This window comes from Sceloporus undulatus, chromosome 4 (genome assembly GCF_019175285.1).
Source record: "Sceloporus undulatus isolate JIND9_A2432 ecotype Alabama chromosome 4, SceUnd_v1.1, whole genome shotgun sequence".
Classification (NCBI taxonomy): Eukaryota; Metazoa; Chordata; class Lepidosauria; order Squamata; family Phrynosomatidae; genus Sceloporus; species Sceloporus undulatus.
Genome location: NC_056525.1, coordinates 106,065,455 through 106,209,633, shown reverse-complemented (window position 1 = coordinate 106,209,633; position 144,179 = coordinate 106,065,455). Strand labels below are relative to the sequence as shown.

Below are 144,179 nucleotides of genomic sequence, written 5' to 3'. Positions count from 1 at the left end.
TTTCTTACCTTCCTCTCCCCATAGGTCAAGGCAAGGAATAGTAACAGACTAATGTACAACATACAACATCAGTTAAATACACACAACAACAACTTAAAAGAACAAATAAGACAAACATATATTAAAATGTTGTTGTGTGCCTTCAAGTGTTGTGTGCCTTCTAGTCATTCATGACTTATGGAGACTGTAAGGCAAACCTATCACAGGGTATTTTGGGCATGTTTCTTCAGAGGAGCTTTGCTATTGTCATCCTCTGAGGCTGAGAGACTATGACCTGCCCCAGGTCACCTGCTGGGTTTACATAGCTGAGCTGAGATTAGAATCCTGGTCTGCAGTGTCCTAGTCCAGTACTCAAACCACTACACGGCGTTGGCAGCCCACATATTAAAACAATCTATATATGTGAATTGTGAATGTTTAATTTTAAATTATAAATATATTATAATTTAAAATTCACAAGTCACACTATCTCAGCCTCAAAAGAAGGCAATGGCAAACCTCCTCTCAAACTTTGTCAAGAAAACCCTAGGATAGGGTTGTCATAGGTAAGAGTCAAGATACATATAACAAGCAAGTGGTTTGGTCTAGCTGGGAGTGGCACTTCTCATAGAATGATAGAGCTGGAAGAGACCACAAGAGGTCCGGTTTAGTAGGTTTGTTCCTCCTGTTATGCTTTCTGTCACCTAGTCTAGTTTGGATTGTAGAGATAAAGCCAACATGTGGATGATCCTGTTTTACAGTGTTTTCTTAGTCAACACACTTGACATGATTCCAGTACTAGAGATGCATCTAAACAAGACCTAGGCTGCCATTTTGTTTGTTAGTTCCAGTTAGAGCAGACTGCACTGGAGAATTAATTCAGTTTGACACCACTTTAACTGCCATGGCCCCATCCTATGAAATCCTGGGATGTGTAGCTTTGGGAGATATTTAGCCTTCTCTGTCAGAGAGCTCTGGGGCCACAACAAACTACAAATCCCAGGATTTCATAGGAATGGAATCCATGAAGAATCAGTGGCTAAGGAGGTCCAGCTGTAAATCAGTGTTTTTGCTTTTACTGTATTTGGTCATAGCCTACATTTTCCTTGAATGCCCTACATTTTGCAGTGCCTTGACCCTCCTTTGGGGTTGGGCAGGGTGACCACTGGTCCTCCATGTTTAGGACATGCCCTACAGTTCAACCTTCTATCCAGGAGGAATGTCAAAAAGAATTTATATTTCTAGGAGTGTTTTTATGTTTGGTTTTGGTCATTTACCTTATTTTTCTTGCAGTGTCCTCCATTTTGCAGCGCCTTATCCTCCTTTGAGGTTAGGCAGGTTGACCAGTAGTGCCCCTTTTCCAGGGCATGCCCTACATTTCAACCTTATCTGTATATTGTTGTGCCTTGTCCTCCTTTGTGGTTAGGACACCTGGTCACCCTGAGCAAGTCACACTCTCTCAGCCTCAGAAGTCCAAGGCAAACCTTCCTCAGAAGAAACCTGCCAAGGAAGAAAAGGGGATCAGTGTGGTGTAATGTTTTGAGCTTTGGACTAAACTCTGGAGGCCAGGGTTCAATTCCTACCATGTCCACATAAACCCACTGAGATAACTTGGTCAAGTCACACTCTCTCAGCCTCAGGGGACAGCCAGGGCAAACCTCCTCTGAAGAAACCTGCCAAGGAAGAAAAGAGGGCCAGTGTGGTGTAGTGTTTTGAGCTTTGGCCTAAACTCTGGAAGCCAGGGTCCGATTCCCAGCTTAGTCGAGTCACACTCTCTCAGCCTCTGGGGGCTGCAAGAGCAAACCTTCCTGTCTGAAGAAACCTGCCAAAAAGAAACAAACTCTGGAGACCAGGCTTCAGTTCCCTGCACAGCCATGTAATCCCACTGAGGTGTCTTTGTCCAAGTCACACTCTCTCAGCCTTAGGGGTGGGATGGCCAAGGCCAACCCCCCTCTGAAGAAGAAACCTGCAAAGAAAACCCCATGATAGGTTGGCCACAAGTCCTGTGTATTGAAACACACAACACAAGTCTGAAGAAAAGGCCTTGTTGAAGCAGGGGAGGAAATCACCACCACCACTAACAACAACTGCCATTCCTAGTTGGTTCCAAAAAGGCAGAGCTCCCTCCTCTTCCTTCTCTTCCCCCCCCCCCCCATCTTTTGAGAAGGAGGCTACAAGCTGGGCGCCATTTCACTGCCTCCACCACCCCTTTGGTGAAGGAGAGGAAGTGGGGAGGGAGGCTAGGCCCAGGAGGGGAAGGAGGAAAGCCCCTTCCTTGCTCTGCTCAGGCCTCCTCCTCCTCCTCCAAAGAGGGCTGGGGAGAGGCGGGCGCCATCCTGCCTCCTGGTGCCAAGGGAGGCGGAGCAGAGGAGGGAAGGAAGGAGGAGGCAGAGAGGGAGGCAAGGAGGGAGAGCCTCCAGAGCCAGGGCCAGCAGCCCCCCCTGAGCTGAGGGGGCAGCCAGGTGGCCCTTTCCCTCCCTGCCTCTCTCCTCCTCCTCCTCCTCTGCCCAGGGATGTGCCATTGCCACTGCCATGGCCAGGCGGCTTTTCGCAGCAGGAGGGGCCTGGCTCAGGAAGCCCTACTACTATGGCCAGGTACTATGGCTTTGGGGGTGGGCAGGGAGAGGCCAGGAATGGCCCTCCTCCTTCTCTCTACAGGCGTCCTCCATTCCCAGGACATCATCCTCATCATCCCTTTCAGCCTCCTTTGGCCAAGAGAGATTGCCAAAAATCTTCTACATTTGGAGGCATCTTTCTCGAGGAGTGGGTTTTGAGCAGTATTATTATTTGTTATCATTTATTGTTGTTGCTATTATTATTATTGTGGGGTTGTGTCCTACATTTTTTCCCATGCCACGTCCTCCATTTTTGAGCATGGCTAAGGAGGAGCATGGGTTTTAACATTTCTGTGACTGTCTTTTAGTAGCTTTTTGCTTGGCCATGCCCTCCATTTTTCTTGCAATGCCTTAAGGAGTCTGGCATTTCAGCATTTCTAACATTAAGGGTGCCTTTAGGTTTGGCTTGGCAGGGTCCTACATTCCCCCCATGCAAGGTCCTCCATTTTTATTGAATGCCTGAGAAGTCTGGATTTAAACATTTTTAATAAAGGTGTCTTTAGGTTTGGCTTGGCAGGGTCCTACATTTTTTCCCTTGCAATCTCTAAGGAGCCTGGGTTTGCATTTTTATATGAGGGTTTTTAGTTTTTGTTTGGCGGTGCCCTACATTTTTTCCATGCTACATTCTCCATTTTTGAGTATCTTCAAAGAGCATGGGTTTTAACATTTCTGTGGGTGTCTTTTATGTCCTCCATTTTTCTTGCAATCCCTAAGAAGTCTGGCTTTAAACATTTCTAATAAAGGTGTCTTTAGCTTTTGCTTGGCATTTTTCATGCAGCATCCTCCATTTGGGGGCATGGTTTACATTTCTATATGACTGTTTCTAGTTTTTGTCTGGCAGTGTCCTACATTTTTCCATGCCACGTTCTCCATTTTTGAGCATGCTTAAAGAGGATGGGTTTTAACATTTCTGTTTTGAGTGTTTTTTAGCTTTTGCTTGGCCATGTCCTCCATTTTTATTGAATGCCTAAGAAGTATGAAGTTAATATTTCTATAGGTGTCTTTAGTTTTTGCTTGGCGGGGTCCTACATTTTTTTCCATGCAACGTCCTCCATTTTGAGCATGGTCAAGGAGGATTTCTATGGGAGTGTTTTTAGCTTTTTGCTTGGCCCTGCCCTCCATTTTTCTTGAAGTATGGATTTAACATTTTTAACAGTATCTTTAGGTTTTGTTTGGCAGTGTCCTACATTTTTTCATGCAACCTCCTCCATTTGGGGCATGGATTTACATGTCTATATGAGTATTTTCAGCTTTTGTTTGGCCATGCCCTCCATTTTTCTTGCGGTTCTTAAGAAGCATGGATTTAACATTTCTAAATGAGTGTTTTTAGCTTTTGCTTGGCAGTGTCCTCCATTTTTTCATGCAATGTCTTCCATTTTGAACATGGTTAAGGAGCATGGATTTAACATTTCTTTATGAGTGTTTTTAGCTTTTGTTTGGCCATGTCCTCATTTTTCTTGCAATATCTAAGAAGCATAGATTTACCTTTCTCTGGGTGTTTTGAGCTTTTTGTTGGCAGTGTCCTACATTTTTTCCTCGCAGTGTCCTCCTTTTTAGCATGGCTAAGGAGCATGGATTTACATTTCTATATGAGTGTCTTCAGCTTTTGTTTATCCATGTCCTACATTTCTCTTGCAGTGCCCTCCATTTTAGCATGACTAAGAAGCATGGATTTAGCATTTCTGTATGAGTCTTTTTAGCCTTTTGCTTGGCTATGCCCTCCATTTTTCTTGAAGGTCCTCCATTTTGTGATGCCTTGTCCTCCTTTGAGTTTGCAACATCTAGTCATCCTGCTAAAAGAAAACCCCTGAAAGGGAGAGGAAGTGAGGTTGGCAAGAGCATGGCTTAGAAAGCAGCCTTCCCATGTTAAGAGAGGGTGCTTTTTAGTGGGGACATTATTGTGTGCCTCCTATATGGCTTGGGATGGAAATGTGAGAATAAGCTTCCTCCACTCTTTTCTTTTCTTTCTATTTGAGAGGTGGGGCTGAGGATACCAAAAAGACAAAGAATTGTGTCTTTGAATAGACTAGATCAAGCTTGAAATCTCCCTGGACACCAAGATGGCTAAACTGAGGCTGTCCAACTTTGGCCACATCATGAGAAGGCAGGACTCATTGAAACAAAACCAATAGTGCTAGGAAAGGTGGAGAGAAGCAGAAAGAGTGGAAGACTGCAGGCTTGATGGATATACTCTATTAAGGATGTCATGGGTATGAATTTACAGGACCTAAGCAGACTAGTGGGGGATAGGGGGTCTTAGAGGTGTCTCATCCACAAGGTAGCCATGAGTCAAGATCAACAACAACAACAAACTCTTTCCTTATTCTTTTTTCCTTCTCCCCCTTTTTGCCCATTCTGGCATGCTTTAATTGGACAGTCTCCCTCCTTAAAAGTATTTCTGCTCGACTTCTCCAGCATGCATTTGAGCATGTTTTGAGAATGAATCTCTACATCCGCCAGGGCTGAGCTGCTTGCCCCTCTGCGGTTCAGCAGATTGGAGATAAATTGTCCTGACAGGCTGGAGCCTTAGGTCAGTGGCAGGGGGAGTCTAAAGAGAGGGGTTAAAAAGCAGAACAGGTGTAAGGAAAGGGTTAAGCTTCCAGAGAAGTTGGTGCAAAAATATCAGATGCGCCAAATGCATTCTTGCTTCTCTGTACCTCTCTCTGTGTGTGTGATAGAGAGACAGAGAGAATAATTTTTCCGTGAAGGAATACCTATTGTATGTGTGTGTGTTCAGACTCTTTGTATCAGGTTGCCATTTCACACAGCACTTGCTCTGCTGAACTTCTCCACTATCACTCTACACCACCAGTGCTTCTTTCAGGAATTAGAGCAAGGGGCAAGCATGTGCCAACACTGTTTTAACACAATTCAGTGTTGGAAAGAAGAACTTCAGTGGTGATATATAAGTGTCTCCATGCTGACCTGTGAGTGGTTCTTTGGAGTAAAGGCAGGAATCATGCAGTCCTCCTCCAGATGTTACTGGGTTGCAGTTCTTAGCAGTATTCATTATTGGCTGTGCTGGCTAAAGATGGCAGGATCTGCAATCAAACAACAGGCACATAATTTCCACTTCTCCTTTAGAAACCATATCCCCAATGGCTTGTCTGGAGCTTTCTCAGAAACCGCCAAGAAAAGGAATTTCAGAGGTTGTGAAGTCGAAGGCTTTCATGGCCGGCATCCATAGTTTTTTGTGGGTTTTTTGGGCTATATGGCCATGTTCTAAAAGAGTTTATTCCTGACGTTTTGCCACGTTTGAACAGAACAATACACAGATTAACATGGAAATTCCTCCTTACCTAGGGTCGCACAGTGTGTGTGTGTGTGTGTGTGTGTGTATCCAGCTCTCTTCTATGCCAGCATTCTCTGAAGGTGCCAGCCATAGATGCTGGCGAAACATCAGGAATAAACTCTGCTAGAGCATGGCCACATAGCCCAAAACCCCCACAAAAAAACTATAATTCCACAGGTTGTTCCTGTAGCCAGAAACACTTTCCTGACTGCAACCCCTGCCTCAGACTAGAGTTCTTGTTGTCCAGTTATTGCTAACCTGTTCTTTTTAACTTCAAAATTTTCAAAATGCCTTCGGTGGTCATACTTTCCATGCAGCCTTAGTACTGTAGAGCTCTTTCACCAAGAAATGCAGTTGGTAAGTGCAGTAAGCAGAAGCAATGCTCTCTGTCCTCTTAAGTGTCTTTGTAACTTTGTGAATATTCCATTTTATTTATTCATAGTTTAACAGAGGTTGTGTACTTTTTTTCTACACATCAAGTTAGGTTGTATAGAGCAATGCTTCTTAACTGTACAGGATGGGGGACCAGAAATTTTTCCCCAATGTGCCAGTAACCTGTCCATTGGCTAAGATTGGCCTGTTACAGACAGGCCAAAATAAAGCTGCTTCGAGTCACTTTGGAGGTATGGTATTTCAATGATGCATAACTCCTACAAGTCCAAAAGCCACACTAAAGCTGCACTCCAGTCCTTAGGACCGGAGCATGGCTTTGGTGCGGCTTTTGGACTCTTAGAACGCATGCATCATTGAAATACCATACCTCCAAAGTGACTCGAAGCAGCTTTATTTTGGCCTGTCTGTAACAGGCCATTGTTTCTTTCCAGGAAACCTACCAAGGAGCAACAGCCAGTGGCTCAGGGACTGACACAGGTCCAAGGATCACTGATTTGAGTAGCACTGATATAGAGGGACTGTTGAGAAAGACCACAGCTGTCCCTCTGCTGCAAGGCCAGTGGTGTCACTAGGATTGTCACCCACACCATACAGAATCCTTAGTAATATTTTTTTGAACTAATGTTTTTCATAAATCATAATTCCCATATATCATTGAATGGAATGGGAATAGCTGTGGCATAAACAACTAGCAAAATTAAAATTATACCTTTAAATTACAATATATGCACAGCCTAAATGCATTTACATGTACATACTTTCATGTTGTTAAAGTGAAAATTTGATAAGATGTGATATTTTTAAAGAAAAAATTAAAATATGTTTTAAAAAATTAGATTTCAGAGTTTAAAATTTCCTTCATTTTTTTAAAAAAAAGAAAAATCTGAGCCCTCTGCTTTCTCCTCTCACTGAGCCTTGCCCCACTCACACCATTTCCAGCATTTTAAGGGGATGCCAGTGAATGCCATAACCAGTTTCTGCCAAAAGGCAGATGTTTGGGAAGCAGTAGTGTCACCCCTCCACATCCTCTGGTGCGCTTCGCATTCCCCACTCCCTCCCCAGTGATGCCCCTGAGGAAAACTATATCTGAGACAGTTTCAAGTTATATTTTATTACAATAGCAGTTAGAAGGCACTTTGCAGTGATCCCATCTTTCCTTGCTTAATGGATTTTCCAAGACAAGAAAAAAGACAGAAGAAGCAATGGAAAAAATGGGGGATGGGGGCTACAAGTGGAAGATGATTGGCTTTACCATTATATCTCAGCTGAGCTTGCCAAAAAGGGGAGGAAAGGTATAAAATATATACATATATGGTCCATTTTCTTGGAACTATTTGAGGTTAATCAAGATTGATTGGGCAGTCTAAATATTAGACAAGTGTCAACCTACCCTGCTCTTCCACTCCCCCATTTTAGTCTATTACATGCTTGTCTTGTCTGTGTGTGCATGTTAGTAAGTGTAGGTGAACCAGTAAATTGTAGCTATGAGTATGCATGGGTAGTTTTCAAAAAAGGTGGTGTAAGGCAATGAAGAAATGTTAAACTACTGGCTCTTAGCCTTCTTGGCTCACAGACCCCTTTGAGAATCTGGTGAAAGCTCTGGACCTTCTCCAGAAAAAAAGGCACTGAAATGCCATTTTTGAAGTAATAGTAAATGCCATTTTCAAAGTAATGGAAGGAAACAAATGGAGAAATCACTTTTTCTTGCACCTGGTTCATGGATGTAAATATTTTTTTTTAAATGTAATCGAGGCAGGGCAATAAAATCCACATCTGCAGCCAGCTTTGATCTGTTGTATATGATAGTGAACAGCTCTTGTACAAAAGTATGTAAAAAGCTTGTAAGTGCTATATCAAGTTGCAATGAGTCAGGATATAATGTAAAGGGAATGAAATTTATAAGGTATGTGCATTTGTAAGTGTGGTCACCTTTTAAAAAATTGAGATGAGATAATGTGTTCTACCAGAAAGGTCAAATGAATTAGGAGATGATTGTATTATTGCATGCTGTAGTTCTTGGGAGCAGGGAGGGAGGTTTATATCCAAATGATTTGTCTGTTGTCCCTGATTATTTTCTGGCAGTTCCTGGCACCAGCTCAATATTTTATTCCCACCCTCAAGTGAGTTTCTTTTTAATTCCTAGACATGTTGGAACAATAGGCTCCTCTTCCCTTTTCTTTTACATTTTTAAAGAGGGGTTTTTGGGTTTTTTTGGTATCAGTGAGGCACTTCTGCTTAATATAACCCAAAAAAGAAAACTTTTAAAAATTCATAGAGAAAAATTGCCTTCAAACCATAAAACTGCAAACAGCAAACTGTGGCTGAGTTCTAAGAAAAACTTTGGAAGAGCCCTATTGCAGATCCAAGAAATTTCTCCAAACAGCTTCTCAAAAGAATGTAATAAATAGACATGGAGGTGAAAACAACCAGCCAAATCTGGCTAAATTCACCTACCGTTCAATATTTTATAGATGAAAACTGGGGCACATGTGGTCAGGCAACATCAGTGTGTGGACAAGGCAGCAAAAGGTATTCATGAGGAAGAAGAGACAAGCTAGGGGAGGCTGCAGCAGTTTGCTTTTGGCTGAGTCTGCTGGAAAAGGCAAGATTCACACACTGCACAAATGTTATAAATGTTATAAACTCTCCTCATTGAGTTGGTACAGTGCAAACTAGTTTTGTGCTTTGAAGTCACTTTGAAGCAATCAAAGTAGACTGAGGACAAAGGGGGGAAATAGGGGGAGAGAGAAACAGAAACATTTTTAAAAGGCTGAGAAAATGGAACAACAGAGAATTAACCAGGATTATCCCTGTCAAATCAGGACAGTTGGAGAGTATGGTGCCTTGAAAGCTCATGATTCTTTAGACTGATCTGGAAGAGGGCAAAATCTACAGCACTGAAGAGGTGAAATCTGTATAGTCTTGCTTTCCCTTCACAAACATAGGATTATAGTAGCTATAATTAAGAAAAAGGTCTGGAAATGGCAGATTTTGAATTTGTCTCTTATTTTTGTAGGGTCAGGAGCCTGAATCCTGATTGTTCAACATGGGGAGACAACTAGAAATATGTGATTTGAAAGGTTCATGACATGGTGTACTCAGTGCAGGCTGTCTTGTCATTTAATGATTTTATGATTAAATGTTTTGCATTGAATTAAAAAGCATTAGTGCTTTGATTGTGTTTTACTGTATGGCAGGAGGATGGATTGGATAGCTCTTACAACTTCATGATTCTGTGATTCTATTTTAGATTCATAACATTTGTGCAGTGCTTTATGTCACACATCGGGTAAAAACTACATTTTCCCAGCAACAACATTTTGATGATTAAATTACAGGTAATCCTTCCTTTAGGAAACATATTTGGATTCCTTGCACTAATTGAGTAACAACTGTGTTATTCAAGCAAAGGCATTTGGATTCTTTGCAACTATTTAATGTCTGCAGAGTATTTGTAGGCATTGTACTAAAATAAGTGATCTGGAAGGGTCTTTGGCTCTAACTTAAAAAGATCTTGGATGATCACAAATTATAGTTTCTATTGTTCATACAATCATCATTTTAGTGTTTCAGTTAACAGTAAACTCATTGCTTTAAGATAGGTTTAAGATTTCTACAGATGTTGAAGTCTAATTGGCTCCATTGACTTGAAATTATTGAACCTTTCCCCAAGTGTGTGTATATATATTTTAAAATCACTTATCCTATCTAGATACCCATAGTAATTTGTGTCATTTGTGGTGGATGCATACCAATGTAATACAGTGTTGTGAAATATTCATCCCTTTCCCCATGCTTGACAAATATATTAACATAGAAAAAGCAAAGAAAGAACAACACAGCTAGCACCACCAGAATCTGGTATGCATCTGTTTGCAAATCACTACAGTTGGCCCTTCTTATACACGGATTCAAGCATACACGGTTTCAAAATGTTAAAAAAATATATAAATTTCAAACATCAAACCTTGATTTTCCATTTTTTATAAGGGACACCATTTTGCTTTGCCATTATATTTAATGGGACTTGAGCATATATGGATTTGGTATACATGGGGGATCTTGGAACCAAACCCCAGCGTATAACAAGAGTCCACTGTATTTGTCTAATGGTACTGAGGGGCAAAGAATGAGCAAGTAATCAGGAGGATGAGTGGGAAATTCTCCCTGTATTAGTTATTTTTTTTTAAATATATACCTTATCTTTTGATATACTTATATATTTTTATTACAAAACATCAAGGCAGCTTATGATGAAATCAAGTTAATTATAAAACCAATATCAATAATCACATCAACCAGGAGTAAAATTAATTCTGAGTAGGACGGGTTAAAAAGAGTTGTACATGCACTCTATTAAATGGGAGGATGTTGTTACATGCAAGGTCAAACTAATGTTGTTCTGCATATCAGGACAAGATGCTTCAATATTTTTTTAAGCCTGACCTAAAAATAAACAGCATTAATGGAAACAGATCTATAGACTGCTCTGGGGCAAGAACTCTATCTTGTTTCTGTATCAGATGCTTCTCACCCAATGTGAGTTCATGTACATTTGCATATGGTGTAGGCAGAAGGGAATGTAGATACTTAATCATAAAATGACGGAGCATATACATTTTGTTATCATCAGCACAGTATGATTAACAAATGTCATCTATGAAAAATGAATAAGGGTGGGTTTTTTTGTGAAACATGACACAGTAGCAAATTATAATCCTTTATGCCTTTGTCTTATATTGTTTTATCACGGCTTGCTTTTCTTTTCTAAGCATGCATTTTAAGCCTTTCTTCTCTATGGAAATCTCATGTAATTGAATATCTGCATTGTTTCCTCATCACCTAGCTTGGTCTGACATTTTTGTATCTTTGGAACCTTTGTTTCTCCTCCATGAATATTACAAAAAGCCCACTAATTCAATGGAGCATTACAGTAATCACACATTTTTCAGTTCAGATCTTGAATTTACATATGTTTCCATTTTTAAACACTTAAGAAAGATATTTTAGTTTTTTATCTGACAGTTGTATTTGGTGCGTATACTGGATAGCTATTTTCTCTACCACAGTAGACACATTTTCTGGGGTCTGTATTTTAAACCTACTAGTTAAAGTAAGTTTATAATTCAGATCATAGAACATTTGTCTGTTCTGTTCGAGAAAACAGCTATCCGATGTTGCACCAAATACAACTTACAGTTATAAAACTAAGAGCCTGCAGGGTGTAGTGGTTTGTTTGACTGCGACTCTGAAGACCAGGATTTGAATCCTTGCTCGGCCATGGAAACCCACAGGATAAAGTCACACTCTCTTAGCCCCAGAGGAAGGCAAACCTCAGAACAGATTTTGCCAAGAAAACCCCATGCTAGGTTCACCGTAGGGTTGCTGTAAGTCAGAACGGTCTTGAAAGCATACAATAAAAACCACACAACAGAAAGATGACAAAAAGTACTCTTTGTTGAGGTGAGCCACCCCCTCAAGAAAACAGTATAAATATGACAGATACTTTATACCTACTAATAAGAATCTTGTTTCCAAAAAAACAAGATGCTATAGCATAGATAACAACATAGATAGCAAGTTCACTAAATTTGCACCAAAAAGGTAAGCCATGCACATTAATGAGACTGGCATTTTCTATGCTCCTAGATTGATAACAAATTCTTTTTAGGAGAGCTGGTTCAGAAATAATATTGACCCTCTGTTAACCATGGTTAAAGATCCTGAGAGCCAGCAATGGAGATGGGCTGCTTCCTTCTTGGGAATTTCAGTTTCTCTACTCCTCCTTTCAGTTTCTCTACCCACTTTAACTGCTATGGCTGCCTCATGTGGCCTTCGGGGGTCTGTAATTTAGTAAGACCTAAGAGCTCTGTGGATGAGAATTCAAAATGCCTCTTACTAAACTACAAATCCCAGGATTCCACAGAGGCAGCTGTAGCAGTAAAAGTGTTATTACAGCTCTATAACAGTATACAGTGTTCCCTCCAGTCCAGATTCACTGGGGTTAGGGGTGAAGGACTCCTGTGAATGTGGGAAAACAGCGAATGAAAAAACACTATTCTTTTTTACCTGAGGGAACATTTCTCTAGGAATATCCAGGTCCTCCAGTGCAACTCTGTGGTCAACATCTGCTAGAGGCTGATCACAGAATCATGCTGGAGAACCTACAAATGCCCCAGAGAAGTGTTTTCTCTAGGAACTTCTAGGTTCTCCAGCACAACTCTGGTCAACTTCTCGCAGAATCGCACTGGAGCACCTAGAGATTCCTAGAGAGGACATATTAATTAAAACTGCAAGTAATCAAAGCTGCAGAAGTCAAAGCTGCAAATGTGGAGAGCCAATTGTAGTGAGATATTTTAGTGTTAAATTACCTTGGCACTGAGCTAAAGACTAATGCTACTTAAAGTTTCCATTTAATCAGAATTTTAAATCTCAAGCTGTTCTTTCTACGTTGCTTGTTGTTGTGTGCCTTGAGTCATTTCTGATTTATGACGATCTTAAGGTGAACCCGTGGGGTTTTCTTAACAGTTCCACAAATATTGCTTACCATATTAATTGCTGGAAATATTATTGAGCACATATTTGAGCGATTACTTACTCTCTCAATGCAGTAAATAAAATTACAGTGATTTTTTTAAAAATGTGCAAGCCACGTTTTACTTTAAAACATGCTATGCAGTTTGTTGCTTGCATGAGGAGGAACTATTCCCCTCACCCTAGCGGGCAACTGAATGGCAAATGCATAAGCAGGTCTCCACCTACCACCATCTGTTTCCTTTTACTACACCTGGCAACCGCCTAGGATTCTTGGGCATTTCTCTAGTTGACTGTCTTTTCTTTCAGAATAAATGCCAAGATGCCTTCTTTTGTTTCCCTGTTAGTTTAGAGGGAGTTGGGGGGGGGGGGCAGAATTTCTAAATAAACTTTTTGTGACACCTGGCAGCAGAACAAAGAGAATGCAACTGGGGAAATAGAAGGAGAATAATTTGGCCAACCCAAGCAAAGGGTTTTCAACAGTCCATGTATTAAATTACAAGACTCCTTTACCACTTCTTTGTAGTCAAAGAATATAAAAACACAGAAGCTCAAGCAACTGTGCAACAATTCACCTCATTCTCCGTCAGAGTCTAGTTCTAGTATCAATGTGCTCTGGATCCTGTCCAGATTTAACTTTGCCAGAAATGGTGCTGCTTCAGATGCGTCCTGCATGGTGAGTAACTAATTGGTATGCAGTTCACACCATTTAGCAGAATTGACTCTGTAAATGCCTTGTTGGGTGTTGTCATCTCCTTTTTCTGTTTGTGTTTTCTGGTTCACTTCCAATTAGTGAAGTGAGAAGGGGTTAAAGAAAAGCATATGTTGGCTCTAAAACAATCTTATTCTAATGTCACACACATCTCAGAACTATTTGTCCTTTTACAGTTGTTGCTGGGTCATATCTGTTTAAAGTTTTCTAGGGAGCTGATGCAGAGGTAGCATGTACATTGGTGTAAATTGCATCCTCTTAGTTAAAAGAGCAATTTTCTGTAATGTCTGCAGTTGAACTGAGTTTTAATACAGAATATTTAAACTACCATGTAAGTGTGGCACTGTTAAAGGTGAAGCCCCAAATGCGTTTAAGGACAGACTATAGGAAGTACTTTGGCCAGCTGTTTTCTGTGATACTTCCTGATTATTTATTATTTTGGAGTAAAAGTTCAGAGTCCAGAAGGCCATGGCCAGATGGTTGCCTTGGGAGCAGCAGTATTAGCAATATGCCACCTCTTTTGAAACAGCCACACTAGTTTCCAGTTTTCTTGGAAAAAACTGAAAGTGCTTTCTTTAAGACACTGTATGGTCTGAACTCTACTCAGCTGCAGGACTTTTGCCTTCCATATGTTCTTCCTACGCATGCTGAATTCTAGTGTCATTTGATTATTTGAAGAAATCTTGTGATAGACGTTTCTTTTGTTCTACAACCAGGGCCTCTTTCAGTATGTTTTACATGTGGAGTAAATGTGTACTTATGCTAAGAGTTGTCTTTGGTAGTTTTTTAGGCTGTATAATGTTGACAGTAAACATTATGTCATTCATCTGTACCTACAGACCTGGAATTTTTCAAGCAAAAGTATTGTTAATTCTTACATGCCATAGATAGCAGAACTTGTTGAGGAGGGAGAGAATATCATCTGGTCCTTCTTAGCTATTATAGGCCCGGTACAGACGGATGGCTCCGTGCCCACCCGTCTTTCTCACTTGTCAGTGCCGCAGCAGCTGCACCGCACCGCACCTACACACCGCCAAAAAGAAGCCACTCTAAGCAGCTTATTTTTTGTGGCACCGTAAAGGGAAAGGGCACCGCCATGACGCCACTTCCTGGAAGTGATGTCCGGAAGCTGTTGGATGCTGCGACGTCATCATGGCGGCCGCCGTATAGACAGGAAGCCGTCATGATGATGGAATCCGTACGGACTAGGGTTCCGGAGCATGCAGTTGGTGTGCGCTCCAGAAGCCTAGAATCGGCACAGGCATGCCGCTACCTGCCCATCTGTACTGGGCCATAGATTTGTTTAGGAGCTTTTCTGGGACTGGACCACTGTTTTTTAGCTACCTAATGAAAAGTCAGGGTTAAATATGTTCTCCAGTATGATATCTTTGTAGTTAAGACAGATACAAAGAGTATGTTTAGCTTCTTTTCAGTGGCTCTGGTGTCTGTTTTAATCTAACTTGTTTATGGATCAATCTCATCCCAACATACTACTCCCAAGAATGGATAACCAAATGTCTCAGAGATCATAATCAGGGCATGAAGGTCATCATCTTTCTCTGTCCCTAGAATGTGTAAAGGTATATTGCCTTTATTCTCCTTCAACTAATTGTCTTAGCCAATAGCCATGGTATGTGGCCTACCATAACCATATAAATGAAGGGCAAAATTCAATTCCAGTGCAAGTATGAGAAGAGCAACAGGAGCCAAAATTAGACTGGAGCTGCATCCACACTGCAGAATTAATGCAGTTTAACACTGCTTTAACTGCCATGGCTCAACATTATGAAATCATGGGACTGTAGTTTTGTGAGGTATTTAGCCTTCTCTGGGCACAGAAATAATGCAGGTTGATACCACTTTAAGAGATGTGGCTCCATCTTATAGAATCCAGGGATTTGTAGTTTTATAAGGTCTTTAGCCTTCTCTGCCAAAAAGTGCTAGTGCTTCACAAAAATACAAACCCCAGGGTTCTATAGGTTGGAGACATGACAGTTAAAGTGGTGTCAGACTGCATTAATTCTGCAGTGTGGCAGCAGCCTTCAGTGAAGGTGTGGGTAGTTCCAGTGGGACTGAGTGATCCTCTTCAAGTTGGCCAAGTGACTCAAGGCCACACTTGTATTTGTATCTGTTTATCTTTTAATTATCTCAAGTGAAAAGGGTAAATATTATTAAATTCATTGTAAAATCCCTTCTCTACTGACTTAATTAAGTGAACCATAAAATAAATTACTTTAAAAAAATTATTGGTTGTCTGTCTAGCACCAAGCTCCTTCCTCCAGCTCACTTGCCTTGTGGGTCAATGTAATTTTCCCATATCCCCTGGCATACCTTGACTTTCTGGGGAGAGATGACATTTGCTCATTAAGTTCTCTACCCTATATTGTTGATGGGACAAAAAAATACTCCAGTCTTGAAAAATTAGTACAAAATGTCCAATTCATTAGTAAGTTCAAAAAACAACAACCCACAATTCTTATATTTTTTAAAAAGTAGTAAACTCCATTAATTGTTGCATTAATTGATGCATCTCTAGAGAAATCCCAGGATTGACAGAAATGCATATGTTTGGCTGACATTATTGACTTCGAGTAGCGCGTTTTGTTGATGGCTCCTTTGACAGTATTATGAAGGCATAGGTCTGCTGTTTCTTTTCCAGCTTCCCCAATACTATAGCAATCTAGTTAGCAAGGACAGTTTATGAAAGAAAGGAAGGAAGGAAGGCTAGATGGCAATATACAGGCACATGATGTTGCTTTTTCTTTCCTTCTCTCCTCAACCCTTGTTTTTCCTGGGCCTCTCACATTTTGAGTTTCCATTTCTCCTTAATAATTTCTCCTCTTAATTTGACATTCTCCCTCTGCATTATTGTTTTAATCTCAGTTTAAGTGCTTAGCATTTTCTGACCTTACTTTCTCCATCTTCTCTCCTGTCATCTCCTTAAGTTCGCAGTTTGCATGATCCTCAGTCTCCTGCACTGGCCTCCCCCAGCAGAAATTCACAAACCAGCACATGAACCATGTGAAATTAGTTCCCCTTTTCCTTCCTTCTCCATTAAATTTCCCCTTTTCTTCCTCCTTCACTAACTCACTAATTTAGTGAGTAGGCATCATAATTTATGACTCACTAAATATTATACCTCTTTTTCCACTGTAATTTCACTCCTTAGATGATAGACTAACATTTTTGGGCAGCTGTTAGATGCAAAATAAACAAATTAACAAAACTGTGTTAAAATTAACATGTTATTGCCAAGCTATGAAAATTTTGTAGTAGGAATGCTGCCACAAGGTGATGAAATGTTGCTTTATTTGTACCTTATAAACCTTGTTCCCCATTAAATGGCTGTGTCATAAAACCATATATAACTTTGATTTGCATTTTATTTGTCTGGTTAACATATTTACATTTTGTGGTTATTAGAGTTCTTCCTAGGTCCCTGTCTTTCAGCTTCATCAAATATCTTTTAATAGTGAAACATATCTGAAAACCCATTCCTACACATTCAAGTCACAATTTTGCCATCTATGCCACCTTAGCTGGTGAGAGCCAGCATGGTGTAGTGGTATGAGTGCTGGACTATGACTCTGGAGACCAGCGTTCGAATCCCATCTCTACATAAATCCACTAGGTGACCTTGAGCAAGTCACACTCTCTCGGCCTCACAGGATGGCAATGGCAAACCACCTCTGATTAAACTTGCCAAGAAAACCCTGATAGGTTCACCTTAGGATTGTCATAAGTCAGAAAGGACTTGAAGGCACACAACAATAACAAACTACATTACTTAGGATTTCCATAAGTTGGAAGGGACTTGAAGGCACACAGTAATAACAAACTACCTTAATTAGAAGGTGGTTAAGGGATTGTCTACACCAGGGGAAAATCTGAACCCACCCCAAAGTCAGTGCAGATAGTCCTCATGATGTATGGCCACTTCTGGGAAGAAAACCATTTTTTTTTGCCCTTAACCCGACTTTGTTCTAAGGTCAGGAATCAGCTGAATGTTTCCAAGAAGCTCCAGAGTGACCTCAAGTTATTTTGGTGTGTGGACAACTGGATCAGGTCCAATTTGGCTCAATCTGTTGTTTACACGCTAGGAGTAGTGCAGGGAAAAGGGATGGTCTGTTTATGGAACCAACAGCACTGCTTCCGCATAGACAGGTGCTCCATGTAATGCCTGCCCCACGCACCACAACTTCTGCTGTGGTCAGAACAGGATGCGCATGGAACAACAAGGAGGAGGGAAGAATGTCCCCTTCTTTGTGGATCACATGGGAGGATATCCCGTTCTGACTTCAGCAGAAGTGACAGCCTGCTGGGCAGGCTGTCACAGGGAGCTGGTTGGTTGGCAAGGTTGGAGTGGCAGCGCTGAAGAGGATGGGCCAGCAGGGCCAATGCAGCATTGGCTCAGCTGGCCCATGTACACAATGACACATCACGCTGGTTTGGGCATGGTGCATGTATTTGCCATCGTCATCAGCCCAGGGTCAGTCTGGGGTATAATGCTCCAGACTGGCTCTGTATTAAGCGGTCAGTATAGAGGTGTCCTAAGATTCTCAGGATAACTGAAGAACATCAGAACTATGCACCTACAGCAACATCTTGAACCCACTCCGCAGTATGATTTGCAAGTATTCTCTTGAGGTTTTGAAAGCCTGGGCAATAAGAGGTGGTCAGATGTTGGCTTGATGAAAGATCCCTAAAGTCTGACAGGTGCTTGAGGAATTTGTGTTTTTGGCCAGACATGGCACTGGTTAACTTTTGCCAAACTCAACTGACTATTGTTATGGACACAATCCAGTTCTACTTGCTCCGTCAGTCAACATAAAAGTTTAACACTCTGAGTCTGTCTTCTGGCTCACAAAACCAGGAAAGAACTATCTAGCATTTTTTAAAAGAAATGTGTGGCAAAGCATGTTGTCTGCACTCCACTTGAGTCTTCTGGCTCACAAAACCAGGAAGGAAGTACAGTATTTGGCATTTCTTAAAGAAATGTGTTGTGTGGGAGGGTGTTGTCCCCATCCCGTTTGAGTCCTGTGGAATGGTTTCAGACAGGATCACAAAGTAGTCACTGTGTTAACTGGTCAAAGCAATAACGTTGCATCTTGTTGAGCTGTCCAAACTTTGTCCTAACTGCAGTGCTTTCGAAATGTATGCAAGGAACCAGCATTCTTTTTGTACACCAAAAGTGATCCCGGTCCAATGTGTTCAGTGTTGTTCCTGCACCAAACATTCAACACTTATAACTCTCATGCAAGCAGTTTAGAGGGAGTGGTAATGGAACAGGTGAGATCTTCTTCTGAAGTAAGGAAAGCACTGCTGCATTGGAGTTCTGTCATCCCAATGTAATGTGATGAATACTCTGTGAGACCCAGAGTTCCCAGGCAGCAAAACCACTGTTTTCTTTTTGGTAACTTCTGGTACCTTTTTTCTCTGTAATGAAAGCAGAGATGGGAACAATGTGACTTGTGAATAAATGTATTGTGCTTTGAGGCCCACAAGGGGTGGGTTTTCTTAGGAATCATTGCTCACTGTATGTATTCAAATTGTCTGTTCACCGAATGCTCTCCTGGAATTCCATTTATGGAACTGCTCTGTCTTGTAAGTTTATTTTCTTGTGCAAACTTTAAAAGCCAACTCATCCTATTCCTAGTATTAAAAAAAGTTGATTGTAAAAGACATATTAAGAATCTATGAACTGCTGTTAAGGTCTATTCTCTTCCATTTACTCCTTCCTAATTCTGCCTGCTAGTCTGCTAGGACTTTCATGCTACCATGTCTTATAATCAGACTAAAAAAGAAAATCCTGAGATCTGTGGTCAAATCTCTCATTTTATGATTCTGTAAAAAAAACAAACCACTGAAGGAACAGATCCAGACTGCATTAAGAATGAAGGTTTAGCCTCTCTTCCCCCTTGCGCTGTATTCCCAATGGAATTTGATCCACCCAACTACAAGTGGAACTGCTGTTTTTTCTTACTGGGAAAAACTTGTATTTAAGACCTAGCCCCACAGCACAATTGTTGCATTCTGAACCACAGCAGCACAAAAATGGCATTTTAAAAAGTAAAGGCAGCTAGTCTTATCATGACTCTGTATTACTTTTTCAAGTCTGACCTTCAGTTTCATTATGGAAAGTAAACCTTTGACCGCAAAAGAATGAAATAGTATAATGTCTTCTGAGTTGGAAGGATTTTTCCCCCCTGATGTCCTTCAAGCTTGTAAAATTTGGGAATTTCCAACTTAGATCCACCTAGATTTCAATTTTTGGCCTTTGAAAAATTTCTCCTTCCTTCACCAAAACCAGCCAACCACAGGGATGACTTTCAGTTGGTTTGCAAGCAGTCACAAAATTAGGAAGATTGCAGCAGCTTCTCTAAAGAGTAAATTAGAAAATCCCAATTGTATGTTTAAAATTGGCTATTGAGAAGGACATTGTCGTACGTACTCTAAGCTTTGTTTCTCATAAGAGTGTTTCCAGACAGACAGCTCCTAGTGGTATTAGTTAAAAGACGTTGGGCAACAATTCTGTCTTTCCATCGTTGATGCATGTTCTGCAGAAGTGAAACAACAACAGACAGAACAGCAGAAAATCAGGGGAGGGTTGTAAATGAAATGTATTGTCTAGATTCCTTAATATTGCTTGAATGAATCATGCAAGTTTCACAATAAAAGCCTCATTTGGGAGCACCACCTGTAGTTTATGTTTGGTTGCTGTGCTACAACAGATGCCATGGGAAATAAACAAGCAGGGGGAAACAGTAGTATCTATTCCCTTCTGTTTCCAGGAGTCCATCTACATAACATTTCCAACTGTCCCTCACCTACCTGCCAAACCATGGTGTCAGGGAGGAACCGTGGTTTGGCTAATAAGTTAGGGACATAGGGAGGAAGCAGGATAGGAAGTCTGGCACCTTTCTGAATAGGAGTGGGACAGCCAGGTGACTGTAATGGTGAGCTGTGAGAAGAAAGTGCCAACTGGGCTGTTGTGAGAGAACTAAACCTGTCCCACTTAAGCATAAACTCCTAACTTTCCTCTTGTTTCGCTGCTTCTAGCATGAGTAGCTAAAGGAGGCAGATATCACCCTAGCAGACTCCTTGTATGAGTGTGTAGTAGGGTGACATGTAGAGGTAAATGTCAATGTCACAGAGTGGCTCTGTGACATTGGCATAACTACACTGAATTGTTACAGATGGTGTCTCTGGATCACAAGTCAATGGGAAATGCCTAGCAGTACCTGTCCTACTGCCATCCCCACTTCAAAAGCACCAGAGCTACTGAGAGAGAAGCCCTGTCTACCCTGACTCTTGGCAAAATGTTAAAAATGGTATGTGGTGCCACTGGAAGACTGCTCTGTTCAAGTGAACATAACATCTCTCTTCCATCCTTCACCCTTATTGTATTGGCCATGTAGTTTTTATATCCTGGTGTTGGAATGGGTTGACTCGTAGTATGTTCTTGTTTTGCACCAGTGCAGGAGGAGATGTAGATGTCTGAAACTCTGTGAGCTTCCTCCTCTTTCTTCCTGAAATAAGGAAGGGAACCCAGGCCTCTTTGATATTGTGTACTTTGTTGGTAATATAGTAAAAGTGAGGATAAACAAGATGTCATAATATATGACTGAAACCACCCCTCTTGTCTGCCTCTACCTTAAGGTTCGCCTCTCTTATATGCGGATGAAGTATCTCTTCTTCTCTTGGCTAGGAGTATTCATTGGCAGCTGGATTATTTATGTTCAGTACTCCTCTTACACAGAACTTTGCAGAGGACAGGACTGCAAGAAAATAATAGTAAGTATAATGGGCTACGTTAAACTATATTTTGTTTGTATTCTTTGTATTCTGTCTTTAATATTTTTATAAATAAACCTGGTGGAGATGTTAACTGTAATGATGTGTAATGACTGTGAACCTACATTGTATTCATAACAATATAAATGTAATTTTGCATGACCTAAGGAATTGCCCCAACCTTAAACTTGAAGGAGCTGCTCCAAGTGATGGAGTTCTGAATTGTGGAGAAATGGGGCACTTCAGGATGATGCAGTTAGGCTCCTTTGACGCCCATGAAGTGGCCTCCCTTGAATTTAAGGTGCATTTTGGGGAGGGGGTATTTACAATTGTGACAATAGTGCAACCATTATGAATAGCAGATCTGAATGCAGAGCAATTACAGATCTATAATTCTAGATTAGAAATATGTAACTGCAAGGCAAGATACTGGCTAATGTTCCTAAATATCACTTTTGCAAATGATCTTTCAGACTAAGCCTCACTAAGTTCTATGCCACTTACTCCCAAATTAATATGTATATGACTGCAATCTTAATTATGGTATCCAGAATTCTTTCAAGTAAAGCTATCTCCCAAGGCTGAGGTCAATTTTATTCTATAGCAGTACTGTTAGACTTCTGTGCAGTGAATGATTGTGAAGTGCAGACTATGGCTATATCCTGCTGTAAGCTGCAACTAGAGTAACCCACTGAATCAGTGGGAATGTAGATCACATATAGTTTACAAGTTCGCATTTGTTTAAATTCCACTGACTTTATGAGTCTAGTCTATTTGGGACTAACAGTTGGATTTAGGTCCATATCCTCAGACATTGTGAATGGATATGCTCCTCCAAGCTTTGATTAGGGGCCTTTTTTCCCTTGTATTTTGCTTTTGCAGTTAAGTAGATATTGTATTTCAGAAATAGACTTCCTCATGAGCTACTTTGCAAAACAAGAAAAACACAGGAGAACAAAATAAAAAAAAATCTTGAGCAGTAATTAATTGTTCAAATTATTGCTAACTCTAGTTCATTGAACAAAAGGAAACAGTTTAGACTCTGATTGAAATTGGTGTGCAAGTACAGAATAAAGGAGGGTGAGCAAAGGAGAATATAGAGATAAATGGAATTAAGTTCCTGGAACTGTAAGACAAAATGAACCCTCAGAGAGAGCAACAGTGGGAGACTAGTGTGGGGAATTTCTTGAGGTGTTATAGTGTACTTGTTGGTGTGTGGTAAATAGAAATTCACTAATGGATATTGAGGGCAGTGAAATAATACTAAGTGCTGAGTGATAAGATCTGACTGAGGCCTTGTCTATATTGGCCAAATAAACCAGCCTCTTCCCTGTCCTCTCAGTGAAGAGACTAGATAACATATGGCCCAAACCCAGGTTCTGGTGTGAACAGACTAGACAATGTTAAACCTGTTCAGTACCTCAGTACCAGAACCCTCTTAACACACATTTTAAAAACATCCAGTTTGCTTTGGATCAGGCCTGCACAACATATGGCTTGGGGCCACATGTGGTCCACTAAAGGATTTTAGGTGGCCCACGAGGATGTGGTACAACTTCAAGGGTCCTCCACTGCCTGGCTGTTTCCCGAGGAAAAGAACAGGCAGAGGACTAGGAGGACAGGCAAATGCTTGCCCTGCAAGGTTCCATCACCACCTCAATTTCTTCTGAGAAGAAGGCTGGGTAGTGGAGGAGGAGGATGGGCGAACAAGGGTCCTCTGCTGCTTGGCTTTCTCCCAAGGAGAAAGACAGGTGGAAGAGGAGGATGGGCAAACACTCACCCTATGAGGCACCTCCTTCACCTGGTTTTCTCCTGAGAAGGCCAGGTGGTGGAGGAGGAAGAGGGGCGAACATTCACCCCTCAAGGCTCCTCCATTGCTTGGCCTTCTCCCAAGGAGAGGTCTGGGTAAAGGAGGTGGAGGACAGACAAGGCTCCTCCACTGCTTATCTCTCTCTTGAGGAAGGGCTGGGCAGAAAAGGAGGAGGATGGAATTAATTTTAATTAATATTATTAATAATTAATTAATATTTAATTAAAACCTATATGTGGCCCTAAGAAGTTTAGCCTATTTTAATTTTGGCCCCTATCTAGTGCCAAGTTGTGCAGGCCTGCTCTGGATCATTCCAGAAGACCCAGATCCCTCCATTCTGACAAAGGGAGATGGTTTGAAATCTGTACCACTGTGCTGCCTCATGCATCCACCAACACCATGGATCGCTTGCTCTGAGGTCAGAACAAAGTGATGTGCTGTGTGCAAAGTGATTGACAACATAGTGGAACACACATGCACACAACTACCTGGTGTTGGAATGGAGGGCCTGCTATAACAGGGAGGTTGGGCTGCCCCTGGAGTGTCTTCGTTAGTGCAGACAGGACCTGGGTTAGCAGGGTGGATATTGGGACTGAAGAGTAGTATCTATATGTCCCATAGAACCAAAGATTGTTCATTCAGATATTGATGCTGTCCAGATCAATACATGTAGGGTATATGTAGTCTAGTCATCTTAGCATAAGATCAGGATTTTCAGAACTTCATCTGCATATACGCTTAGGGCACCGATCAGTATGTGTCATGGAAAAAAGGGTGGATCTCAGGTGGTGATGTTCTCTTCTGTTCTTTCCCAGTGTGATAAGTATAAGACTGGAGTTATTGATGGATCCGCATGTAGCAGCCTGTGTACAAGACAAACACTGTATTTTGGAAAATGCTTGTCAACCAAACCCAATAATCAGGTATGACTCTATATTTTTGTCAGCTTTAGAAAACCATGAAACTATTTAAAAATTAACTTTAAAAATGTCTGTGTACATTTTTATTTCATAGGATTTCTAAATGAAAGAAAATCTTCACTAGTCTCTATATGTTAAACCGCCTCTTGATTTCTGAATTTTTGGAGACTGGCAATGTAATGCTGTCTTCGTTCAGTGGACCTCAAGTGGTCACTTGGTGTCTACCTAATAATAAGGTAGTGATTTCTGAAAATGAGGACTTCCTAATTCAACAGATATATATTAAGACGTAAATTAGCTTGCAAATTTCATGTTAGATGCTTTAAAAAGAACTGACTAGACTGTAGAAATAATGCAGTTTGACACCACTTTGAGTACTGCTCCATCCTATGGAATCCTGGGATGTATAGTTTCATGAGCCATTTAGCCTACTCTACAAAAGAGTGCTGGTGCCACAGAAAACTATAAATCCCATGATTCTGTAGGATGGACCCATGGCTGTTAAACTGGTGTCAAACTGCATTGTTTCTGCAGGCTCACCCAGCTGTTTAGTGACTTCCAGAACCAGTGGAGTGTTCAAGGTGTTATTTGGATTTGGAAGATAATACTGGGATTGGAATTGAACCATTTGAGCCCTTTATACCAGTGATACTCGCAGTGGAACTCAAAGTGGTACTCACAGTCCATGAGCCATGGGCTACATGACCACAGCAAATTTCCAGGAGAAAAACAAACAGGACACAAATATGGTACAGGTCAATTTGGGGGAAAGACTTGCTGATCCCTGACATCAAATGAATTATGAAGCAATGCTTTATACTATACTAGCAGAAGGAGTGACATCACTTGGGGAGGGGGGAGATCACACCAGGTGACACCTAGAAGAGGAATGATAACTGGTTGGATCCTCCTGGCTTGCCACAGTGACAGAGGCCTACTCATGAGGAGACCTCTACCGTGGCAGCAAAGGAAAGAGCTTTACCGCGGTGGTGGGGGCGGAGGAGAGAATGGGGGAGAGGGTGGTCTTTCCCCTTTAATCAGAAGCCCCTCTGCCATCCATGCCTCCTTGTCATATATACATAAAATGTTTGAGTTTGGGGATGACAGCCAGGCACAAACCTAGTCCCTTTTACACTTCAGTTTACATCAAACTTGTGAAATGTTTTAGAAAGGTGGGAAAAAGTAAAGATGTCTCTTTTTCCTTTCATCTCTCCTGAAATTCTTCTCTCCTTCCTCAGCCCAAATGAGCTGCAGACAGATGAAATGGTTTATTAAAATTAGCTGCAGTATCTTGTAGGGATTAGGTATTGGCAGTTTTTTTGTTGTAGGCAAGTTACCTTTTGCAAAATATATGAGTATGATTATACTTTCTAGTGTCACAGTGTTATTTTTGAAAAACACTAAGATCCTAATCTGGGTAGTTGTGGAAGGGAATGAGTTCCATTACTTAGTCACAGCTAACTTTTAAAGATGGATTAGGTCCTTAAGGTACAATAGTCTACTCAAAAATATATTTTAGACAGATAAGATTTCAGATAAAGATAAGACTTGACATTCAGATTTGCTTCTATTTCAAAAAGTGTTTAGCTTGATGTCTCTTGTAGTCATACTGAACTGATACAGAAAGATATTCAAAGACATAAATGTTTCAGTCTACAAAAAATCTTATAGCACCTCTGAGACTGAGCGAAAGAAGTTGGTAGCATAGCTTTCATACACTCAATCTGTTTCATCAGATACATCTCAACGATAAAGCAGATTGAGTTCAGAAAAGCTAATGCTACAAGCTTCTTTCTCGCAGAGACTTAACTGCATGGGCCCCATTTTCACATCAATCATGTCAAGGGAAAAAATAGAAACATACCATGTTGAGAGCCCCAGTATCACATATCTTTGGAATTGCACAAGTGAGGCCACTACTGCCATCTCACTGTCCTCATGAGTTGCCTTTAATTCTGCCTCATGCCTCATTTTGGTATTTATGATTATTATTTTATGTTAACTCATGCAATTCTGGAGCTCAGCAATAGTGGATGGTTAAAAAAAATTAAAGAAAAGAAATGGGGGGGGGGGGAGAGGAGGGATCCCTGACACTACATGACTGGCAATCTTTCAACTGCCCAGCATAGGCACTTGTTCTATTTGCAGTAGGTTTCCCTCATCAATGAAAAGGGATTCCCTAATCATGGTTGGGGGATGCAACAGCTATGGGTCAGAGGCGTCATCATACAATAAGTATCACCAAAGCCACTTTTTTCCAGATGTAATCGTGTGTAGTAATCTCCGTCCCAAATCCTTTCTTGTACTGATCCTAAAAGAGTATAGATAGGTTCAAGATTCTTCTGTAAACAGACACTGAAGGGATATATAATTTAAAGTCAGTGCTTATTTACAATAACATACACATCTTCAACTTTGCTTTGTTCTGAAAATCTTGGCTTTACTCTGTACAGAAAGTAACTCTGTGCAGAAATACCTCAAATATTGTCTGTATCACATCAGTTGATGTGACAAAAGTGGTGGGATGTTATTACTGTAGCAGGCCCAGTCTTAGCAGTGGCAGCCTATTTTACATATAAAAAGACTGAGGGAATACCCTTTATGAGATGGCCACCTATGCTTATTTTGTAAATACTTTTATTAATTTGTTGTTGTTGTTTTTTTAAAAAACTGCTGCCCATTTAATCAAACCACCTTCTTAATAAAAATCAGTTAAGCCAAAGATTTACTAAACGCCTAACTGAAATAGATTATTGGTGTCAAACAAGATTTTCTTCTATAGGCTGGAATCTTCTATCCCTATTAATAACTTTACATATACAGGGTAATTAAAAAAGAATGGTGCAAAAATTAAGCTGTTCTTACTTGGTTTTGTACCATTCCTTTTTAATCACCCTTTACTTAGCTAAATAAAAGAGGCATCTTCTAAAGATGCATAACTGGACACCAGCAAGAGTTCCAATAAACAACATGCCTAAGGCTTCCTTCTTCTCTATGTAGTAGTAGCTTAACAGCAGCCTCTTACTGGATCCGGATGTCAAAGAGCTGCTCAATTCTAAATCTTGCAGAGGCAAGTCTACTTGTGTTCCCAGGATTCTGGCCATAGTTTTCATATCTTTTATTTTCTACAGATGTATCTAGGAGCGTGGGGTAATCTACAAGGTGTTATAAAATGCCAGATGGAAGAAATTGCTCACATTGATCTTAGAACTGAACTAGAACCAAGGAAGGAAACTATTCTGTTTGATAAACCAACTAGAGGAACTACTGTTCAGAAATTCAAGGAGATGGTCTATGGCCTTTTTAAAGTGAGTATCTTCTTTCTCATCTTAGGTCTTCAGTGTTGCCTGGTTAACTCAAAGAACTGGCAATATCTATGAAGCTACAATATTTCCTGTAGGCATTGTTGCGCAGTACTGGACTTAGTAATTGTTTGCTTGCAGCAGCATCAGAGTTTTTTTTTAAATTAAAAATGCTGTGTAAAATAAGTTTTTACTGGGATGAAATCTTTTTTCCCCTGCCTTGGGCCTGACACCACCACTATCCCAAGAAACTGGACTATTTGCACTACAAGTAGCAACAGGGGAAAGTGCTCTCATTGCTACTTGCAGTGGGGAGTGTTTTTTGGTCAGGACTGCTGGGGTGAAGGAAAGTCTTAATGCCCCTCCTCTTCACACACGGTGGTCATGATTTACTGAAGGTAAAAAACAAACAAGCCAAAGATTCCATACTCTGGAATGTTTGAGGCTTAATGTTTCAAACACCATGGCTGAGATCATGCATCACAGGACATTCATCTATCATGTAGCCACATCTCCATAGTTGTGTTTCCTGCTGGTACTGTCCCAAAAAGTAATCTTATAGAACACCTAACATGAGGATTTCTGTGTTGGGTGTGTGTGTGTGTGGATGAGCAGGTACATGTTCAGCTATTTTCCATTAGCTAAACTCACTGCAACAGACATCTACAGAGACTACTGGAGGTCCTCTTAGTGTCCCTGCAGACGACATCCTTTCAACATGTCCAGCTACAGGAAAATTGTTGGTTATATCCCCACTCTCTGACCACATGGAAATATCCAAGGGGGCAATGTTTACCAGGTAGGTAGGTAGGTTTTAGGAGGAATTTCTAACAGAATTCCAACCTCCACAATAATAAAAAAAAAGGTGAATGGTGATGGCATAAGTCCAATTTACACCATTATAATACACAAATAAGATGCCAGCCCATTTCTTTTCATGCTATATGATCCCTTTATCCAGAGCCTGGAGAGTTTAAAATTTGTTTTGCATCAATAGTTGCTTAACTAGTGCTTTGAGTTAGAAAATATGTGTCAAGTACCTTTATATCTATCTCTCAAACTACAGGGGCATCATGATTTTGTTAAGTTCCTAAACTGTACTGATAATAGCTGTATAACTCAATTACAGATACAGTTGGACCACCATATCCATGGATTCAGCCATCCACAGTTTGCAAATATTCACAAACACACTCACATCCAAAAAAACAAACCTTGATTTTGCTGTTTTAAAGGACACCATTTTATTACTCCACTGTATGTAATGGGACTTGAACATCCATGGATTTTGATATCTGGTGTGTGTGTGCATGCGTGTGTTCTAGAACCAAGCCCCAGTGGATGCCAAGGACCCCTTTTAACAATTAATTCTCAGAATCCTACATGAACTGTTATGTTACATAACTGTACATATACCTATCTATGTACCAGGAGTGCTAAGAGACTCCTTTATTGAATTGTTAAGATGCTTAAAGGCACCAGCAAGAGTGCCCAATGTTCATTGGTGCCCAGTGTGCATTGGGACTGATGCACATCAGTCACATTGTGCACACTGGGCACTTTGTTAGCTCTTAATGTAAAAGCAGCCCTCTAGTGGATATCAATGTTATGCAACTGTACAGTTCTAATACTCAGATACGTAAATCCATTTATGAAGACATTCATCCTCAGCAAGATTCCCGCCAATATTTTAAAAGAACTTAATGTATATGATATTTGACTGTCTATTCTCACCTTCTTTATAGGAAAAACTAGGTGAGCAAGGAAATCTTCCCGAGCTGGTTAATCTCATCTTGTCCGTTGCTGATGGGAACAAAGATGGTCGAGTTTCTTTGCCAGAAGCGAAGTCAGCATGGGCACTTCTTCAGCTGAATGAATTTCTGCTTATGGTGATTCTCCAGGATAAAGAGCATACACCCAAACTGTTGGGATTTTGCGGGGATCTGTATGTGATGGAGAAAGTCGAATATACCTCTCTCTTTGGAATAAGCTTACCATGGGTCATAGAACTTTTTATTCCCTCTGGTTTCAGAAGAAGCGTAGATCAGTGGTTTACACCGTCATGGCCTAGGAAGGCAAAAATAGCCATAGGGCTTCTAGAATTTGTAGAAGACATTTTCCATGGACCATATGGGAATTTTCTTATGTGCGATACGAGTGCCAAAAACTTGGGTTACAATGATAAATATGACTTAAAAATGGTAGACATGAGAAAAATAGTGCCAGAAAATAATTTAAAAGACCTAATTAAAGATCGTCACTGTGAGTCTGATCTGGATTGTGTGTATGGATCGGACTGTAGAACTGTATGTGACCAAAGCAAAATGAAATGTACTACAGACATTATTCAGCCAAACTTAGCCAAGGTGTGCCAGTTGCTTAAAGACTACTTGCTTCGTGGGGCTCCTCTGGAAATACATGAAGAGTTAGAAAAGCAACTGTACTCATGCATTGCCTTGAAAGTTTCAGCAAACCAGATGGAAATGGAGCATTCCTTAATACTCAACAACCTGAAAACTCTACTGTGGAAGAAAATATCTCATACAAACGATTCTTAGTTTCTTTGTCTCCCAAAACGCCGTTGCTGCTGTTGGAGTTGACCACTTTGTGTGAAAAGTAGCTTCAAGATCTAAAATATTTTTATTTAGCCTCCATCTTTCGAACACTGCCATCAGTGATTTTTTTTTTCCAGTTGGAAAATGATGTTCTCTAAATATCTGCCTGGCAGAGACTACTGAAGTCTTATGGCTGTATAACACTCCCATTTGGGAAAGAGTATAGATTGTGTTCTCCTCTTGCCCTTACACAAGTTAGGATAGCTTGAGAAGGGCATTTAGTATCTGTGGGAACACAATAAATATGAACATAATTTTCTGAGCCAAACTTGCACGTTCACAGAAAGCACTTGGTACACTCCCAGGACATCAGTCCCATTTTGGAATGCAAGTGAGAGTTCGCGTTGGAGTACTTCATTATTTCAACAAAACTTTGCACATGGAAAACCTAGTATTTCAAATCAAGAGTTATAGGTTAGCCTTTTCCCTGTTGTGTTAGCAGGGTGTGCTTCAAAACAGGGTGTCCGCTTGAAGAGGAAGAGTACGAAAACATCCCACCTGCATTCAGAATTAATGGTTTGAAGAGGCCTAGTCTTTAAACACTGCTGTGCAAAGTTTCTCTTGTCTTCTTCCCCACACTTTCTTCTTTCTCTTGTCTCACCACTCCTCATCAAATAAGAAAATAAGATTGTGGTGTTTTAAAAAATTTATGTGAGGTTTGTTTTTTAAATTGAAAGGAATTTACAAAAAATAAAATTCTGAACACCCATCAGTACTAGAAACTAGCATGGTAAAATCCAAGCTACTGTTTGTAAATTAAATGAATATTTGGGGGGGGGGATTGTTTACTAACCCTAGCATGGCAAAATTTGCACATTTATTTTTAAGAAAGAAAATCAGTGTGACAATTCAGTATGTTTTAAACTGGAAGGTTTTGGAACTACAACTTTTTGTTACATTTTTACATTTGTATACACATTTACCTCATGCGTACACTGAATGTTACTTAGTTTGCTGAAAATTCCTAGTTCAAAGTAGATATTGTACCATGCTAGCAGTGAAGGAGTTCAGTGAAGCATGTTGCACTAACATACAGTAGTAGCAATATTTAAAGACACAGAAGTAAATGGAACAACTGCATTCATTTAGGTCTTAATATAAGCAAATTTAAAACCAAAAGGCGAAGAATTGGATGGGGTGCTTAAGCTGATGTTTGTACATGGGCTGAGATTCATTAACTTTGATGCAACTGTTAATCCAGTTGCAGTTGCTGCTTGACCACAAAATATTTAAAACCATAGAGCGCAATCTGGCCAAAGTTAAGTACACCCAGTAGCCCAGTTCTATGCATGTTTATTCTGTTGGACTATGACTCTGGAGACCAGGGTTCAAGTCCCAGCTCAGCCATGAAAACCCACTGGGTGACCTTGGGCAAGTCACATGCTCTCAGCCTCAAGGGAAAGCAGTTGCAAACTACCTCTGAACAAATCTTGTCAAGAAAACCACATGATAGGCTCACCATTACACTTAAACAACTTGAAGGCACACAAGAACAAATTTTCAGTATCTCCTAGGTTGGTGTAGAAATTCAGGCTCCATTTTGAATGAGGATTTAATTATTGACATTAAAGGGAAAATATGCGTAATATTAGCTGGAGCTTGTCCAGCTGTATCCATAAGCAATTAAGCCAGCACTGTTGTATCCAAGCCCATTCATTCAGGAGTCAAAGCAGCTCACTGTTCTGGCCTTCTAGATCATGTCAGTTGATCATGCATCAACTTGAAAAATTAGTTATTTTCAAAGCTTAGCAGTAACCTGTCATAGGAACAGTGTTGGCTGGCATCTTGTACTGCAGTTAGATTTGTAACCTAGTTACAGATCCATTACCTGCTCCACATACTACCTATTCATGATTGTGGAACTATTGCCACAATTGTAAATGCTTCCAAATCTCATTTTCAGCTCCATGGAGTCATGCTGAACAGAGGTCTGTTCTGTTCTGTTGATCAAGGTCAGCAGAATGACATTTCCAGCTTTTTCCCACCAGGACACATGGCTGTGACAATCAGCAGGACCTTGTTGCAATTCCACCTTGCACTGCATATCATTGCAGGAAGGGGGCTGCAGACACCTTGTGCCTTGATCACCAGACCAGATCGCCATCATTTGGAGCAGCTCTAGTAGATTGGGGGAATGGGGTCAGATGATGATAGTTCGTTCTGCATTCATGATGCAGAATATTTCCTATGTTACTTTTGGAGACAATTGCTATAGTGTGCGGCGGCCCTAAATTGAACCTACAACTTTTTTTCTTTTTTTGTGCAGAATTTGTTCAGAGGGGTTTTTGCCTTCATCTGAGGCTGAGAGTGTGTAACCTGCCCAAGGTCACCCAGAGGGTTATCATGGCCTTCCCGAGTCCAACATTCGAATCAGTCCACCATGCTGGCTTTCAAGAGACTAAAATGGTTCCTTTAAAATTAGCACTAGGTAGAGGTGTTACTTTTTTTGTGTGTAACACAGGCCCATTACTTGGTTTTTTGGGTGGGGAGTTGGGAGTTCTCCGAAGTTTAAGTCAGTTTTTTTAACCATTTAAATATGGATTTTTTTACAGCAGTGAAAATTTAACAAAAGAATTGAGTGATGTAATGCAGCGAGTTGATTCTTTTACAAAGTAGTCTACTTGTAGGACTATGTGGCAAGCTGGCTTTCAAAGCAAGATTTGCCTTACGCTAGCAAGGCCTCGCTTTGTTCACAGAGGAGGAAAGTGAAGCAAGACAGTGGTAAGGTATGTGTCTAAGAGCACTTTAAAGGACAAAAATCTGTGGTAATGTTCAGTATATATTTCCTGTATTTCCCAAGCATAGCAGTAGTCTCCAGTTCTGCAAACGGCAACTGATCACAAATGGGTTGTCTTTACTGCAAGTTCAATGCAGACCACTTTGTCTGCCCCAGTGAGCATTTGTCATTGCGTGGGAGTGCTTATGTGAAACATTGGTGCACATTATGAGTGACAGTAACTCACTTTCTCCATCCTTCACCTGTACTTCACAAGAAAAAAGATGAGGAATAAGTCTTTTCTGTTTGCCTTGATCTGGGTTTTTTAAAATCCTGCTTCTTTGTATAAAAAAGCCCTTTTTTCAGATACAGTGGGCCCTTGAACATGCACTTACAAAGCAAAATTACCTTTGTTCCCTGTACCATGTGTGAAGCATAAATAATTTGCTCTAGGGTTTTTGCGCATTTTTGCCTTGTGTAAATATTTTTACTAACAATATTCTTGCACAATGTCTGCTTTGTTTTTAAATTGACAGATGCTCTTTTATGAGACAGTATTTAATACTTTCAGTCACTAAACAGTCCTTGCTAGGCATACCTATGCCAGGTAAACCTGAATGTCAGCATCATTACGGTCATTGCTCCGTTGGGGGAATAATATTGAGCCAAATATTTCTAGATATTTGAAATAATTTTGGAATAACCTGTTCAGTGCAGTTTGTACTGTATTTTATTTTGATTGCTGTTACACCATCTTCAGGAGTTTTCATTTTGAATATGAATTGTTTACAATAAATTGGAACTATTTCCCCTTTCTGGTAATTGTGTTTGTTAGATGAAAACTGCCAGCACAGTAGCAAAAAAGAAAGCTCTCAATTCTCTTGTGAATGCAAACAAATTTGAACTGAATGCAAGCTTTTAGAAAGGACGATGAATAACTGGCTTTGATAAATATAAGCAGCACTCATTTGCTGCTGATACATATTTGCACCTGTTGGTCTTTCCAAATTCACTAAACATGGATAAGATACTGACATTTCCATACTCTTTCAACATGAATAAAACACAAGATCATGCTACCTGTTGCTTCACTGCCAAAATCTGATGCTAAGCAGAAGATGAAACAACTGTAATGGGATACCCAAGTGGGGTAAAATAGTTTGACACCTTTTACCTGCCATGGTTCAATGCTATGGAATTCTGGAATTGTATTTTGTTGTTGCACTAGAGCTCTCTTAACAGAGGCGGCTAAATGTCCCATAAAACTAGATTTCCTAGAATTTCACAGCATGGAGCCATAGCAGTTAGTGGTAACTTGGATCATTTTTGAAGTGCAGATACAGCCTTAAGAGTAGTAAGGAGCTAGAGGAAGTGTCAAATGCTAGCCAGCTCCAGAAACACTGGCTGAATGTTTTGAATTATGCTCAGCTATAGATCAACTATACTACTGTTCTGGCTGCCAAAAATGAGCATTAAGTATAACATTTCAGCCAAATGCACACCTATCTCCATTTTAGCTAAACATCACACTGCGTATAATTTTCTCCTTCTTTGCCAGGACAATGGAAAAAAATTAAACTTTTAAAAAATTATACAGGCTTGCAAAGCATCTTAGAACTGAATCACTCCATTCCTATTTTCCTTTTAAAAATAGGCTACAACCACTAAAACTGATACGTTAATCTGACACATTTGTATAAAGATTTAAGCTGTATGGCAAGGATAGGCAAACTGCTATATTAACACAATTTGGTCCCACCAGCCCCAGGCATCTACCAGACCAAACAGGATTTTTAAATGGCTGCCTAGCAGCACATTCTTCTGGTTTTGGTGCAAAACTTTCAAGATAGCTGGGGAAAAAGCCATGCCCTGTATCATAAACGTAAAACCTGCATTAGCTGGAATCTCACCATCTATGATAAGTTTGTGTAATTGTTGGGCTCCTTCATTGCATAGGACCTTAATTCCATTCTACACTCTAACAAGCAGATGTAATGTCCAAACAGTTCCATCATATACTCTGCTGGTAAGGCTGTAAGAACAAAAAATGGCCACAAATTTCCATAACTTAAAAGTGGATAACAAACACATGGACACATTTAAAGACTTTCTGCACCTTGGCTCAGTCATCAATAAGAGTACAGTATAAGTAAAGATTTTTTAAAAAGTCTTAAGACTTGAAAGGACAGCTATGAAGGATCTAGGTGAGATTATCAAGAATTAAGATATTAAATACCAAAATCAGAATAATCCTAATTGCAGTAGTTCTGATTTCTACTTGGTTGTGAAGCTGATGGGGGAAAAGTCAACTCATTTGAAATATGCTGGAGGAGAGTTCCACAGATATCCTGGAGTGCTGAACAGACAAATCAAGAGATAATCAAGGCTGAACTCTCATTAGAAACCAAGATGACTAAATTGACTACACTTTGGACATATGGGTGTTGTGGCTCAGGAGAAAAGACCACATTACAGATAGGTTTATGCAATTATGGAAGCCTCAGCTTGCAAGATCTGAGGGCTGGTGGCGAGCTGAACATTTTGAGGTCTCTTATTTACAGACTCACCATAAATTAAAGCCAATGACGGCTAGTAACAAAAAGGATACTGCATTAAGCTTATGTTTCCCCACACCAGTATGGTGCAGCATTTAAGATTAAGATACATGTTATGAAATGTTTACATATTTTCACCACATACCCCATTGGTAAAGATAATTGGACACTATATTTCTTGTTTCTTTATCTATTCCTACGTATTGAAGCATCGAACTTCATATAACTGGTTCCAATTATCAAAGTTTTTAAGCAGATTAGCCACCAGTTAAGGATGCTGCAGTAAGAGATTTAATGCATCAAGTAGGGTGCTAGACAAGGTGACCTTTCACAAGAGAGGGCCTTCTCAGTGGCTGCCCCTAGACTCTGGAACTCCCTGCCTCTTTGATGGCCTTCCATCAGCAGGTGAAGACCTACTTGTTCACACAGGCTTTTAAGGAAGAGGATAGGCTGGGATGTTGTACCATATATATGTGTGTGTATGTTTTATTCTTTTAATAACTATCTGTTTTAATATTGTAACAATTTAATTCCTTTTTAATGAACGTTTTTCTATGTTTCTAATTGTACTGTTTTTTAAAAATGTAAAGCTGTTCTCAGTCCCAGTTCTGGGAAAAGAGCGGGATACAAATATCATCAACAACATCTTTCAGGGCCGTTCAAACTCTTTCCACTTTTGCCCAATACAGTAATATATCAAAGCTTTTCACTATCAGAAAAACAGCTACCCTTTTTTACTACTTTATGCCACATAAGGAAGGATATCACTGAAAATTCCTTAGTAACAGTGCTCCATTAAAGTTCCACTGAGACTAGTCTTTTCTCCTTTCTGGCATTACATCCCCCTAAGTCATTACTGTAAGTGTACACTAAGGGTAAGAAAATCAGCACTCCATGTACTTACCAAAAGTAGCACTCCAGTGAGGGAGCGTAACTTTACACACAGCATGCTCCTATCTGGCAGAAGATGCCCACTTGTTTGTCAAATAGAGATCAAGGAATTCCTTGTGGTATCTCACAACCCCACATGACAATCTGTCCTGCCAATTCTGGCCTAGGGAATTACTTTTGTTTGCATGTACTATATCTCCCAATAGGCGGGAGCCCTTACACACAGAAGCTTTGTATAGCCTCTACCCAACTGACATATCTTTTCATACAGTTTTAGATGAATGTGAACAGGACAGTTGGTACTAGGAAACTAACTCCACCTTCACATCTATAATTTTTTATACAAGATAAAAAGGGGAGGGGAGAGCCCAGAGTTGTTCAATTATCCAGAGCAGCTATAATTCACTGTCAGTAAGTCAAGGCTTACAACATTGGTTCAATAAGTTTATTTTGTTGTCCAAAATCTTCATAGAAAATTATGGAAGGCATCTTAACTATCAGCCACACGTTCCTGGGCCCGAAGGAAGCTAGCCTTCTTTTGAGCCACACGATCTTTCTTCTGGGCAAGGGATAACTTCGGACGGTTCCACCTGCAAAAAAGAATGTGTGTTGTTCTCGTTAATGTACAGAGCCTCTGTGATTTATAGTCTTTATTCCCTTTCCATTAAAACCAATGCTCAAAACAGCCAATTAAAAAATCCCCATGAATAGGTATTTTAAAAATACCAATCTTGACACTAATCACATTAACATTTCAAATTGTTAGATAGCAAAGTGCTGTTCTTTAAGTTACCACTTTATCACTGTAGTGTATTCACTGCTTTATAAATCAAATTACAGTAGTCCCTTCCCTTATACGGAGGATCCGTTCCAGACACCACCACCCCCCACATAAGGGAATACCACGTAAGCTCAACCCCCATTAAAGCCAATGGGGTTTGCGCTTGTGGTGGCATGCATGTGCGCACCATTACTCTTTCTGGTGTGTGGCGCCATTTCTTCCAGTGCAACCATGTATAACGCGGGCGCACTGTACATATAAAATACTATTTCATCCCTTATGTGGCATCTTTCAGAGGGAGTCGCTCCTTGCCTATAAGTATTAATCATTCTGTATGCGTAGCTATATACTAAAATGTCAATACTAAATGCAGCATCAATATTCTTTCTGCTCCAAAGAAGCTAGGACTCACACTGCTTACAAACTACTATGTAACAACAGCAGAAGAGTTTCATGTCTCTTCTGCCCCAGGCCCCAATTCCTAGGGCAGAAGAGGGCAAGTTCAGCAGTTTTAGGCTTTTTCTTTTAGTTTTTTTTCCTGGTATCTGTCATAGGCTGCACAGAAAACCAGAAATAACAAGTAGTAACAGGGAAGTCTACTTTCAGTTCTGTATTTTATTTCTCAATAAAATAAGGCATATGTGGGGATAATGCCTTTAAAAAAAATGTTCCCTCCCACAAAAGGTGCCAGGAGCACAGGTTTCCTTTCTGCACTGAAATTTCAACACAGGGCCAGGGAGGGAGAGGGGCTGCAATCAACTCCCTATTCTAAGGTTATTGAAACAGGAGGGTAGATATGACCGCTGTATTTAAAATCTACACTTAATGTGGTAAAGAAAAGGAAATTATACATGGTTCCACAAAAACAGTAGCAACCTCCCCTTCCCCCAACCATCCCAAGTAACCCTCCAAGGTAAGATACCTCATCATTTTTAAATGTCAATAGTTAGGTTAACAAACTGAGGTCAAACTGGCCAGTATGTTCAGGAACTCTTTCATATTCCTTTTGTCAAATCCTGCATTCCTAACTACACAAGCAAATTGATCTCTGGTGCCTCCCAAATGTTCAAGATCAAGATGCAAGGTACTAATACATTCTGGAAGCAAAAACTGCTGAAGAACTGGCATTATACATATTTCTTCACTTCACAGTGTCAATAGAAGCCTCATGGCTAGTATTGACCTTTTCGGACACATGGGAAAAGAACAAGAGTTTCTAATTTGTATTCAGGCTGCCAGTATTGTCATTTGTTGGGTTCCTATTTTGCTTTTATCATTGAACTAGGACAGGAATCTTTAGCGCTTCAAGATGCACTTTTCAAAGGATTTAACTCCCATGAATAAGGCCAGCAATGAACCATCATGGTCAAGCAGCACAAGACTGGGCAAGTTTCTAACACAAGACAATTTTTTCTTTGTATCCCCCAATGCAGGTTATGTCATTTCCAATGTAAATGTATTCTAAGAAGCTATATTGGCTTTAAGGACACAGAAAGTTTGGACAAATTCTGCTTAAAGAATTTTAACCTGCCTTTCCAGGTACACAGACTTCACAAGATCACAAAAATGTACATATAACACAAATCAGCCAATAGTTTTAAGCACCGATTTCAGATTGGAATGTTTTGATTTTTAAAATAGCCAGCAAAGATGAGGCCATATATTTTTCTACATGGGGAAAGCATTCCAAAGGAATGAGAAAGCTTTATCTCTAGTACCCACCAGCTGAATGGCTCTTTCTGAAAAACTAGACAGTAAGACATCCAACGCCAATTTTAACGTTTATGAAGGCTCATGACAGATAACGATGTCTCAAATCATTTCAGCCCTTTTAAAGGATAAAACCAGTACCCTGAAACTCTGGGCCTAGGAACTAACAGACAGCTAAAGCACACAATACAGAATAGATGTAATGTGATACAAATTCCCACACAATCATTCTACCACTGCATTTTGTAACAACTGCAGTTTCTGAACCAGCTACAAAGACCCACTCAGAGTACTTTACAGAAATCTAACCTAGATGTAATTAAGATTATGGCCAGATCCTCTTTTTCTAAACAGTTGCAGCTGCCAAAACAGCTTAAGCCGGTAAAAAGCATTCCTGCCAGCCAACAGCATCTGTGCCTCCATGGATAACAATGAGTGCAGGAACACTTCTAGAGCCCCATACCTTCAGGGACAATCCAACTGACAGTAGGGTCTAAGTTTCCAATCTATTGAACAGATTTTCTATTCCATAGTACTTTTTATCCAGACTAAGAGACGAAACACACCACCCCTTTGCACCTGCCATCTGGGCTGCTTCAGAGCGCTGTGTTTTGATGTCGCACACTTTGAAGCTGCCCAGAAGCCGACTTCCAACTACCCAGCTGCCCACACATGCGTTTATGCTTCCAGAGCACCATAAAGCCGGCTTCCGTCCCCAGCTCTCTGCTGCTCCTTTTTCAGCTGGCAAAAAGGCGGCCTGGGGCTGCAGTGTGAGGTTGCTGCAGCCCCAATCTGTCTTTGGAAGAAGCGATCTGTTTCACCCCTAAGCTTCAATTCATTAGCCTTCAACCACTCCAATACTGTCCCCCAGGAAACTCTCCAGTATAGCACATGAATGAAAGCTTTCTCACCTCTTCTTTTTGACTTCCCTCTTCGGTTTCTTTTCATGGACTGGATTCTCACGTATTGAAGCATGGGCTTTTTTGTACACTTCTTCCATCTGAATTAAGAATATTTAAAATCAGTTTCATATTTAATACGTAATAAGTACATTTTTTGCCGGGGGGGGGGACCTCAAGATAGTCTGATAAATTCAGATAAAATGCCTCCTCATCAATACATGAGCTCTGCTCTTAAACTGCACAAAAATATAGTCCAAACCAATTCAATACAATTTAACAAGCAAAATGAACTTCTAGACTTTTAAAACAAATTTAAAGGCCTCTAGGCAGAGGAACTTAAAGCAAATTCACACTTTATGCAACTTTTTAAATAGGATACTGAAATCATCCTCTGAAGTCATCACACCACTTAGCCCTGTTGAAACAGCCAAGCTAATAGTCTCTTGGTTACAAATTTGTCCATGTACTTTTTCCTACTATGGGGGATACGTTCCCAGAATGTGGTTAGCAAAAATTATAGGTAATGGTGAACCCTATATTGCAAAGTTCACCATAAACTTTCACTGGAGGACCTCCAGCTGCCTACAGACCTTTTTTCTAAATGCAGGTAAGTTAAACCACGTTACTTCTCCTACAAATTAGGGGTGAAGTGGGGTATCACCCCAGTATTTTCACATGGCTATCACCTCTACATAAATGTGGGCTGGAGATTGAAAAACTATCAAGAGAAATTTTAATAGGCATTCTAGATTCCAAAGTCAAATGGTTTAACACTCTGAATCCATTTTCTCTGGAAGAAGAAAGAAACAAACTCAACTACCATATTTTCCCGCGTATAAGATTACTTTAAGCCCCGTTTTATACGCCAGATTAAGCGTTCGCCAGTCACCAGAGAGACAGGTGAATGGTGTAGCCACCTCTCCGTCTCGGGGGGGGGGGGGGGCCTGCGGGGTTCTAATCCCAGCAGCCACGGCGGCCGGGCTCCCTTTCTCGCTGTCATTACGGCGGAGGGGGGGGGGGGGGCTGGAAGCCAGAAAAGATGGTGGAGAAGTGACTCCAGAGCCGGTCTGGCAGGAGAGGGATGGTTGGGGCGAGGGAAAGGGCAGGCCTCTTATGCCTCGGCACCACTACCTGAGATGCTCCTCTCCAGCACCATCGAGTGCTCTTTTGGGCCTGACTGCAGGAGGCCCTACTGCCACTTCCGACACCCACCTTCCAGGCCTCCATAGAGGCCCCCTCAAGCCAGCGCATGTTGGCACCAGACCCCCTTAATTCAGCCTATAGTAGGTCAGGGCACTGCCTGCACGCAAGTTGGGGGGTCGTCTTATACGCCCTGTTGTCTTATATGCCAGAAAATACGGTACTTTAAATATGTTAATGAATTATTGCTAAATAATGCTAGGTTGGTTTAAGCAGTTTCACAGCTCACTTATTTTTACAGTGGTACCTCGGGATACGAATTACCCAGCTTATGAATTTTTCGGGATACGAATAAATCCCATAGGGATTTATTGTTTCGGGTTACGAACGTTTTTTCGGGTTACGAAAAAACGCCGGCGCTGTTTAAATGGAGCCGCGGCAGAGCCGCGGCTTTTTTCCCCATTAGCGCCTATGGGTTTTCGGCTTACGAAGGCTTTTCGGGTTACGAAATTAGCCGCGGAACGAATTAATTTCGTAACCCGAGGCACCACTGTAATTTGTACCTGTGTCCTGAACACTGCTTATGCTGAATAAAGAGCTACTTGCACAGCTGGATTTAGGAGTCATTGCCTCCCTGGTATAAGGAAGATACAAGGAATCTCAGTTGACTGACTCCACCTGCACACTCCTTTCTGCAACCATTCCTCCCAATCCCAAACTACTAAGATTATGCCTGAATTTTAAAATAGAGAAAAGCTCTTTTCACAGGAAAGAGGGATTTAGGAGATATTTATGCAATACTTGCCCACTGGAAAAAGAAAAGAACTAAGTCAGGAAACTGATCAGATACTGAAGTGGATTTGCAAATGGGAAGATGTGTACTGCAAGTCCTTATAGGCCATATGCTTACTGAACAACTTACATTTATGGATCTGCAAGATTCAAACAGCTTAAAAAAATATAACCATACACTAGAGGCTACTTATTATTTTTCCTATAAAACTCTGTTGCCAGTAGTAACTTTTAAGCAGGACATGTATCTGGTCCTGAAAGAAGGAACAAGTAACATACCATGTCAGGTGTCACATTATTCTTTATGTATTGGGAGAACTGTTTCTTATAAGCATCTTCATCCTCCTCCATCAAGTAACGCATATAATCTGCAACGTTTTGACCCATGATGTGCTTGCGGTGGACCTCTGCGTTAAACTCTTTGCTCTCTGAGTCATAACCAGGGAAGCGCTTGGTACTGTGAAACAGGAGGTGAACATCAGAGACAGTTTTGAATAAATTCAATAAATACCATTTGGGAAGCATTTTTGGATTTAACAGATTCAGCCACCATCAGTCCCGTCTTGAAACACTGAGATCCATCATACACATGCCAAGGACCAACTACAGAATGTTCAGTCAGTGGGATATCATCATACAGCGGCCAAATTGAAGACAAATGGAAAAGATGGGATCATTTGGGAATTCTACCACTAGTGTTTGTGGTCAGCAGAAAAATAACCTACTTTACTAAGCTGGTTAATATTTTTCAAATATGGGGAAGTCAAAACAATGACAGCAAGTGTGGCATAGTGGTTTGGGCACTGGATTGCACCTCAAGAGACCAGAGTTCAATTCCCACTTAGCCATGAACCCTACTGGTGACTTTGGGTTAATCACATGCCCTCAGCCTCAGAGGAAAGCAATGGCAAACCTCCTCTGAATGAATCTTGTCAAGAAAACCCCATGATAGGATCACCTTAGGGTTGCCATAAGTCAAAAAAGACTTGAAGGCACATACCACACACATACACAGTCAAACCAATACTTGGTTAATGATAAAATATGACAAATCTCTACACAATCAGGTGCTCACAGAAAACATTCTGTTCACACAAGGCAGGGGTAGGCAACCTTTTTGAGCCGGGGGCCGGGTTGCTGTCCCTCAGACAACTGGGGGGCCGAAGTTAAAAAATAAATAATTAAATATATTTTTTTAAAATGAAATAAATAAATAAACCGGGACAAATGTAGGACAAAATTTTCAAATGGAGGGCACTTTTTTTTTATAAAAAATGGAGGACATGCGAAAAAATTTGCTGATCTTTTAAAAAATGTTAATATAAATGCATATTTCTGAGGCTTCTTTAGACAATGTCCCCCTTGCCCGCCGCTTGCCCCCCCTTGCCTGCCTCCTCCTGATAAGCCAAAGGCCCCACACCCTCACGTGAGAGGCCAAAGGCTCCGGCAGCAATCGGCGACAGGACCGGGGGGGGGGGGGGCGGTCCCAAGGCCTTGCCGGGCTGCATCCGGCCCGCAGGCCGCAGGTTACCTACCCCTGACACAAGGAGTTCCCTTTGGTGGATGAGAGAGTATAAGTAAGCTCCAAGTCCAATAAGAGTCAATATTAAGAGGACTGCAAACTAAAGCTAAAAAAAATGAAAACTGGCATGCTGTGTGTGTGTAACTTCATGTCATCTGTCAACTTATGACAGCCCCATGAATTTCATAGTGTTTTCTTAGGCAAGAAATACCCAGAAGTGATTTTGCCAGGTCTTCCTCTAAAATATAGCCTACAGCACTTGGCAAACTCTCATCCAAGTACTAAGTAGAGCTACCTCTGTTTAGCTTTCAAAATCAAAAATTTGGTACCTAGGTAGAATACGACGGTCATATCTTCAGGAGATATGTTCTCAGATTTGCCACAGATAATGGATAATGAACAATATGTTTCTGGTGGATGTTGACCATAGAATCACACTGGAGAACCTCTAGATGCCTAGAGACACACTTTTATCTGGGCATAAGTAAGTTAAATCATGGTTACCAGACATGTGGAAATGGGGCTCCAGCTGCATTTGCCCAGGGCAAAAGCACTGAATCCAGATCAAGCAAACAAACAAAAAGCTGCAGTAGATTCTCATCTTTTTACAACAGACTTTAAAAATGGCAATTTGAACAGCAAAGCAGCGCTCACAAAAGGTGATTGAGCACAACAGTTAGAAGCCTACCCTAAGCTGAGTAAAGATGTCCACTTCCAAACAAATGTCCTAAATCCTGGTGGGAAGACTGATGCCCTCTAGATACTTTGCCCTACCGTACCTAACACAGCTAATGGCCAAGGGTTATGGGAAATGTAGTCCAAAATATATGTAGGACAAAAGGTTGCCTACCCCTATCTCTGTCAGTCCAGAGAAGAGAAATGTTACCTGTGTGGAATTGAGAGACCACCATCCACAGCTCCCTTCAGAGCACCAAAGACCTTGTTCCCAGTTGTGGTTCGAGCAAGACCAGCATCCAGATAGCATGTAAAGGCACCAGGTTGCCCATCCACACTTTCGACATTATACTCATCACCAGTCACTTCAACTTGGCCTTCGTAGATCTTATCAAGGCCAAATTTGTTGAGAAGCTGCAAATGAACAGTGCATATTCAGGTTTTGGTTCAGAACCGAAGTACTGCAGTGAAAACCAGGTCTGAATGAAATGTCCACAGGTCATTAGAACTGAAGATGGGCAGCTTGCAGCCTCCCTGTGAAGGGCAGTTGCAAATACATTTAAATAAAACCAACCAACCCCTTATAAATTCAAGTCTGGACAGGGAAAGAGCCAAGCTTACAGGCATAAGTTATACTTTAGGGACGTTATCTGCAGGACTGAAAATCTAAACGTTTCAGGAAGCATAGGTGGGACATCACATGAGATTTTCCTAGTCTTGTTGCAAGGCCTTTCTTCCAAAGGAAATGTGCATTACAGTATTATTAATCTAGTTGTTTTTGCTCCTGGTAGGAAAGCATGTAATGGCCCAAAAATTAATTCTATGGACTGATAGCAGCCATTCAGCAGAAATTAGTTCCACAGACTGGGAGCAGCCATTCCCATGTTCCAACCAATGATGGGACTGAGATGGCCCTCTCCCATGTTCTACGAAGGTGGTGGGACTGAGCAATACCATTCTGATGGATCTCAACTCAGACACACTCATATGAAGGCATATTATCTTTCAGACATACTGTTTTCCAACCCATGTCAAACAGGGAGGCATAAATTATTCTAACCTTGTATAAATACCTACCCTGCGGGCCAGCAGCAGGCCCGTGCAATAGGCAGCAGCGTAGTTGGTCAAGCCTACTTTCACACCATATTTTGGCAGCTCATGAGAATATGCAGCACAGACAATCATGTCGCCTTCAATTCTGGCATATGCAATCTAACAATGAAAACAGTGTTAGAGACTTCTAAGCAATTTGTTCCCATATTCATTCAATACTGTCTGAAGAGTACCATCGAAAAAAGCAGTACTACACGTGGAATCCTCCTAAGGCCAGCAACCACAGACCCTGGTTTCCAAACTAGGGAGCTTCCCTGGCTCAGTCCAGTGTCTGTAAATGTTACATTTGTATGCACAAGGCACAGATATGTGCTGTAAGAGAGAAACTCAGCAACAACTGCTTCTTTACTGAATAAGAAAGCATTCTAAGAACCCCCTAATGGGAGATCAGTACCTGATCACTACCCAATCTGCTCCATAGCTCTTTCATAGTAATTCAGCAAATCAAAGTACATCTTGACAGCAGAAGTGCACACAAAAGCACTCTCTCAGCTTTGAAGGACTACTGGCCCATTAACTGCTAAACAGAATGCTACACAAAAAAGAACCAGAGCAGTTACAAACCATCAAATAGAGATTTGTGAAAGATTAATTTCAACTCTATATTCACTGTTTTTCACTGGCTTGTTGCTCTTTTGTCTCTACTTACTCTACTTTTTGTAGTGTGAAAACCATAATTTGACTCAAGTAAATGAAGAGAAGGCAAGCCAGCTTTATTTAACAGCATTATAATCTCAGCTGTTTTTTTCAAGTGGCAATGAACTAGGAAATCTAATTACACAGCAAGATATGATCCACCTAGTCCATTTTTATATATTTACACCTAAACATTACGAATCAAGAAATCTGAAGGAGTTCAAAAGTATTTTAAGTCTACTCTGGTTATAGAAAGAATCCTTTGCTTATTCTAAAGCTTTCCCCCCAAAAAACAATATTTGAGACACGCCGTCATGAGAAACGTTGTCATATCCTTCATTTTATATACAATCGTCCCTCCAGATTCGCTAGCTTCCCATTCAGTTTTAAATTTCCGCAGACGGGAAACCTAGAGGGACAAAATGGTGTGTGACCATTAAAAACAATAGGCTCCAATATTTGCCTTTTTTTTTTAATTTGCAGGGGATGGGGGTCCAGAATGGAAGAACTGTAGTTTATATATTAAGTCTGCTTAATAACAGAGTAACAGTATTGCCACAAAAACACAGACTGTAGTATTGTGTTCAAAGTTGCTGGCCAAATATTAGTTATTTTATTTATTTATTTCAAGGATTTATATCCCTCCTTTCTCTCACAATGGATTCAAGGTAGGTTACAATAATTTAAAAAGACAAAATAATTTTAAAAGGCAGGAGTAAAACTGTTAATGTACAAAAGTTAAAAAAATTATTAAACATTATTAATATTAAAACATATGTTAAAACACAGTTAAAACCAGCACAAATAAAATTCAGCCACCAAACACCTGCCTAAATAAGAATGTCTTCAGCTGCTGGCAGAAAGAGAGCAGGAAGGGGCTTACCTGACCTCCTCTAGCAGGAAGTTCCACAGTCTGGGAGTAGCCAGAGAGAAGGCTTTCTACTGAGTCCTCACCAACCACACCTGCAAAGTACTGGGAGTAGGGGAAAGCCCTCTTCTGCCAAACTTAGCACTCAGGCTGGCTTGTATAGGGAGATACAGTCCTTCAGATAGTCTGGAACCAAGCTGTTTAGGGCTTTAAAAGTCAAAACCAGCACCTTGAATTCTGCCCGGAAATGGACCAGGAGCCAGTTTCAGCATTGGGGTGACATGATCCATGTAGCCAGGCTACAATAGCACGGCTGCAGCATTTTGTACCCGCTGCAGTTTCTGAACAATTTCCAAGGGTAGCCCCATGTAGATTGTGTTACAACAGTCCAAATGGGATGTAATCAAGTCATGTGTCACTGTAGCCAGATCCAACTTCTCAAGGAACGGGTGCAGCTGGTACCTTAGCTTTAACCGTGCAAATGCACTCCTATTCACAGCTGAAACCTAGGCATCCAGGCTCGTATTTGAATCCAGGAGCACACCCAAGCTGTGAACCTCAGATTTTAGGGGGAGTGTAACCCCATCTTTCACAGGCTGAATCCATTTCCTGATCTGCTTTGTGACTGTCTAGGAGCACTTCTGTCTTGTCTGGATTAAGTTTCAATTTGTTTGCCCCCAATCCAGTCCATTACTGACATCAAGACACTAGTTCAGTACAGAGACAGCTTCCTTGGAATCAGATGGGAAGGAGAGATAGAGCTGGGTGTCATCTGCCTACTGGTGACACCACACCCCAAAGCTCTGGATGACCTCTCCCAGTAGTTTCATATAATGGGTCAAGTCCCTCAACACCACCTTCTGGGCCCGTCCCTCCAAGGAAAACCGGAACCACTGCATAATAGTGCCCCCAAGTCCCAGCCCAGAATAGCGGCTCAGAAGGATACCATGGTTGATGGCATCGAAACCCGCTGAGAGATCTAACAGGATCAACAGGGACACACTCTCCCTGTCCAGTTCATCCATCAAGGCAACAAAAGCTGTCTCCATGCCATGGCCAGGTCTGAAGCCAGAGTGAAATGGATACAGATAATCTGTTTCATCCAGAACTCCCTGAAGCTGGGAGGCCACCACTCACTCCAGAACCTTGCCCAAGAATGAAATATTAAGAGACAGTGGCCTGTTACAGACAGCCAAAATAAATCTGCTTCGAGTCACAGTGGAGGTATGATGTTTCAATGATGCATGCGTCCTAAGAGACCAGAAGACACACCAAAGTCACGCTTTAGTCCTTAGGGCTGGAGCGTGGCTTTGGTGCGACTTCTGGACTCTTAGGACGCATGCATCATTGAAACACCAAACCTCCACTGTGACTCAAAGCAGATTTATTTTGGCTGTCTGTAACAGGCCTGAGATTTAAATATTAAGTTGTTGGGAGAAAATACTAGTGGCCCTTTGCAATATAAAGAAGGAGAACATGAATTTACCTGGCAAATTATATCTCTGTTGGTAATACGCACAATCATCCTATATTTAGGGGTGTTGTACTTGTTTTTATCTTGAATCACCAAACGTTTGCGAGCATAGTAATCGGTCTTTCCCTCTAGGAAAAAAAGATGACAGATCATGCACTTAGAAACTGCAGATACAAGCCTTCATCAGTTTAATTCATTCAAAGTGTGTAAAGAAATTAAGCATACCTCTCCTTCTTCGGAATTTGACCTGATACCTCTTGAAGTAGGCCTTGTTCTTGACTACTTTTACGAACCCCTTAAACAAAACGGATACAAAAGCATTAATCCACTAATCACACATTTTGCAGATATTTTTCTTAGTTATATTTATCGTTTTACCGTAATTCAGCAATGAACACATATGCTTAGTAACTACAACTGGTTACCATTAATTCCCAGCGATGGTGGTCAGTACTGTTTTTAAAGCTGAGAAACAAGCTATCTACACTACAGAGATAATGCAAACCGCCACCATTTGTTGGAGCACCAGAGTTCTCTGCTAGAGAAGGCTAAATGGCTCACAAAACTACAAATCCCATGACTCCTTAGCACTGAGCCATGGCAGTCCAAGTGGTGTCAAACTACATTATCTCTGCAGTGCAGATGCAGCAAAGGCGCACCATTTATGAAGAGAAACCAGATTTTTTAATACTATTTGTCCCACTTCACTTTGGCTTCCAAAAGGCATGACATCCTCCGTTGTCACAACACAATGGACTCTTCAGTTAGTCACCCAACATATGAGGGACCCTCCTCCTTTAAATATGGCAACAGTACTGTAGACCAGTGCTCCTGCAGTCGATCTGGACTTCAGCTCCCATAACTCTTGACTGTTGACCAAGTTGACCGGGGCTTCGGGAAGCTGAAGTTCAAAACAGATAGAGGACCAAAGGTTGGGAATCGCTGCTGTAGATATTACTGTCGGTGCTGTGGGCATTTTGTTCTAGACAAGTCCACAGCCCTTTACACAAATAATAAACGATATGTTCAAAAAGCACCAGGAACTGTCACATTGCATCAGGGCTGAATACTGGGACTTGTATAATGGGAATACTGCAACTCCCATTAGCTCTAGTTAGCACACCTTATGGCGAGGGATGGTCAGAAATGTAATTCAGTCACCTCTGAACAGTCACATATTCTTCATCTGGTTTGTTGTTGTGTGTTTTCAAGACATTTCTGATTCATGGCGACCCTATCATGGGGTTTTCTTGGCAAGATTTGTTCAGAGGAGGTTTGCCATTGCTTTTCTCTGAGGCTGAGAGCATGCCACTTGCCCAAGGTCACCCAGTGGGTTTCATGGCTGAGCTGGGACTCGAACCCTGGTCTCCGGAGTTATAGTCCAGCAGTCAAACCACGCTGTTACACAGAGATAGAGCCATCTTTGAAACTGACAACAAAAGGCAGAACAAACCCTTACTCCCTAACAGTCATCAACACATGACAGAAGTATCTGAAAACGCAGGGCAGGCCCAGGACCGGTTGACATGCTACATTTTCAGGAGTATGCTTGAACTCCCACAGATTCATGTCAAAGTGTGTGAAGCAGCCCCTAAAATGGGTGGAAGGGGAAAAGATCGTAGCACAAACACCAAAGTCCACTGAGGAAATAGAAAAGCTCCCAGGGACATTCTTCTACACTGCAGAATGAAGTCTGACGCTGCTTTAAACAACCATGGCTCCATGCTTTGGGATCCTGGGATTTGTAGTTTTGTGGGATATTCAGCCTTCCCTGTCAAAGAGCTGTGCTGTTATGACAAGCTACTTGTCCCAGGATCCCATAACACTGGATTTGTAGTTTGGTGGGGTGTTCAACCTTCTCTCAGAGAGCTATGCTATTATGACAATCCCATAGTACGGGATTTGTAGTTTTATTGGGTGATCAGCCTTGTCTGTCAGAGAGCTCTGCTGTCATGACAAACTACACATCCCAGCCTGGTGCCACAGCAGCCCGAAGCGGTGTCAAACTGCATTAATCTGGCGATGTCGGTACAGATAGATGCTCTGCTTAGGAGAATGTCCCAGGCTACATCCACACTAATCATAATCCAGTCTGACACCACTGTCTCAGAGCAATGGAATCCTGGGAATTGTAGTTCATCGTGGAACTAGAGCTCTCTGACACAATATGTCCCACAGTGCTACACTTCCCTGAATCCCTTAGCATTGAGCCAGGGGCTGTTAAAGTGCTGTCAATAAAGTGGATCGTTATTCCTGCATCCTGGCTGCAGCTGTCCCTGCTGTGCTCTCTCTCAGGTTCTCCCAAATGCCTTTCAGACGAGACGAGGGCTGACCCGCATCTCCCAAACCTTGGAAACCACCCTGTGGGCCAAAGGGAGGCGGTTCAGACGTTCAGGGCTGCCATTTTTACCCGTGTCAAAAGGCGTTGGGGGGAAGGAGAGGCACTGAGAAATGTGAAGGTAGGAACAGAAATGGGGGGGAACCAAAGTGGAGGGGACCCTGTTGGGAGCCGAGGGGGTTAATTTAAGGGGAACAGGGCGGAAGAGCCCCGTGAAGCCAAAGCCAATGCCCTTCTCTCCCCGTTTAGAACTCCTGCACCAGGAGCCAGGCAGCCATTAGGCCACGCTGGAAGCTGCTTCCGCAGCCGGGCCCGCTCCCCAATCCGAAGCCATCCGTCCTCCTGGAGACTTGCAAGGAGGCCTCTGGGCTCCGGGGGAGACCAGCCAACCCTCCTCTGCCCTCCGCGACCCATATGGGGCCGGTACTGACCATATTTCCCGGTTCTGTCCCCTTTCGCTTGAGGCCGAGGGCCGCTCAGCGAAACGTCCGCAATCCGTAGCGCTGGGGGAAAAGGCGGAGCCCAGCGCGCATGCGCAACACGTAGCCCGGCCAAAGAGACGGAGGCGGCAAGAGGGTCCCCCTGAAGGGAGAATGCTGCCCTCTAGAGGCTGGGAGGGGAAACCTCGCCCAGGAGGGATCTGGGCTGGCAGCAGCACCTTTGAGGCTCGTTGAAAGGAAGAAGTTGGAAGCATGAGCTTCCCTAGACTGCAGCCTACTTCCTCAGATGCATTTGGTCATTGCTTTTCTTGCTTCTAAGGAAGCAGACTTTTTAGTCATGCTGCCAACTTCTTTCTTTCAGTGAGTTCCAAAGGTGCCTCAAGGTCTCTCTAGATACCAATTCTATTGAAAAATAACAATTTTGACTTACCAGCATATAGATATAGATACACACACTATTTTGAGGCTGAACTTTTCTGTGTTGTTCTTTTTTGTATTTACTTCTTATTGTTATTGTTATTTATTATATCCCACCTCCCTCCCATTACAGGGGCTCAAGGCAGCTTCCCTTTCCCTTCTTCTTCTTCAGTACTAGGTAACTCCATAGTACGTAGAATAGTGATGCTAGAATTAAAGGCAAGACTTCACGCTAAGGTATGCTAAAAACCAGAGCTTGGATAAGTTGGGTGCAAAATACACTGCAGAAATAATCCAGTTTGAGACCGCATTAACTGCCCTGGCCCTGTGCTAGGGAATCCTGGGAATTGTCGTTTATTGTGGCTCTGACAGAGAAGGCTAAATGTCTCACAAAACTACAGTTCCCAGAATTCCCTTTCCTGGCATAGCTAGCCATATGGGATCATATGAATGGCAGTCCACTCTCTTCTAGAGTGCTATATGCCTTATTTTCTATCTGTAGTAGTACTTGCGACTTCACTGTTCAGAGAAGGAGATCCTCACTACCGTTAGTCCTCGAACAAGAGCCCTGTCCACATAAAACCATGGGCTACAATCCTAACATTTATTGAACTTTTGAGTTAATCTTCATAGATTGAAATCAAACAAGAACTGCTGTCTTCGGCACATGATTACTAGATCTTCTTTTCTGAGTGTAGGTAATCAGTTTGCTGAGTTTTTTCTTGTTGGTCATTATGAAACACCAAAGAAGAACATAGAAGCACATTATATTGCAAAACTAATTCCCATCTGTAATATAATCAGTTGCATTCTGCTTAAATCAGTCTGTTCATGGTATATACAACATGATTAAAATGTCACAGATTTACATGTTATCCTTAGGTGATTGTGAAAAAGTGACAAACACAGACTTGTATCTACTGGAAGTCTGACCAATCAATAGTTTTCCTTAAGGTACTTGCAATATGTTTTTCTTTTGCAGTCTGGGACTGAGGGCAGCCATGAGGAAAACTGTCTGTTTGATTTGCAGTGTCAAAAGCAAGAACTGTATGGAACTGTATTTTGGTTTTCATCTCTAATAAACAGAGTGGACAATTATTAGCCTGATGCCAAAGAGGACTGGACTCCTGCATCTTTAACTGCAGTATAGAAGAAGGGATTTCAGCACATGCCATTTGCATGACAAGCAACATCTGCTAACACTTTCTCCCATCTATCCAGCTATTAAAGACACAGAGTCCTGTCCCTTGGCAAATGGTTATCCTACAGGAAGGCAATAACAGGCTGATGCATAATCTCTTAAGAATCACATGTCATATTGCCACACTTTGTCCAATTTAAAAGCAAGAAAACCACATGAGAAAGCAATAAAATATTTTCTTTGTTGTTGCTGTGTACCTTCAAGTTATTTCTGAACGGCAACTCTAAGGCAAAAATATCACAGGATTTTTTTGGCAACATTTCTTCAGATGTTTGCCACTGCCTTCTTTTAAGACCATGAAAGTGTGACTTGCCCAAGAGGATTCCATGGCAGAGCTACAATTTGAAAGCTGGTCTCCCAGAATCCTAATCCAACACTCAAACAACTATAGCACACTAGTTAAAATTCTCTTCTGTTGTTATGTGCCTTCAAATCATTTCTACCTTACGAGAACCGTAAGGTGAACTTGTCATGGTGTTTTCTGGGGTTGAGAGTGTGTCACTCACCTAAGATAAAGGAATCCTTATTTCCAGACTCATAGTCCACCACTTAAAGCACTACACCACACCAGCTCTTTTCAATTCTCTTCTACCCCTATTTATTTAAAACAAAATTTAGAAGAATTTGTCACATAATCAGTACTTATTTTTAAGCCCTTTATATTAAAAAAATAGTCTCAAATAGCATACAAAGACATAGGACTTTATCACATGTGAGAAATTTCTCTTAATTTCGAATGAAAAGAAAGTGGGGTCAGAATGCATTCACATGAATTCGCTAGTTCAGCGAATTTACTTGAATGCGAATTGTGTTCGAACTGGCTTCCCATTGCCTGAAAATAGACTACCACACACAAATTTGGGCAATGGCATGCTATCACGCAATAACGTGAAACCCCATGATTGCACTCAGACTGACTTCCCATTGCCCGAATTTGCATGTGGTAGTCTATCATGCAATAGTGTTAAACCCCATGATTGCGTTCAGATTGCCATTGGATTATACTTCCAATTTCCCTTGTCTGATAAACTCCACAGTCTAATCTGATATATACCCATGCAGAATATACATGGAATTATAGACCACACAACTAAGCCCACACGTCTACTCAAGAGTTAAATTCAACTGAATTCTCACTTGAATCAGTATATTGTAGACATAGGTATATACACTTCAAAAAGTTCTCAGACAGCTAAAGTCAATAGGGTAGGTCCTACTACTAGGTGGGATGAAATAACCGCCTATGGCAGCAGATACTGAAGATGTTGGAAAATAGAGCTGTGTATATTACTTACTGTATTTTTTTTGTCTCTTAAACTACAGATGTAACAGAAAATACAGTCCCTTCATCAGCGCCAAAGTAAAATTCACCTGCTAGCCTGGTCAACTTCTGTGCAAGAATCATGACGAGAAACCACCAAGTTCTTTGTCTCAGGTACGAACACTTATTGAGAGAAGCAGGCCTTACATACAGTGCAGTTGGAAGGACTATGTTGGGAGAATTAATCAAATTAACTAGCTCCACCTCTTTGGGGGTCATTATAAATGGAAGCCAGGCCCCCTTTCACTCTTTTTAAAAGTATGTCTAATTCCTTAGTTTAGGAAGGCTTGTCTCTAGAATGGATACTATCTCCAGGCGCCGGAGTTTCAAGGAGGTAAAGACATAGATATTCTTAATAATAGCTTTCTCTGCTGAAGCCTTTAATATGAGATAAATAGCGCCTTCCCTCATGTTATGGTTGCTTTTAGACAGAAATGGCTGTACTAACTCTAAAGATGATTAAAACCGTACATTATAGAGCTTTCTTAATATAATAAGGAATGGTAATGTTTCAGCAGATATAAGAAAACCTAGTTTATATTGCCATGGTAGGCTACCTGCAATGATGCAATGACTCCAACCTGTTACATGGTAACTTAAACGGAAGTATTTAAAAACTTCCTTGAAGTGAAACCAGTTGAAGCGATTACTGAAAACAAGAAATGTGTTTTCTGTGTTCAGGATTAACTAATTCAGTAATATTGATTGTCTTTATAATCTCGTTATTAAGAATTGCTTGACGTTGCAAAAAAGGTAATTCCACCAATAGATTTATTGAACTGAAAACAAGCAAAGCGCAAAACCTTGAATATAACAACCATTTGGGCGTGCCGAAGATAATATGAGCATCTGCAATTTAATCACAGAAGCAAGCATTTTATTGTTGTCCTCTTTTTGTAGTGATATTTGTTCCTTCTGGTTTATGTCTAAAAGAACCTATCACAGGGTTTTCCTAGCAAGATTTCTTCGGGGGGGGGGGGTTGCCATTGCCTTTTTCTGAAGCTGAGAGAGTGTGACTTGACCTTAGTCATCTAGTATGTTTCCATGTCCAAGCAGGGATTCAAACCCTGGACTCCAGAGTCATAGGTTTAAAACACACTGCAGAAATAAACATTTGAGACCACTTTAACTATCCTGACTCAATGCTAGGGAATTACGGGAACTGTAGTTTTGTGGGACATTTCACCTTCTCTGTTAGAGAGCTCTGGTGCCATAACAAACTACAATTCGCAGGATGCCCTAGCACTGAGCTAGGGCAGTTAAAGCAGTCTCAAACTGGACAATTTCTGCAGTGTGTTTTGGACCATAATCCAACATTCAAATTGCTGCACCATGCTATATACCGGAGCCAAAACAGTTTTGTAATAATGCATATGTTTTTAATGATACCTTCCGATTTCTGTAGACCAGGGGATGCAAAACTTTGGCCATTGAGATATTTTGGACTACAACTCATAGAGCCTGTTGCCCTTGGCTATGCTGAGTGAACCTGATTGGAATTGTAGACCAATGCCATCCCACATCTGTGCTGTAGATCAAGATGCAGTTAAAGACACATGAGTACACCAGACCATTTGTCCTCCACACTTGGCATCCCTCTGTATAAAATGTGTGTCTCTTCTGGATACAATTGGCTCTTATCAAAGAGCCACATAAAGCTTTGTTTGATTGATTTGCTAATAAAGCTGCTTATAGTTTGCAATGCTAACAGGCAGGAATCAGATATAATAATCTCTGGACAAAATACCCTGCTTGTATTTTAAACAGCAGAAAGACTAGTGCTACCCTGAAGACTAGTAAATTTATTATGGCATGGGTTTTTATGAGCTGGAGCTCAATTACTTTGATGCATCTGATTCAAGTGCTCATGGAAGCTTATGTCTCAGTAAAGGATTGCTTTGATTAAGTGTTACTTCTCACTAACTGCCAAAGTGAACCTTAGGTGCAGTCACTGGGCACAAAAGTCCCCCACATCAGGTAATATAAGAAGTACTGCTGTAGGGTATTCCTCCATCAAGAATATGTGGTTTATCTTCATGGTGTCTATTTTTTCTTAAAGTAGATTTGTCCAGATTTTTTCTCCAACTCGTTAGATAGGTGTGTGTGTGTGTGTGTGTGTGTGTATTTGAGAGGAAGATGTGCCTGTCTACACATTTTGTGATGCCCTGGTCAACAAATAATTTACCTAGATGGCTATTTAAAGAAGGCAGCTGGCAAGTAGTGAGGCTGAGTTCTGTACCCAGAAAAAAGGCCTGTAAGCAAGTTTTGCTGCAGAAGCTATTTTCTCTGTACATGTTTGGATTCTGGACTGAGATACTGGAAGGTCAAACAGCAAACCTGAAGAATCTAGATTTGGCCTGGCTTCAGAAGTTTCTGACCCCTAATCTGAAGGTTGCTTGAGATGCCTGGAATATGCTGAAACATTTCTAATTCTCCTAGAGATCCTTTCTAGGGGCTTTCATAGAATCGTAGAGTTGGAAGAGACCGCAAGGACCATCCAGTCCAACCCCCTGCCATGCAGGAACTCTCAATCAAAGCACCCCCAGCAGATGGCCATCTAGCCTCTGTTTAAAGACTTCCAAGGAAGGAGACTCCACCACTTTTGTTAGGAAAAGTTCTTATCCTAGCATGTGCTTAATTAAAAGTTCTGTTAAATTAAGAAGACCCAAAGGGATCATTTCAAAGCAACCCCCCATCTTTATTTTCAGAGACAGAAGCACATTACCTTCTAGTTTTGGGCATGCTGATTCAGAAGCAATCCCCTCGTAGTTGTCATGCTTATCTTCCACCCCCATAAAAGCTGGTATGGAGACATATCCTACAGGTATTTTCTTAGAAGACTGCAATGCTCTGCACAGCTACCTGAGAACAAGCACCATCAAGTACAGTGGGATTTTATCATTAACTCCTGTCAAGACAGCTTTGATTTATGGCTACCCTATGAATGAGAGACCTCCAAGTCACCCCATCATAAACAGCTCTGCTCAGGTCTTGCAGTCTCAGGGCAGCGGTTTCCTTGATTGAGTCTAACCATCTGGAATGCAGTCTACCTCTTTTTTTACTGCCTTCTTCATTTTAAAGCACTATTCTTTTCTAGTGAGTACTGTCTTCTCATGATATGTTCAAAGTATGACAATCTCAGTTTAGTCATCTTAGCTTCTAGGGAGAGTTCAGGCTTGATTTGCTCAAGGACCCATTGATTTGCCTTTTTAGCAGTCCACGGTATCTGTAGATCTCTTCTTCAGCAAATTTCAAATGGGTTGATTTTCTTCCTATCAACTTTTCTCACTGTCCAGCTTTCACAACTAAACATAGAAATGGGAAATGCAATGGCAAGTACAAATCTTAATTTAAATTTACGCTTCAGGATCTGGTCTAGTTCCTTCTGCCCTTCCAAGTCCTAGTTTTCTTCTGATTTCTTGAGTTCTGTCTCCATTCTGAGAGCCAAAGTATGGAAAATCTTCAATGTCTTCACTGTCTTCTTTAAAGTTATGTAAATTAATGGTAGTCAAAATTTTTGTTTTCTTAATGTTCAACTGTAAAACTGTCTTTGCACTTTCTTCCTTGACTTTCCTTAGTAATCATTCCAAATGTTTGCCATCTTTTGCTACTAGTATGGTGTCACTGGCATATCTTAAATTACTGATGTTTCTTCTTCCAGTTTTCATGCCTACTTCCTCTTAGTGTAATCCTTCTTTATGTATGATATGTTCCACATACAGGTTAAACAAATAAGGTGCTATAAGGTAGCCTTGCCTGACCTTCTTGCAAATCTGAAACCATTTCATTTGTGTGTATTTTGTTCAAGTGATGGAACTTTGTCCTGAATATAGCTTATACATCAGCTGTTGTGGCACATCCAAAATGATCCATAGTTTTTCATGATCTATTCTACAGAATGAAAGGCTTTGCTATAATAATCTATAAAGCATAGGTTATAATTTTTTCTGAAATCCTTTGGTATCATTATTAAAGGTATGTTTGCAATATGATCCCTTGTGGCTCTTCCTTTCCTGAACCCAGCTTGGACATCTGGCATTTTGCACTCCATTATGATAAATGTCTTTGTGTAGAATTTTGGGCATCATTTTGTTTATCTTCCATATTTGTTGATAGATTTTAGTTAGAACTAGATTCTGGCCCTGTACAGAATGGCATTTTGTGCTGGCCTGTGGGCGGAGTCAAGGCGCAGCATCCAGATGTTGCATGCCCTTGACGATGGAGGATATCACACGACTGAAATGGGAAGTATAATCCAGTGTCATCCTGAACACTATGCTGTTGTTTGGTGTGGAACACAATCATGCATATTCACGTTATTGCACGAAAAGTTACCACACGCGATTGCTGGCAGTCTGAACGCACTCCAAATGCAATCACGTGTCAATCCACAGTTAAGTAAATTCGGTGAACTAGCAAACCCTATTCCTAGGCAACTTTGTACTCAGTGTGCTGTTGTTTGGTGTGATGTACATGTCTCCCTTGGTCCTGGTCTCCCCCCCCCCCTCCCCAAAATCTGGAAGGGAGGGTTCCCATGAAGCCACGCTGCAATTCCGCTTCAATTTTGCTTCCGCTTGTCCTTCAGCATTGCTGAGGGGGGGGGGCTGCTGTCTGCTAATGTAGAGGCATGGACCCAGAGCTATTGGATAACCATTATATTCACATTTTAATGTGACAAGAGTGAATATATGCTCATTTCTTTCAACCATTCTTCCTAAACCCCTCCAACCTCTTTTGTAAATTGTGGGGTTTCTTGGTTCCTCTCTCTCACTCGCCTAAATATGCTATGCTCCAGTCATCTGGAGTCTCACTGAGCATGTGATGGCTTACTTTGCAGAGAATCTGGGTCGCGTTTGGGGAGGCCATTGCAGCAAATTTAAGGTGTGATAAGTAATCACGTAATTGCTTGAATTTTCTAATTGACCTCGCTATCTTCTCTTTCGAAATTGAGAGCCTCCTGTCCTGTGTGATATCCTCTGATGCCACCTGGGTGTCATGACATCCCTCTGGCGCTGCATCCAAATGACGCAGTGCCAAAAGGGTGCCACACAACTGTACTGCTGCAGCTATGGCACCCTTTGGAGGGTGCAAAAAGGAGCTTCTTGACCTGTGTGAGTAATTTGCAAGGCACACATAAATAGACAGTTACCTGGGGTCTCAGGATGCCCGCAGACCCTTTGTAAGATTTAAGGTGCACCTATACTGCAGAAGTAATGCAGTTTTAGTGCCATCTTATGGAATGCTGGGATTTGTAATTTTACATGGTCTTTGCCAAAGAGTGCTGGTGCCTCACAAAACTACTCACCCCAGGATCCCATAGGAAACAGCCGTGACAGCTGAAGTGGTGTCAAACTGCATTATTTCTACAGTGTAGAATGCATGGCTGCCTGGTGTGAAATGACAGCCTGAAAAATGATATGAGCAAACAGAAAACCAGTAGGACTAGTGAAAACCCAGCAGAGCCCTTGCTTTCTCCTTGATAAAGAAACAATGGCCTTTCCCCTTTCTGTGGCAGCAATACTATCAGGGCAGGGAAAAGAAAAACAAAGTTGCAAAGAAATTAGGCACAAACTAGCTTAGTGGGGCATGAGGCTTCCTTTGAAGGTTTCTACATTGTAGAAATACAGTACTGTAATGCTGTTTGACACCACTTTAATGGCCATGGCACCATCCTACAGAATCCTGGGAGGTGTAGTTTTGTGAGGTGCAAGGACATTTTGGCAGAGATGGCAAAAGACTGTGGGAAACTACAAATTCCAGGATCTCATAGGCTGAAGCTTTTCACAGCACTGAAAGTGATGACTACGACTCTGGAGACCAGGGTTTGAATTCTAGCTCAGCCATGAAACCCACTGAATGACTTTGGGCAAGTCACACACTCTCAGCCTCAGTGGATGGCCATAGCCAAAAAAGAAGAAACTTGAAAAGAAGGAAACCCCTGTCATAGGGTCGCCATAAATAGAAAATGACTTGAAGCTACACACAGGATGACCCCAGGTCCTCCTTTTCCAGGACATGTCCTACATTTTGAGCATGACTATGAAGCACGGATTTACATTTCTATCAGTATTTTGAGCTTTGATATGTGGCCCTGTCCTTTTTTTTTTTCTTGACTGTCCTCCATTTTCTGGTGCCTTGCCCACTTCCTTTGCAGTTATTAAAACATCTGGTCTAGGGTGACCAGAGATCCTCCTTGGCAGGACCTGTCCTCCATTTCAACCTTCTGTCCAGGAGGAATTCCAAAGTGCCCTCCAATTTGAGCATGAGTAAGAAACATGAATTTATATGGGTGTGTTTTGCTTTTATTTGATCATGTCCTCCATTTTTCTGGCAAAATCCTCCATTTTGTACCTTGTCCTCCTTTGTGGTTAGGCCATCTGGTCCCAGGTGACCAGATGTCCTCCATTTCCAGTCCTGCATTTTAACCTTTTCTCTCCATCCAGGAGGGATTCCAAAAGGTCCTATATTTGGAGCAGGCAGGACTAAAGAAGCATGAATTTAATGTTTCTATAAGTGTTTTTTCATTTTTCTTGGGTCAAGGTCCTCCTTTTTTTTTCTTGCAAGGTCCTCCATTTTGCAGTGCCTTGTCCTCCTTCGCAGTTATTAGGCTATCTGTCCCAAGGTGACCAGATGTCCTCCTTTTCCAGGGCTCTGTCCTCTATTTCAACCTTTTCTGTCCATCCAGGAGGAATTCCAAAAGGTCCATTTGGAGCAGGATTAAGACACCTGCATTAAACATTTCTATGAGCTTTTTTCACTTTTCTTGGGCCAAAGTCCTTACATTTTTATTTGCTTATTTCATCTTTATGTTGCCTTTCTCTCAAAAAGGGATCCAAGGCAGCTCACAAGAAGAAGAAACAACTTTAAAAACAATTAAAATGTAGTTAAAACAGTGGTAGAATTTCAAAGATATAGTCGAGTCGGTTTGTAGAATCAGTATGCAGAGAGATCATGGAGGCTAAACTCAAAGAAAGAAGTTGGCAGCATGAGCTTTTGTAGACTTAAATCCACTTCTTCAGATACATTTGGTGGAGTGGAAAGCCAGGGACCAATAGCAATTGTTGTTGTTATTTGGTGGAGTGGAAAAGCCAGGTCTGTCCCTGGTTTCCCACTCCACCAAATGCATCTGAGGAAGTAGGCTTAAGTTTAGGAAAGCTGCTGCTGCCAACTTCTTTCTTTCAGTGAGTCTTCAAAGGTGCCACGATCTTTCTGTACATCAGTGCACACCAGACTGTGCCCTTTAAGAGACTTTGGACTTCATCTCCCAGAAGCCTCAGTCGTGTTGGCCAACAGCCTGGGATTCTGGGAGCTGAAGTCCAAAAGCCCAGTTTGGGGACCACTGCTCTACACACATACTAGTGTGATTCAAACAGTATAAAACTAGGAGGAGGGGGGGTTGCTTGCAAGGTTGCAGTGCCTGGTCCTCCTCCCCTTTGCAGTGGTCACCCTGGGCACCACCACAACAACTCCAACAAAAGTGGTGTGAGGAGGTGCAAGTGGAGCTTCTTCCTCTGCAGCAGCCCTGGGAAAAAAGGGAGGGGAGGAGGGGGGGCTATTTGTGTTGTTGTGTCTGTGCGCCTGCGCAAGGGTTGGGGCTCTTTCCAGAGGGACTGGAGGCTGGAGCTGGACTCCTGCAGCAGAGAAGGAAGCAAGGGAAGGGAAGGAGGAAAGGAAGGACAGAAGCACCACCAGCAGCACCAGCTCCTCCAGAGGTTGAGCCTGGACTGCAAGGGCAACTGATGTTCCCCCTTCCCCACCTTGGTCAAGGCTTCCAAGGTGAGCAAAGCAAGGAGGGCTGCCTGGAGGGGGAAGAGGGGGGCCCTGTGCAGGAGAGACTTGGGCTGCATCCACACTGGAGAAATAACCCGCTTTGGCACCGCTTTAACTGCCCCGAGGCCAGGTGGCCTCCTCAAACCCCAAGGAAGGTGGAGGACTTTCTTTCTTTCTCTCTGGTGCCTTGACCTCCCTGGCCTCCTTTGCCCAGGGATGGCCACTGCTCCAGAGGAAGAAGAGAGGGACCAGGACCTTGCCAACAACATGGAGCCAGATATGGACCAAATGCTCCAAACCCTCCCTAGAAAGGATCCTGCTCAGGAGGAAAGGAAAAATGGAGGACACTCCCAACATGAGAAGCTCCAAAACACGCCTGGAAACAAATGTCAGCCCATGCTTCTCTTAGTCCTGCTCCACATAGAGGACATGATGGAATTCCTTCCTGGGAAGAAGCTGGGGGGATAGAATGTAGGTCCTGGAAAAGGAGGACGCCTTGCAGGGAAGATGGAGGATACTTGGGGCCCCCCTTTGTGAGGGATGGAGGGAATGATGGCACCCAGTTTGCCTAGCTAGCAACCGAGGTGGGGCCAAGGAGGACCCAGTGGGATCTCATACACAACACACACAGAGCCAGGGATGCATTAGATCCTGGGGTGAAAAGAGGAGGGATGTCTCTCCTCTCTGATTTTGCAGCCTCTAAAGGCCTTTTGTGGCCTGAAAAAATGGGGTCTTTCTTACATCCACTCTTTCCTCCTCCTTCTCCTCTACTTCTTCTCCTCCTCTTCCTTCTTTTTCTCCTCCTCCTCCTCTTCTTCTGTTCCTCCTCCTCTTCCTTCCCTTCCTCCCCCTCCAAATTTCTTGACTTTAAAAGGATGGTCCTCTAAGATGGGCTCAGGCTTGCCAAGCAAGGGAGAGCTTTCCTGGGGTAGCCCTTGCCTTCCTGCCTGCTGCTCCTGCTTCTGATGCACCGGATTTCCTCTGTGGCGTGTCGGGGAATGCCTTCTCAGTAGGTGCATTGTTGCTGTTGTGGGTTTTCCTCTCTTCTAGGATTGCGGTGGCTTAGTGGTTGAGACGCCAGAAGCCAGTTCTGATGATCGGAAGGTCAGCAGTTCGAGGCCTGGGTGCCACATGATGGGGTGAGCTTCTGTCATTAGTCCCAGCTTCTGCTAACTTAGCAGTTTGAAAGCACACAAATACAAGTACAGTAGGTAAATAGGTACCAGGTACCACTTCGGTGGGAAGGTAACAGCATTTGGTGCAGTCATGCTGGCCACATGACCACAGATTTATTTTTGGACAATGCTGGCTTAGTAACGGAGATGAGCATCACCCACTACAGTCGGTTACAACTAGACATTCACATCATGGGGCTACCTTTACCTTTAGGGTACCATCTTTCTTGGTTTTGATAGCAAACTATGCAGCAAAAAAAGCCCTGGGACTCTGAAAAAGAAGGTCCCCGAACAGACCTTCCTGTCAAGTTTTAAACTTTTTTCTGTTTCAGTTCAGTTCCTGGAACTGAGCTCAGCCCATAACTTTGTGTAGCTTGGAAGAATGCGTGTCTCTGAGTGTGTGCAGAGTGTCTGGATGCTGCATAGCTGCACACGCACAGAAGGCATTCCTTGAAACAGTGGAAGTCTAAGGTGTTTATCACACTATACAATACTCTTATAGTGCTACTATTCCACTTTAACTGCTCTAGCTGCCTCCTGTTGCATTCTGGGATTGGCAGTTTTAAGGAGGGGTATTTAGAATTCTCAGGCAGAAAAGTTCAGCTCCTTAAAACTGCCAATCCCAGCATGCAACAGGAGGCAGCTAGAGCAGTTAAAGTGGAATAGTAGCACTATAAGAGTATAGTGTGATAAACACCTATGATCACTGGGTGGCCTTGGATGAGTCACATGCTCTCAGTCTAAGGGCAAGGAAATGGCAAACCTCCTCTGAACAAATCTTGGCGAGACAACCTCTGCCTTAGGGTCGCTGTAAGTCGGAAATGACTTGGAGACACACAGCAACAGGCCAGGCCCATGTTGGAGTTTAGGTGTTGAGGCTCTAGCTATTGAACCCAGAACTATGTGTATGTATGAGTAAAGCTTGTGGCAGATGGAGCAGTGGCCCCACCTCTTGAAGCAGGTGGTCCTCTTCAATTCTCACTGGGTTTGTGGGGATGATTGTTTCGTCAGTGGATCCACCCTACTGCTCCACGCTCAGCCAGATTTAGAGAGGAAATGTGTTTCCTTCTACATTTTTTGCTGTGTTGTTGCTTTGTGCCTTCAAGTTGTTGTTGTTCACTTTATTGTTGTGTGCCTTCAAGTTGTTTCCAGTTTGTGGCAACCCTAAGGCCAACCTATTAAGGGGTTTTCTTTGCAAAATTTGTTCAGAAAAGGTTTGCCCTTGCCTTCCCTTGAGGATGAAAGAGTGTGACTTGCCCAAGGTCATCCAATGGGTTTCATGGCCAAGTTGGAAATCAAATTCTGGCCCCCAGAGTTATAATCCAACACTCAAACCACTATGCCACACTGGCACACTATTCCACAGATTTATTTTCATGTAGTAACAGCACAGCCTGCATGAATCCTTGCAAAGGAAGGCATTTTGCATTGTCTTCTGCATAACAGATGATTGGGAAGAAGAGAAGAAGAAAAAAAAATCCAGAAGTGAAGAGGTGCAGACAAGGAGTTTAAAAAGTCTGAGTCACTGTGGGTTTCTTTGACTTTGCTTGGTTTACCTACATTGTTTTGAGGCTGGTATATTTTCCCTGCTCAAGAACTAGACCTTGACTTGCTGCATCCGCACTGTTGAAATAATCTAGTTTGACATCACATTAACTGACATGGCTCAATGCTCTGGAATTCTGGGAAGTGTAGTTTTGTGAGACACTTATTTAGGTTTCTTTGTCAGAGTGCTCAGATGCCACAACAAAGTACAGTTCCCAGAATCTCATGGCATTGAGCCATGGCTGTTAAAGTGGATAATTTATGCAGTGTGGATGCAGCCTCTGTGAGTTTAAAATGCCTTCCAGGAAGTCCCAAATGATAATAAATGTGGTTTTCTGTTGTGGATGCAGCCCAGGTTTTCCACAGCCACTGTGGCTACAGCCATCAGAAAAGCTATGCTATCCTATAAATAATAGCAGGATTAAAAGAATGCTACCTCTCCTCCCCATAAGAAGATTCCATGTTGATGTGCATGAATGATATCATCATGAGGAAAGAATTGGTTTTAACTGTTTGTAAATAAATAACAATTACAGGTTAAGTTTCCCTTATTTGAAATGCTTTGGACTAAAGGTTTTGGATTTTGGATTTCAATTTTTTTAAAATTATTTTGGAATACTTGTATTTGCATATATGTACATAGTGAGATATCTTGGCAATGCGACCCAAGTCTAAACACAAAATTAATTTATGTTTCATAAACACTTTATGCACATAGCTTGAAGGTAATTTTATACAGTGTTTTAATAATTTGGTGCATGAAACAAAGTTTGTGTGCATGAACTACCAGAAAACAAAAGTGTCACTAGCTCAGTCATCCATGAGAAACGCTTTGATTTTTGGAATATTTCAGATTTTGAAATTCCAGATAAGCGATATTCAACCTGTGGTTTCTTTGCAAGAAAATAACCAACTTAGGCCTGTTACAGACTGCCAAAATAAAGCTGTTTCGGGTCTCTTTGAAGGTATGCTGTTTAAATGATGCATGCATCCTAAGAATCCGGAAGCTGCACCAAAGCTGCACTCCAGTGCTTAGGAATGGAGTGTGGCTTTGGCGTGACCTCCGGACTGTTAGGACCCATGCATCATTTAAATAGCATACCTCCAAAGAGACACGAAGCAGCTTTATTTTGGCAGTCTGTAACAGGCCTTAGCTGTGGTAGATTGGTTGGAACCATTTTTGTCAGAAACCTTGATGGTATTGACTTAAATCTTATTGTTAGTCCCCACTAGAGGAGAACCATTGAATCATTTGAATTTACTTATATGTTGACTAAAGGGCCTACTTCTAGTTGGGACTAACCAACAGTATTCTGGCCATTGTTTACAAGTCTTCAATTGATATCATAAACTTTGGAGTGGTTCTACTTAGTTTTATCTTGATCTAGTTCCATGTGAATCTATTGAGAAAACACTTCTCTGGAGAAATAAAATACCCCACTGCCTGGATGAAGATTAAAATACTGTCATCGTTCATAAATTGTTATGTCATTTTAAATTTTGTGTTCAGAAGGATTTCTTTGTACAGGTACAGGAAACATTGATTTATGATACCAAATTAAATAGTTTTAACCTTAATCCTGTCTGTTTTTAATAGGCTTCTGTACTATTGTTTTCTGTCTGGTATGAAATTTGGGCATGTGATATGATTTCTAATACAGACTGTTTTCTTCTAAACTAAAATGTTGAGCTTGCATAAGAGTACAGTGTAGTGTCATCTTACTGGGGAATAGAGAAAATGCTGACTTCCTGTAAAAGTGTTTTGTCTTTTTTAAAAACAAAAAAGGCTTCTGTCAGCTGTTCTTAGATTTGACACTCACTCCTAAGTTATCCAAGGACAGCTTTCCAGGAAGATTAGTTTGCTTGTGGAAGGAGTCCACGTTTCTCTGTCCACTTCCAGGTATGTTCTACAGTCAGCCTTCCCTATCCACAGATTCTTTATCCATGGGTTCAAGCATCCACGGCTTCAAAATATTAAAAAAAAAAATCAATTCCAAAAAGCAAAAATTGACTTAGCCATTTTGTATAAAGAAAACCAATTTGCTGTCCCATTGCATCCACAGATTTTGTTATCCCCGGGGGTTCCTAGTACCAAACCCCAGCGGATACCAAGGGCCCACTGTATTTGAGCCATTTTCTCTTCCTTCTTTCTTCTCCTTATATTGCAGACTCTCTTATTTTAATTCCTATTTCTATATCCCACTCTGTCCCCATTTTTATTTCTCCAGTCTTTATTTCTGGACTGCTTGTCATCTTTTAAAATCTCTTTCTCCCATTTCTTCTGCTTCTCACGAAGCACACACAGTTTTCCTTCTCCCTGTGATTTGTACAACAAAAGGATTCTCAGATGTTAATGTGCTGTGCAACATATGTGAAAACCAGTGGCAACTCCACAACGTACTTCCGAATCTCCGCGGAGGGGGGGCATGTGTATTCACCCACCTTGTTCCCACTCCCAATAGATACGTTGGGGGGCTAGTTGTATGTGTGGGAAAGAGTTGCAAACAAGAGGAATGTGGAATTCTCCCATGAACAAGCAAGTGGAATAGGCGGAGAATGTAATCTTACTTTGTGCAGGTCTGTTGTGAAAAGATGATAGTGTGGCAGGCCTGACCTTGAGAGGAAAAACAATTCTTGCTGTAGTTGAATGAGGTTTGTTCACTGTGTTAAGAGTGTTATCTAAGATACTGTAATTCACTCCACAGAGGCTAGTAGACACAGTAAAGGACAAATTGTACATTACATTGCCATGAGGTTTATAGCTGATTTGACCCCTCCCCTTCTCTTTTCTTTTCTTTTTTAACTAAATATAGTTAGTTAGGGGGCTGATAACTCAACTGAAGATATTTTACCCCTTAGCTTTACTTGTTACATGCTTGCAAGTCAACTCCATCTCATGGTGACTCTATCCTAGAGTTTCCCTGTCACAATTTATTCAGGAGAAGTTTGCCAGTGCCTTAGAGGAAGGCGAGTGTGAGTTTCCCAGTGGATTCCATCCCTGGTCTCCCAGAATCCTAGTCAAACGCTCAAACAACTGTACCATGCTTACACCATTTTCTTATTCTTATCTGTTGTACCCAAGTTGTTGTCAAATGGGTGCATGTGTGTAAGTATCATCCCCCTCACCTTTTTTTTGTGCAATAGACAGTAGCTGGGGGAGAGGAGGATTGAGAAAATGATACCTGAATGAAAGGTTACACACACATCCTTCCATGTTGTTTTGGTTTTCAAAGAAGCACTTCCTTCTACTGCATACAGGTGTCCTCAGCTAAATGCATACAAATGCAGGCACAGGGAAGTTGGTCATGGATTTCCCATCATAAAATGTATTCTCTCTTTACAATAGCTCAGTATTTGTTTCCTTATTGCTGCAAACTAATGTAGTTGTTAAATTTAGGTAAAGGTTTACTTGTATTTTGTCACTGTTTTCTGATTTCTCATGAATAATGGCTGGGGTTTTGATCCATGCTAGAGAAACTCCTTGTAGTGTTGTATTCCCTTTGACCCAATTTCTGTGCCTTAAATGTGTAGTTTACATTTTACTCGTGGATTGCATTGCACACACAAACAGTGACCAAAACATTACTGGAGAGAAGATGTAGTACATAAAGGCAGAATCTACATGACAGTATGGTCTGGCCTCTCCTGAACCTGCTTCAGTTTATTTTTGATCCAGGTCAGCAGCTGCTGTATCACTAGTGTTTTCAGACTGACTTGATCTGGCCTTGTGAGTCCCATGCAGGTGTAAATTCAGAGTGGGGAGCATGTCAGCAATGAGCATACAGAACTCTCATTATCATGCAATTCACTGTTGTCTATAACACTGTTGGCTATCACAGCAAGGATCTTTCCCAAGGCAACCAGCCACCATTCCTTTCAGCCACCCTAGCCAGTGGTGAGGAATGCTCGAGATTGTTGTTTAACAAAACCAGAAGCACATTATCACCCCTGAATTAAAACAGCTGCACGTCACCAAAAACTAAGCATACTGAAGCCTCTAATGCCAGAACTACAGGGATGGCATCCTACTGGTGACACATGCAGTGACTTCTTGGTGGCATAAGGATATATTCAGTTGTCCCTTGTAGGTTGTCCATCCCAGATCCTAAGGCAACTGTTAGGCCCCGTAGTAGTTTACTAGCTGGGAGGAAGAGTGGTGACTCAGGTGAGCAAGAAGTGGTCTATCTTTGCTACAACTGAGGGCCTCTACAGACGGATGGCCTGCAGCCGCCCCTTTTTGTCTTAGATCGTTGCCGTGGCAACTGCATGCCGTAACAGCGATCTGGCCTCCCCAGGACGCAAAAAGAAGTCACTGTTAGCTGGCTTATTCTTGTGCCCCAGAAAGGATGTCATAGGCGCACCAGCACACCCTTCCATCCAGTGCTGTTTGGGTGCTGTGCCGCCCGTGCTTCATCATGGTGCACGACGTATGGACAGGTGTGTGCCATGATGGTGGCTGGACAGCGGAGGTTGGGCTTGGAGCATGTGAATGCTCACTCCTACTGCAGCCCTACCGCGCACGTAGGCTGGCATAAACTGCCGGTCTGTCAAGCCTCTCAGAAGAAGACAAAAAAGGTTGCTCTTTCAAATGGACCTGTTTTTCTTCTCCCTGCACATGAGATGGCCAGTTTCTTGGTCATTTGAGTTGTCCCCATCCCAGTTTGACAGAGCAAGATAGGTGTAGAGATGCATGTTTGGAGCACTGCATTCTACAAATGTCATGCAAAATCTCAGCTCATATGTATATATAGAATTAGACAGAATTGGAAAGAAAATATTTTGCAGTGAAAAAGTCATGCCCATTTCTGCAAAGGAGCTTTCCCTTTCTTTGCTTTCTACTCCAACATCTTTTGATAAGTCCAGAGCCTTTGCAGTTGAAAACGGACATCAGTAGTACTGCTGATATCTTCTTTCTTGTTCTCTTGCACACCATCACACATTGACATAGGTTATCTGTTTTCAAAACAGTAATGCAAGGTCAGTCCATTACCAACTCAAACCTGTCCAGGACAAGTGATGGAGGCCTATACTATATAAGGCCTGCCTCAAGTCTCCAAAGAGGATGTTTCTCATGAGAGTTCTGGGCTCCCATTAGATTGTTAACCTTACAGGAAAATTTTGTGATGCCATGCCAGCAAACATCATGAAATAACGAATAATGCCAATGCAACTCACCTTGGCTTGGAGAGCCAAGAATAGGAAGAGCAAGATTAGTCACACTCACAACAGACATATCACTCCCCCAGCATTTGGTACCATTGAAAGTATGGCTTGTGCCCACTTTTCTCGTGCACATCATAAATAGGGGATTTGGAGCTACTTGTAACACAAAGATATGGGATGAGAATGGGATGGGATGTTAATGCTAATTGCCCCCAATAAGCTGGGTACTTATTTTAGTGACCTTGGAAGGATGCAAGGCTGAGTCGACCCTGAGCCCTTGGCTGGAATTGAACTCACAACCTTGTGGTTTGTGAGTGAGTGGTTGCAGTACAGGCATTTAACCACCACGCCACCACAGCTTGTGTTGACCAGCTGAATAGGGGAAGGAATAACTGGAATCTTCATGTTTTTAACAAGTCATCCAGAATATTTAGGGTATTCAGGACTCCTGTAATTTTCTACTAAGACACTCTGACCGCTTTTGTTGTAAGTTGTATGTATGTATGTTGAATATTTTTGTTTCTGCCTTATGGTGACCTTAAGGTGACCTTATCATGGGGTTTTCTGGGGGTGAGAATATGTGACTTCCCCAAGGTCACTCAGTGGGTTTCTATGGCTGAGCAAGGAATCAAACTCTGGTCTCCAGGGTCATAGTCCAGAGCTCAAACCACTACACCATGCTGCCTCTCTCTGAACACTTTTGGCTTGTTTCTTTAAATTACATCTGTAATCCTTGTTCTTCTTAAATGGAAAACTGGTTGCTACTGTATATTAAAATTGCCTGTGCATCTTGTAATGCAGTAAAATGATCTGTTTCATATTTTTTTTGTATTTTTCCCTTTCATAGTCTTAATGCGAAAACCTCTATTATGGGAGGTTTTTCCTGGCAAGATTTATTCAGAGGAAGCTTGCCATTGCCTTCCTCCAATTTCAGCCCTGGTCTTGTCCTAGACTGAAACCGCTATACCATCATAGCTCTCAGCAAAATCTTACACCAAAAATGCACACCTTTTACTATTATAAAATAAACTGGATAAGAATTTTACTGCAGGGATGTAACTGTTATTGCATTTTATAGCACATGAGGACATGAAGTCATTGTAGGTTACTGATACCTGTTGCTGAAAAAAGCAAGTTTTGTCCCGCGGATTTTCAGACTGATTTATTTTGTTACGATTTGATTAATGCGTTTGTGCCTAGAACTGAAAGGATTTGCCACTGCCAAACCTCAGAAATAGGGAAGGATTAGTATAAAGTGAAGTTGTAGTGTTAGGTCAGATTCTGTGGAGTACCACCTGAAGGCCATGAAGCCTGAAAGGAAGGGGAGATCATTTTTAAGGCTAGCCTTGGTTTAGGTGGCTGCTCCATTAGCTGTGTTCATGATGGCATTTCAGACTGCATCAAGGAGTGAAGAGTGGACTTTACTGTCAGTTATCAAGGTGCTTCTTTCATCTCTGTTTGTGGCAGTCTTATTCTTAATCATAGCTTAGTAGCAAATACGTAAAAGTTTTCTAGGTGCTTTGAGAAGAATCTGCAGAAAAACTCTTCTTAGAACTCCTTGAAATACTTTTTACCATTACAGTATCTGACTTTACTGCTTCACCTGCTGGGAAATCCATATGTTGCTTTTCCCCGTAAGACTTGCTTCGTCTCCTTTATATCTTCTCAGTTCAGCTGTCTCAGCTTGGATCAAATACATTCACTCTAAATTTTGGTATAAAAGCAGTGAATTTTAATGTGTGGATTCCATTAACCTCATTAAGTCATGAGAAGATCTATCATATGTCAGATTTAATAGTAAGCAAAAGTACAAGAATTTGAAGTCCCGTTGTTTCCTTTTACATCTCAGGGAAAGCAAGAAATATATAATACCCAGAAAAGTGCATGCATATTTTTTTCCAGAATATATTTGTTTTCAAAGCCAGCATGGCTTGAACGTTAAGAGTACAACTCTGCAGACCAGGGTTCGGATCCCTACTCTAGTCAGGGAAACCCACTAGGGCTGCTGCCACACTGCAGAATTAATGCAGTTTGACACCACTTTAACTGCTGTGCTCCATCCTGTGGAATCCTGGGATTGACAGTTTGTTGTGGCAACAGAGCTCTCTGACAGAATATCTCACAAAACTAAACATCCAGAATTCCATAACATTGAGCCATGCCTATTAAACTGATGTTAAACTGCATTAATTCTGTGGTGTAGATGCAACCTAGGTGACCTCAGGCATGTCACACTATCTCAGCCTCAGAGAAAGGAAAAAGCAAGCCTCCTCTTTTGAAGAAAACCCTGTGATAAATCTGCTGCTGCTGCTGTTGTTGTTTCCAACCCTAAGGTGAACCTATCATAGGGTTTGCTTGGCAAGATCTGTTCAGAGGAGGTTTGCCACTGCCTTCCCCTGAGGCTGAGAGCATGTGACTTGCCCAAGGTCACTGAAGGGGTTTCATGGCTAAAATGGGGATTGAACTCTGATCACCAGAGTTGTGGGCCAACACTCAAACCACTATGCCATGCTGGGCTCCATAAATCAGAAATGACTTGAAGGCACAAAACAGCAATGTGTTTTCTAATTCAGACTTTTTGGAGGGCATCCATTAAAATTTGTCTGTTTTTCAGAAATAATCAAAATATTCTGAAGGGACATGTGTGTTATTGTGTAAACAAATTGCCAGAACAATTGATAAGATCAGTGCTAGCAGTGCTTTCAGGGGGAAAAGCAGCCTAGAACAGAGATGTTTGATGAAAGGCTTCTTCAAAGGTCTACCCGCATTGCAGGTGCCATGCATGGATCATTTGAAAGGGGATTCCATTGGTGGGAGGGCTACTAAAAAAGTCCTTTTTCTTATGCTGTAGAAAGCTCTGTATTTTGTTGATAAGTACTTGGCAAAAGAACAGACTGGGTTCTTTCAGCCTGTTCAGTAGTTTTACAGTCATAAGGTGGATTTAACAGTCTTGTAACTGCTGAGGATTCATGTTTATGGGGTTGCTAGTGATCAAATGTGACTCCAAAAAGCCTACCTTTTCAGCCTGTTTTGTCCCAACTAAAAGATTTGCTGAGATGCTGCATATTGAGGCATTAAGAAATGCTGTCTGTAGGTTTCTCCCATTGGTGGGATGCTGTGAGACAAGCAGTTGCAACAGGACCACAAGGCATCTCTCTAGGTACCTACTCTCAATGCACTCTGTGACCAAGAGAGTGCTGCAGATGTCATTTCCCAGAACCCCAATCTGCAGCACCTCAGAAGCACTTCGGTTGTGCCACTGCCATGCTGCAAAGGTTGGTTTTGGGGATGTGGCATTGTCAGACAGAGTCCCATCATCATAGTTATGTCTGAATCTTGGGCATGGCCCTTAAGCTGTATATTATGTAACATGTTACTTACTACAGAAAGTTACCTAAATTATTAAACAGTGTCACCAACTGCATGAAGGAAACAGTAAACATATCATGGATTCTTTATCCACAGATTCAACAATCAACGGCTTGAAAATATTCCGAAAAGATATACATTTCAAAAAAGCAAACTTTTACTATTTTTTGTATAAGGGATATCATTTTACTCTGCTATTGTATTTAATGGGACTCGAGCACCTATGGATTTTGGTATCCACAGAGGGTCCTGATACCAAACTGCAGTGGATACCAGAGGCCCACTGTATTACTCTAGTTATAAGCTAGCATGCTTTAGTAATCACATTTATATCATTGTTTGGGAAATGGCATGAAAAAATATAAAATGGAAGCTCTATTTTTAAACAGCCCATTTTGATTTGCCATTTCAAATTGTTTTAAATTACCTTGACTTAAATAAGTCTACCATGTTGGGGGGAAAACACACACTCCTTACAAAGTAGGGTACTAATTTAATTCCAATATTTCCTGGTAGTTGGAATGCATGCAACAAAGCTTTCCATACCAGAGTCCCATCTTACACAGTTGTGCAGGCCTTAGATGACAGGCTTATACTTGCCTTTCTTCATCTGTAAGCATTCCATTTTACCATGTAAAATCTCGAGTGAAATAATGGGGCTGCTAACTTCATTGACTTCTGTGCTGTGATCACCATCTCAAGCAGGAGGTGAGGGGGCGGCTGTGTTTTACAACAAAAGGGGTGTGTTGGTGTAGGGAGCTAAAGCAATTTATTTCCTGTGCTTTCTCATGGAAGGTATTTTTCTTTCAGTTGGCTCTGGTGCCAGAAGTACATCTCTGTGGCTGTGGAGAAAAGTGCTTGAATCAACAGGGCTGAAGATGGCTCATTTCCCCTTGACTTGCCATGCCTACTATTTGCCCTACTTTATAAAGGAGACAGTGCTCTGCCTGATGGGCTGTCAGAGGATACTTTTCTATTTGAAGGGCTCTCCAGTCTAGTGTAGCTGAAGCAGGGGTCCTGAAGTTGGGGCCTAATTCACACTACACAATTATAGCACTGTTATTATACTTTAACTGTCATGGCTCCATCCCATGGAATCCTAGGATTTGCAGTGTAGTGAGGGGTGCTTAGAATTCTCAGCAAGAGCACTCTAGTACTTCACTACAAATTCCAAGATATCGTAGGATGGAAGTATGCCAGTTAATATGGGATAATAGCACTATCATTGTGTAGTGATTGTGCCCTGGACAGCAGACATGTATGTCACCTGGTGAGATGAATGGCATTTCTCTTTAAGTTATAGTCATTATTTCTAAGTTTACATGTATCCATTACCATGGGCAATACTACACCCTCTCCCTTGGCACTGCATTTATTCTCTCTCTCTCTGTCTCTCTCTTGCTATTCTTTTTTCATATCCCTTTGCTTTTGGTTTGGGGACTTTAAAAGTAGACTTGTTTACTTCTCTTGCTTTCAGGTTTAGTCAAATTAGAGAAGCCATTACACAGACTTCTGGTATTGTTGAATTTCACTTTGGTAGAAATAAGGCTTCTGAGAGCAAAAGTTTTCTTTTGGGAACAGAAGGCAATTTCTGCCTTACACTTGGTTGCCTCTGTTGTGCCCAGGAGAACAAATATGTTGGCTTGTGAAGGATCACCAGCAGGAAGAAACTTCTTGCATATAAAATACCTGTCTGATTTATTGGTCTCTGAAGTAGAATCTATAGAGGCAAGAGGCACAGAGCACAGATGTAGGTTTCTACTTGAGCTCTCTCCAGCTCTCTCTAGGAAGCATTGAGGGCCCAATCTTCCCTGCTATGGTGGCCAAATAATGTGAATAAGGGAGGAGATAACAACTGCTTGTTGTTATGTGCCTTCAAATCATTTCTGACTTATGACAATCCTAAGGCAAACCTATCATGGGGGTTTCTTGGCAAGATTTGTTCAAAGGAGGTTTGCATTGCCTTCCCTTGAGGCTGAGAGCATGTGATTTGCCCAAGGTTACCAAGTGGGTTTCATGGCTGAGCTGGGAATTGGACCCTGGTCTTCAGAGTTATAGTTCAGTGCTCAAAGCACTGCGCCATGCTGGCAAAGGGAGAATGAAGACAGATTTCTATTTACTCATGTAGTCCTTAAAATACAAAGGACAGTATTAAGCTCCTTTTTGGAGTCACCATAACTCGGAAACGAAGGCATACAACACCACACAGACACAATTTAATGTTATGTGTAATTAAACCCTGAAGTGAGCAATGAATCTAGAGGCTTAAAGGAACAAAGCCAGAGGAGCAGAACTCCTGAAGTGAAGCAAAACTCCTGCATCCATTTTTGCCTTAGCCTTTAGTCCTTACCCTGTAAATAGTGTGCTTTTGATTGTATAATCCATTTTGACACATGTTAAGATCTGTGTTTGAACACTATTAAAAACTTACCATACAATCTCTTTCCTTAATTGTAAATAGGCACTCACTCACATCTGGCAGGAAAATTGCCCCAAGTGAGCATGGGGGAAACTTGTAAATGTAAAGGCTAAAAGCCTATGCATTTTTAGCACAGTATAAATGTATGTTAGAGTAATTTCACTGCATCCTACCATTGTGTCACAGCTTTGAGCTCATTCATTGCATGCTGGTCAATTAGCTTCCCAACCGCCATGTCAGAGGTCAGACAGGGTTGTGTTGTGCTTATGGAAAGATTGGCTGTATGTGGGCCTGGATTTATGCAACCTCTGAGAAAGCATAATCACTTGTACAACTGTCTTTATGCTAGCATAGTGCCCAAACAGAATTGAATACATAGTAGGACTGCTCTGGTTTTTGTTTGCTATCTAGATAATATGCTATGAATGGTTAATGGATACAGGTAGGTATGGGCTGGCTAGTAAAATCTGGCTGTGAAGCTGGTAATGTTTGCAGACAGGGGTATCACAATGGGGGATGCAGTGGATATATGCCGCACCAAGTGGGGGTGACACTACTACTCCCTAAATATCTGCCTTTTGGCAGAAATGGTATGTGGTAGTCACCTTCATCCCTTTAAAATGCTGGTGTGAGTGAGGTAAGAGTCATTGGGAAGATTAAAGAGAGGCCCATGTTTTATAAAAAATAATTTTTTTAATTTTAATTAAAATATTTAAAATTATTCTTTTAAATTTTTATTTTAAAATATATTTTAACCATATTTTCACTGTAACTATATGAAACAATGTATAATAATATACTTTGTTGTGCATATAATATTGTGATTTAAAGGTATAATTTTAACTTTACTAGTTATTTTTGTCACAATGATTGCCATTACATTAAGTGATATGCAGGAATTATGATTTATGAGTCACATTATTGAAAAAAAATTATTAAGAATTCTGTATGGTGTGGTATGAGGGGAGGTCAGTTTGAGGGTGATACTATGAGTTATCGCACCAGGTGAATCTGACCATAGTGATGCCACATCTTGCAGACATCATTTGAAAGTTTGACTTAGCAGTTAATTTAAAATGAGTTTTCCGGAATTTATAAACTCTTTATTTTCTTTCTCTTAATGGTGTAGTTGTTATAGCTTGTCCAATGTTTATTGAAGAATCAGAAGATTTAAGAGAATTTCAGTTAGTTTGACCAAGTGGAGAATGCAAAGTGGTCATATACTTTTATTTGCACTGGTATTAGAGAAAGAAAGTAGAGGAGGAAAACATAAATTGAAGAGACTCTAAAGGTGAAGGTAGTCCCTTGACATGAAAGCCTAGTTATAACCAACTGTAGGGGGCGGTGCTCATCTCTGTTACTAAGCTGAAGAGCAAGCGTTGTCCGAAGGCGAATCCAATGGTCGTGTGGCCAGCATGACTGCACCAAACACTGTTACCTTCCCACCAAAGTGGTACCTATTCATCTACTTGCATTTGCATGCTTTTGAGCTGCTAGGTTGGCAGAACCTGAAACTAGTGACATGGGCCTCGAACTGCCAATCTTCAATCATCAGAATTGGTGTCTTAACCACTAAGCCACCGCATCCCTTTCCTAAAACTGAAAATAACACCTTATTGGTATAATAGAGATATCAACATGAATACTTGTGATGTTGAACGACCCTTGCATGCTCTTTTTTCTTCTACCTCAGGTGGCGACAGACAAGGTTACAGGGAAGCTGAGTTCTACTCTCTCATGGGTGAAGAACACTGTCAGTCAAATGGCCAGCCAGGTGGCAAGTCCATCTGCCTCATTACACACTACATCCTCCTCTACCACACTCTCCACTCCAGCATTGTCTCCGTTGTCTCCAGCAGAATTGAGTCCCTATGACTTAGAGCTACTGGCCAAATTAGAAGAGCAAAATAGGTAGGTGGCAAGTTATCTTTGTCATTTAAGAATGAATGGGCAAGGAAAGAAATGGTTCATGGAACTAAAACATACTTTAGTATAGCCTGAAGTGCGGTTTCTATCAAAGCTTAAAAAGAGTCATTGGCATTTGTCAGTGTTCTGGAAGCATAAAGCCAGCTCCAGTGGTATGTGTGTTTTGCAGCTGATTTGTTTGACCATTGGTCATGGCACATATAATTACTTGTGTTAGGTGATGATAAGCTCAGATTGGAGGTTGGCCAATTGCCTGGGGTGTAACAATTCTGTAAGACCCATCTGTTGCCAGGTGCGTGGGCCCTGACAGTCTGTGACACGTAGGATTGTGCTGGCGGGTGGCTCGGATTAAACAGCAACAGGAGAACATTCTTGTGTTTTCTTGAAAAAGCAGAAATCGCTGTTTTCAACGCTGTGGAACATATCATTTCTTTTAAATCACTATGTTTCCATCTTATTTCAAAACCTTCGAGAAATTGTCTTGAGTCCAAGGTACATTCCTGTCATTCTGGTTGAGTGTCATACTCCTCTGGAATCAAGCAGGCTGCAGTTATGTCTCATAACAAAAGCTTGTGACACTGAGAACGTAATAACTGTACCTGAAGGAGTATAGTGCAGTTTTTCTGCTTACCACTTTCTCAGTTCACTTAGAGTCAAATAGATCCTTTTATTAACTTGAAAATAAGATTGTTTTATTGTACATTTATTTCAATACAATTGATCTGACCAGTGTCTTTGGCTTGGCACAAGTAATGCTTTCTTTCAGAATGTTGTATTACATTGGATTTTGTACTGACATTGACAAGAAAGATTAATAATAGTGGCCCTCTTTGTTTCTTTTGTTAGCATCTGTTCATTTGGCACATCATAAAGCTTAGCTTGTTTCTAATTGTCCAGATTGTTTAACTTTCAGCTCAGAGTTAATTTAGATTAAATGAAGCAAGAATACCATAGCACTTCTGACTATTATTAGAACAGTCATGTGGATTAGAACCCATTTAGGTTATCTCTTTCTGTACATTGCCTTAAGAGTCGAGCAAAGATGATGTGTTTTTATTACCCTCTACATGTTACAGTATGTTCACTTGTCTGTGCTAAGGAATAGGTGTCTCCAACTATTTTCAAAGCCTAATCTTTCAACTGTTTTTTTTTTTAAAAGCAGTACTAAGTAAGGGACTGAATAAAGGAGCCTTTGTGAAGAACAGTTCAAATCCCATTGTCTCCTCTATGAAGGATCAGTTATACTGATCAGGGCTAATAACTCAACTGACAAATAACTTGTTTTATCCTATTCATTGTATGCTAGTGAGTTTCAATAGCTGCTGTATTTCTAAGCTGTTTTCACAGGTCATGTTGCTTCTGAACCTGTTTCTGTAGAATTGTGTGCTCTATGAATAAGATCTGCTAAACTCAAGGACCTTTTCTACGTAATCAGAGTCCCTGCCCTTACTTACAGTACTTACTTTAGAAGTTAGTTATTTTATGGATGGAACTATACATATTTTTTTCAGGTGGCACTTTTGCCACTGGCTTATCCTCTCCTTTCCCCCTTTTCAGCCTCAATGTATTTGGAGAATTCCCTCTCCTGAAAAATGCAATCTTTTTATAGTTTTTAATTTTATAACTGTATCCTGTTGTCATTGGCAACTTTGGATGCTTAATTCAGAAAGGTACAGGTTGAGTTTCTCTTATCTGGAATTCTGAAACCCGAAATAGTCCAAAATCCAATATTGTCCACATGGGTGACTGAGATAACGTCACTTTTGCTTTCTGATTGTTCAGTGTACCCAAACTTTATTTAATGCACAAGATTATTAAAAAAGATTGTATATAAACTTACCTTTGAACTGTGTGGTATGAGATGTATAAAAAACATAAATGAATTTCTTGTTTAGAATTGGGTCGCATCTCCAATGTATCTCATAATGTATATGCAAATATTACAAACTCTGAAATACAAAACAGTTCTGGTCCCAAACATTTTGGATAAAGGAGAGTCAACCTGTAATGTAAACCTTAACTTTATTTATTTATTTTCTCCTTTAGTTCTTTATAGGTTGTGTTCCTCTTCCATGCTAAAATGTCATTTTTTATCCAAACATGTTCCAGGAGTTAGTTCATTTCTTTTGTTCTTCCACCAACACTAATTTTCTAAAAACAACAGGTTTGGGCTGGTTAGTTTCACTCTTGTCCTATTTTCGTATTTGGGTAATAACACTCTTTGGAAAACAGAAGTAATATCCCAGATGTGGTACTAATTTTTATGTACCTTAAACTGTGCTTCTAAAACTGAAATTCCTTTAGACCAAAGCAGTGTTGGAACATTTGGGTGAACTACCTATTATGTCCTCTTAAAAACCTACTCTCTTGGAAAATTGAGCAATTACTTGGTTCCATTTACTAAGTCTGTAAGCTGAACTACTCTTTGGAGCTCTAAAAGATTCAAGTTACACCTCTCGGTGGCGGAGAGGACTTTGATCTGAGCATGTGTGCAAGTCTTGACTGAAACAGAAACATTCAAAAGGGAAGTAATGAAACTTTCTCTGGAAAAAAAAATACAAAATCTTTACTTTTTGTAGTGCTACTGGGTCAAATGATGGGATGTGTTCCCCTCCAAGATAAGTTGGAATGGTTCAGTCCTAACAAATAAGGAATCCATTTGTGGAAGGTAAATGATTGATGGGAATGAAGTCATTTGTTTTCTCCTTAACCGCTTATGGTTATTAAAAACGTCAAGGGTCTGAATTAAAGAACAATGGATTTACCAAGGTAAGATTCACACCATAGAATTGTAAGAAATATTTTAGAGTGTAAAGCTCCTGTATAGCCCAGCTGTACAAGAATGTAGCTTCAATATTAAGTATTTGCTTTAAGAGTTCTGTTGCACTTTCTTTTCTGGAGTTTGGACTTGTTTACCGTGAAGCTTGTAATGAAAACGTTTTCTTTGTATGTGGAACAGTGCAGTTTTACTTTATTAACTACCCAGAATATGATTCTTGAATCAATTTCTGATCTTTGTATTCATTATGGGAAATTAATACAGGAAATTAAAGAATCCACTTGCATAGGGAAAAAAGAATATACAGGGGATTGCCTTTTGAGGTTCTGTAGTTCTGAATTTTTATTTGGGATTCATGCTTCCTTTCTGCTTTAAATCTTTCTTTTCCCTGTCTCTTTATTACTTAAATGCAGTGGTGTCACTAAGACTGGCGTCACCCAGAGCTAGTAACTCATGGTGTCACTTCCCATTGACTTCCTCCCTTACTACACCATACAGAATCCTTAGTAATGTTTTTTGTACTAATATGACTCATAAATCATAATCCCCCCATTGACCTCCTTACAGCTTTTATCTGTCATTCTTCTCTCAGTAGTTTTGAAATATCTTCCACACTCCTGTGGATTAACTCTATTTATTAGAGAAATAATTGGAAATGGTGAGGGCAGGTATAACCGTTGTTGAAACTCAGGTCACCTTAGGCCCACCATAAATTGAAAATAACTTCAAGCCATGGAACTACAAAAATAGCAACAGAATGGTATTTGTTGCTCATACTAGTCAAATGCTTATTATAAATGTTTTTATAAATCTAGTAAGGAAATGATAGGTTCCTTAGAGGAATAAGTGTTTGTAGTTTTGTCTATGGTTGCAGCCCTTATTAGTGCTTGATTGTAGCTAAGCTTCTCACTATTTGGAAGCCACTTGCCTAGATTTCTAAAGAACTGTATATTGCATTAACAAATATAAATTCTTAAATGTCTGTCTAGCAATGTGAATGCAAATATTGGGAGGCAATTCAGTGGTAGGATCAGTAGAAAGGAGCCTTGCTTGCTCTGGCTTCTTGGCACATACCCCCTTATCCATTTTTGGAGTCAACCTGGCTTGGAATGAAGGGAGGAAAGACACATTATAAATGTTCAGTGAGCATATAACAGATAAATACAATTGAATATGTTTAAATCGTGCACATTTTACAACTCATGTCTCTATGTGCATATTGTTGTTACATGTGAACCATTTTCAGCCTCCCTAATATTTACTACTGTACTTAATAAGATTTTACCTGAATGTATCTTTTAAATTATTGTAAACTGCTTTTAGTCCCATGCCAAGAGAAAAGTGGGGTATAAATTAAATAATAAATAAAACTATTGTAATAAGTCTTTCCACAACATTCTACTTGTCAGAGGAAGATACACATCAAACCTAATTCTACTGGGATAGCCAGATCTGTATTTCATTTTCTCTACAATAATCCTCTTTTAAAAAGAGACTGATTCATGAAGTCTATTAAATATTCCCCCATTTAAAAAAAAATACAATTAAATAACAAATAAGATTCTTAGTGTAATCTGTACTATGCATAGTAATAAAGTTGGTCATGCAAGCAGACGTTTAACATTTGGCTAATGGTAGTGTTTTAAGCTTTATAATGAAAAGACTGGCTGATCAGAAAGCTCAAACTGGTTTGCATCTACTACAGATTATTGGAAACTGACAGCAAATCACTGCGATCAGTAAATGGGTCAAGAAGAAACAGTGGCTCCTCACTCATATCTAGTTCATCAGCTTCTAGCAATCTCAGCCATCTAGAAGAAGATACCTGGATCCTTTGGGGGAGAATTGTAAATGAGTGGGAAGATGTGCGTAGAAAGAAAGAGAAACAAGTTAAGGTTCGTTGACTTTAGTACATAGTTTTTAGCACTTAAAGCAAGCTAAACTACTCTCTGAGATACATTTGAGATTTGAATTGAGATCAAGGTAATTATCATAGTAAATGCTTAACGGGGTAAAATTGTGTTAAATCTCTGTACAGGACAAATCATTGAATTTCCTTTGTAGTTTATCTTTGTCCTGCACATTTTATTCATCTTTGTAAAAGAGAGGAAAAGTTTACAGATTAAGATGAAGGTTTTTTTTAATTAAAATTGAGATAACTTTGTGCTTTATTGGTAATAAATAATGCTCATCTTGGATTTTTTTTTTTGTGCTCTAGGAACTGGTTCGAAAAGGGATACCTCATCACTTCCGAGCAATAGTTTGGCAGCTTTTGTGCTCAGCTCAAAATATGCCAATTAAGGAGCAATATTCAGAACTCTTAAAAATGACTTCACCCTCTGAAAAACTTATAAGAAGGGACATTGCTAGAACATACCCTGAACATGAGTTTTTTAAAGAAAAGGACAGCCTTGGACAAGAGGTTTTATTTAATGTAATGAAGGTAAGTTACTAGCTCATACCTGTGAAAGGACAGCTAAAGGATTCAGCTTCATTTGGATTGTGGTACTACTGGTTGAGTCTCCCTTATCCAAAATGCTTGAGATTTCAGGTATTTTTGTATTTGTATATATGTACATAATGAGGTATCTCTGCAGGACTGCAGCGCTCATTAGATCAAAGTAACATATAACCTATGGTCCCACAATATCAGGAGGGCTATATATTTCCCCTGTTCCTGCTTCTAGAGCAGCGGATGGAGAAATTATTCCGAGTGCTTGTATCAGATGTTGTTTCTGTTGCTTTTTAAACTTAGGAGAGTGTTATTCTGAGATACTGCAGTGTACAAAGGCATGAGTTCACAGATGTTTGCTACACAGGTTTCTGCAATCTGTATTGTGAATGTTTGCATTGCCAGCCCAAGACATTTTGCTGCCTGAGGGAGAGCAGTAATTGGCACCCCAGTCTTGCCTGTCAAGATAGATGTTATCAGGACCAAATTATTTTGATATCTGAGGCAGAAAATCTCCAAAGTGTCACCCTGCTCTCTGGGACTTTAAATAGAATAAAAATAAGTTAAATAACAAGTTGCTTCCTTTTTATGTCTATTCCACCCCTTCACTGGTTGTTTGAGGTAGGTGCTGGCTAATGTTGCCAGATTTTCAAAATAGCAATAAATGACAGTTGAAATTCATGACATGCAGGGTTGACAGTCAGGAAGCGGCTAATAAGTTTAATGTTCCAGTTACATACCAAATGAAAGCATTCAACTTTAACTTAGCCATGAATTTATCTACAAACTTAACATATTGTCTATGTTCATAAATTACATGAATCACACATTTCTGTCTGTATGAAGGGTCCACACTTCAAAATGCAGGGTTTTTTGGCATCTTGTTCAGTCTATATAAAAAGAAAAGCTTAACAGCTCTCTAACAGGGTCCACTCCCTAATATAAGGGATATGTGCCAGTCCTATAAGGCTTTTTGGTCCTCAGATAAAGGACATCCCTTTATAATAAGGACTGCCAGGCAAACCTACTCCTGGCAGAGAGGGTTATATTCACCCTCCACATTGTAACTGAAGCTTCAAATCTCCACAGACAATCCCAGATTTTGTGATTTAGTAAGATTGTGAGTAATAATAATAATAATAATAATAATAATAATAATAATTTTATTTCTTACCCGCCTCTATTCACAGCTCGAGGTGAGTTACAACATATTAAAACACAATCATTCTATAAAATACACATATTAAGCTACATCTCTATGCAATATTTATATTACAATATAGGAATAGAGCTCAGCAAGTAACTACTCATGCTCAGAGTTGCTCTTTTCATCCTTTAAAGTTCAATTATGAGGTGCTTGACCAATAAAACATTTTCTGAACAGCCCAGCATTTAATACTTTCTAGCAGCCATTGGGAAGAAAAAATGATCCTTTTAGGCACCCACGCAGTGATTGTAGGGCTGGGCGTGTGCAGATGCCCAGCCCTACAAAATCCTAAAATTGGTCCCAGACCGGCGCAGAGCCCCAGTCTGTACTGTGCCTAAGCTAGCAGCGAAAGCAAAATTCCAATGCTGCTCAATGTAGTCTTTGTGTATTCATATGGACATATATACATATACAAACACTCACACACACATTTTAAAAGGTATATTTTCTGCTACGTAAGAATGGGTGGATTTATTCGCAGTATTTCCTTCAAAAAGGATTTTTAAATAAAACCACCTGGAGACTTTGCCTACTGCTTATTGAAAGCCCTAAGAATCTAATTTGTAGGAGCTGCCTATGTGTGACAGTGCATCATTATTTCAGCTTCATCCTGTGAAACATAACTGAACATAATTTAAGAGGTGGCATAGAGTAAAAGCCGACAGCATAATCTTGACACAATAGAAAGGGATTTGGACAATTTTCTTCAGTGATTGGAGAACAGGAAGAGGAAGGGTGACAGCACAATTCTGAGTCATGGCCATTTCTAAGGAGTTTTCCATTCTCTCCTTCAAACAGAGTTCAGACAGGGAGGGGCTTGGGACAAGAGTGCAGCACCTTATCAGCTCCCAGTGGCATTATTATAGTTAAAGCCCAAGTGGAGGGAGATGTTGCAGCTGTCGTTACTGTATTAAATTCCTTTCCCCGAAAGAAACAACAGCAGCATTTTAGATCTTATGTTGCCTGTTTTGCAGCAAAACTAATATGTACAGTTATTCCTTTTTGCTGCTTTAGTTTGCTCTTTGCTTCTGATAAGCCGAGCCTTCTTCTCCTAGCAGACCAATTAGAAAACTGGCAGCTGCTGGGCATAAATGGGTGAGGGAAACCACAGAAGCCTGGCAGAATTACCACAGAGGTTACACATTGAGAAAAGGAAGAGGAAAGTCTTTGGACTCCTCCTCCTCACAGACGTAACAAGCAGAGCAACCCATAGCAGTTGGAAACTCGCTGGGCAGAGTAGCACATAGGCAGACCACCTGCCTTGCTGTTATATCAAATCCAGGAAAAGAGAGAAAGCTGCCAGCATTCCTAAGTAAATCAACCAGCACCTAGAATCATAGAGTTGGAAGAGACCACATGGGCCATCCAGTCCAACTCCCTGCCATGCAGGAAATCCAAATCAAAGCATCCCCAGCAGATGGCCATCTAGCCTCTGCTGAAAGACCTGACTTTGTTTTGGGCAGCGCAGATAGACAGTAACAGTAGTTGGTAGTTTGGTGGATAGACCAGGGAAGCAATGTCAGTGGGCTTCTCCCAGTCCTTCCAATTGTTTCCTGGGGCAAGCACTTCAGCTTGTGTCATGGGTTACCCAGTCCAGCATTTACAGAAACTGAACACATTTTGTTAACAGAGATCCATGATATTCCAGAATATTGTATGGCTCAAGTAAGAGACTTCCACAAGTAAAATATTTGAATTGACCGTATGGAATGCCAAGGGCAATTGTAGTGTAGTGATTTGAGCGTTGGACTACAACTCTGGAGACCAGGGTTTAAATCCAGAGTTCAGACATGAAAACCCAGTGGTTGACCTTGGGCATGTTACACACTTTCAGCCTCAGAGGGAAGATAAAGGCAAACCCCCCTCTGAAGAAATCTTGACAAGAAAACCCCATGGTAAGTTCCTTTAGGATTAACGTTAAGTCAGAAACAACTTGAAGGCACACAGCAAGTACCATATGAAATGACTCTTAGGAACTGGAAATGGTCTGATGGTTTCTGTTTGAACTTCTGGTGCTGAGGAGGAATTAGACTATTGTTTCAAATTGGGTTCATCTGTTTATGCATTTAAGCCAGCTGAGAGAAAGAGGACATGCACACTGCCAGTTTTTATCCCATAAAAACACACTTAAACATTCCCTGCTGATCTCTCTTTCCTTTCAAAGAGAAGCATGGCATCCAATTCCGTAGGGTCTGCACTCTCTGGCAGTGACTCAGGTGTCATTTAAAGTTCTAGTTGAAAATGCCACAATTGAAACTGGGACTTTTTGTGTGTAAAGAACACATCCTCAGGGAGCAGACTTCTAGGACTTGCTTCCAAATGCTTTGTACCTTAATTCCTAAGCATGCCTTTTAGAAGCTGATGTATTATTCTACTGTTAGTGTCTTACCAGGTCTTAATTTTTTTTCTAGGCATACTCTTTAGTGGACCGTGAAGTTGGTTATTGCCAAGGAAGTGCTTTTATTGTTGGTTTGCTTCTTATGCAGGTAAGTGAACAGTATTGTACTTTAAATCTGTTGTTGAAATTCTGCTTTATTAAAAGCTTAAAGTAATAACAACTATAACAATAGTAATAGTAATATAAAACTGACACAAAGATCTAAGTAGAAACTGTCTCGTATAATATCTGAATTGGTCTTTACTACAGATCTGGAGTGAAAATTTTCACATAGTAAACAGGTAGTTTTTAAATGTCTTCTCACCCAGCCAGGGCTTAATGTGAGCAGGTTTAAGCCCTGCTATTTGTTTCTGTCCTGTGGCAGGACCAATGATAGGCAACTGTGAAAGGGTAGGGGCCACATTGGTCCTTGAGGAGACCTTGGAGGGCTGCACCCACTTCTGAAGAAAAAAAATCAAAGTTTGTTTTGCCCTCAAACGTCCTCTAGTGATTATGGGGGGCATTTACATCATTTTTCTTGGGCCTTCTTTGGTCATTTTAGACTCAAGAGAGACCTTTTTTAACAACAAGAAGGGGAAGATCCTGTTTCAAAGAAAACTTCTCCAGGGCCTACATTGTTCAGAAAAGGCAAAATATGGCAGAAATGCCTCCCCAAATGGCATTTTGGAACAAACTATTTTTTTTTAAATTGGCAAAATGTTTTTTAATCCTTCGTGGACCCAGGAAGCCTCCAGATATGGTGGAAATGCCATCCTCATCCCTCAGAGGGCATTTTGGAACAAAATAATTTCTTTTTCTTCCCTGAAGAACCCTGAGAGCCACAATAAAATAGCGCTCAGAACTAAACATGGCCCATGGGCCAAACTTTTTCCACCCTTGGGCTATGGTACAGAATGTAAATTACTATATTATTTATTTATTTATTTATTTATTTATTTCCTATGCCACTTTCTCCCAGAAGGGACCTAAGAAGGCTCACAAACAAAAACACATTAAAGGCTTGTTACAATTAAACAATGAAAGCTTCACATAAAACAATATTAAATTACAAACAGTAAAACCACAATCATACCACAATACCCACCCCATATAAGAAACACCCCATATAAAAAGCTGTCCCATGATCACACATTAAAAGTCTGCCTGAATAAAGATGTTTTTGCTTGCCAACGGAAGGCAAGCAGGGAGGGAGGCAGCCTTGTTTCTCGTGGAAGGGAAGGAGCAGCCACCAAGAAGACTCTCTCTCGTGTCCTCACCAGACAAGCCTGTGATGGGGGTGAGACCGAGAGAGAACCTTCTCCTGACGATCTTAGAGCTCTGGTAGGTTAATATAGGGAGATACGGTTTTTCAAACAGTCTGGACCTAAGCCATTTAGGGCTTTATTGGTCATGACTAGCACTTTGAATTGTGCCTGGAAACGAATTGGTAGCCAGTGAAGTTGTTTCAACAAGAGAGTTATATGCTCCCTATAACTGGCCCCGGTCAGCATTCTGGCTGCCGTGTTTTGAACCCATTGAAGTTTCTGAGCAGTTTTCTAAGGCAGCTCCACGTAGAATGTGTTACAGTAGTCCAAATGGGATGTAATCAAGGCATATGTCACTGTACACAGATCTGAAGTCTCAAGGAACGGCTGCAGCTGGTGCACAGGTTTTAGCTGTGCAAATGCACTCCTGGCCACTGCTGAAACCTGGGCATCCAGCTCAGAGTGGAATCCAGGAGCACAACCAAGCTGCGAGCCTGAGATTTCAGGGGAAGTGTAACTCCATCCAACACATACATTGTATATTATATATTGACTCCTTGGTTGCTGAAATAGGGAAAAAAATCTCTCATCTATTTTCTTTCTAGAGGCAACTGCACATATTTTACAGAACTGTTCCAGAAAGTAGTATGTAATAGAACCTAGTTTCACAAGGAAAACTTAACATAGTCTAGTCATTATCTTGGCTAACGTAATACAGAATGAATCTGTATTGCTGAATGGTAGACACAGCTTGCTGGTGTTAGGAAGCCATGTTGCAGAGGTTTGGTTTGAGCCTTGTAAGTTCTCAGATTGCATTTCTTAACAGTTGTTGAGAGGGGAAGGGAGGTTTGTAAGCTCTATATTTTTGAAAATGTTCACAGTGCATTTAACAGTATTTGAGTACTAAACTTTGGACGTGATCTCTTTCAAAACAGATGCCTGAGGAGGAAGCATTTTGTGTGTTCGTCACGTTAATGCAAGATTATCGCCTTAGAGAACTCTTCAAGCCAAGTATGGCTGAACTGGGCCTTTGCATGTATCAGTTTGAATGCATGATACAGGTATAACTGAATTCTGTTGTATCTCTTGTATGATGCCAGTTATTAAGTCATAGTTCTTCTCTCAAAGTTGCAGATATTTCAGACTTATAAACAGTAAATTAGGAAAACTAAGTGGAAGGTCATAATTAGACACATTTGGCAAGGAAAGATGCTTCCAAAGCATAGGGGGAAGGGACTGATGTTTCATCTCCAGTTCCTTCCCAGCTCAGATTGTGAGCTGCCTTTGGTCCTACATGGATATAAAGGCAGGTTTAGATGGCACATCTTCACTTTATGCCACATTGCATGAGGGTAGCTTGATCTGTATGCAGCCTTCATGGTCATATGTTTTCCTTTTTTTAGTATAAAGATAGATGTCATTGTTTAAAGTATGGTCCTTTAAGAACATTTCATAAGATATTGTTCTAAGAGATTTAACTACAAGAACCATGTCACCAGGTAATTTTCATTAACCTTTCAGGAGCAGCTACCAGAGCTTTATGTGCATTTCCAGGCCCAGAGTTTTCATACTTCTATGTATGCATCTTCCTGGTTCTTAACTATCTTTCTGACATCTTTCCCACTGTCTACTGCAACAAGAATATTTGATATATTTATGTCTGAGGTAAGGTATTGTCTAGTTCCATTTTCTTTAAAAGTCATTGATCAAAGGAGTAATTCCTAACATAGATTATAATTTTCCTTGAATTAAACTTGCTATTTTTATGCTTCAGATAAAACCTGTGCAGATACCCATTTATAATAAAATGGTTCGTATTATACTGAAACAGTAGTTTCCCATTAAACCTGCAATGAAAAATAACTTCAGACTCTGTAAAGCCCAGATATACGTTCTTTCAATACCTGGAAATATCTGCTTAAAATAAAATGTATGCCTTCTTTGTAGGGTTTAGAGATCGTTTTTCGGGTTGGTTTAGCGCTGCTACAGATGAATCAAGCAGAATTAATGCAGCTCGACATGGAAGGAATGTTACAGGTAGGTGAAATGTTACATTAATATGCCAAAACATTGGAAAGTTTGATTATAATGTCAGTTTTAATCACTTGTGATTATGTGCTTTGATTTTGTTTTTAGCACTTTCAGAAGGTTGTACCACATCAGTTTGATGCCGGGCCAGACAAATTAATTCAAGCAGCATACCAGGTCAAATACAATGCTAAAAAGATGAAGAAGCAAGTATTATGTTTTCTTCTTTTAAAGAAATAAAATGTGTATTAGTTACTCCAAAGCTAAATGCTTCCAGGGCAATATACAATAAAAAAGAAGATAAACACTATGTTTAAAAGCAGCACAGTAAGAAAAATCAGTTCAAATTGTAAGAGGTTAGAAACTAGAGTAGCACATTAAGATAAAACTACTTGAAACACATAGAGCCAGTCACATTCTTACTGGGCCAATCACATTCATATTTAAGGACCGCTGTACCTCTCAAAAGGGAATCTTGCTCCCTCTTATAGACAAGCAGTTCTTCCAAAGGGGTGTGTCCATGAAAGACAAAGACCATTTTGTTTAGGGAAATTTCTTTGATCAGCAATGGAAATCAGCTCATCTTGATCACATTAAATGCATAATATACAGTCTACCTGTAAAAAAAAACACATTATATAATATAATAATAATAATAAAATTTTATTTGTATACCGCCCTTCTGAAAATCAGGGCGGTGAACAACAGTAAATAACAATACAAATAAACAGAATCATATAAAATACATTAAAAACAATTCAATAAAAATAATAAAATGATCATGCCGGCAAAACAATGCTGACATGGGAGAGGGGAGAATTACTGGTCAGGGTAGGCTTGTTCGAATAAATGGGTTTTTAGCCCCTTCCTGAATTGGGGTAGGAAGGTGGCTCCTTCTCTCGTGCTTCCTTTTGACAAGACATTTGAAATGGCCAAAAGAATATATAGGGCCCAAACAGACAGACCAAAATAAAGCTGCTTAACGTCACTTTGGAGGCATGCTGTTTAAATGACACACACATCTTAATAGGCCAGAAGCTGTGCCAAAGCTGTGCTCCAGTCCTTAGGACTAGAGTGTGGCTTTGGCACAGCTTTTGGACTCTTAGGATGCATGCATCATTTAAACAGCATGCCTCCAAAGTGACCCAAAGCAGCTTTATTTTGGTCTGTCTGTTCAGGCCCTTAGTTAAAATTAATGCCAAAACCCAAAGTTTGATGTATGTTTGCTACTGAATTCTCAATAATGTGCCCATTACTGTAGCACAGGATCAGTATGATAATTTACCCACAAGTTCCTGTGATATCCTAGTGATCAGAATATATAGGCATGTGAGTATGAAAAAAAAAAGGTGTGTGACAGTTGCACCAATATCCATACTCCCAGCTGTATGCTGGTCAGGTGATGATTCCAGATGTGGCTTACCAAAAATTGCAACAAATAGGGAGTTATGTGGCTCTACCACACTGTGGTGTGGATGTTTGTGTGAGAGAGAGATTATTTGTCCGTGTGTTTCTATATTGGGGAAAATGTCAAATATGAAGAAGCAGTTTTAGACAATAAGGAATAGTAGGAAATCCAGCCCTAACCATTTCAGGGTAAAGGGAAAGGAAAATCTGTTTCAGCAAGTGCAAGAAACTACAGTCCCATTTTAGGTATTAGCTGTAGGAGTGAATGTCAGCAGTTAATATGAAGTCTAAAAACACTTTGCAATGGCTTTCACTCTTCAGGTTAGAAAAAGAATATACTACTATAAAAACAAAGGAAATGGAAGAACAAGTTGAAATTAAGGTAAGCAGAGGTTTTTTTGTGCTATCTTTTGACGCTGATTTCTTATTTTCCTACACTTTTAAAAAATCATCTTTCTTTGTTTGGGGGCATAAACATTTAATTTTCCATTTAATTGCTCATATTTGGTGATTTTTATATTTTACTTGCTTTTCAGAGATTACGGACAGAAAACAGACTTTTAAAACAGAGAATTGAAACGCTAGAAAAAGTAAGTGTTCTAGAGCTACGTCCTGAATTCAGTCTCTCTTCATTGCTTGTATATTTTACATTTAATGGTGCAATTCTGAATAATGATACTAATATGAAAAATATGACAACTGTATTGTTAATTTATATTGGAAGTGTCATGGTGGCTCTTCATAGCTATACAACTCAGTGTTTTAAATTATGTGTAATTGCCATTCATCTGCAAATTGAGCTTAAGAAATGAGTGCAACAAAGAATTCTATGTCCTCTTTAAGGCCTAACAGTTTTATTGATGCATAAGTTCTTGAGTTAATGAAGATACAGAGAGTGAAAGTGGTCGATGTACATAATGAACTTTGGACAAAAGGTCAGTGTCCTGAGGCAGTCGTCTTGTTGAAAGAAAGCTTGGATGAAAGCCAGCTTGTTTCCATTATGCATTAACCAGAGACTAATTAGCAAAGTATCACAGTTTTATGTGTTGTATTTTCATATTGTTTTGTTTCTCAACATAAGCATATAATACTCTGAGGAAATTCTTAGTTGTCTGGCTTCCTTTGGGTTTATCAAGTTCCAGATATCCAGATTTTCTCAAGAACCATCTGCTATTCTTTCTGATTTCCCTAATCCCCAGGCACACCTCATGAGTAAAATTAATCCTGTGTGTTCTGTGAAGAAAATCCAACAAAAGCCATATCTTCTGTCCTGTTGTTTTAAACATATTGACACTACTCATTATCTCTTGGATAGAGTGGCATTGGATGCAAAGCTCCCAAAACTGAACAACCTACAAGGAGATGAAATGCTGTCAAATTAAGCTCTTGCATGATGAAAGAAAAAACACCTAAAATAGCAATGTTAGATAATATTTTGGTGTGTTTTAATATTCTGTTGGACTAACTGCTACTGCAATAATTATATGAATAGTAAAGCATTAAATACTAGTTATGTGTGTTTGAAATTAAAACCAAGTGTTGGTTGTACATGGTTCTGTTGGATGTATTAATTTTGCCTGCATGCTGATACAGCATTTGAACCAAAATTGAATTGTGCTTGTACCTGTGTTTAATAATAATAATAATAATAATAATAATAATAATAATAATAATTTATAAAGCGCTGTAAATTTACTGTTTACTGTTGGTATTTTTTGCTTTTGTATTTTGAGAAATCTCAATTCCTCCAAAAAGTTGGAAATATTTTCCAATATACTTGTGGACTCTTTACTGATGGGGATGTTGCTTGAGTCCCCTTGAGTCTAGGAACATTCTGACTTTTTCTGCCCCTTTGCTTATATGAGCCACCTCCTGATGAGAAGAGCAAGCTGGAGAAACTGCATGCCAATCTTTTAGCATATTTTTAAAATTCCCTTCAGCCTTCCTGCTTTTCACTCAACCACCACCACTCTAACTTGTTTTACTAGATCATTTACTATGTTCTTTCTTTGAGGAGAAACACAACTGGAGAAATCAGAAGTTCTCTAAGCTTCTGTTCCTTGCCTCACCGGAAAGGATAGAGTTCTTTTAATAATAATAATAAGTTTTTCTCTATTGCTCTGATTTCCAAAATAGTCATAGAATCACATAGTTGGAAAGGGCCCCATGGGCCCTCAAATCCAACCTCCTGCTCCAGTGCAGGATCTTCAGCTAAAGTATCCCCAGCAGGTCACTGTCCAGCCTCTTGTTGAAGATGTCAAGAGAAGGAGACCCTACCACTTCACTAGGCAATTGGTTCTATTGCCAAATCGCTCTTACTGTCAAGAAGTTACTGTTACTGTCAAGAAATAGCATCTGCTATATACTTAGTTTTTATGGCCTAAATGTAGAATCTTACTTTCTTCTCTATTAAATTTCATTGTATTAATTTCTGTCCAATTTTTTAGTTTATCTAGGTTCTTTTCTCTTTCTGTCTTCCATTGTGTTAGCCACCACTCCTAGTTTTGAGTCACCTGCAAATATGATAAACATTTCTTTTATTCCATCATCTAAGTCATTGATAAAAATGTTGAAGAGCAGTGGCCCTAGGTAAGTCCAACATGATGTAATTGTTTGAGTGTTGAACTAGAACATGAGGAGGCCAGGGTTCGAATCCCTCCTTGGCCATGGAAACCTACTGGGTGACCTTGAGAAGTCTCAGCCTCAGAGGATGGAAATGGCAAGCCCCCTTTGAAGAAAAGTGCCAAGAAAACCCTATGATAGGTTTGCCTTAGGGCTACTATAAGTTGGAAATAACTTGAAGGCAAACACCACCACCAACAACAATGGCTCTAGGACAGAATCCTGTCATACTCCACTCAAGACCTCCTTCCAGTTTGAAGTGCAGCATAGTGTCTAGATCAAGGGAAGTAATAGTACCACTCTATTATGCTTTTATCTGACCTCACCTGGAATACTGTGTCTGTTCTGACACCACAGGTCAAGGAAGATAGTGACAAACTGGGACATGTCAAGACCAAAATGGTAAAAAGCCTGGAAACCATGTCCTATGAGGAGTGGCTTAGGGAGCTGAGTATATTTAGTTTGAAGAAGGTGACATGTTAGCCATGTTTAAATACTTGGAAGACTGACGGAGCAAGCTTGTTTTCTGCTGCCCCAGAAACTAAGACATGGACTAATGGATTCAAACTACAGGAAAATATATTCCACCAAAATGTTAGGGAGAACTTCCTGACAGTAAGAGCTGTTTGACAATGAAATACACTGCCTTGGTGTATGGTGGAGTCTCCTCCTTTGAATGTCTATCTCTTGGGGGTGCTTTGATTGTGAATTCCTGCATGGTGGGGGGTTGGACTGCATGGCCCTTATGGCCTCTTCCAACTTTCTCATTCTATATTTTGATTCCTGTAATTAACTCCTCCATGATGGTTAGGATCAGGATTGCCAATTCCCTTGTTCCTTCCTCTTCCTTTTGACATAGGAAATTATCTGCAAAGCACATCAGGAATTTGTTGGAGAGCCTATGCTTAGCAGAGTTAGTCTCCCAGAAGATATCAGGGAAGCTGAAGTCTGAGATTTGTTTCTGAAAAGCATAATCTACTACTTCTTCTTTGTTCTGTAGCCTGTAGTAAACTACCACAATGTTGCATTTATTTATTTCTCCATTTATATTTACCCATATGTTCCACCCATATGCTGTTGAAATCTGGGAACTGTCATTTGTTGTGGCACCAGATCTCTCTGACAGAAAAGGCTAAATGTCTCACAAAACTACAGTTCCCAGAATTCCATAGTACTGAGCCATCCAACTGGATTATTTCTTCAGTGTGGATACAGCCCATGTGGACATTAAAAAATCAGTTTTCTATAAAGTTAAATCCATTTTCATGGACTGGCAGTTGTATCTTATTCAGTGAAATGTGAGGTAAGGAATCACTCCCTTAAAATATTTGAAAATGTGTTTGGGATGTAATATATCCCAAATTCTATGAGGAATATAAAGGATCCATATCAGAAGCATGATTACATTAACCTTACCTCAAGGTACTGTACTTTATTGCTTACCAACCCTACAAATCAAGGAATATTTCTGTCAGTACTATGCTCAGGTTCAGCTTAATCATTTGAGAAATATCCTAAGGAAACAAGTACATCAATTGTCAGCAGTTAGCTGGATGGTTTAAGATTACAAATGAGCATTATGCCAGATTTAGATTCATAAATAATATAATCAAAAAACTTCCCAAAGCTTGAACTAATTTTGTCAATCTTGGTATGGAGAAGTCATTTTCCCCCTGACAAATAATGCCATATTACTTGTCTTCATGACTGTCACTTCTTCATGTACCGAACTATTAATTGTGGCACACTGTCTAATAGCATATGCTAAAGGTATCCGGTTATTATTTCTAGCTGTTCCTCCTCTGGCTTTCTCCTACAAGATTTCCTATACAGTAATTGCCTAGTCAGATGTTTAAATTCCTGACCAAAAAATTCTGTCCTGCATATCTTGCAGAGTGAAGTATGGCGTTCTCCTTATCATGAAGCTAATATTTTCTCCCCAGTATTTATCCCAGATTCTATGGGGGGGGGGAGGAAATCTGGCTTGCAAACTCTTCCCTGCACTCATAAAATGAAGCAGAAAAAGATGAGGAGTCATTTCACTTTACAGCAGGAGTGAACAACTTGTGGCCCTCCTGATGTTGTTGGACTTGTTAGCCCCACTGATGAGAGTTACGGGAACTATAGTCCAACAAAATCTGGCAAGTTCATCCTTATTTAACGGGCAATTCTAAGTTCAAATTAAATGTAAGTATAATTCATACTTAATCTACACAAACTGAGAACTTTCATCTGTTCTAAGGAGCTGTCACTTTACTCTGCTGATAAAATTCATTTTGGCTTAATTATGTCCTTGATCTTTGATGTAGTATTTTGCTTGTACATCTGTTGACCAGTTTTGCCCTTGAGGTATGAATTTAGAAGTCCAGTCAGGGAAATAGGAAGCCTAGTATGTTTGCAACTTTAAGGTGGCCCTTTCCAGATTGAAAGCTACCTAAATGATCACGTTGCTCTGAAGGCTCTTTTCTGCTGCAGAATCTTAGCAGGGAGATCTTAAGATGACTACTAGTTGGTCGTGGTTGTGTGTTTCAGCTGCTCTTCATGCCTCTCACTTTGCCTCACTTGGACTCCTTATTTCTTAAATGCTACTGTTGCCCAAATGGTTCTGCTCGCTTTGGTTACCTTTACTTTTTAAGCATGCTCAAATTATACCTCCTTTCAGCTCATAACATATCAGTCAAACAAGTTTCATGTGCAACTATATCATTCTCTGTGTAATAAACTGCCTACTGAAGCTTAACACAGCTTTTCCTTCATTAAACCAGTTGAATATGGAATATTCTTATTTCTAAACCATGCCTTCCTTTTTGCTGCTGAAACACATGGCTGTTACACTTGCCTGTCTGAACAATATGTACGTTACATTTATTGTGTGTGAAAAGTAGGTAGAATTTGGGCATAATTCTCCACTCTTGATTTTGTCACTTTGTTTTCCTTTTTCTCTTACTCCTATCTAATTTTTTCCCCTTTCTGTAGGAAAGTGCTTCCTTGGCAGATAGATTGATACAGGTATAGTTCTTTAGTCTTTCACCTTAAAATCTTTCCTGCTCTCAGAAAAAAACAGCTTTCTGTTTTTAATGCATGCTTAACTACATGCATTTTCAAAATGAAGTCAGTTGCCCTAGTTAACTGAATGATTTGTTAACCACAATTCTGTGTTAGAATAATATTTAGACACGAACCTGCACGTTAATCCTAATTATACTTGAAATTCTTAGTATCTGCTCCGTTCTAATTCTGTTTTGTCACTAATTCAATAGACCACTACAAACCTGTAATGGATGTGCATGCACAATGGAATAATAAATGCATGAACAAAGTTCTACCGAATGCAAATACACAATTGATCTTCCTTAGGGAATACTAAATATTTTAATACGCAGTACTACAGTGCTTTACTTCACTAAATTCATATACTGGCTGTAACAATTCTGTGATGATTTGCAAGAATTTAACCATATGGCAGAATAAATATGTAAAACTCTCGGTCTTCCCTGGATCGGTCCTCCATTTGATTTAAAAAGAAAATTGTGTCCTAAGGGACAAGTGACAAGGGCCCAGGAGGCTGAGGAAAACTACCTCATAAAACGGGAGCTGGCCACTATCAAACAGCAGAGTGATGAGGCTGTTACTAAACTGGAGCAAGCTGAGAATACCATCAGGGAGCTCCAAGAGCAGCAACAATGGGTAAGGCATCTGGTAGCACCATAATCTCTCATCTTTCTTGTTCATTTGTTCTTCTTTCTCTTGATCATGGCATGGTCTGTGTTCTCTTATTCTGAATATGTTGCCTTTTATGATATTTGCATTAATAAAAAGTAGATCAGTACGAACAGGCTTAATCCTTATACCTGAATTCTTGCAGTTAACATAGTTTACTCAGAAGCAGATGCTGTTGATTTCAGCACATGGACTTCCAAGTAAATGTGCTCAGGAGTCACTTTTGATATATGTGTGTAAACTAATGTCTTGTCTAAATTACAAGATGGTCAGATTTCTTCTCTTCTCCTTCCTATCTCTCCCCACCCATCCCAATCTCTGTCTCTCAGAAACATGCAAAACATGGCAAACTGAAGAACATATTAATCTAATATGTTGTACTGATTAATGTTCAAGAAGCTGTTTCGTACTATGCAACTATCGCATGGTATTTCACGTCACCTGCCATGGCAACATCCTATGGAATCCTGGGACAGGTAGTTTGGTATGGCACTAGATCTCCTTGTGCTGGAAAATTCTAAGTGCCCCTCCTTAGACTGCAGATCCTAGGATTTCATATGATGTTGCTATAGCAGTTAAAGTGGAATCATAGCACTATAATTGTCTAGTGTCAAGGGGTCTAAGATCACTCTGAACATTTTCTATAGCAGTTTTTAAAAATTGGTCTGATTTTTTTCAAATGTAATTGGCCCAGTTTCTCATATATAATTATTGTACAAGTTTCACCTGAACAAGAGTAGAGATTTTCTGTATATATTCCTCTATATAATTGAGGAAATTGCATGCTTTAAAGTAATAATGAAGATAGTTGGGGTTTTTATTTAATAAATAGTTAATATAAAATTTGAGAGAAGCATTGGAGTTCAAACATAAATTTTTTTATACTCCTCCCAAAATATATCAAACAAGTTGGTATTCAACACAGACTTTTCTACTTAAATTCTTCCTTCCTTCCTTCCTTCCTTCCTTCTTTCTTTCTTTCTTTCTGTATCCCACTTTTCTCCCAGTATGGGGCCCCTTCTTGTAACAAACAAAATATCTGTATATTCACCTGTATATAGGAGTGATATAGGCAACCACACTTGCTTGTAGGACAAAGCCACTTTTTAACATATACAGCAATCATCCAAATTAGCGTTGCCAGTGTGCAATCTGGGAAGTGAAGTTAAATCTTTTAAGTTGCTAAATGTACCAGGAGACTCAGCAGTTGTACATCATGCCTGTTTTCACTCTGTGTTGGCAAAAGCTGCCTCCTGTTGCCATCAGCAGGACTCCAAAGTATGCTATGCTCTAAGTGGAAGAATGTGAGAACCTACTGAAGGAACACCCTGAGCGAATTCACAACTCCTGATTCACTAGAGGATTTAGTGATATAATGTTCATTTTGTGAATTACAAATGGAAAGCTCCAGTTATAATACTTATTTGTCAGTACTTGCAACTGTCCTCAGATGGGAAGTGCAGTGAGCAAACAGTACTGGAATCCTGCTAGATCTATTTCCCCCACCCCTGTCACTCAATTATATTTCGTATTTATATACATCTCATGGCCTGTTTCTTCAGTGGACATGGGGATTGTGAAGAAAGAATAACTAGCATATTTTTGGTGCTATTAAGATCTCAGGCAGATGCCATCTGTAGAAGGCAAGAATGCTTTTCCTATACCACAGTTATGTTGTTGACATTCCAGCCATGCTAGTTATAATACAACAGGTGTGTTACTGCTGGAATCTGGGGAATACTACAGAGTAATGTAATGGTGAACACAAATGGAAGAAGGACTGTGGACTAGGAATGGTTATTTGTAGATACTAAAGTGTTGGTGATTTCAAGGATTAAGAAGTGTTTTTTGTACATGTAACTTTTCTATCTTTCTTTGGCATCTCATAGCCTAGTAACAGAGCTTGACTTGTATGGTGCTTTAGGAACTGGAACAAACCAAAAAATGGATTCTTGAAGGATTTGGATATTTTTAAACATCATTTTTCCTATGCTATGCTAGCTTCAGGAAAATCAGCATGGTCTTAGTGATTCATTCTGATGTTTTACAGGTTACTTGCTTTGTTATTGAAACTAAAACCTAATGAGAAAAATCAACAGCAGTTGACTAGCAAAGAAAAATTCAGGTCGTAAAACTTGAGTCAGTGACTTAGGGCTTGTCTTTGCTGTCCAGAATACTCTGGGTTGCCCCTGGAATATTCTGGTCCCAAATATGTGCTCCCTTCATAGCATGTTATTGATGCTGCGTGCCCTCCTCTGTGTTCATAGCAACTTGTGAATGGAGCATCACACTTGTAGCCATCAGTAAATATTATGGAGGCAGCACTGTCCCGTTCATATCTTTTATCTCAGAAGATCTTCCGTCATGTATAATCACCTCCACACTCAGAGCTTAGGTGATTGTATCTAATGCCACTAAAGCCTTGTGTTAATGTTAAATTATTAATATATTTTGCTCTAAATAGTGCCATAATACCTGTTTCAAGATGCTCACTTAAATGTTATGCACATGTCCTTACAATAAACAACAGGATGAAGATGAGGATGATTATTTGAAGTTTAATGTGAAGAGTGATTGGAAGTTGAATAATCTTGATTGGTCTAGGGAAGGAGTATGGCCTTTCAGTATTGTAGAGCACCACCTAGTGGAAATACTTATCAATATGGAGTGTTAATGTTCATCAACAGCAATCCTTAGCACACATACTAGGAATAAGTCTAATTGAAGTTGGTGTGATTGATATCTGAGGGAATTTAAGATCACACAGTTTAGCAGTGACTCAGAATACAAGGATGCCTGCCTGTCCAGTATTTCTGTATTAGTTACTTTGGTCGTACGTACCTTACTCTAACTTTGCTTTTATTCAGCTGCCAGTCTTCTAAAGAACTCTTGTTTGTCCCCTTCTGATTTCATTATTGTTGACTATCTATAGTTCTGTTGTTTATTGTAAGACTCATAAGAAAATGAGTAATTAATTATGATCCATAAATGTTTATTCCTTACTAGTATTCTGAATTTCAGTTTTACATGAAAGATTTTTTACTCCCCCCCCATAACTTAATATACAAATGATATCACTGGAACTAACCCAAACCCACAGAAACTTTCACTTGGTTCTTATCCTTCATCCACATAAATAAATACTTGCACTGAGTGATTCCTGGGGAGTTACAATAATACGGTATTTCAGTGGATGCAAATCCACTGTCCCATGTCCCTAGGAGTGTGCATATATATAGAATCTAGTTTTTCTTCCAGTGTCCAGATACACACAGGCAGAAAGCCTATGTTATTTGAGGCAGGATATTTGTTTCTGCAAAAAAAGTAGCAAATACTGATTGATCATAGTTAGAAATATGTAACCTAGCATTATGCATTTCTATTGGAAGTGCATTCAGAATCCCTAGATATCAACTTGTGTAGGAAATACCTAGGGATTGTATGTCTCTCAATCCTGATTTACCCAGTATCAGCCTCTGAGCAATGTGAGTTTGTTCTTTTGTTGATAAGGATGCAGCAGACTTTCCACCTTCCTCCCATAAGCGATCTTGGGTGCAAGGAGAAATCTCAGTAGGGATCCTGCTTCAGACTGTCACAGGAGATTGCTTGTGGAAGGAATTGGGAGTGCCACTCTGCTGCATAAAATCAATGGAAGAACTGAAAATTTGGATGGTTCCTTGTCCCAGCCCCCTGCCAAACTATTAATGGCAGGTGGCTGAAATTCCAAGACTTTGTTTACCTTTCTTCATGTGACAATTTTATAAAATGTTTCATTTTAGGTATAGTTTTATATGAATTCTGCACCAAAACATTATTCTGGGGTGCTAAAAAGTCTCCTCTGAGGCTAAGAGAGTGTGACTTCCCAAGGTCACGCTGTGGGATTCCATGACTGAATCCTGGTCTCTGGTGTCCTAATCCAACACCCAAACCACTACACCACACTGTTTCTTGAACATACAACATGTAGTGAGAAATGGAGTGTCAGGACCATGAGGCACACTTGGCCTGGAAATGACATGGATGTGGCCACTAGGTGGAACTGGAGCAGAGGTAACTACAGTTGAAGTGGCAGGTGTGCATGAGTCAGCATTTGGAAGCTGTGCATCATGGGACGTCTGATGCAACATGCAAGTAGGTGGAGTCAGCCAGCAGTGCATCATGGGCAATGGTATGATGCAACCTGCAATGGGGATGAAACCAGTCTGGTTTTATTGGTGGCAACACACCACATGACTTCACAGAAGACCATCTATATAAGGGAGAAGGTGACTATCTCCGTTGTTGGGTTGTTGTGGTTGGTGACTGGCGAAGCACTTTGTCTAATTGTGTATAGAGCTGTGAGTATCCAAGACGGCTGTCTGGTACTCTGTGCGATCTTGTAAATAGCTTGCAACAAGTGATTAAAGCCCTCGTGTTTGAGATAACCTTGCTGTCCAGCAGTGTTATTGCTTCAAGCTGGGAGCTCAAGGCTGGTCAGCCTGCGTGGGAGGAATTTTTCCTTCTCAGCCTGAAGTCTTTGCAAATGTCTCTCCAAGAGCCTTCTTATGGCGTCTTGCCTACGTGGTCGTAGTGGACAAGTGTGTCTCTCTATGCCCCAATATGGAGGACAGACAAGATGGAACAGTTAGCTATATGAAACATTTTAAATTCAGATGCTGCCTGCACATATTCAGACTTCTCATGCTTAACAACCACAGTCAGTAAAACATTTTAAATAGAAACTGATATTATAAAAATCCCATTCAGGGTACCCTACCTTTCTTGTACACCAAGTATGCACACATAGATTCAGCTTAGTCTCCAGTGGTCTTTTTTTACATTCTTTTTTCACCTTTTGATTCTTGGATGTGTAATAATTTTTGTTGTGGATTGTACTACTTCTGTTACAAATCTAATAAGTATTTTTTTTAAAAAAATAAAATATGGGTGAGGTGCTGATTGGCAATACTGTACCTAGTCAACCCCCATAACCTAATTAAGACTGATGTGGGAATCATGTAGCCTTCTAAATGTTGCTGTATTCCTCAGCATAGGCCAGGATTGGGGGTGGGACACATGACTTCTACTCCCAAATGAGACCTTTGGTAACAAATTACTACAAACATAAATCTGTTAATTGTGATGAGTAACCTTGTGCTTGCCATGGGTGATGTTTCCTTGCCTTGGGTGGTGCTCCAGTGTTTCTTTCTGCTACAAGAGGGATAGCTGTAAATGCTGTGCCAAATAAAGATGCTATGGGAGTGCAAAACTGGCCTTTCATTAGTCACCGCAGCAGACTGGCTGACTCAGATGATCTGTACTTGGAAAAACACAATGACTTAACGGCTAGCTGGAGAAGTAAAAATATTTAGGTCTTAAAATACTTCTATTATACCTTCAGGTTTGGGTGCAGTTTGTCAATGGGGGCCAATTTTTTGTGGCGCCACAAAACGCTGAATGTCCTGACTAACAGAATGACTAAAACAAGGTTTGGGAAAACTGGAGGTGTGCTTCCCACAGCTTTCAAAATAATCTAATGTCCTATTTAAACTTCAGGTGTGGCATAGTGTAAAAAATCACTGTCCTAAGCCATTGAGTGCCTGCTCCCTAGTAGGGGCAAGCCCTGTTTTGCTTGTCCTGGTGATGATCTAAGCATGTATTGAGAGAAGAAGTCTATGGTTCTCCAAGCACGAACCCATTTCTTTTCCTGCTTATCTTGTTTGGAGTACTTAGGCAGATATACCTACATTTCAAGATCATAGATATATTCTTTGTGATCTCCGCAACTCACTTGTCTTATGTCAAGTAGCTTTTGGCGGAAATCCTGGCCTCACATCTCCAGCACACATGGTCTGTTGTTCCAGATCAACTCTTCTTCACTTCTTTTCCATGTGCCAACAGAGCAGAAGCATTGAAAAAGATTTCCAATTGTTAGTTACTACAGTTCTACTTTTTATATCATCTTTGATTACTGTTCAGTAACGTTTGTTTTACCTTAGTTTTTTAAAGAAAATTTGTAAATGATGCTCTCTAGTTTAGTAGGCAATCACTGTTTTCTCTGCCTTAATAGTAATATTGAATTTACTTACTCTATAGCACAAGTGCAGTACCCGTTACAGTGAAGATTTTGTGCTACAGTTGGAAAAAGAGCTGGTACAGGCAAGACTGAGTGAAGCTGAATCCCACTGTGCTATGAAAGAAATGCAAGATAAAGTTCTTGAGATGGAAAAGGCAAGTCAAACCAGAATGTTTTGTTCAGTACAGCAGAACTTCATGAGTCTGTTGAAATTAGAATAATATTCCAGAGTGTTTAAGCTTAATGTTAAGTAGGCTGAGTAACAACATCTATTTTCCAACACAAGAATTTTTCCTGTAATGATTAAACAGTTTGGAACCAGGATATTTGAAAGGTCTCCTCCATCCAAATCCAATCTTCTCTGTTTACTGCTTTTAACATTGGAGGCTCTGGTATGCATACCTCCGCTTTCAGAAGTATAATTAATTAATTAATGCCACACCATTCCCACAATATTGGGATTTAATAGTACCATTAATGGATAGATGAGATACCTAAGTCATTTTCTGTTGCAGAACTTCTTTCCCAGACTCAGTTGTCCCCCTCTCTAATAAGCTTTAGGCAAGCAACTCAGCCACTTTTTATTTCCTTGAGCTTTTAGTGTGAGTCCTAGAATCTACTTTTACATTGAGTTATTGGCTCTTGCTCTGTATTTTAATGTTCAGTGCTTTGCAGAAGTATCCATAAACTATTATTTGACTTTTCCACATTTTATTGTATTACAACCTGGAATTTAAATTAATGGACACTGTTATCACTTGAAGTACTCAATGTCGTGAAAGTGCATAATATTTTTTATTGGAAGAAGCTTAGCATTATATAGGTCTTGAGTTCCTTTCAGCTCTGTTATGTGTTCTGCAGTGCCAATATAGTGTTCGTATGTTCAGTTTCTTAAGAGTTTATTTTATTGCAGAAGAATAGCTCTTTCCCTGATGAGAATAATATTGCTAGGCTTCAAGAAGAATTGATTGCTGTGAAGCTAAGAGAGGCAGAAGCTCTGATGGGCCTAAAAGAACTTAGACAACAAGTTAAAGATTTGGAGGAGCACTGGCAGGTAAGGCCAAGTTGATTTGTCAGTAAGATGTTCAGATTAGTAAGCAAGGCTGGGATCCGTGCAAAGGAAAAGAATCACATGAGTGCTGGTTCCAGATGCAGAAATTCCATGTGTTCATTTTGATGTCCGATCTTCAGCAAATAGTTTTTAAAAACTTTTTTCTGTAACTGATGTTGTTATAAACTTCATGGGAAATGTGCAGATTCTTGTGCTAATACAATTGGCCCTTCTTATACACTGATGTTTTGTACGCAAATTCAAGCATCCATGGTTTGAAAATGTTCAAAAAAAGTATAAATTTCAAATATCAAACCTTGATTTTCTAATTTTTATAAAGGACACCATTTTGCTATGTCATTATATTTAATGGGACTTGAACATCCACAGATTTTGTTATCCACAGGGGATCTTGGAACCAAACCCCAACATATAACAAGGGTCCACTGTAGACATACACGCACACAAACATAGGGCCCGAACAGACAGGACAAAATAAAGCTGCTTCGGGTCACTTTGGAGGTACGCTGTTTACCAACACACATATCTTAAGAGGCCAGAAGTTGCACAAAAGCTGTGCTCCAGTCCTACGAACTGGAACGTGGCTTTGGTGTGGCTTCCGGCCTCTTAGGATGCATGCATCATTTAAATAGCATACCTCCAAAGTGACCTGAAGCAGCTTTATATTGGACTGTCTGTTCGGGCTCATATATGATCTTACAGCCTTCTCGTATGCTTGTTTACTTAGAGGTAATATCAGTTGGGTAGTTCAATGAGAGCAGTTTTAGAATGGCTTTTGCCCATATCAGTCTACAAAATAATGTTGTCTTACACTGGTCAACTTGATCAGTAGTGTGAAAAGATCAGTAAGCAGCAGATTTTTCTGCTGCTGAGCCAAGTTCAATTAGTAGTACTGTTTATGTCTTTTGTCCTTATGAGCATATTCGCTGCTGAAAGCTTTTTGCTCTAAATGCCGTGTTCCCATTCCTGCCCCCCCCCCCCACTTGTACAGTCTGGCCTCTGTATTCTTTATTCACAGATTCAAGCATCAGTGGCTTGAAAATAGACAAGAAAAGTATAAATTCCAAATGGCAAGTCTTGTTTTTGCCATTTTGTATAAGGGACAGCATTTTACTTTGCTGTTGTATTTAATGGGCCTTGAGCATCCATGAAGTTTGGTATCAACAGGGGCTCCTGGAACCAACTCCCCGTGGATAACAAGGATCCACTGTATTCAGTATTGTTGAATGATACTTCTTGCATGCTTAATCCCAGCTGAAGAAATTTTTTGATTTTTGAGACAGGGATTTATGTTAAAACATAATGATTTTTTAAAATATTTTTAGCGCCATCTAGTTCGCACTACAGGAAGATGGAAAGATCCACCTAAAAAGAATGCTGTAAATGAACTGCAAGATGAACTAATGACAGTTAGACTCCGAGAAGCAGAAACTCAAGCAGAGTTGAAAGAGGTAAAACAAAGGATGATGGAAATGGAAACACAGGTAAGAGCTATAATAGTAATAATAATAATAATAATAATAATAATAATAATAATAATTTATTTATTTATTTATACCCCGCTCTTCAGCCAAAAGACTATCAGAGCGACTTACAAATTGTTAATTAGACATATCCCTGCATTACATTCTAAAAAGGAGAAGGGAATGGCAGTGGGGAAGGGGGAAAATCCAGCAGATCTCTCCTCAAAGGCCTGGACCATGGCAGATGCACTGGAGGGAGAGCCCTTCTTTTTACTCTGATTAGGTATGATGGAGCTGGCCTGCCCTTCTCTCACTCTGGATGATGGTGGATGGAGGGAGGGTACTTTAGTACCCTTTAGTGTCCTAAAGGGCACTGAATGTCAATGTTCCATTGAAAGAATTCCCTGGGGTACAGAAAGTTACATAATCATTGGTGGAACTGATAGTGTGACTAGAAGTATGCAGTGTAATATTAATGCTACCCTTATTTCTGAAGTTTCTGGTGTGATCTTGAGCCATCTGAAATTTCCTTATCAAGTCCATTTCACAGAGAGGCTAAAATAGACTAAAGACCACATAAAGCACCTTGAGGGCTTTGGAATGAGCAGGAGAGTGAGTGTGGTGATGATAGCAGGGATGGAAATCCTTTGATTACTTCACTCTCTATACAATAATAATTAAAATACAGATGGCCCTCCATATGCACAAATTCTGCATCCATGGATTCAATCATCTATAGCTTAAAAATATTCAAAAATATATATTAAAAAAAAACAACCTTGCTTTTGCTATTTTATATAAGGGACACCATTTTACTATGCCATTGTATATAATGGGACTTGAGAATCCATGGATTTTGATATCTATTGGTGGTCCTGGACTCAAACGCCAGTGGATACCAAAGGGCCCGCTGTAGTTTTCTTATCACTTCTAGACAAAACAAATATTCCTCCAAATTATTCTACCAATGTAAATGTAGCAAAATGTTGTTTAGGAGTTATTCTTCTGAGAGAAACATGTTTTTTGTTTTGCAAGTTTGTTTTCTGTGTAGAAAACAGGCTTTCTATGCAGGACAGAGTGTTTTCTGCAAAGGAAACCCATGTTCTGTACAGAAAGCAGGGGCTTGCACAAAATAATGGCTTTTTCTCTGAGGAATAATTCCTCTCCAGAATAATAATAATAATAATAATAATAATAATAATAATAATAATAAATTCAATTACCAAGAGAAAATTGCTCAAATCTCTCATTCTGGTCTATTATTATTTTTGATGGAGATTCCTGACAGTTAGAAAACCTATTTTTCAACCTGCAATATTCACAAAACAACAGCATCACTGTTGTTCCAATTCATTCTGTGTTTTTTGTGTTTCCTAAATGTCTTCCCCAGCATGTAATGTCTAAATGGGATCCAATGTCTTGCAAAAATTAACACTTTCAGTTTTTTAGTAGACACTTCCTAAATAAAATAGTAACATTTCATGTATTAGTACTTTTACAATAGCATGAATTATTACCAATTCACATCTGTAACGTTCAGACATAGAAATATTATGAAAATTTTAACCCGTAAAATATTATGATAATGATGATAAATGAATATTCATACAAAAATAAAGTGCAGAAATACCATTAGAGAAATTCTGGAATGTTAGTATTGACATTATAAAAGATAAAGTCATGTTAACGTTATAATTCATAAAAGTTAAGTATTATAGTTTAATTACGACTAAAACCTAACAAGGTCAATCTGAATAATTTTGGGAATATGAGGGAGAGGCTTTGCTCTAGCTCCTTCATCAGAAGGGCTAGATTGACAACGCTGTAGATATATTGTTTGTGAAAAAAAACTATTTATTTAAAACATTTATTATATATAAAAAATCTCAAGTTGTCTAGCAATAATATTCAAACAATAAAATAAAAATACTGTACGCAATGTAGCATAATTTTTTAAAAGCACCTATTAAAATAATGGGTCATCCTCCAGCAATAGAAACAATTAAATACAGTATGTTAAAAAAAAAGAAGAAGATCAATGCAGAAGCATTGACTTTAAATGACTTTAACAAATATATCACTGTATAGGTTATATAGCAAAAAGTGGTTAGTTTCCCTAATCCTTTCAGTCAGCAGGGGGTGTACTTGTTCTATTTGATCACACAGGTATCACAAATAACATGTTGCTTTCTTAAGTGTGCAACAATTCAGTATTAAATACAAATAGTTTTCTTAGCTATAAGCACTGTAGAACCAAACTGTGCATTTAAAAGGAAAACTCGGACAACCTTGTTGTAAATGAGCTTAACTTTTCATTTTATTTGGTCTATTTTTCATCCTTGATAGCAAATGGATGACAAATCTGATTGAGACAATAACAAATGTCTTTTTAAAGATTACGTTAAGTAAATGTACTGAGATAAGTAACCCATGCTCACATTCCAAACTAGGCTGCAATTTATCACTTCGAATGATCAAATACTGGCATAGCCAGTATAGTCTGCAAGCAATGAGATATGCCATCACTTTAGGAAAGCTGCTATGGAATTATCCACAGTTGTGGCACTGCACACATTAAAATGTTAAGTTTAAGCCTAAGAATAAAAAATAGCCTTTTGAGAACCTTCTTCTCTGAGAGGAAATAGTATGCTGGGTTATGGTGTGTATGTATGTGTGCCATCATGACATTTAGGCAAGTCCAACCACACATATCTTGCTAGGAGACTATGTCTGCAAGTTAGCTATGTATCCAAAATTATTCTTGCGATAGCCTAGCATGGCATAGCGGTTTGAGTTTTGGAGTAAGTCTCTGGAGAATAGGGCTTGATTCCCTGCTCAGTTATGGCAACTCTATCTTAGGGTTTTCCTGACAAGCTTTGTTTGGAAGAGGTTTACCATGGCTTTCATCTGAGACTGAGAGCATGTGACTTGCCTAAGTTCACCCAATGGGTTTCATGGCTGAGTGGGAATTGAACCCTGGCCTCCAGAGTTGTATTCCAGCACTGAAACCACTATGCAACACTACCTTCTAGGCTCTTGTAAGGTTAATTTTGGATATGTAGCTTACTTGCAGATATAGTCTCCTAGCAATGTATGTGTAGTTGGATCACTGAACAGACAGAGACAGAGATATTAACTTACTTATGATTGACTTATACTGGCAGTTGTTAATGAATTTCCATCTTCCAGTGCTCATTGACACTCACTGGCAAAGACAAGATTGGTTAGAGTCATCATCTCTTTTAGCATAGCTGTATAAATCTAACAGAAGGAAGAGCCTAGTGAATAGCTTTTTAAGGGCTGTAGTCATGGCTGTTCTTGTTCTAATAACTGGCCCTAAAAGTGACTGTCACTGCTGAATATATTTGGCAGAATGCATCTGTGTACAATGCACAAGAGTGCAGCCTTGGGGAGTTTTCCTAGAAAAGTGCAACAACTGTTTAACATCTCTGAGTATATTATCTTTGGTAGGTTCGTAGTGAATTGGATTGACAGCTGTTGGCAACAAGATGTAAATGCTTAGGTCTTCATATGAGTGCTGTGCCAAGCCAATATAACCATGAAATTTATGCTGATTTATAAGCCTTTGCTACCACAGATGTATTGGACTGAAGGCTAATGCATTCTGCTTTTTTCCCCATGCAAACTTTCCTTATCAGAGCCAGATAAATAGTAACCATTTGCGGAGGGCAGAGCAAGAGATCAGCAGTCTTCAAGGGAAAGTACACTATCTCTCTGCACAAAACAAAGGGCTTCTGTCTCAGCTAACTGAATCCAAGCGAAAGCAAGCAGAGATTGAATGCAAGGTACATAATTTAGATAAATTAAATATAATAAGCATTTCATATTCAGATTTTTTTAAAAATTAACAGTCTATAATAGTTGCACTGCCTTCACCTGACACTTGTTTCAGGGTGAATATTAGATTTAATGCTGGATTATCATGGTCATCTTGAGGAACCATTTATATATTAGACCAGAGGTTCTCAGATTTTGGTCTTTCAGTTGGACTTCAGCCTCCAGAAGCCCTAGTCAGCTTGGCCAACCATCAGGAATTTAGAAAACTGAAGTCAAAAACGTCTGGAAGACAAAAGTTTGAGAATCACTGTATTTGACAAAAATGCATTTATCTAATGGAACAGAGAATTTGATCTTTTTTTTAAATGTTATTCATTATTTTGTTTTCATTTTGTACATCATCACATAGCTCTTTAGAGAACATACCCAGAAAGCCATACTCCCAGGAGAATCTGGATGCAATCATTATTGTGCATATATGAAAGTTGAATATATTGTTCAGTGTGTGTTCTATACTAACTGGTTCTTTTTATTTATGTAAATATATACATACATTATGTTTTATTTATAGCTGCATGGAATAAAAGAGAATCCCTAGCTAGAGTATTGTACTGGATGTTAAAAAGTGTGAGTGTAGGGGAATCTGATTATCAAAATGAACCAAAAAGAGCAGAACATCTAAAGAAGTCCATTTGGACTACTCAGTGGTTCTCTGCTCCTGCCATGTCTGAGAATTGCTCATTATCATGTTTTAATCATGCAGCCTTTCTCAAGAGGGCATTGTTGGATTTTTGCTTTGATTCTGCTGGGGCTGATGTGTTGGTTTATCATAAAGACAGAGCAAATATAAAGTGAATGCCTGAACCTTTTAAGAATATGCCTATATAATTACTTAAGACAGAAAGAGAATCTGCTTGCACCTTTTGTTTTCATGCATGTTTGTTTTAATTTCCCCCTTTATTGTGCTGCTGTGATATAGAAGCAAGGAAGGAAACACCTAGTTCACTTAATGGACTCGTACATTGCAGAGAACTGGTGGGGACTTCATTTTTTTCTTGTTTTCAGGAAATTACTTGTTAAAGTGCTGCAGTGTCAGATAGCATCCTGGAGGTTGCTTTCAAGTCGTGTGTGTGTGTGTGTGTGTGTGAATGCATGCGCTTGTGTGCGTACACCTTCAAGTTGCCAGTCGATCATTAATCAAACCAATCGATCATTAATTTTATTGAGTTCACTTTGGGTATAGTCTGTAAATACAGTACTGTAAATACTGAAAGTATGCAGGGCAAAAGGCTACCTAATTACTTTTCATGAAGCACAAGTCATCACTTCTAATTGCTAAGGAATCAGGAGATTTCTTTTCTTAACTTTTCCTGTTTCCTTATCCCCAGAATAAGGAAGAAGTGATGGCTGTAAGACTCCGAGAGGCAGACAGCATAGCAGCTGTAGCAGAACTCCAGCAGCATATTGCAGAACTAGAAATTCAGGTAAGAATGGGGGGGAAAAACTTTAAAACCTTAAAAAACTCCCTAATTCAGGTTTAATACACAGTACATAGCTGGTAACAGTTCATTCCTAAAGTATTCATAGAACTTATAAGAGTTGGGACGGTTAGCGTGTGTGTTGAATTCCTTCAAGTCGTTTCTAACATATTATGACACTAAGGTGAACCTATCATGGGTTTTTCCTGGCTAGTTTCTTCAGAGGGGGTTTGCCATTGCCATCTTGTGAGGCTGAGAGAGTGTGACTTTCCCAAGGCCACTCAGTGGGTTTTATAGCTGAGCTAGGAATCAAACCCTAGTCTCCAGAATCATAGTCCAATGCTCAGACCACTATGCTACTCTGGTTCCCTGGATGGATATTAGAGAACTCTTAGTTTAATCACCAGCTCAGTGCAGGATGTAGTTTCAGCCTCCCAGAAGGATGGTTGTCCATCCTTCCAGTACAGATATAATGCCACCTATCCATTAGCTGTGGTTAGAAAATTAAGAATGGGACACAGTGTTCCTCCTTCCTTGTGTGTGTAACTCTGCTTTTACTGATTGTCATTCACTCTCAGCCCAGGACTTGAATTATGGCATTTTAAAGAGTTCAAACAGTTAGAAACACTGCTAACATATCCCTCACCTTTAAATATTGCACCATCCTTGACTTGTTCTGAACAGTTCAGGTTGAGAAGGCACATCCCCATGTGCAGAAGGCCATGGATATCCAGGAGAAGAGAGCTGCAATGCATGTGAATTTTCTTTGCTGGATGGGAAATCTAGCTGCCAAGTTTAGATGTTTATAAATATGACAGTCCATACTAAAGGGGTTGGACTTACTAGCAAATGTACTAGCTGTCTTAAGAAGACATTGCTAACAGTGTCTTAACACAGTACCTTATTTAGCATTTATGGAGCATTGACCTAAACCACACACATTTTTTTTCTTTTAGAAGAACCCACAGTGCTTTTCTTTTATGTCTACTTTTTGGTGATCATTCTGAAACAAAAACCATGATGGCCACTTCTGTCCTGCCCATTTTATAGCTATTGTTACTAAGCAGAACAACCGAAGAGTCTTCAGCATTGCATTAATATTTATAAAATTGAAGTAATCTTAAATTGTATTTTTTCATTCAAACAAGTCAGCTTCTTGCTCATTGTGGAGGAGAATTGAAACGTAGTTCTTAAGTTCATATCTTAGGTCAGTAAATATTCAGTAGAATAATAGTTCAGCAGATTCTCTTCCTCCTAAAGTCAGTTGTATAAATCTGAGAATCCATGAGTTCTACTCCTGGGTCATAATGGGGCTATGGCAATTATTCTAAACCATTCAGCTTTCTGTGAAAGGTCTGGGTGTAAGTGTAAGACAGTTGGTATTAAACATGTACACCCACATTATTACTGAAATGACTCTATATGCAAGTCCCTAGATCAAATCACAGTTTTGGAACACCATCAGAGGAATGAACAGTGGTTTGTGTTGTTTTTTGTTCGGTTTTTCTTTTTTCAAAATAAGCAAAATAAGCTGTGGCTTTTCATACCCGTGACTTTTGTGGGATAATTGACATATTCTATAGTAATCTGCTTCCATTCCTATCAGGCTTTCTTTTATAAACTTTCAGCATGTTTGAGAGAATCCTTACTGATATTATTATTTCAGCCTAACTTTTTTTTTTGCACAAGAATATAATATAATACATAAAGTTATATGTGTGTGTGTTAATATATGGTTTTCTAGTACAGTTGACTCTTTGTTGACTCTTTGGATTCAGTGTTCCACAGCTTGAAAATATTTGAAAATAATATAAATTCCAAAAGCAACCTTGATTTTGCCATTTTATAGAAGGGACACCATTTCACTATGTCTTTATATTGAATGGGGCTCGGACATCTACAGATTTTGATATCCTGGAAGCAAACCCTAGCAGATACCAAGGGCCCAATATCATGCTGGTTGACCCACCTGCTTTTTTATTTAAATTATATGCATTAAAGTAGGAAAAGTTAAACTTTGCAGAAGAAATCTAACTTGCTGTTGCTTTGTGTCAGTCTTTAAGTTCATTGTGTGCTGCAGAAGAACTTGATAGTAGTATTTTTTCATTAACAAAATAATCTTTTCCAGAAATAATAAAGATGTCCCATCAACAGTAAACTCTTAAGTTCCAAGAAAATAAGTCTCTCTTTAAACTTCATATCACCTTTCTTTAATATTTGTAAGATTCTGTAGAAACATCTTATGTGTCCTGAATGAAGATCTAAAGAGAGAATTTCCATTTTTGTAATTACAGGAAACTTTTTTTTTTACTCTTTAGTAGTATGATGTGTTTTTTGAAAGCTTAGAATGAATCATCCCAGTCACCAAAAGGCCACACAATCCCCATAATCACTCTGATGAATAAACCTAATTTAGTATTCAGTGCAAATTGTTATTGCATGTAGCATTAGCTCACAAAAAAGCCTGCTCCTGAGGCAGGCTGTTTCATTATAGTTATACTAAAATGTGCCAGAAAATACCACTAATTTACTATTGAATTATCTGAAGGATAACTTCAGAGGATAGATATTAAAGCTAGAGGTAACAAGATATATCCCTGGCTTTGACACACATTTCCATGAAAAGGTTAAAATTGCCCACCAACATGGCACTGTATCTGTGGTTTAATGATTTCAGTTATGCAGTGGTTGGTCCTTTCTCTGACTCTTTATGCCAGATGCGGGAATACAGGCATGCCTCAGTAGATGCAGGAAGATGCATCACATGGTACTGTGTTGGTTGGCTTGTTCTCACCCAGCGGTTGAGAACCCTTTGGGGTCGAACAACCCTTTCACAGGGGTCACCTAAGACCATAGGAAAACACATATTTCTGATGGTCTTAGGAACCAAGTCATCGCAATTTTATTGTTGGGGGTCACCACAACATGAGGAACTGTATTAAAGGGTTGTGGCATTAGGAAGCTGGAGAACCACTGGCTTAGGGAGGGCTTAAGTGCACTGATAAGCAGTCTAGAAGTGTACTTCTATAGGAGCCCTGGTGGCACAGTGGTTAAATGCCTGTACTGCAGCGATTCACTCACAAACCATAAGGTTGCAAGTTCAATACCAGCGAAGGGCTCAAGCTCAACTCAGGCTTGCATTCTTCCTATGTCGCTAAAATGAGTACCCAGATTGTTGGAGGCAATTAGCTTACACTTTTGGGGGGGCACGTTTGTTTATTGGGTATCACTCTTTCTTCAATTACCAAAGCCATAAGAGTCAACAAAAGGGGCAGTTACACAGCTTGGGTATGAGGAGCAGGAGAGAAAATGTACATCGTTCAGATGCAACAAATTTCAGCTTGGCTTGGCATGAAAATTAGACATTGCAAGGGACTGTGATGCTCATTTTTCAAAGCAAGCATTTCTTCAGCATTACTCAGGGGAGTCTGGGATCAGACAACCCATATCCTTATCCTATGCCAGCTCCAACTGACGGCTCTTGAGGGCTGAGAGGGTGCGGTTGGTGGTTCGGTTGAAGGTGTCCACTTCAGGTACAAATTTCTCAGCAGGGACCGTGAGCTTGCATCTACCATCAATGCACTTGTTATCCAGAAACAAGGAGTTGGACTTGATTTTAATGTCCACCTGGTTGCGGTACAGGTGTTTGTTGAGAGCATCAAGAGCATCCTGTGACTGTAACAGCTTCTGTTTAAGTGTAGCAATGGTACCTTCCAGCTGATGAACCTCATCTGTCAGTCCTTGCTGAGCCTGGTCATGGCAGAACTCCATGTTTGGCCGATAAGTCCGGGTCTCCAGGCGGGTATGAGCCAGTTTCAGATTCCACACTTTGTTTCGGAGATCCTCTTTGAGACGTCTGATATCGCCCCGCATTTCAGCAATTTCTTCCAAGGTATTTTTCTCCTGCCATTTCAACTCATTGAGAGCTCTCTCCAAGTCATGGATATGCTTCCGAAGGGCAAACTCAGTAGCCACACGCTGAGCTTCCAGTTCGTTGTCAGTCTGGGCAACAGTGAGTGCTGTGGTCTCCCGCAACTCAGAAGCCACTTTCATTTCTGCCTCTGCTCGGTCCCTATTGTATTGGCTGTATTGATCCCATTGCTCTGGACTCAACGATCCAATCGGCACTCGGGTAGGATTGACTTTGTATGAGATACTGGGAGAATTGGTGTTGAGGGAAACACAGGTCCGGTCAATGTCTAGGGCTTCCATTTTCGCCCGATGGTCAAAGTTCAGCTGTTGACGTGCCTCCTGCAATAGGCAGAGCTGCTCAAAGGCCTCACTCACTTTCTGCTGAAGGGCTTTCTTAGTGCTATCAATCACCTCCACTTCTTTGTACAGCTCATCCTCAGCAGGGTCCTTCGTACCACATCAATGGCTCGGCGACTCTCCTGAAGAGTAATATTTTCAATAGCCACATCTAGTGGCAAGTTCTTAGCCTGCAGGGCACGCTCTGCCTGTTCCTTCATCTGGGTTAAGGCATTGATTTCCGTGTCAATATCTGTCAGATATTTGTCCAAGGTTTCCTTCCATCGATTGACACATTCAATCCTCTCATTGAGATTTGTGCAGTTGTCGTGCTCATCCCATTTTGTCTGGTTGTTTGTTTCATTGCGAAGGGCCCGACCCTCCTGTCTGATCTGGTGAGAGGCGAAGCGCTGGCGCTCAGCATTGGTCACAAGGAGTTCATGACTGGTATGCCAGTCTCGAAGTGTATATCTCTGGCCTGACTTTACACTCAGGGTAGCCATTGCAGCTTCCTACTAGAAAAGACAACACCTCTTTTCCCATCCAGTCCTCCTCTTGGCTTCTCCTTCCTACAACTGTTTAATGTTGTTGGTTTGGTTGCTGAGTATGCTTGGAACCGTTGCCAGGCAGCTATGTTCTCCAGAAAAAATCTTCCTGCATCTGTTTACAAGGGAGGGAGGGAGGAATCTATGGCAACTTTCCTCAGAGGCCGGACTTGGGGGCTGGAGGTGCACTGCGCGCAAACGGAGCAGCTCCGTCAGGTTGACCGACTCCGAGGCCTCGAAGCTGCCCCCCCAAATAGTCCCCGAGAAGCACCCCCAACAAACATCCTCGGAAGTGGCTCCAAGAAAACGCCTGGCAATTAGCTTACACTTTATAAACCGCTTAGGGAGTGCTTAAGTGCACTGATAAGCAGTATAGAAATGTTATTGCTATATGGTGTTGACATTTCCAGCTGTTAGGGCTTCTGCTTATGTAGTCAGGCATGCAGTCAAGAACAGCTTAGATGGAACAGCAATATTCAAAACTTTCACCACCAAAGCTTCTTCCCCGAGATACAGTTTATAGTAGTATTCAGGTGTGTGACTTTGTTCACTAAGCACTTCTCATGATATCCCAGATTCAGTAATGCAGATCCTAATGCAAAGATCAGCAACTCTGACAGGGCTATGTATCCACCCTCCTTTAAGGGTTACTATATACAGTGGGGCAAAAAAAATATATAGTCACCCACCAATTGTGCAAGTTCTCCCACTTGAAAAGATGGGAGAGGCCTGTAATTGACATCATAGATAGACCTCAAGTATGTGACACAAAAGACTACAAGAAAATAAATCCAGACAATCACATTGTCTGATTTGGAAAGAATTTATTTGCAAATTATGGTGCAAAATAAGTATTTAGTTATCAGTAGTTCATCTCAATACTTTGTTATATATGCTTTGTTGGCAATGACAGAGGTCAAACCTTTCCTGTAAGTTTTCACAAGGTTGGCACACTCCAACTGTCGCTGGTATGTTGGCCCATTCCTCCATGCAGATCTCCTCTAGAGCAGTGATGTTTTGGGGCTGTTGCAGGGCAACATGGACTTTCAACTCCCTCCAAAGGTTTTCTATGGGATTGAGATCTGGAGACTGGCTAGGCCACTCCAGGACCTTGAAGTGATTCTTACAAAGCCACTCCTTTGTTGCCCAGGCGGTGTGTTTGGGATCATTGTCATGCTGAAAGACCCAGACACATTTCATCTTCAATGCCTTGCTGATGGAAGGAGGTTTGCACTCAAAATCTCACGATACATGGCCCCATTCATTCTTTCCTGTACACGGATCAGACATCCTGGTCCTTTTGCAGAGAAACAGCCCCAAAGCATGATGTTGCCACCCCCATGCTTCACAATAGGTATGGTGTTCTTTGGATGCAACTCAGCATTCTCTCTCCTCCAAACACAACAAGTTGTGTTTTTACCAAACAGTTCTACTTTGGTTTTATCTGACCATATGACATTCTCCCAGTCCTCTTCTGGATCATCCAAATGCTCTCTAGCAAACTTCAGACGGGCCTGAACATGTACTGGCTTAAGCAGGGGACATGTCTAGCACTGCAGGATCTGAGTCCCTGGTGGCATAGTGTGTCACTGATGGTAGCCTTTGTTACATTAGTCCTAGCTCTCCACAGGTCATTTACTAGGTCCCCCCGTGTGGTTCTGGGATTTTTGTTCACCGTTCTTGTGATCATTTTGACCCCACAGGGTGAGATCTTGCATAGAGCCCCAGATCGAGGGCAATTATTAGTGGTGTTGTATGTCTTCCATTTTCTAATTATCACTCCCACAGTTGATTTCTTCATACCAAGCTGCTCGCCTATTGCAGATGCACTCTTTCCAGCCTGGTCTACAATTTTGTTTCTGGTATCCTTCAACAGCTCTTTGGTCTTCACCATAGTGCAGTTTGCAGTGTGACTGTTTGAGGATGTGGACAGGTGTCTTTTATACCGGTAACAGGTTCAAACAGGTGCCATTAATACAGGTAATGAGTGGAGGACAGAGGAGCCTCTTAAAGAAGAAGTTACAGGTCTGTGAGAGCCAGAAATCTTGCTTGTTTGTCGGTGACCAAATACTTTTTTTCCACCATAATGTGCAAATAAATTCTTCCAAATCAGAGAATGTGATTGTCTGGATTTGTTTTCTCATGTTGTCTCTCATAGTTGAGGTCTACCTATGATGTCAATTACAGGCCTCTCACATCTTTTTAAGTTGGAGAACTTGCACAATTGGTGGCTGACTAAATACTTTTTTGCCCCACTGTACATACCTACTGCTGCAGAAATTTAGCAATCTAGTGGTAACCAGAAGTATGTTTTTCCCCTTTCATTAGTTGGAAGTAACTGTTTAAGTAAGAAAAAAGCATGCAGGGAAAATCTATCTTACTTTACACAAGAATTGCATTTTTCTCTCTAAAACAAGGTGTGTATTCCCCGCACAGACTCGGATAGGATGGTTAAAAAGTATCATGCTGAACACACTATTATTTGGGACTGCAAAAAAACTTGCAGAACCAAACACTGCCCACAGGCATCATGTTCCCTGTTCATGTCTTAAAGGGAGCATTACTAAGTGTTTCCATGGTTTTCTTCCATTGGAATTTAACACTGCTTGGTCCAGTTGTTGGAGTCTATGATCAGTATCATTGGTAGCAAATTCCATCTGATGAAATAATCATGGAGTTCAAGCAGCTTACTTCAGAGGAGTCAGGTCCATATAGGAGTTCCTTATTTGCAGGTCATTACTAATTTACTTCAAGTTCTCATTGGTATTTTTGAAATAATTCTAATTTTTTACTTATCTGTTTAGATATTTTCATATGTTATCCACCAAGGTATGTTTGCTGCTTCTAAGAAGTTGAATTGCATGAAAATTCAGCCACATGCCTAGCCGGTCACATAGGAAAGGGATGGGCTAATCTTGTTGATTTAAGCTAGGGAAGAAAAAATATTTGTAATATCATTTAAAAAATGTTTCGTGAATAATGAGAAACCCTGATGATAAAAATCCTGGACAAGAATCTTCAAAGGTTGTTATTTGTGCAGAAAATACTGTTTTCTTTGCCAAAACAGCACATGTAAATTTTGCATAGAAAAAGTTCTTGTCTACATCATCTTCTGCACAGAAAATAATATTTTTGCATAGAAATGTTTGCACTGAATTTTGCACAGAATAAGCTTTCCTTGATTTGGAGGGTACTAAGTGAGGAGGGAAAACCAAACCATAATGTTGGTTTGGATCAAGCTATTGATTGACAGTTTTTGAAGACTTTTTCACAGTAGGAAGAAGAATGCTAAATTTTGAGAATGTATAAGTGTAGAATTACATCCCTGGTTTAAGGCCTTCAGCCACATTTAGGGGAACAGTTTAAGTGAAATCATGTTGATAGACCTTTAGACATAGATAATGAGGTGACTGTAGATCTCAAAGCAACTTGGCTTCAGGAGGAAACCACACCACTGAGATTAAAAAAAAATATGAACTGGTTGTTACTCAACTCTGATATTAAATATGTAATCCATAAAGTAGCCATGGAAATCTCTGAATCTAGTCTGCTGAAACAATATGAAACATAAGGATGTTGGTATTAGTGCTGATCAAATGCTTTCTTTCCTTTTCTGAGCAGAAAGAAGAAGGGAAATTTCAGGGGCAGCTTAATTATTCCGACTCTAGTCAGTATATTAGAGAATTGAAAGATCAGATAGCGGAACTTAATCATGAGGTAAGTAAAAACTTATTTTGATAAACTTATGTTTCATTCCCATATCTTGATTTTTCTTTCTTATTCCGGGTAATCATTGTGTCAGCATGTTTAATGTTCTCCATCTAATAATTTAATAATTCTTTCTGACTAAACAGCCAGAATCCTGGCAGTGCTCTGTAGTATATGAGACCAAATTTCAAGTTCAGTAGAAAACTATGCTTGGTAGTTTTCAGCTGCACTAACTTATATGTATTCATAGAATTGTGGAGTTGGAAGAGACCACAAGAGCCATCCAGTCCAACAGTTAACACAGAATTGTTAGAAATATAATAGTATCTATCATAGCATATTAAAAGTTGACTTTCAGACATTTCATCTTTGGAAGTATTTGCTTCTCTGTGTGAGCAAAGTTTATATAAATACTTGTGTTTAAAATCATTATACATCTTTGTACGTGCTTTTTTTTTAGTTGATTAAATGTTTTTCACTAGTCTTATATTGTGGCTTTTAAAAAAAATTAAATTAAATCTTGGCCATTATGAAGAATTTTTATAATAATGTTGAATACCATACTTCCACTCTAGTCTTACATAAAGGCTAGCAAGAGATAAAAGTGGAGTACAGGTCAAAACACCAAGAAATGTAAAATGACCGTTTTTCTTGTGCAGAGGTTATAGTTGTTTTAGAATGGAGTAATATATATCACTGTAATATATATTTTGCTCAAAACATGAATGTAGTAGAATGCATTTCTGTTGAAGCTGTATTGCTAGCTTTGTTGGTCATCTGTGAAAAATACAAGAATCTAGTAATGAATCTGGGATATGTGGACCTTCTCTAAGGCCCAAAGGGTGCTCAACAATTGCTCCTTTTCATCCTGGAGAGAAGTGACCAGTGGGGTCCCACAGGGCTCTGTCCTGGGCCCAGTGCTATTCAACATCTTTATCAATGACCTGGATGACAGGATTGGGAGCATACTTATCAAATTTGCAGATGACACCAAATTAGGGGGAATAGCTAATACCCCAGAGGACAGGATCAAGATTCAAAATGACCTGAATAGACTAGAAAGCTGGGCCAAAGCTAACAAAATGAAATTCAACACAGAGAAATGTAAGGTATTGCACTTAGGGCGGAAAAATAAAATGCACAAATATAGGATTGGGGACACCTGGCTGAATGAAACTACGTGTGAAACGGATCTAGGAGTCCAAGTAGACCACAAGTTGAACATGAGTGAACAGTGTGATGCAGCAGCTAAAAAGGCCAATGCTATTTTAGGCTGCATCAATAGAAGTATAGTGTCTAGATCAAGAGAAGTAATAGTGCCACTGTATTCTGCTTTGGTCAGGCCCCACCTAGAATATTGTGTCCAGTTCTGGGCGCCACAATTCAGAAAGGACATTGAGAAACTGGAGCGTGTCCAAAGGAGGGCGACAAAAATGGTGAAAGGTCTGGAAACCATGCCCTATGAGGAACGACTTAGGGAGCTGGGGATGTTTAGCCTGGAGAAAAGAAGGTTAAGAGGTGATATGATCGCCCTGTTTAAATATTTGAAGGGATGTCATATTGAAGAGGGAGCAAGCTTGTTTTCTGCTGCTCCAGAGAACAGGACCCGGAACAATGGATGCAAGCTGCAGGAAAAGAGATTCCACCTGAACATTAGGAGGAACTTCCTGACAGTAAGGGCTGTTCGACAGTGGAACACACTCCCTCGGAGTGTGGTGGAATCTCCTTCCTTGGAGGTCTTTAAACAGAGGCTGGATGGCCATCTGTCAGGGATGCTTTGATTTGGATTTCCTGCATGGCAGGGGGTTGGACTGGATGGCCCTAGTGGTCTCTTCCAACTCTACGATTCTATGATTCTATTCTATGATTCTTAAGATTCTAAAAATGGAGAATCTTTTTTTGCCTTTATCAACAGTACTGCCTAATCATTCCAACACCTTTAACATTTAATGTCACTTGAGAGGAATCAATATCCAGTCATCTTTCATTAAACATTTATGTTCTAGCCTAGCATTTGTGCACACAAACAGCTTACACGAATGGTTTACATACCACTTGCTGGATTGGGAACTTTGGCACAGAGTGTAGATTCACAAAGGGATCTGAAAGGAGTTTGCCTCAGTCTGACTTTGCAGTTTGTGCTCTATGTTGCTCTTAGTGAAAAAGGTGTTATGGTGCGCCTCTGCACAAATGTTGTTTTGCAGTTGCTTGCAGATAAATAGCCTACGTTTTCTGCTGCCGCTTCAAAAATCTGGAACGATCTGCCGGACGAGATCCGCCAACTAACATCTTTAGAGGCCTTTAAGAAGGCAATAAAAACAGATCTCTTCCGGCGGGCCTTCCCAAATTGATCCCCTAATCTCACTCTCCACTTGCTTAAATTGTTCTCTTTGGACTGATTCGTTCTTGACTGATTTTATTGCCCATTGTTTGGGAATTGATTTTAACGTTAATGTTTTTTTTTTGGGGGGGGAGTGGGAATCTGGAGTCTAGTGTACTTTTATGTACCGTTTCTGTGCCTTTGATTTTATTGTATTCTCTTTTTCTATGTTGTTACCCGCACAGGGAGAGGCGGGTTGTTGTTGTTGTTGTTGTTGTTGTTGTTGTTGTTATTATTATTATTATTCCTTTATGTGGTCAGGATCCTAGCATGTCAAACTGCTTCCATAATGATTAGTTATATGGTTTGATGCTTTCTGTGCTCACACTTGGCTCTCTCCTAGCCAACCAGAGCTGTTTCTCAGTGCTTTTCATTTTTTTTAAGATTGGTGTCGAGCTGCTGAAAAGAACTTGGCAAAATCACCCACTGACTGTGCCCAGCTCTTCCAGCTTTTTAAAAATAGTACATTCCTCCCCCCCACATTACTATCAAACCTGAACTGAAGTTGGACAAAATGTATATAGCTCTAGATCTGGACCAAGATCCCATTCCCCAGTTGCATAAAAATGGGTGTTATTCTGGATTGCAGAAAAATTTAGCCTGTGCTTGCTCAGCTGTATCTTGTTGCAACTGGCTCATCTATGGCAGAGCTATCCTTGTGCAATACTCTAAAACAGGAGTTCCCAACCTTTTTGACTCGCAGAGCCCTTTTTAGAATCAGTTTCTATGGCAGAGCCCCTAAGAGGCCTACCCTATATTTTACAAGTTTTTAGGAGTAGAGTTACTTTTTGTTTCTTATTCTTTAGTTTCATTCAATTTTTGTTTCTTTCATTTTCCTGGAGTGGCCGTGGAGCACCTGGGAAATGCATGACTCTGGAGACCAGAGTTCACTGTGTGACTTTGGGCAAGTCACACACTTTCAGCCTCAGAAGAAGGTGAAGGTGAACCCCTTGTGAACAAATTTTGCTAAGAAAACCCTGTGATCAGTTTGCTATAAGTCAGAAATTACTTGAAAGCATATTACAACAACAGCATGCTCACGGAGACAGCAGCATATGTGGCAGCAGTGGGAGAGGGACACAGCCATCTTTGAGTCCCCTATTCCTTGAATACCTGGCTTCAAACAGGGATTCCTCAGACTCAAAACAATCTAGGAATGTTGGCTTCAATAATTGCATCTGTCATGGATGGAATGCTTTGTCTCCAATGTAGAGTTGACCACCCCATGAACTACATGCATTGTTGTCAACGAGAGAAGAAACAAAATACTAAGATACTGACTACAATATGTTTAGTTGTCAACATCATGAAATTTATGCCGCTATGTCATGCTGGGACTACACTTCAGGCACATTTTTTAAAATGGTTGGCTGTTGATGAACATCTGCTCTTTAGCTAAATGCAAAATTCTTCTTGGGCATTATATGTCTTATGAAGTCACATCCACAACTGATTTGAAATGTGTGTTGCTCATAAGAAGGTACAAGAAGACAACCAAAAAAGAACACCTGCTGTGGGTTCTTATCATTTAACATAAAGTTTTCCTGTATTTGCTTTAGTGATGGTTTTAGTCAAGGATAGGAAGATACATTGGAACCATCATCAGTTCAGACTGGGTCTTGAAAAGGTCAACTTATCTAGATGGCCAGTCCAGACTATAGGAGGTTGTTGATCATGGTAATGTGTATTCTTTGGCTTGTATTCTTTCTCAGGTCATGAATGATTTATAATCTACCTTAGCAGCTTTACTATGTACCCTTTTGTGCTGTTCCTTTGTATGCTACGTATTCCCAAGCATCTGTCTTGGTTTCCTGTTGGATGTTTCAAGGAACAAATGTGTTATGTAGATTACTGGAGTGGTATATGAGATTAGAATTGATAAACCTGCCCACAGACTACACTAACAGACCACAAAATATCTTGGGAGGCAGAAGCAAGGAATAGTGGTTTCCACCAGAAGACCTTCAGAAAAACTTTGGATTTGCCTATCTGTGAAAGTTCGTGCTGTGCATTTTATTGTGTGTAAGTAGTTGATTGATTGATAGGAACATTGATAGGAACGGGTACTGCAGCCAGGAGATCAGAAAATTAAGAATCGGGAGGGTGACTTTGAAAGAAGTAGAAAAAATCCCAAAATGCAAAGATATACAATTGAGCACAAAACATTAGAAGCATACAAGTCATTGTATTCCCTATTACTATGTATTGATGTGAGAGCTGGATGGTTAAGAAAGAAGACAGGAAGAAAATCAATTCATTCGAGATGTGGTGCTGAAGAAGAGTGCTGAGGATCCCGTGGACAGCCAAGAAGACAAACAAATAGGTCCTAGAGCAGATCAAGCCAGAAATCTCCTTGGAAAAAACAATAATGCTAGAAAAGGTGAAGGGAAGTAGAGAGAAAGAAGAAGAATGCATGTTAAATGAATGGACTCTATTAAGGAGGTCATGGGTGTACGTTTAAAGGAACTAAGCAGAACAGTGTCCCTTTTGACGTAGTGAGAGTTCTATACAAGAAGGGTGATCAGCTTTTATGTTGTAAACCCAGTGAATATCTTATTTACAATTCTCTTCTAGTAGGATAACAAAGTATGTTTTTACTGTAGTGCAGGAGTGAAGAAATGCTGCAGAACCAGGTTGTTCAAGGGCTCACGGGCTATGCTTTGCTTTTTCTTTCAAAGTTTTTTAAAGGACACAGAAGTAAATGTGTGTGGGGTGTGTGTGTGCATGTGCCTTCCAGATGTTGAAAGCAAAACAAGGACCGCCCTAGTTAGTACTTGGATGGAAGACCACCAATGAATAATACTAGGGGCTGTAAGCTGCTTAGCTTCCAAGATCAGATGGCATTTGGTGCATTTGGGGTATTTAGGGCTTCTAACCCCTCCCCCCCCCCCCTCTCTCTCTCTCTCTATATATATATATATATATATATATATTGAATTAAACTTAGCTGAAATCGATTGAAATTAATTCTTTAAATAAATTCATTAAATATTAATAAATTCATTAAAATTACCCCACCCAGTAATCACAAATACAATCCCCCACACTAATACTTGATTAAACATTTTAAAATGTATATGTCAGTGAACCTTAAATGTACTTAAATGAGCTTTGTTTATTATATTGACTATGACATTGATTATTGATAGTGAATTAAAAGGAATTTAATGCACTGTGTTATTGACTATCCTGCTGACTATGATGCATTTAGAGCCTTTCCCTATCAACAATATCCTATTTAATATGGCCTGATCTTCACAATCTTACGCAAATACAATTTCACATGCTCATCCCCAAAGGAACGTTTTAACTTTTAATGTTCCCTTATATCTTGCTTATCCCGCTCCTGGAAGCTGCCAGAAAAGGGAAGATAGGAAGTTTGGACCAAAAAAACCCCAACCTGAACAGGTACAGGATCTAATTCTTAAAAGAAAAGAATGCTTCTTAATTAAGCTATATGGAAATGCTATTCATTGGATATCTAGAATATACTTTGTGAAAGGCCATACAATAAATACTTGCAGAGATCACATAGATAAGACATTTTTATCAAGCAACTGCACTGCTTTTTTTCCCTGCATTAAAAGCTCACTTCTCTTATCTTTGTGCACCTCTGCTATCATAGATCTGATATTTCTGTCCTAACAACCTAGTGCAACTGGTAAACAGATTCTGGTATATATGCTATCTCCAGATCATTCTGCCGTGGAACTAATAGAGGATGGGTGTAATGAAGATTGACAAAAGGTAGAGATCAAATCTCTTGCTTCTAAACGATTCTACTCATAGAAATAAAATTGTAAGTAATTACAGCCAGATAAATAATTCATGCTATGTATGCAAAGGGCTACTCTGGGATAACCCTAAACAATGGGGTTATGTGAAATGTATCTCTTCAAATGTACACTAATTTCAAATGTGGTGGTTTCCTTCCCCCATCCTGCCACCGGCTCCCCAACTGCCCAGAAATACTGAGAAAAAGGGAAATGGCCTAAAAATCTGCCAAACATTCAGCTGGAAGTGATGGTACATCACTTCTGGGTGTGGACAAGGGGGGGCAATGGCCCTTACCCCTATACCCCAACCCTGAGTTGTCCATCCCTATGCTAGAGACTGAAGATCTAACCCTAGTCATCTTATTAGTGTACAAGTTGAGTCTCCCTTATCCGAAATGCTTGGGACCAAAATGTGTTTTGCATTTTGGAATTTTTTTTTGGATTTTAGAATATTTGCCTATACATGAGATTTATTGAAGATGGGACCCAAATCTAAACACAAAATTCAAATGCATGTGTTTCATATACACCTTACACACATAGCATGAAGGTAATTTTATACAATATTTTAAAATAATTTTGTGCATAAAGCAAAGTTGGTGCATACTGAACCATCAGAAAGCAAAGATGTCACTATCTTAGCCACCCATGAAAAAAGGTATGGATTTTGGAGCATTTGGGATTTTGGATTTTTGGATAAGGGATACTCAACCTGTATCACAATTAGATAATTGTAATGCCCTCTAGACAGGGCAGCCTCCAGAAAGTGCTGTTTGTGTGCGTAAAGAAACTGCTGTCCAGCATTGCCTACAAACACCTTTTGGTCCAGAACTGTAACAGTCAGACTGTGAATCAGGTCCATGTAACAGACCCCACTTATTAACTCCCTCATTGAAACAATTGTGTTGGCTCCTGACTTGTTTGGACATTCAAGTGAGAGTGATAATAATAACCTTTAAAGCTCTTAATGGTTAGAGGCTAGTATATCCAAAGATTCCCATTCTCAATTGCTGCTTATTGAGATCTTCATCAGAGGCCCTCCTATGTGTTGCAGCATTTCAGAATTACCTTCAAAACATTTGGGACTTTATAGTTCAAAACCAGAATTTTGAATTGTGCCCAGGAAGAAACTGAGAACAGTTACAGGGTGTTAATGTTATGCCCACTGTCATACTCTTAGGAATCATAATAAATAAAGATTAATGAATTAATGAATGAAGTCTGAGCCAACTGAAATTTCTATGAACTCTTGTATAGTATCTCCATGTCAAGGATAGTCCAACTTGAAGGTGAGAGTGGTATGTATAACCATGGCCAAATCCTGCTCATAGTAATCATCTGAAATTTTAAAAAATACCCAAAACTTGCATCTGATACCTTTGAAATAATATAGACCCATCCAAATTTGGAGAATCGCCATCCCCTAATCCTCTTGAGCGACACATTCTCTTGACTAAGAGAAACAGAGATACACATCATTAGCCTACCAGTGCCACAGCTCTCCAAATTTCTTAGATGTCCTTTTTCAGCACTTTCATGTGAGGAGGCAAAATGAAACATTGTACCATCACAGTTTCCATGTGGTGGAGCGGGTGTTCATCTTCACCACCTTATGAGATCTTTTAGGCAGGTAAATAAGGGTGAAACTGAAATGACCCAGAAGGTTATCATGGTTGGTGGCATCAAGAGCCTGTAATGATTGTCTGTACTGGTGTTTTATGATCTGTGCAGATATAGCATTTGTCATATTCATCATTCTGCATGCCTTTGGGATCATCAACACACAGAACTTGTCAGAATTTCATGAGTCAAGGTTTTTCAATACACTGAAGTGCACCCATTGTGATAATCTAAGATAAGCATTTAAAAGCTTTGCCTCATCTTGGAAGATTAAGAATTAGATTTTCCCCTCTAAATAAATAAAAATAATGCCCAGTTTACCCTGCTCAGAGAAAACTTGATTTACACATTTGTGTTGTAATGTAGATGAAGCATAATAGAATGTAAAGCCTTTCTACTTCATAACCATCTGACATTGAAAGGAAGTATGGTAGTTCTCAGATTTAAAGTGAGTTTTTCAACTTGTGGTTAAAGCTTACAGAGTCATAAATCATACGTTTTTCTTGTACGATATCTTGAGAGCACAGAAAGACAAGACCACCAGATTTGACCTCCCACAAGTCAGCACGGTTATTGGGCAGTGAAAAGTTGCTGTTTTTGCAAGTACGTGTCAGATACTGAGCATCTATGCTGGTGAAGTCTGATTTGAATGGTTGTGGTCAGCCTGAGGAAACTGTGATGTGATAAGATAGCACTTGTGAGGTCATGTGGTTAGAAAACATCCAATCTAACATAGCTTTCTGGACCCTCTATTTAAATAAGCACAACACCTCAACTGTGGCTATGATACACCTCATGTGTTTTTGAGAACCAGGGCTACTGTTCATGCTAGATAGAGGAGTTAGCAGTACACTCTGTGATAAGTTTGTCTCACCCTATCTATTTACTTTGTATTTTACCTCCAGTGATGTAGACTAGTATGTATGAAAAGTATAGTGCATCAGCAAAACATTATGAAGCTCTAGAAAATCGTATTCATGAATTTAGAATTATAGCACAGTATATGTGATCCACTCTCATATCCCCCCCCCACCATTGAATTTTTATTGCCCTAAACTAGTAGACTTTTTTTTTCTTTGTTTAAGGTATAAAGTATCACATACAAGTTGAGGGCTATTTTACTCATTGAGGAACAGTAAGGAATAATGGCACTAGTGAAAAATTTATCAAATCAACATTTTAGTAAAAAGAGGGGAAGTGCAGTTGACAAGTCACATGTAGTTCCAGCCACCAATTGAAAAAACGTAGGATGGGAAAACCTTGAATCATTACCAGGTATTATTATTATCATCGTCATCATCTCTCTCTCCCCCCCATCTTTCTTTCTTATTTTGTCTTTCTTTAGTAGATCCACCTGAATGGCGGTATCTTCATTAAAATAACTTCTTTCTCCTTTAAAACCAGTATTTAGAGCAATTTTGGGGCCAAATTCTGCAAAAAGCCTTTTAAACATGTAATGTACATATGATACACGTTTGAAGACACCAATCAAATTTGCAGTTTAACAAGATTCTTCCAAATGCAAACTGGAGGCCTGTTTTTCTGATTCCTTGCTATCATTTCAATCACATACTTTCTATTAAGATTTCAGAACTTTTGATTATATGGTAATGGTGCAGCTATCAAAAAGTCATGACCTTGCCAGATCAAGTTATTGGTTTCCTGTTCTGACTTTCTGAAACCTTCTGGTGACAGTAGTTTTAATCTTTGTCATGTTTGCAAGACAGCAACTTGGTCTTAGCATCTTGTTTCCTTTTGTCTGTGTAGCTCTTGATAAGTGATAAAGCTGCCACTCCCTCCTGTCCCCAGAATAGCTTTTTAAAAAACCCTCCTAGAATGTTACTAAAGTTGTTTAGATATTCAGAATTAAGGCATCTGTAGTTTCAAAACTTGTACTCAGCCTCATGTATAATCTCATGTAACATGGTAGTTCCCAAACCTGGCTCCTCAGATGTTGGACTACTACTCTTGGAATCCATGTCCATCAACCATGCTGACTGGAACTTCTTAGGGACCCACGTTTGGAAACTACTGTTGTTAAACGTGTAAGTTAAGAAGGATTGCTGTAACAAAAGCTATTCTGTAATGTTTACATGTGTTGAAGCCTATTCCAAATATACACACTTCTTTAATAGTTATGGATGTAGATGCCACAGTTTATTTGCAAGATATATACAGATAGCTACTGGGTCCCATTTGTATGCCATTTGAGTGCCATTCATACCCGACATTGTACACACACATCTTATAAATAATTTGCATTATAAAACAGAGAGACCTCTGTAAACCTTATCTGCAGTCCATCTTCTTGTGACTTTAGACGTGACTTCAGAAGTCTCTGTTTTTTACCTTTCCTCTCCAGCTTTCCCCTTCCTCAATCCTCCCCCCCTGAAATGAGGCTTTGGGACAACTGCTTCCATAGCACCAGTGTGTGTGTAGGTGGTGGAAGGGCAAGTGTAGTGCATGGGGAAGGTGAATCCTTCCCTCCTCATCTGCTTCAGCATCTCACACATGTTCTTCCATGCTTCACTCCATTGTTGATACCAGTGTAAGCTTTTTCCCTAAGCCTTTTCCTAATTCCACTACAAGGCTAAAACCTGGATTGGATCCAGTTTGTGATCCCTATCCCTTCTCTTGGTTCACATGATACCCCTGCAATTTTGAATGCGGACTTACAATCAGTGTCATGGGTGTTCTTTACTACAGGCAGCTATACATAGAAAATAGGTATGATCGTTGCTGTTGTTCTGATGCACCCTCAAATTTATTCCAACGTATGGTGACCCTATGCTAGGATTTTCTTGGCAAGATTTGGTCAGGGGAGATTTGCTGTTGTTTCCCTCAAGGCTGAGAGACTGTTGGGGCAAAGCTATTGCCCCAACGTGCTCTTGGCCCAATCTAGAATTTGTATTATTACAATGTGCTTCTGGATGGAGCCTGCCAAAATAATTGGGAACAATATGTGTGTGGAGCACAGCTGGAGAGCTTCGTCGTGAGCTCTTCTCAGTGGCATATCTTTGGATTACTGGTGAAATAACATCCTGTGAAGACTTTGTGTAATGTTGTATAGAGTGAAGCATGATTTGTGTATTATAATTTTCATAATATATCTGCATAAAAATGCTTTATGGTGTCTTTCTCAACCTTTTTACCCTAATGAAATCCTTGAAATAATTTTCAGGGAATCCTGGCATAAAAACTATTATATCCAGAGCTCCAAAATGGTTTCTTGTGGAACACTGGGATTCTGGGGAACACTGGTTGAGAAACATTGTTTTATGATAATCTCATTCATTTCAATGTCCCTTATCTGAAATGCTTGAAACCAGAAGAGCTTTGGATGATGGATTTGTTCAGATTTTGAAGTACATAATGAGATATCTTGGAGATGAGATTCCATGTCTAAACATGAAATTCATGTATGTTTCATATACACCTTATATACATACCCTGAATATATTTTTATACAACATTTTAAAATAATTTTTATATGAAACACTGTTGAAACAAGGCTTCTGCCTTGCAAACGAACAGGCCACAGCAGTGCAGCAGCCACCTTGAAGCATCATGTCAAAGCTTTAAAAAATGGATTTTGTATAAGGGATACACAACCTTTATTTTATATTGTGAAAGAAGTGTGCTCCCGATTCACAAAATGGCAGCCAAAAGCAATGAATTTTCAAAGAACTCCAGCTAGATCTCCTACCAATTAAATATTAGCTTGAGAGAAGCCAGTAGGAAGCAGGTTGGATCAGGACAGTATTAATCAGAAGAATGAAGTAAAAAGGGGACTAGATGTATAGATTCCCTGTTATGTGTCTAATGGAAACACTCATATCTTATGGAGCTAATAGGAACTAGGAGAAATTGAACTTTCCCTGGGGAAACAAGGCAGTCAAAAAAGGTTAGATTCTTTGATAAAAGTACTCATAGGTCTCTAGGTGTTGTTAGGACCATCAAGATCTACAAGGTTTTTTGAAGGAAGTAATAACAAAGAACTTTGGAATATCTGGTATTTGGTGCGGCAGAAATAACCTCTTTCTTAAGATCCTGCTCTCTATTTGTATGTATGGGTCTATCATTCATGAAGCTAATTTTCTGCAGCAACTTTATTAAACTGAAACACAATTCTGACTGAACCACTGATTCCCCCCCCCCCAATAATCTATTCTCCATAACATTAATTAGAGGTAATATTTGCATTTTAATGACCTTGCTGAATTTTAAATATGGATTATGTAGGATTGTTTAAAAACCTCTAAATATTTTCTGCTATCTTTCTTTTTGCTTATGCTTGGGGGTGACAGTCCACAAGGTAAGAGCATGTTATATATATAAAAAACTCCACAGTATGAATTTCACTCTCTTTCGAAAAGCATGGCTGTTTTGTGTTTCAAAATATGCAATCCACAGTTGGGTAAATCATGAGTATATAAATGCAGGCATATTGAGTCACTTCTTAATTTTGCTATTTTCAAAAGGTGATGATGGAGACAACCATAAATTCTGCCAACTTTGTGAAAGCCATGGAAAGTGGTCAGGACAGCAGAAAGCATCTTGCTTTGGCATCTATCCTCTTGATAACCTGATAATTTGTGGAGTTTAATAACCTGATCTAAATAGACTTCTTTGGATAGTGGTGAGCTCTCCTTCTTCAGAGATATTTAAACTCTGGGACCCTGGTCATCAGAACTGGTATCAAATAATACAGACAAAATTATTTTTAAAGAAACTGCTCTGGGTTCAGGGACATCCCCGCCCATTTACTTCCTTTGAAAACGTGTGTGTTTTTCCGGGTATCTATTCTAAAGGCCAAATAGCACTCATATACAACTGTCTGGTAGAAGAAACATTTGGGAAGTCAACTCTTCATAAGGCAGGGTGGGAAGCGGAATTCTCCTTTCAATCGATAGTAGAACCGGAGAAAATATGTAGGATCACTTCCCATTTAAAATTAAACCATTGTAGTTAAAGAGAATACTATTATTCTCTACCGATGGTATCTTACCCGAGTCAAACTGGCTTGTATGTTTACCAATGCCAATCCAAATTGTTGGAGAGGTTGTGATGGTAGGGGAACCTTTGTACATATGTGATTGGATTGTCCCTTAGTGCATGATTATTGGACAGATATTTTGCAGTTTATCTACAAGATTACTAAGCAAAGCATACAGTCATCACCACTCCTGCCCCTGTTCACCTTTTTTATGGGTGAAAATAAAGCCCTGCAACACAAAAAAAACTTATTGGTTTCTTTTTGGCTGTTGCCAGGCTTGAAATAGCTAAAAACTGGAAAACTGGAAAGTTGAACATTGCAGGATGGTGGACTTAGATAATGGGACCTGTGGTTTATGGAAGAAATTGCAGACAGAGTGAGAGGTTTACAATCTGGATTGACTTTCCAGATGATTTGGCATCCATTTGTTGAATACATCAGCGAAACTTGGTTTCTAGACATCCCCTAATCATATCTAAATTTTTATGGAAAGATGTCTTCCAGGATCTCTGAACGCACCTTTTGCCTACAATTTCCAAGGCATTATTTTGGATTATGGTTTAATTTCTGCTTTTTCAGTGAAATAACCACATTTGAGGGTTTATTATCTCTGACATTATTAATTTTTTCATTATAATTTTTAAAAAAGAGATGTTTAAACAGAGGTTAGCTGGCCATCTTTTGCTCATTCTTGCCAGGCAAGATGGCCCTTGGAGCGCTTCTAACTCTGTCTTTCATGATCCTTTCAGTTCTTTGGTCCCACACACACTCTGGGTCAGACCTCTATTCTAACACCATATTTTTCAGTTGCAGATTTGCCCTAACTACATGCCTAGATAAGGGAGGAGGGATGCTAATTTACTCTTTTAATGTAACAAGAGAGTCCCCTGCCCCAACCGTTGCCTTTTGAAAGTCCCCCGCCCCCAAGTCAGGTTTTGAGGTTTATTCCCTCAAAACAAAGAAAACAGCATGATTTATTTCAATTTTGTTTTTGAAGAAGTATACTTTCACCTAATTGAATCAAAACCCTCAAATATTTTTCTTTCGCTGTGGTCTGGGAAATGGCACTCCTGTTCTATGCGGTGCTTAAACAACAGGAAAGAGTGTGAGGAAGCAACACTGGAGTTTGGGGGTAAAAAACAGTGATTTGTGGTAGTTCCCCATCTCTTCTTTTTGACCAAGTGATACTCCAAGAATTGTGCCAGGAGGGTTATAATCAATATCAGAGGGATCTTTGGCCCTCCAGAAGTTTTGGTCTCCGCAGTGAGTTTTCAAGAGAGGAAAAAACGGAGTTTAGTTTTTTTAATGAAATTTCTGTGAACAATTTTACATTTCATTAAAAGCATTACAAATTTCAACCACTGTCTAGTGAGTTAAAGATAGACCAGGACATTAACTTATTTCAAGCAGCATTTTCAGGTTCAGGTTTAGAAAAGAAAGTGGGGTGGGGTGGGGGGAGCCCGTTGTAGCTGATAGGCACAAACATGATGCTGGTTTTCATCCGTCTCCAATGAGATCTACTGTACTAACAGGCTAACTGCTACAGTTGGGTTGAGGAAAAATCTTGTTAAATTAAACTGGGAACATTTTCAAACTCTATTAATTATCTTTAAATATTCTACATCATTCAGATAGAGTGTGGGTCAGTTAAGGATGTTTGGTTGTAGATGTGTCCATTGTAAAGCTTGAAAGAGTTCAAATTAAACCCCTTGGTTTCCAAAATAGTTGGTTAATGCCTAAATTGAGAAAATGTTAGTATGGAAGACTTTAGATAGATAGATAGATAGATAGATAGATAGTCCATTGGAAAGGGGACAGGTCTAAATATAGATTAATACAATATCACAAGACTATATCCATAGTCTACGAGTTACTAAGAAGCTTATCGCACACATTTTCCCCCGTTATGGGAACAGGAAGGGGACACTTGGGGCTGCGCATGACCATGAAAAAACGGATTTTACCACACACCAAAGTGTCCTCAAAATGGCCCCATTCCATTCCCTGGCCCCAAGTCATCCCCATTCAGTGCTGAGGGGCGTTAAATGTTCAAGTTGGAAGTCTTCTGGTCAAGCAAAATGGCACACCTCAGCACTGAATGGGGATGACTTGGGGCCAGGGAATGGAATGGGGCCATTTTGAGGACACTTTGGTGTGCGGTAAAAAACTTTTTTCTCAATCACGCGCGGCCCCGAGTGTCCCCTTCCTGTTCCCGTAACGGGGGGAAGAATGTGTGTGATAAGCTTCTAGGTCTGGTATGAAATGGAACATAAGAACCAGAACTGAGATCTATAACAGTGCAAAAATTAAGAGAATTTGTTAAATAATTCAATAATTCAAGTGGTTAACATGAGTACTTCTTAATTTAAAATGGAAGCTGTATGAAAAATAGAGGTAGAATGCACAAGGGCTATCTTTTCTATGAAGTTATGACAATTATGAGAGGTCTTAGAGAATATATAAAATTGGGGATAATTGGGGATAATTAGTCAATAAAGATCAAGAAAGAAGTAGAGTTGTTTAAATACTCTTGTAAAATACTGTCAAGGATATATTATATTTTCTTTTAGAATGTTACAAGATACAAAGAGAATGACAATTATAGATTTTTATTGTTATAAAAGACAGTGGAACTATTTTGTTGTACCATTGCAAAGAAAGTTATTGTTTAATAAATATTTAATTTTTAAAAAATTGAAAATTTGCCCCCCAGATGTCCTCTAGGGATTGCAGTGAGCAATTTTACTACAAATTTGGCAGCCTAGGGCATTTCCAGCCCCAGAAAGTCTTTTTTAAAAAAACAACATGACCTGGAAATTGGCTTACTGTCACTTCCTGTTGAAACACAACGAAATTGATGACCATGTTGGGATGTGAAGGAGATTTAGGGGCAAAAATGTACTGTACTGTATTTTGTTTCTGGAGAGTGGTGTGGCAGCCAGGGATGTGGAGTCCACCCAGGTCCACCGAGGAGCTCATGCACCATCTAATCCACAACATCTTGAGTGTGTTCTCAGCAGCTCTTCAGTAAATTGTTAACATTTGAACTTGTTACTTAAGGCACTGTGCATGTGGAACTGAGCATGTGACCTTTGACTTGGGGTCTAAGTAGCTGTTTCCACAGTTGTTTATACATAAAAGAACACTGCAATAAAATGCTTCTCAGAGGCAAGCTAGCTATACAGCCTTAGAAGTCTCTAGAATGCAGCTTTCTGTCTCTGCCACCAAACATTTTGTACAATGCCCTCTACCACTATCATGTAATAAGTTTCCTGTTTATATCTATTCACTAATCAACCATTCTTCTGTATGTTCTATCTTTCATCATGCACCTCTGAAACTACTTAAGTCCTCATGTTTGTTCTGTCTGAACCGTGTCAACAGAAAGTACTGCACAGTTTGAAGTAAATGTAAATAATAATATCATATTATATATCCAGTTAATCAAGTTATATATAATATATCTAGTTAATGTTTGTGTTTAGAGGAGTTGTAGAGGAGGCATTTCAGCAGAAAATGTTTTTTGTCTAGTAGAATCCATTTTTCTAAACACCACTTACTCCAGTCTTGCAAATTGAGCAACTCAGATACAGGTTGAGTCTCCCTTATCCAGAATTCTTAAATACAAAATACTCCAAAAATTTAAACATTGTTCATGCATGGCTGAAATAGTGACATCTTTGCTTTCTGATGGTTCAGTATACACAATCTTTTTGCATGCACATTAAAAAAAATACTGTATTTAGGCTGTGTGTATAACGTATATATGAAACATAAATGAATTTTGTGTTTAGACTTGAATCCCATCTCCAAGATATTTTATTATGTACATATAAGAAAATGCAGCTATTCCAGTATAAAAATAAATCTGAAATCCAAAACACTTCCCTGGCATTTCATATAAGGGAGATTCAACCTGTAGCTGATTTTCATACATAGCCCTCTAAGCAGCACTTGTGCTTTAACCAAATTTTTGATTCAGATCAGATCTTTTGAATGGGCAGATTTAGGGCATTTGAAAAATCAAATTACAGTACATTTTACTGGAGGAGGGCAATGTGAACCCACTTCCCAAAATCTTGATTACAGACACCCAAAATACATCTGAAGTATTTTGTTCATAGTCCATTACTGCTCAAATGTAGTCAAGGCTTAGTTTGCTGTCTACAGCAGTGCACATCTGTTTCAAAATCCTCCAAATCAGATTCATGAGGTGGATGCTAAATGCATTCAGTCAATCAACGATTGGTTGACTGTGAAAGTGTTTTAATTTCTAGAGTCTAACTCCTATATGTGTCTTGCCATTTTTCATTTAACAGATCAGATGCCTAAAAGGCAAGACAAGCTTCTCAAGCCCACACACTTTTGATGGGATTCATATCGTCAACCACTTGTTAGGAGATGATGAGTCATTGCATTCATCGGATGAAGATTTGATATCAAACCACAATCAAGAGCTTAGAGTTCCCCTTCACTTGCACAAGAGGACTGATCAGATGGACTTGAGTCCTGCTGCAGTAGACAGCAGTGACAGTGATACTGAAAACACTGAAGCATCAGACACAATCACTAAGAAGAAAAATAACCAAAAAAGAGCGGAGTCTTATTCTACTACGGTTTGAATGCTGTGGCTGACATTGGCCTTCATTCTGTAACAACTTACTCCATGTTCAAGTGAGTTAGCATTCAGCTCTTGGACTGCTGGTCTCTTCCATCTTACCTGACGCATGATGTGTATGCATCTTACTATCTGCCTCTGTATTTGCCAAATCTTTCTCCCAGTGTCTTGGTTGTCATAGAGTAGACTGGGAAGGGTTTGGACGGATGACAACTTTAACAGTATTAATTACTACTTCCTGTATGCTTCTCATGCTAGAAAAAGCACAGTCACACTTTCTTCCTACTCAAGAACTGTAATGCAGTTTGTAAACATGGGGAAACCTTACTTTTCAGAAGAAGCTGTTCTTGTGCAATATTTTTATGCTCTGTGAAGACATGTGTGCTTTTAACATAAACAATTTGTGATCAACATGGGAGTATGCAAGTTGGGTGTATCAGATATAGCATATATCTGAGTATCTAGAGTGTCTTATTTTTAATTAAATTAATTTCTATTATGGGAGACCACCAAAGTTTCCAATCTAAAGCCTTTACTTGTGCTATTTTATACAATAATTGTCACACTTGGTTATAAAGGATAAAAAATATCCCTTTTGTTAACTTTTATGTGCATCAGCTTTTGATGTGTTGCTCATGTACCTGATCAAAGTATATTAACTACAAATAATATCTATTTTGTATATATTTATATTTCTCTGCCCCTGCATAAAAATGTATATTGACTTTTATATGGGAAGTATGAATGTAGCAATATGACTGGTCTTTGTATTTTAAAAGTAAAATGAAATTCTGTGTAAGCAAGTAAATTTTGGAATTGTTTTTGAGGAAAATGGTGAAACACTAATTCTCGGTTACATACTTTTGGCTTACCAAATGACCCACAGATTCATGTCCTCCTGAAATGTATTCCAAATGACACTATTGACTGATATTTTAACTTTGTGTATATGTAACTGTATAATAAATATTTTTCATGATTTAACAAACGTTAAAACAGTTAAGTGTTCGGCAAATATTGAAGAACAATTATTCATTACTATAACTTCCCTAAGTAGTTCTGTTGAAGGGTGATATAGAAATTTCACTAGTTAACAAGACTGGTAAGGCATCCACTAAATGGTTATGTACTGAAATACAGCAAGAATGCTAGATGGGACACTGTCAGACTCCACTTTACCTCTCCTCTTCCAGGTTTTCTGAACATTTATTTTCTTTGTCGTTGCTTGTGGTCTCCCAATGTACCATGAACCCCTCCTCTACACCTCTGTGATCAGTGATCACATTCCCCTCTTCTTTTGGTAATCTTTTTGTACTCTGCTATCTTGCAGTCAGTCCTGGTTAGCAAGAAAGGAAGTGTGTTCAGAGCACCAAGGCAACTGCAGGGGCAGTTGAAAGGAACTGCACCAAGTTTAAGTCAGAGGTGAGAGCTGTTCAGCTCTTCAGATGTGGTTGGACTATAGCTTCCAAGAGCCATAGCCAGCATAGGAAAGGCATGCTGGAAGTTACAGTTCGGCAACATATGATAGGCTGTATGATTTTCATTCCAGTTTAAAAAGAGAGCAAGAGATTAGAGGAAGACAGTGAATGTAGGACAAACGAGTTACATTACTAAAACAAGCAGCAGAAAATATGAGAAAATCACCAGCTTTTAGGACACAGTAAAGAGGCTTGAACTAAGAAAACCAACTAGAACCTTAGAGCAGTCAATGTGGAAAATACCAAAATGAAACAAAGCTTGGGTAGTAACTACAGAAAGCTAGTTTCAAATATATGAACTGGTTGGAAGCAAGACTTGGCAAGTATCCACACCTAAGGAGGGGAAAACTATATACATTCTGCATTAGAAAAGATTTAAACAGTAGGATTAACAACAATGGGAGCCTGGAGTTGAAGTCAGGGCTAGGAGCCACAGTTTTGGCAGAGCAATTTTAACTAAAAGAGCCCTTGTCCAGTTTGAGAGAGAAGAAAAGTGGCCTCAAATGGAAGGAAAAGGGGTAAAGAAAGAAAGGATGAATGTGGAAGAGTATGGACACAGAGAGAATATAACACTTTTCCCTAAAGAGCTCCTGCAGAAATTAGTAAAGGTGAGGAAGAGGAGAATGAACTAATTAAAGAAATGGAATGACAGCACTGGCCTAAATCCAATTACTGGTTTACACTGCCACAGTTTATTCAATAGATCTACTCCAGTTGTGACTGGCAATTGGATTTAGACTCAAATAATTAGAAAGATATTAAAACTACTTGAATAGACTAAGCAGGACTATTTGGTGAAATGTACCAATGGTTAAAGATATGAAAAAATAATAACAGATAAAGCATCAGATTTAGTTCTGAGTAGAGCATCAGGAACATGAGTTTTGGCTTTTTTTAAAACAACAATAACTGAATATGAGTTTGTAAAGAATCAAGTGGGGAAGTAAAAAAGCAGGTAAGATTGGAAGGGAATATGTTCAAGAACTCTAGAAAGAAAGGGAAGGAAATGATAAAGGATCAAATGGTGCACTCAAAGATATTGAAGAAACAGAACAAGAAGATAGAACAACTGTGGATGTGGAATAAGGAAGGAAGAATTGATGGTGCAATTTCAAAATAAAAGGACCAGCTTAACAAGAGAGATAGCGCCATGGTGCCAATTGTTGTGGGTGGGGGGAACCAAAGGAAGTATCTGATAAGTAGTGGAAGAAATGAAGGACAAGAAAGAGAAAGGAGGCACACATACTAACCTTATAATGTAAAAGATTACTGTTTTGTTTTTTTATATTTGTAGGCAACAAAGAATGTCTTCAGCACAAAGACCTTATATGTAAGTATCAGTATTCTATAGCAGAGTAGTCTTGGAAAACAGCAAAGGATCTGTGTCTTTCACAGTGGTTGATTTCGTGTATTGCAATATGTGCTAATGAGAAAAATAATTCATATTGCTCCAAAATATTAATAGTTCTAATTTTAGGGCCACTTGATACTCCCGTATTGCATATGTAAATGAAGACAAAACAACAAGAGAACTTCCATCTCTAGCAAGAATTTTAAAAAACAATTATTTTTAGACAGAGTGATGCTTGATGAACACATAATTAATTTGCAGCACTGTTTAAAGGAATCAGGACTATGTTATACTGTTGTGTTATATTTATATTGTCCTTTTCTCATATCATACTGTAAAATTTAAAATTGCCAAAATAGTTATTAAAAAACATATTTCACTTTTATCAATCCTAAGAATTGAGCAGGAGAAAATGGAATGGAAATGAGCAAGCTGTGCAACAAGGAATGACAGCAACTTACATGTAAAAGATTGTAAGAAGTAATGGGGATGCATTACTCAGAACATTAAGTACCCAAGATGTGCTTCTAAATTGCAACCTGACATTGCACACTAACTTCAAAGTAAACCCCACTGAATTCAGTGGAATATGTGGAAATATGTAGAAGATAGGACCACATGCCAGTTAATCCTTTTGAACTGTATCTTTTGATTGCCTATGTTCAAATGACCAAAGCCTTTGATTTACTGAACAATGAAACTCCTGTCAGTTGAAAATTTATAGTAGAAGAAATAAGTTTGTTTGGAAGGCATGTTCACATAAATAGATGGCCTCCAGGAAATTCTTAAACAGTCTTTCAGAGCTGCCCAAACTTTCAGTTTTTGCTTGACTATTTTTATCAGTGTACAGGAATCATTAAATTGCATTTCTCAGAAAGAACAGTGTATTACAAGGCCGTGGAGTGCATGTTGTACTGCTCAAATCTAAAATGCAGTTTCTCCAAAGGAGGGGAAAATAGGTTTTTAAAGTTCTATTTCTCACTTTCTTTGTAGATTGCATCTGCTTTACCTTCCCCAGTGGGAATCCAGATATAAGCAGCTGACAACCCCTGCACCTGGTGTTGGGCAGCTGAGGTTGTCTAGAATGTATTTGCCTGCCTGTCGTTGGCAGCACCAGCTGCAGGTCTTTGCAAAAGCAAAGCTCTTCATTTGGTGGCATGAGAAATTCAGTTGGAAGGTTAGCCATAAAACACACTGAACAGTGCAGTGTAATGATCTTGCAGTAACTGTCATATTGTGCAGGTGCTAGTGAATGAGACCCGGTGGGTGATGGGCCATATGTTGAAGTTTGTTTTTACAGAGTGAGGGTCAAATGATATGTGAGGCCTAGCCACTTCTGTTTTAAGTAATTATCTGGACAAGGATTTCCCACAGTGGTGCTTAATTCTTTCCCCAGGAGCCATTTGCCCAGAAAATCTTTGGTGGCATTAGAAAAAAGATTTTTCTGTCATAGGAAAAATAAAAGCAAGGTGAAGTGTTTGGTGGCTCAAAGAAAATTAAAAATCATGCCTTACATGAACTTTTCCACCCCAGATTGTGTTTTTGATGAAAATAAACATTCAGTTTGAACATTTATGTCACTCTGCATCATGGTGTAGTTTGAAATGCAACTATATGAAGTAACAAGAATTAGTGACTGAATCGATAATTTGAAATGACAACTGCACTTTAAAAAAAAATCACAACTAGCACCACAATTGCCAGCCAGATATCCTTCCCCATTATACAGTGCATAGGAGTGTATGGTCCTCTGGATGCTCTTGGGCTACACAGGTCCCAGCATTCTTCACTATTAGCGATGCTGACCACTGCAGATAGAAGCAGTTGTTATTGACCACTAAGCTGACTTATGGCAATTACATGAATGAGAGACTTCCAAGAGTCCTGGTCATCAACATCCAGTTCAGGTTTTGCAAACTCACGGCTCTTGATTGAATCAATATACCTGCAGTGCTGTCTCCCTCTTTTCCTATTGCTTGCCTATGGAAGTTCAGTAGTATGCATTCTACTGCCAGGAAGTGAATCTAGAAGAGCTAAATGCCTAGTGGCAGGAGAAGGACAAAGATCTGATGCTGTGGGGAACAAATGATTCAACGAATGGCTCTACATGTTTCAGAGGACCCTTTTCAGGAACGACAAAAGATACAATAAAACACTCCTGCATCAATCAAATGCCACATATGAGTCTGTAGATACTATAAGTGACATTATATTATCTATGTCATTATGCCTTTCCCCCACATCATTGCCAGTGGCTTCTAGTGATTTCAGGCAGGGAAAGGCACAGCACATTGATGTCAAACTGATGTTCTGGAACTGAAGGAAAAAGTGGACATAGGACAGCTGAAGCAATCTTTTTAAATGTCCTCCTTTCTGGTAATACTCAGGGAGTGAGCCCATGGCTGGTTGTGGATGAGGGAGGCAGTATCTGGAGTACTTGTACAGTTGCAGTTTCATCAGTGATGTTTTGAAAAACATGTCTATGTGCTTTCAAGTCTCCTATGGCCACCCCATGAATTGCATAAGGTTTTCTTCGGCAAGGAATACTCAGAAGTGTTTTTGTCAGTTCCTTCCTCTGAAATATAGCCTACAGCACCTGGTATTTGTTGCCGATCTTCCATCCAAGTAGTAACTGTGGATGCTGCTGCATAGCTTTCAAGATCAGATGGTATCTTATGCTTAACATACCGTATTTGAAATGACTGAAAGGGAATGCTATCTGAATACTCTGTGTACATGTGTACATGCCTTCAAGTTGCATGTTCACTTATGGCAAACCCATGAATTTCATAAGATCATCCTAGGCAAGGAATATTCAGGAAAGGTTCACTATTGCCTTTCTCTGAAATGTAGCCTATAACGGTGTTGGTGGTTCATGGACCGAAGCCAGTCCCCAAGCCATTTTACCCTACTTTTGGCAGTTGTTAAAAATCCTTTCGTCTTTAGCTTGGATTGCTTATATAAAAACTACAGTGTCTGTGTCTGTGTGTGTGTTTGTGTGTGGGTTGTAATGGAAGGGTTTCTGCCTTGATTTAGTTCCAAATCATGGAAAACAAAACAGTTACTCAGTTTATGCAACCTTTTACTTCTGTGTCTTGGAGTGATACAAAAACAGCATCCAGACAGATAATTGTTATGAAACTTACTAATCAAATGATTAGTTGAGCTCTCTATCCTAGAACTAGGAAACCCTTTTATAAAAAAACAAGTCAGTAGCAGTAAGGCAATTCAGTGTTCTCTGAAGTGCTCAGTATCTATAAATCACCTTACACAAGTGAAAAATCTCTTTCCAGCAAGTTTTTGTTGTCTGCAGAACTGCAATAAAGATAAGCCAGTTGTGAAGAAATAAGGTGGTTTACTGTCAAATGTCGACACATTACTCCTCTCTACTTTATCTAGTTAATTTGTTGAGTCAAAGAAATACTGACTTAGTGGAAATGTTAGAATGAGACATACATGTCAACATCAGAAAATTACTTAGCTTTGCAATCCTGTATCTACTTACATGGGCCCATAGAATTCAGTGGGGCTTACTTCTGTATAGGACTGCACAATTACAGAATTATTTTCTCTTACTAGTGCCCAAGTAAATACAATTTACTATACAAAGAGTAGATTGGTCTATAAAATTACTTTTAGCTACAGTAGCTAAATGAAACCTCCATATGTAGACGCACTCTACCAATAAGTACCAACTGTTAAAGGCAAACAAGGGATGGCCATCACATAACACTCATTTTATGAGCTTCTAATCCTAGAAATAAACGCCAGATTCCTATATCATCTTTTAATTAATGTAACTTTATGTATACTTAGTGAAGTAGCAGAGGTGCAGCTAAGTGAATTGTGAAGGTGCATATTGGAACAATGCAAATCAAGCACTTTGCCAGCTTTGCTATGTAGTAATATATCAGCAGCCCTTTACTAATGCAGGCAATACAAAAATGCCCAGTTCTAATTGCAGCAGACATAAATCCACTTACAGAGATGGAATGCCAATATCGATCGTCGTTTCATAATACTATTTAGATTATTATGCCTAAGAAAAATGTTGTCTGAGTTGCTTATAATCAATGGAACATTAAACTACATTAATCACGGAAAACAAACAAAATACAAACTCCAGCAAAAACAACAACAAAACCCAGTGGCAGAGAACAGTGATGTGAAAGGGAAAAAGTAGGGGGAAGGTTGGTAGGCTTTTTAATTGTGACATTTTGAAACCACTGGATTTTAGATTTGTCACATATCTTAGAGACCAGCTATAAAGATGAGGAACTATCTTCATCAAAATACTACAGCTATTTTCTCTAAAGCTGCTGAAATAGCTAATAAATCATATTTTAAGGTAGCAGAGTAGAAGCAGTGCTTTGCTAGAGAAGAGGGCATAGAATCTTTATTTCACATATGATATAAGGGACTTTATGCATCTTGTCTACTGTACTGGATACTGTTTTTACTCAGCTACAATGCTTAGGATCCTCCCGCTAGATTCATAACCAAATGTAAGAACATTGGTTGTTGCTCTGATTGTTAAGTCAGTCCCCTCTGGATCTAGTTCTAGAATTCTCTGTATCTACAAACACTCTTATCTCCTAGCATTGTCATAACAAACTCAAGTGTCTGTTCCACTATTAGAACTTTACATTAAGGCCTTGTTTAATCTAAGCTTTGGCAACCTTCACGCTCATCACAGCCCTCATCATAAGGATTGTTTTGCAGTTTTTGGCGTGTTTAACAAGATTTTCCTTTGATGCCATCATTTTGGGTCTGAAAGGTTTGCAAACTTATATTATATATACAATTTCTTCCTAAAATGCTATTCCTTTACTGTCTGGAATATACCCCATGAATTCAGCAACCGTTGTTTCAGAGAAGGCAAAATGTAAGGTCAGTAGTCTATTGGCTAAA

At 39.9% G+C, this 144,179-nt stretch overlaps 5 protein-coding genes and 1 non-coding gene across 21 annotated transcripts in view; 3 read left to right on the top strand and 3 right to left on the bottom strand.

The window, feature by feature from the left end:
* The first annotated feature begins 2,339 nt into the window (after positions 1-2,339).
* DIPK1A (divergent protein kinase domain 1A) lies at positions 2,340-33,496 on the top strand. 2 transcript variants are annotated; one of them, XM_042462035.1, is made up of 5 exons: positions 2,340-2,574; positions 21,185-21,319; positions 23,945-24,052; positions 27,181-27,357; positions 29,097-33,496. In XM_042462035.1, exons 1-5 carry the CDS (start codon positions 2,512-2,514, stop codon positions 29,907-29,909), a joined length of 1,296 nt encoding a protein of 431 aa, XP_042317969.1. In that variant the 5' UTR covers positions 2,340-2,511; the 3' UTR covers positions 29,910-33,496. The 2 variants fall into 2 exon arrangements, with proteins under 2 accessions (XP_042317969.1, XP_042317970.1); XM_042462036.1 differs by lacking the exon at positions 2,340-2,574 and adding an exon at positions 13,273-13,489.
* Positions 33,497-36,559: 3,063 nt separating this feature from the next.
* RPL5 (ribosomal protein L5) lies at positions 36,560-50,641 on the bottom strand. Its single transcript, XM_042462038.1, has 8 exons — positions 50,511-50,641; positions 47,967-48,036; positions 47,754-47,869; positions 44,728-44,862; positions 43,862-44,064; positions 41,733-41,910; positions 39,531-39,619; positions 36,560-36,718 (listed from the first exon to the last, which is right to left on the bottom strand). Exons 1-8 carry the CDS (start codon positions 50,511-50,513, stop codon positions 36,619-36,621), a joined length of 894 nt encoding a protein of 297 aa, XP_042317972.1. The 5' UTR covers positions 50,514-50,641; the 3' UTR covers positions 36,560-36,618.
* On the bottom strand, positions 41,999-42,094 carry LOC121930221. Its single transcript, XR_006103871.1, has one exon. It is a non-coding gene; the product is annotated as a small nucleolar RNA SNORD21 (small nucleolar RNA).
* Positions 50,642-61,054: 10,413 nt separating the features above from the next.
* Positions 61,055-137,427, top strand: EVI5 (ecotropic viral integration site 5). 15 transcript variants are annotated; one of them, XR_006103401.1, is made up of 22 exons: positions 61,055-61,234; positions 76,593-76,810; positions 81,310-81,499; positions 81,823-82,047; positions 85,675-85,749; positions 87,841-87,966; positions 88,427-88,570; positions 88,853-88,942; positions 89,042-89,139; positions 90,662-90,722; positions 90,877-90,930; positions 95,939-95,971; positions 96,503-96,649; positions 102,758-102,892; positions 103,651-103,791; positions 105,135-105,293; positions 108,932-109,078; positions 110,459-110,554; positions 118,963-119,058; positions 124,783-124,837; positions 125,124-125,176; positions 136,141-136,228. XR_006103401.1 is itself a non-coding variant. In XM_042462028.1 (21 exons), the coding sequence occupies exons 2-21, from the start codon at positions 76,662-76,664 to the stop codon at positions 136,151-136,153; spliced, it is 2,187 nt and encodes a 728-aa protein (XP_042317962.1). In that variant the 5' UTR covers positions 61,055-61,234; positions 76,593-76,661; the 3' UTR covers positions 136,154-136,298. The 15 variants fall into 15 exon arrangements, 12 of the variants coding, with proteins under 12 accessions (XP_042317962.1, XP_042317963.1, XP_042317965.1 ...); XR_006103402.1 differs by lacking the exon at positions 124,783-124,837 and having other exon boundaries at positions 125,124-125,228; positions 136,141-136,276; XR_006103400.1 differs by lacking the exons at positions 124,783-124,837; positions 125,124-125,176 and adding an exon at positions 131,307-131,464 and having other exon boundaries at positions 136,141-136,266.
* LOC121927951 (tektin-2-like) lies at positions 114,005-115,381 on the bottom strand. Its single transcript, XM_042462037.1, is given in 2 exon segments — positions 114,005-114,910; positions 114,913-115,381. Coding segments are annotated over 2 exon segments (1,293 nt in total). The 5' UTR covers positions 115,300-115,381.
* A 6,509-nt stretch (positions 137,428-143,936) lies between the features above and the next one.
* Positions 143,937-144,179, top strand: part of GFI1 (growth factor independent 1 transcriptional repressor) — a 39,223-nt gene continuing 38,980 nt past the window's right edge. The window contains exon 1 of the mRNA XM_042464140.1: positions 143,937-144,045. The gene's annotated coding sequence lies outside the window, so the exon portion shown is untranslated. The remainder of the gene's footprint in view (positions 144,046-144,179) is intronic.

Excerpts from the sequence above, each read along its gene's own strand:
- DIPK1A (XM_042462035.1), top strand. The coding sequence starts at position 2,512 with ATGGCCAGGCGGCTTTTCGCAGCAGGAGGGGCCTGGCTCAGGAAGCCC. Across the intron at positions 2,575-21,184 it reads AGCCCTACTACTATGGCCAG|GTTCGCCTCTCTTATATGCG; the intron begins GTACTATGGCTT and ends CTCTACCTTAAG. Across the intron at positions 21,320-23,944 it reads AGGACTGCAAGAAAATAATA|TGTGATAAGTATAAGACTGG; the intron begins GTAAGTATAATG and ends GTTCTTTCCCAG.
- RPL5 (XM_042462038.1), bottom strand. Across the intron at positions 47,870-47,966 it reads CAAATTCCGAAGAAGGAGAG|AGGGAAAGACCGATTACTAT; the intron begins GTATGCTTAATT and ends TTTTTTTCCTAG. Across the intron at positions 39,620-41,732 it reads ATAATGTGACACCTGACATG|ATGGAAGAAGTGTACAAAAA; the intron begins GTATGTTACTTG and ends TTCTTAATTCAG.
- EVI5 (XM_042462023.1), top strand. The coding sequence starts at position 76,662 with ATGGCCAGCCAGGTGGCAAGTCCATCTGCCTCATTACACACTACATCC. Across the intron at positions 102,893-103,650 it reads AAGTTCTTGAGATGGAAAAG|AAGAATAGCTCTTTCCCTGA; the intron begins GCAAGTCAAACC and ends ATTTTATTGCAG. Across the intron at positions 109,079-110,458 it reads AAGCAGAGATTGAATGCAAG|AATAAGGAAGAAGTGATGGC; the intron begins GTACATAATTTA and ends CCTTATCCCCAG.